The following is a 144,179-nucleotide window of genomic DNA, read 5'->3' as shown; positions in this document are numbered from 1 at the left end:
CAGGTGGTACAGTAGACCATGGTCTGGTTTGGTCATGTTACAGGGCTTGTAGCATATCACAGTGCTAAATCAGGAAGGCCCTGTTCTGATTTGGTCATGGCACCAGGCTGGTCTCATCCTACATCTCCAAAACAGGTCATATAGGAGCTCCTGGTCTGGATTGGTCATGGTACGAGGTTTGTCACAACTTACAGCTCTAAATCATGTGGCATGAAAAGACCCTGATCTAGTTTGGTCATGCGACTAGTTTTGTCTTGTCTTACAGCTCTAAAACATGTGGTACAGGAAGCCTTCATCTGCTATGGTCTTGAGAGGAGGCTTGTCACTTCTTATAGCTCTAAAATAGGTGGCACAGGAGGCCCTGGTCTGGTTCAGTCATGGGAACAGGCAAGTCTCAGTTTATACTTCTAAAATGGTGTGACAGGACACCTTGTCCTGGTTTAGTCATGGAACCAGATTTGTTTCATTGTGCAGCTCTAAAACAGGTGGTACAGCAGGCCCTGGCCTGGTTTGGTCATGGGACCAGGCTAGTCCAAACTTACAGCTCTAAAACAGGTTTGTCCAGAAGCCGCTGCTTTTTTTTTTTTTTTTTTTTTTTTGGCATTTGACCAGGCTTGTTCCATCTTACAGCTCTAAACAGGTTGCACAGGAGGCCCTGGCTTTGTTCAGTCATGGAATCAGTGTTTTCTCAACTTACAGCTGTAAATCAGATGACACAGAAGGCCCTAGTTTGGTTTGGTTATGGCACCAGGTTTTTCCCATTGTGCAGCTCTAAAACAGATGGCACAAAAGGTCCAGGCCTGGTTAAATCATGGGATTAGGCTTGTTCTATATGACAGCTCTAAAATGGTACAGGAGGCACTGGCCTGGTTCAGTCATGAGACCAGGCATGTCCTATATTACAGCTCTAAAATAAATGGCATAGGTGGTCTTAAACTGGTTTGGTCATGGGACAAGTTTTGTCCCATATGATAGCTCTAAAACAGGTGGCACAAGAGGCCCTGACCTGGTTCTGTCATGAGACCAGGCTTGTCCCATCTTCAAGGTATAAAACAGGTGTCACAGAAGGCACTGGTCTGGTTTGATCATGGGACCAAGCTTGTCCCATCTTACCACTCTAAAATAGGTAGCACAGATGCGCCTGCTCATGTTTGTCATGGGAACAAACATATTCCATCTTGAATGTGTTCCTAGTCCCTTCTTGATCTATGGTCACTCAGCTATCTTGATGTAGGGGGTAGAGACATGGAATCAACACACAGACTCCGGGTGAGAGAACTGGCTGGAGACCTGCCTCAGGTCGTCGTCCGTAGCTCAGTTTATTTTTGGAATGGACACAACAGTTATAGAGTTTGAGTGGGGTGTGCCTGTCAATTATACATAAGCAAGGCAATATCCATAAGCCAATCATCTTCGGCCTAATGTAACCACATTGTGAGGAAACTCCAAATATGGCTGCCCTAGCAGAAAGCAATCTGGAAGGGTCTTTAGCCCTTACTGAATCAGGGGTTTTATACTCTGAAGCCCCTGACTCTCAGTTTTTTGGCTGAGCAATTTGACAATGCTAACCACAAGTGCTGAGGATGTGGTTTCACCACATCCTGCAGGCGCTTCTGTCAGGCCTGAAGGAAGGTGGATATTTCAGGCACTTCTGAGTTGCTAGTAGCTGCTAGCTGAGACTGAAACTTATTCCAACCTTTCCTCCCTTTTTATTAAATTTGTTGTCAAAGGAAAACCATGATGAGAGAAGAAAAGAAAAGGGAAAGGCATAGAAAAAAGAAAGAAGAAGCAAGAAAGAAAAAAGAAAACATACAGACATGGCCCTTTCCTGTAGCTGTAGTTGTTTCTTGCTGTGCTGAGCAGACAGCCACAGTTGACTAGATCTCTGTCTGTCATTTGGGTCCCAATATGAGCTGGGCATGGAGAGCAAAGCAGACATGAGGGCAGGAGACCTCTCTCAGAAGGGGTGAAGATTTAGGCCTTTGTAGAGGTGAGGGGGTTGAGGTTCTTTGCCTCACCTCTGTTGGTGCCCAAGCTTTCTCCTGATGGCCCCTCTGCAACTGTGCCTGTCTTAGGTTGTTTCTCCCTTGAGGAATCTTACCTGTCATTGACTAACTAGTCATCCTCTGGGGCCAAACAGGGTGATGTGGAGTGTGCAAGGCATTACTCCTGAGAGGACTCTGCAAAAAAGGCCCTGGTTTGCTTAGGTCATGAGCACTAAAACATGAGGTCTTGGTCTGATTCAGTCATGGGACCAGTCTTGTCCCTTATTACAGCTCTTTAATCTTTAAGATCTAAGAGAACTATAACTCTGAGGTAAGCTGCAATTCAAATGGTTTTCTGATAAGATTCATAAGCATCCATCACATACAACAGATGCATTTGTCTTATGTACAGTTCAAAGAGATAATGCATCCGGGAGGTAAAGCATCTCTCAAGTCTTTCACGGAAGCGTTACTCCCTGAAATTCTCCCCAGAGTGAAGAACCATTAAGAGTGCATTTTTGTGGCTGCCAGTGGATGCATGGAGTTTTCATTTGTGTATATTCTATGTGGTGCTAGTGTGACCACTATTCTAGTCTGTGACTCTTTCCCTACTCATGACTCTCTCATTTCCCTTTGCAGAGCATTATACTGAATGTAGGATCTAAGCTAATTGGCCAGGTGGACCACCAACCAGAGAAGCTGTCCTCTCAAAGCATTTGCGTGTCCTTGAGATCTTTCCACTGAGATACAGTTGTCTATACTGGGGTCCATCCTCTGTTGTAGCCATAAACTGTGAACTATAATAAGAATGTTAAATATCCTGCTATAGTTTTCAGAAGCTTTGGGGATGGTGTTTAGCTTTTCCTCTCTACTGTATTTGAAGGTTCATTGAATACCAAGCAGAAAACTGCCTTGTGTATAGACTTCAACTTAATTTTGTCAGTTGTGTTCTACTAAATAACACATTTCTGGTTTTGTTTTTGTTTTTGTTTTTTTTATTTTTTCTTTTCTTTTTTTACTTTATTTGTCACTGGTAGTTTTTTAACAGCTGCTGACAAGAATAATCAGTTTTCGTTTTACATGCATATTTAGCAAATTCCCTCAGGGATAAAGAAACTGAAGCTCTCAATATCCAAGTAGAAGAAAACTACATGTCCATAATGGGGCTAAGGTAAGATGACCACAGCATCCCTCTAAGTAGCCACCCACATAGGGAGAAATTATAATATACACCAGAGAGTCCCTAAAAAGCCAATATAAGAGCATTGATACAGTATTGACAGTGGAATACCACATAGTAATAAAGGGATAAATACCAGATCACCCAATAATATGGAAGAATTTCAACAGCATTATGTTCAGTAGAAAGTGCGGGTGAAAAGTTACATACTATCTGATTTCACAAGTAAGTAGTTTCAAGGCAATGGAAAAGTATGCATGGCTTCCATCAAGTACCTTGAAATGTGTGATGGTTTCAAGGCTCTAGTGAGGTGGCATGCGTGGTAGGGAGATTGACTACAAGAGGATTGCAGAAATTAGTATTGATGAGCTAGTTTTCTTCCATTTGGAAAAAAAATACATAAATAAGCAAAGGCAGAACCTGTATAAACCCTATGGATTGGGCTAGAAGGGAAGGTATCATTTAGATTTACTATCAGAGATCTATTTAGTATATATAGATGTGATAGTTAGTTGTCCATTGCTGAAAGAAAAGACTTGATAAAAACAATATCAAGGGGGAAGGACTTAAACTGGGTCAGTCTCTAAGGTTTCAGTCAAAAGTGATTTGGCTCTCTTGCTCTGTGCCTGTGGTGAGGCAAAACAGCTTGGTGGGAAGGCAAGGTGGATCTGAGCTGCCCACCTCATGGGGAGGGGAAAGAAGAGAGAGAGAGAGAGAGAGAGAGAGAGAGAGAGAGAGAGAGAGAGAGAAAGGGCTAGGGACAAGATGCTCTCTCCCAGGGCACTTACCCGGGACAGATTTTCTCCAATTAGTCACACCTACAGATTTCCCAAACACCTAGCAATTCCTTTAGTTATGACCCCATCAAATTGTTAAGTCACTGATGTGGTCACAGAACCTTACACCCATTCCTAAAGCCCCACCTCTACCTATGGCTGCACATGGCACCAGTCTGCAACACCTGAGCTTTGGGAAGCATCCCAGATCCAATGGTGACCATTGGTAAATGGGAAGAATGAGAAAGTGTATGCATGTGGATGTGGGGACAAGCACCAAGTGTCCCTAGACCTCTGTACATGGGTAGGGGAAGGAGACAAGCATGAATCCTCCCTGATCACATGCACATGGGAAGGGGATGAGCACACATTATACCTAGATTACAGATTCTTATTCTCCAATGAAAGAAGCCAGTGTTCTTTGGGGAAATAGCCATTTAAGGCACATATAACTGTGCTGAGATTGAGGAAACATTTATAGAACAAATGGGAGAAGATAAAAGGTTATAGGAGCCAGCTTGAAGGGAGTTTGTTGGCAAGTGAGGAAAACTGGAGTATCGGAAACAAAGACAGTAATCACTTATAAGCAACTGAAGGAAATGGGGATCCATGATTCCATACTGTTTTAAATTTGTGAACACGTAAGTTGGCTTTTGCCTTTGGGTTAAATGCCAAATACATAAAATGGCAACATTAAAAAACAAACAAACAAAACAAAAACACTAGTTCAAAGCCATCATTGTGTTATAGTTAAAGCTTCTTCCTGGGGCTTCATAAACTGACTTGCAGACCACTCACTTATAATCAAATCAAGCTTTTATTGAAGCACACTAGTGGAGACTGACCAGAACATAAAGCAGTCCCCCTGATCATCCCGGAACAATTGAAAGGGCACTCCTTAAAAGCCTGAAAAATGCAAAAGGGATGTTCAGAGGTCTAGCCAATGCTCCCCCCAACCCAACACCCAGGTCCAAGGGGCAACCCCGGGAGGTGGGAGTGTCCTCTCCCCTGGGTGCAGGGGAGACACCCAGGTTAGAGGATCCTCCCCTCTGGAGGGGGGAGTGCAAGTCTGCCCAGGGTGCCCTGGGGAGCACACCAGGACCTCTCCCTTGGAGGGGGGAGTGCCCCTCTCCCTGGGTGCACTGGGAAGCTCCACCCACACCCAGGTTATAGGGGCCTCTCCCCTGGAGGGGGGGAGTGCCCCTGTGTCCTGGGTGCGCTGGGGAGATCCCCAACACCTAGGTTAAGGGGCCTCGCCCCTGTAGGGGGAGTGCCCTCTCCCCTGGGTGGGGAGGGAGGGAGCTCTCCCAACACACACCCAGGTTAGAGGGGCCACACCCCTGGAGAAGGCAGTGACCTCTCCCTGGGTGTGGAGTGGTGGAGCTCCTGCCCCCACACCCAGGTTAGAGAGGCCTTCCCCCCTGGATGGGGGAGTACCCTCTCCCCTGTGTGGTAGGCAGGTGGAGCTCCCCTACGGGTGGGCCTCCGCCATACCTCTCCTGCTCCCGTTAGAGGGTAGGGCCTCCAAGGCCACCCCTGGGGACTCCATGGCCTCTGGCAGGCAGGCCCAGTCCCTGGATCCCGGGCTATGGCTTGAGAGTGCCAGACCTCAGAGGAGCTTGCGTTCATGCTGGCCCCATGTGGCCTGGGCTTCCAGCCTGTGGGCAGTGATCACAGTGGGTAGGTGGGCAGGGACTGACCCAGTTTCCAGGGGACTGGCACTGTGGACACAAAAATGGTATAACTGAGATATAATAAATAAATGATAAATAAAGGCAACTTTTACAAACTGCTGGTTCAGGTCTCGTTTCTGCTTAGGCTCATCCTCAGAGATGTATGTGTTGGCCTACAGCCTGGCCTTCCTCCAGCTGGTAGCATCCCTTTGTGCATATGCCTGCATCCCAATGACTCTAGAGGCTGAGGCAGGAGGATCATGAGTTGGAGGCCAGACTCAACAATTTTGTGAGGCCCTCAGCAACTCACGAGTCCCTGTGTCTAAATATAAAAGGGCTGGGGTGGGCCTCCGTGGTCCAGCAGCCCTGGGGTTCAGTCCCTGATACACGGAAAAACCAAGACCCCAAGTCAGGAATCTCCTGCCCCAGGATGGGCTGGGCCTTTTCTCTCTACCCTTGGGACTTGGGGCTGTGCCTGGGGCCACCTCCAACCTGCCTCAGAGCAGACCAGATGGAGCCCAGGGTCAGACAGAAAGTGGATGTGTGTGGGGGGATGGACTTGGGCTCAGGCCCTGCGTTCAAACCCCCCTAGTGTCTGCCACCGATTTCGGTGGCTAAGTGGCTCTTGCCCCTTGGGGCAGACTCTGCTCACCACTTCCTCCATGAGGTCCCTTTTCAACCATGGAGGCCCTGAGGAAGCAGCTCGTCCCCATTTTACAGGAGAAGAAAGTAAGGCCCAGAGCAGTAGGAGGCCAGGAGGCAGCTGGGAGACCAAGATCCAGGCTCTGCCTACCCCAGGCCCCTGCCTGCAGGAACCTGCTGGAAGCCTGGAATGAGAGGTCCTGGTGGCATCAACAGCCACCACTGGCTCCCATCCCCTTCATTTCCTTCGTATCTCTCCCTCCACCACTGACCCCCACCTGCACCCTGGCCTGGCCTGGTCCTCAGGAGCATAATTCCCATGAGCCTCCAGTCCCAGCCTCCGGGTGGGTGGCCCAGGGAAGCGCAAATCTTCCTGATGAGGGCCGGTGCCTGACCATGTAGCACCATCCAAGGGCCATAATCCAAGGGCCATCAAACACTGACCCGAGCTTCAGCACCCACCACACCCACTGATGTGTCTCCTTGGAGGCTCACAGGGGTGTCCTAACTACGTCCAAACCCACCTCACTCCTTGCCCCAAAACTTCTGGGGCCACATCACCCATCTGTCCATTCTAGAAGCATTAAAGCCTGGATGAGAAGCAAATAGTCCAAAATCAGGAAAGATCTAGTAGTTTCCATGAGTCCAGTACATGTGCATGCCTGTAGGGCATGACTTGATGCATGCTTCCTGTCTTGGGGCTGCACACAGTGACTGGGATGGTGCCTGGCAATCAGCCAGGAGGCAGTGCTCTGGGTAGTGATGGAAAAAACAGACCACCTCCAGGAAGGTCCAGGACTCTTTCGCTCTCATGGACAGCTCGTGCCTTCTCTTACAGACCATGGGATGGGTGGACATGTGAACTCACTCCACCCCTCTGACCTTTATCCTGATTGGCTCCTGTGCAATATATTAGCTGTGCGTACTTACTCATTAAATGAGTTCCTGCTTTGACTGGTCTCCCTGGCACATCTGATTGTCCTCCAGTGATGGAGGGCTGGGTATGGGCAGCCAGTTGACCTTTGCCTCTCTTGGCTCGTCCTAGTCAGGGCATGCTTTCCTCATTTCTCATGCAGGTCAGGAAAAAACGGGGGGCTAAAAAAATGACACATGCACCTCTCTGCTCAATTCTAAAAAGAATTGTGCCTACAAAGACTTGGACAAGAGCGTTCTTAACCCCAGCCCCATGGCGAAAGCCTTTAATCCCAGTGACTTGGGAGGCTGAGGAAGGAGAATTGCAAGTTCAAGGCCAGCCTCAGCAACTTAGAAAAACCCTGTCTCAAAAAATAGGGCTGGGATGTGGTTCTGTGATCTGCCACCCCTGGCTCAATCTCCAGTCACTACCAATTAAAAAGAATATGCTGAACACCGGGTGATGACATGTATCCTGACGTCTTCAGGGACTAAAATATTGCATTTGCAATTCCAAAATGCAGGAAATTGGAAGTGGCATGGACAGTGCAGAGGTTGATGGGATGACAGGGAGCGCCTTATGGCGGGTCTCGGACTCAATAGCGAGTTTTCAGCCTTGCACTTGCTAAGTCTCAAAGCCAATGTCAGACACACACCTTGATCTGGTTTGGGGGTCTCCAGAGAGGAGGCCTGGGGAGCTTGTGGTCAGGGACCAGAGTCCGAGGGTGGGCACCGCGGGGCAACTTCGAACTGAGAACCCCTCTCTGCCTTCCTGGGTTGTGGTCCTAGGGACTGAACCCAGGAGTGCCTACCCGCTGACCGTCCCAGCCTTTTAGAGACAGGGCCTCGCTGAATTGCTAAGGATCTCCTCCACCTGGCGAGCCTCCTGCCTCAGCCTCCTGAGGCACTGGGATGACAGACACACCCCACCGCACCAGGCTCCTTCAGGATTTCCAAGCAGTCCCCCTCCCCTATGCCGGCGAACACCTACTGCAGGCTTAGCTTTCCCAGATGTCTCTCCCTTGGGCGCCTCCCCAAGATCTGCTCCTCTCCTGATGGGGAGCAGGCGACAAAAAAGCTGGGTGAGCGGGGCCATGCCCCAGGGACAAGGAGTGGGCTGCGCAGGAGAAGTGGCCAGACCCAGGCGCTGGGAATGGGTAGTGCAGAAACGGGATCGTGGCTATGTTCCAGGGGGTAGGTGGACGGGGCTTAGGCAGTGCAGGGGCAGGGGGAGCGTGGCTACGTCCCTGGGGGGGCATGGGCGGGGATGTAGGCGGAGCCAGGACTGCACTGTGCAAGTGTGTCCTGAGGGGATGCTGCAGCCTCCTGGTTACTGGCCATGCTTCGCTTTGAGGCGACAGCGGAGCCCCCAGGAACTGCAAGGAGGTAACAGCGCATCTCCATTTCGGGTCTTGTGAGGACCAGAAGACCTCGCCAAGGTGTCGGAGTCGGGTGGGGTGCGCGGGAGCCCCGGGACCCTGGCAGCTTGTTGCCATCGCCACCGCATCCTGAGTTCTTAGATTGAAGAGTGCAGGCGGCTGGAGGCCTGAGCTGCCCCTAGGCTGCCGAGCGCAGGTGCCTTGGGTGTGGGATTGGCCCCTGGTTTTGGAACTGAACTGAACCCAGGGGCGCTGGCCTCAAATGCACATCCCAGCCCATTTTGACTTTTAAGACAGGGTCTTGCTAAGTTCAGAGGCTGGCCTCAAATTTGCCATCCTCCAGCCTCAGCCTTCAGCGGGGGATGACAGGCACTCAGCTCAGTTCTGGGGTTCTCCAATGACTGGGACAGTTGGAAAGGGGTCCGCAAGGGACAATGATGGTGGCCCTAGAGGCTGTCTGTTGCAGGCAGGGGTGATGTCTGGAAACCTGCCTGGTTGTCACTGCACTCCTGCCCCCATCCCTGCTGAGGTCCCTCTGGTCCTTATGTGAGCCTGGTGCAGGAGTCGCCGTGATGGAGATGGTGATAGGAGGGGACAGAGCGGACAATTGGTGGGGGCCCACTGGCCCATCTTATGGCATCGCCTATTGATCACGGCCTACCATGGTGATGAGGGCGACAGAGGCCCTCTGTACCCGGCTGCCCAGTCACATCCTCTAAGTGGGAGGTGGCAGTTTTGTGAATCGCCCTTGGGAGGGAACAAGGCACCATGCTGACCAATGGGTGAGCGGGGACAGGGGTGGCTGTTGCCCTCCTTCCCTGGCTCTGTTTTCCTGAGGCCTAGGACCGAGGGAGGTCGCTGCTCCCTCCCTTCAGTGCAACCCTGGGACAGCAGCCAAGGGTCTTTCTCCCAGTGGGAACACTGGGTGGAGCCAGTGACTTCGTCTGGTATGATCCTCTCAGCTCTGAGGCCCTCCACAGGCCTTGGGTTCTTATCCCCCAAATGGAGATTTTTCTTCTAAGCCCAGCGTCTGTGTTCTCACCTATGACAAGGGACAATGTGCGATGTCATTCAGTGTCCTCATTAAAGACGGAGCCGGCTCTGCTGATCTCTGGGAGCCAGTGTGAGGGAGCAGACACTCAGGTCACCAAAGTGACCCTATCTCCTCACGCCTTTGCTACCCACAGGAATGTTGAGTCTCAGAGGCCCGTGGAGACCCTGACCATCAGGTACAGGGCAGCTGCAGCCTTCAGTCCCCCTGCTGTCTCCTCCCAGGGGCAACATGTACTCCCTTCATCCCATCCTGACTTGTGATGTCATTGGTGGGGACGGACCCAGGGAGCAGGGACAGTTGGCAGCACCTACCTGATAACACGGTTGCCTAGGTTGAAGGCAAAGATCATGATGGGGGCAATGGAAGATTCTCGAGCTCGGAACCAGCTCGGACACGCCCAGGTTGATGTACTTGTTCACCACCTTGTTGATCTCGCCTCGGACAGGGTCCCAACCAGTGGGGGAAATGTCACCTGCTCTCTCCTCCACACCTCAATTCCCTCCAGACCCAACCCTGCAGCCTGGTTCTCCTACTGGCTCTCTGACCCCAGGCTGGTTCTGGACCCATTCCAGGTTTGGTGTCATCATTTGAAAACAAGAATCACGCCAGGTGTGGTGGCACATGCTTATAACCTCAGCAGCCTGGGAGGTTGAGGCAGGAGGATCTCAAATTGGAGGCCAGCCTCAGCAACTTAGTAAGGCCTTGAGCAACTCAGTTGAGACCCTGTCTCTGAATACAATACAGAATAGGGCTGGGGATGGTGCTCAGGCATCAACATTCCCTGAGTTGAATCCCTGCACCCTCATCTAAAAAAAAGAAAACAGGCATGATTGCCCCCAAATGCCCCAAAAAACCTTCCAAGGAGCTGTGTGGGGTGAAGTACCCAGGAGCTGCCCCTTCTAGCCCGAAGCCTGATGCCAAGACACCCCACTTGGGAGCCCCAGGGAGATGTGCTTTCATATGCAAATTCTCCTCTGCTGCACTTAGTCAAGAAGCCCTTTTGGGGGCCCTGTGTGACAATGCTCAGGTTCATTAACTTTCCATCAAGTGCAGTTGGAATCCTCTCCCCAGGAAACGTGAGCAAGGAGGGTCAGAGCAGGCCCAGCCTCAGCCCCAGAACCATCATCCCCTGTAGAACAGCAGACTCACCTCAGGTCCCGGTCCTCACCTTCCAAACCAGTGCTCCTGTCATCAGGATGGAGCTGTTCCCAAAGAACCGAGATTTGAGGCCTGTCCTCATCCAGCGCCATGACGCAGGGCTGTCAAAACCGAGTTCAGAGACAGATCTGCTCTTGGCCACTCATGGAGGAGCTTAGGCTGCCTGCGAGGCCTCAAGGCAAACAGTGGATTTATGTTGAACTTATGTTTTCAGGAAGTTAAGTGGTAATGGGCCAGAAAAGGACATAAAATTGGGGAGGAGCCGGGCATGGTGGCACCCATCTGTCATCCCAGCAGCCGAGGAGGCTGAGGCAGGAGGATCACAAGTTGGAGGTCAGTCTTAGTAACCTAGTAAGGGCCTAAGCAACTCAGCCAGGCCCTATCTCTAAATAAAAAATAAAAGTGTTGGGACGGGACTCAGTGGTCGAAGGCCCCCAAGTTCAGTCACCGGCATAAAAAAAATAAGTCTACAAAGGAGCAAGGGAGACCCACTGCCTGGTGTCAACGTGGGCACCTTTCTGGGACCTCAAAGGAAGCAGATGCTGACCTCAGCAGGGCCAGAGCTCACAGTATGGCCATGGCTTCTAAAGGGAGTGAAGACTCAGGGCCATGCAGTGGGGTTGCTCAGAGCTGGGAGCAGTTCAGAGGCAGGGCCTCAACTTGGCTCTGGGCTCAGGCTTTACCACGTGTTCTCCCTGTGATCTCTGTCTTCTTTGGCTTCATCAACTGTCTCATCATGGACAGGAAGTCTTGTCCCCCCTTAGGAGAGAGGACTTTCTAAGGCAGCTACCAAAGCCCATCCTCCTGCCTCCTGTGGGACCCGGATGTCACTCAACTTGGAAACCTGAGGTGGACAGGCCCAGCACAGCTCCCCTGGGAAGGATGAGGGGTTCCTGAACTCAGAGGGATCCCCTCGAGGTTTTCCCTGACCTGCAAAGATCAAGCAGAGTAGTGGGTGGTGGCACCTGTCTTTAAAAATCCTGGCAATTTGGGAGGCTGAGACAGGAGGACCATAAGTTGGAGACCAGCCTCAGAAACTTTGTGAGGTCCTGAGCAACTCAGGACTTTGGATGGGGCTCCATGGGTAAGCACCCCTGGGGTTTAAGCTTCAGTACAAAAAAAAAAAAAAAAAAAAAAACCCTCCGGCCAGGTAAAAAGAAACTCCAATCCCTAGAGTCTCTGGCCTCTCCTGGGCAAAGCTCCAAGGGACAAAAAGCCAAACCAGATTCCCAGCAGAAAGCCCATTCCTGGTGGGGAAGAGGAGGCCCCCTTCAGGATGATGAGCAAACCTGACTCTATCCAGCGGGCCCCAGAGAGTGCCATCTGGGAGCTGGAGGACTGGGAGCTTGGGTTCTGCAGAGGCTGAAGCCTCCGTGAGGCTGTCTGAAGCCCTGTAAAAGCTCCCACCAGGAATCCCCAGCCCGGGGTGGAGAGCAGCCCCCAGCAGGCTGGCAGGCAGTCAGGGGCAGACAATGCTCAAAGATCAGCTGTGGCGGCATCTGGTCACTGGGCCAAAGGGCCAAAGCTCATGTCGTGCTCATTGCTGAGCTTCCCAGAGGGCCTCCAGGAGGACATCACAGCCCCGACCACTAGTTCCCAGGGCCTTGGGCATGCACTGGACAAGCAGGGCCTGTCCCTGGTGCCTGGCGTGGGCCACAACATGTCCCATCCTAGATAACCTCCTTTTTCTTGTGCACATTGCCTTTGGGCAGGGCATATCCTCCTCGGCATCCAGGGCAAACTCCGTGGCCTAGGAGTCGCACCTGCCCTGCCTCTGCCAGCAGACCATGGGACACCCAGACCACAGAGAGCTCAGTGACAGAAAGTTCCCCACTGCCCACCGAGGGCCCCCTACGGCACCCTCCGCCTTGCGCCCCTCAGCCTGGTGCCATGCTGGGCTCCCAGACCCACCCAGGCAAAACCTGAGACTTTCTGGAAGATTCTCTCCCATTTCTTTTCACTCCTGATACAGGAGCATCTAGGGGACTCACTGGAGCCGGGAGCCCGGGCTCTTCTAGCTGGTGATTTAAGGGTGACATGAGGTCTGAGGCTCACCCATGAGCCAGGGAGGTGCAGCCACCGTGGAAAGCAGCAGCAGATAGAGGAGGCGCCACCAGGTGCAGTCCCCAGGCTCAGGATTCAGGGAGGGACACCAGGGAGATAAAGGAAGATGGAAGACGCTGCCTGGTGCAGTGGGAAGGGACGAAGGCTGTCTGGTCCCTGTCCCCGACAGGGTTTGCGTCTTGCACACTCTGCCTGCTTATGTCATGAGGAGAGGAAGACAGAAAAGCCAAGGTGACTTAGGTAAAGGGACAGCTGCTGACCTTCCCCCACCCACCACTAATGAGCAAAGTGACACCCTAGTTACCCAGTTGTCACCCTGGCAGACCCTCATGTGTAACACTGTCCCCAGGGAGCATACCTTCACAGCCCCAATGTTGGCCTCCATGTAGATGACATCACTGGCCTCCACCCGCTCCTTCTGCAGACTTTAAAAAATGCTGGAGTTCAGCTAAAACCAAACCAAACCAGAAAAAAGGGGACTCAGACAACACTGATGCATGTTCCAGTTTCTCCTGACCCCGATGGAAGGCACCTTTCCAGAAGAGACCTGAGAGGCCAGGCACAGAAGTGCACACCTGTAATTCCAGGGACTCGGAGGCTGAGGCAGGAGGATCGCCAAGTTGGAGGCCTGTCTCAGAAACTTAGCAATGGGAGACTCTCTCTCAAAACAATACAAATCAAAATAAAAAGGACAGGCTTCTGGCTCCCTGCTTAAGCACTACGGGTTCAGTTCACAGGACTAAACATGAGAGAGAGACAGAGAGATAGACAGACACTTGAAGTAGCCAGTGACCCTAGGAGTGGGTGGGTATGAGGGTATTTGGCAGGGCACAAGAGCCTGGACTGGGGGCTTAGCACACCATGAGGTGAACCTGAGGGTGACCATGTCTACCTGCAGGGGACAAGAGAAAGTCACCATTACTCTTCCTTGCCTTGCCTTCAGGGGTTGCAAAGTGGAAGGAACATTCTCACAGGGACCCAGGTGCCCTTAGAGGGGATATATGTCCTTGGCCATGCTCCATGGCACCTTCCAGGATCACCACTACAGCTCCAGTCCTTGGGTTACGGACACCAGAGCTTCCTGCTTAGCCACCTGAGGCTGCATTTGATGTGGCCCATGATCCCGGCTCTCTAGGCCTCGGTCTCCTCCTCTATGTGACAGCACCCAGAAGTACCCACAGAGAAGTCCAGCTCAGAAGGGGAAACATAAGTTGGAATTCCCCCAAACTGTCTGGGTCAGGAGGGTGAGGAAGGAGGATCACCAAGGTGGAGGCCAGTCTAGACCACATAGCTAGGTCCTGGGGCTGGGGCACAGCTCAGTGGCAGAGTGCTAGTTCACTATGACCAGGGCCCTGGGTAGGAGCCCCAGGACAACAAAAAAGCAAATCCTAGCACCCTCTGGCCCCCGGGGCTGTGCACACACATCTCAGGGTGATGGTGTTCTACGGAGCCTTGCTCTTCCCCAGGGGTGTGCACTGTACAAGGACAGCAGCCTCTGCAGGACCAGGATTGCAGACAGGTCCTGAGGCTGAGCTTCCAGAGCAGCTGCTACAGAGGACCACCCTGTGGAAACACACCTGAGCTCTTTCCCAGACAGAGTCCAGAGTCAAAGGGGGGAGCGGGAGACACGACACAGACTAACACCCACTATAGGGCTCTCTCGGAAGAAGGTGGCCCCCAAAAGGCCAATTCAGAAACAAAGTCAGTATGTGGTGGCCAAAGGCCAAGGGGAGAGACATCAGGTGGCCATTCATGGGAATGAGGTCCCTTGGAAGGTCGTTACAATATTCTAAAGTTAAAATGGGGAGTGTATACAATGTCATGCATCAAAATCCTGTGCACTACACAAACTTAAAATGGGTGAATCATGTTCACAACTGCACCAACAGAGCTGCCAGCAGCTCACCAGGACCTGGCCTCTTTGGCCTCTTGGGGCACTGTGCGAACAGGAGCAAGGTTGGGGAGTCCCTAGGCAAAAAACTTCATAAGCCTCCTTCAAACTCAGACACTTCACAACTCCACACAACACACCTGAGGTCCTCCTGTCCCAGTATGTCATCCATGTGGAAAAACAGCCCAGAAGGACATGGGTTTTGGGGGGCCTGGGGGTACCAGGGATTGGGCTCAGGGGCCCTCAACCACCAAGCCCCATCCCCAGCCCTGTTTGGCATTTTATTTAGAGTCAGGGTCTCCCTGAGTTGCTTAGGGCCTCGCTTTGGCTGAGGTTGGCTTTGAACTCGCAATCCTCCTGCCTCAGCCTCCCAAGCTGCTGGGATCAGAGGTGGGTACCACCTTTGTTTTGGAAGACAATTTTTCTCTTCTCTGTTAGGCTCATTTCTTTGAGAAGCTGGTCAAAGCAGAGTGATGAATGGCTCAAATTTCCACTGTGTTTCTGTGTCCTCTCTCCTACAGGGAAGAGGACAATTTTTCTCTTTTCATCTCAGGCACTTTTATTCGGTTGATTTTCCAGAAGAACTTTCTCAAGGTGTTATTCTTGAGAAGGGGCCACATTCTCAGAACCTCATTAATCCAGGATGGACAGGATGTGATGAGGGATTAAAGAGATAAAGACAGGTTGTGGAGCCAAGCTCCTGAGATGAAGGCCCCATTAGGAAACAGAAAAATAGCCCTTGGAAGAAGTGACATTTTCATGATCTCCATAAAGCTGTGACCAAGAAACTACCTCAGAGGATCAAAGAATCACCAAGTAATAAAAGAGGGAAAGATGGGAGATTCTATGGTGGATGGATAGTGGTCTAGAGATGAGAAACTGAGCCCCAGAGAGCTCAGAGGACACGCAGGTGTTACCCAGCACCAGAGGACTCGCAGTCACCCTGGCCCTCAGCCAGCACTGGACACAGGATGACTGTGGAGCCTCTTTCTGAGCCTGAAGACTTGATCTGGAAAACAGGGGAAATGAGATTCTTGGCACCTGCACACACGGGCACACAGCTGTGATGAGCCACAGGTAAAATACCTCTGTAAGCCCACAGCAAGAGACCTGGCCATGCAGCAGGGGACACGTACAGAGCTAGTGTGAGTCAATCATAACACAGTGGATTAGTAAAAACATTATGAAAAAGAAAGAAAAAAGAAAACAAAATTATGTCGACTTTGACTTTTTGGGGAGGTGAGGGGGCAGTTTGGGGATTTGAACCCAGGGGTGACTTATACCTGAGCCACATCCCCAGCCCCATTTTGTATTTTATTTAGAGACAGGCTCTCACTGAGCTGCTCAGGGCCTTGACTAAGTTGATGAGGTTGGGCTCCACCATGTGATCCTCCTGCCTCAGCCTCCTGAGTGGCTGGGATGACAGGCATGCTCTACTGTGCCTGGCTGGCCAATGGCTGTCATTTGGGGGATAAGATGGCATTAGCAATTTCTTGACTTAACCACACAACTCACAGAAGCAATGAAAAAAGAAAGACCTACCTCATGAAGGGACGTATGTCCTAGCCCTTACGAGGTGTCCCGTTATACTACACGGTGTTATCCTGAGTGTCCCATATAGCATCAACAGTGCAGAGGCCAAGTAAACGGGGACACAGAGGTCACACCACCTGCCTGTGTGACAGTGCTGAGAACAGGGCTCAGGACAGACTTCCCTTGAGCTGCTTGGTGCCCTTGGCTGTCTTGAGCCCTATGATCACGTGGCTGATGGTCTTGCCATAGCCGCCCATGGGGTTCTCGGTCTCACATGATGTCAGCTCCATCACCTTCCCCTCGTAGACCTCCTTGGCCTCCTTTATCCACAGCCCTGGAAGGATGGCTGATGGGTACATGGTGAGAAGCAGGACCATCCTTCTGTTCACATACATCTCCTCCTCACCAACACCCTTCTTACCTCAAACTTCCACAGCACAAGAACTGACAAGTCACCTTACAGTACAACCTAGTGACACCATCATGGGTGGAGAGCAACTCTTCTGGGAGCGGTGACACAGGCCTGTCATTCCAGCTCAGGAGGCCGAGGCAGGAGGAGAGTAAGCTGGAGGCCAGCCTCAGCAACTCAGTGAGGCCCTGATCAACTCAGGGAAACCCTGTCTCCAAATAAATTCAAAACAGGGCTGGGAGGTGGCTCCGTGGTTAGGATCCCCGGGTTCAATCCCTGGTGCCCTTCCTCAAAAAAAAAAAAAAAAAAAAAAAAAAAAAGGGTCGCTGCTCTCCTGACAAATGGGGAGGCCACAGAAGACTTCTGCTGGCAGGTGGCCATCGGGATCCCTGTGAGCTGATATGGAAATATCCCAAAGGCAGAGACACACAGCCACATGATCAGACACTCAGGCCACTTCCCTCAGTTCAAGGGGGGCATTATCTTATCACCCCATCCCTTGCCTTCTCTTCTCCAGAAACCCAACCAGGACAAGGACACTCAAGACTGGAAGCTAGGGCCAGATCTCCTCTGCCTGTGATCCACCTGAGAGCCTATAAGTGGGGCTTGTGGAAAACATCCAATAGGGAAGTCACATTCTGTGTTTGATTAACCAAATTCACAGCTCCTGAACCCCAAAACAAACTTCTCAAACAAAGCCCGAAGCAGCTGTGCACACCTCGAGTCCAAGTAGCTGCAGAGGCTGAGGCTAGCAGATCATGGGTTAGAGGCCAACCTCCACAACACTGAGGCCCTGAGCAACTCAGGGAGACTCTGTCTCTAAATCAATGCAAAATAAGGCTAGGGATGGTGCTCAGGGGTCGAGGGCCCCTGGGTTCAATCCCTGGTACAAAAAAAAAAAAAAGAAAAAGAAAAAGAAAAGAAATTTTCCAGACAACATGAAGGTAACAGGAAACTCTATCAAGCTTGGAAAATTCTGGGCTTTTAAGCCTACTTTGATTTTTTTTTAATAGAACCATTTCTATTTTACAAAGAGGAAATTCCTCCAAAAGGAATGCCTGCCCATACTCACTGTGAGGGGACAGTGATATGAAATTCCTCCAGGAGAGGAAAAAAGGCATCCCCATTTCTCAGCTACTCATATTTGTCTAGCAGTTTCTTGGTGGTGACAAGTAGACAGGGGAAGGCCCAGTGGACCATGGGCCCAGCTTTTGGCCAAGAGAGAGGCTGTGGGCGCTGTCTCTGGCCAAGACAGCACAAAGGACACGGGTTTCATCTGCTGTCTCAGGTTTCTAAGTCCCTGACATGGACTTTATCACATCAAGGAAGTGGCACAGACGGGGACAGATGACCCTCTCTCCCTCTCTCTGCAGCTTTGCAGGAATTTAAAGATGTGGAAAACGCAGGCTTCTGTCTGAGGGGAGACCACAGCTTCCCCTTTTATTCTGTGACAGGATCTAGAAATTTCTTCTCACCTGCTGCCACCAAAAGCCCTGCTGTGTCCCCCACCACCCTACTCCAGGGGCCACTCCCATGAAATGTGCCTGGTGACCTCTCCTTTTTCAAATTTTAAAGCAAAATTCAGTTTCCACTGAGCCATTGAAATACAAGCAACTGTGAGAAGACCAGTTTTATCAGGTTTTTGTTTCACAAAAATGGGGGTTTTAAATTTTTTTTAAGTTGTAGATGGACATAATTTCTTTATTTTTTTTATTATTTTTATATGGTGCTGAGGATGGAACCCAGGGCCTCACACATGTTAGGTGGGTGCTCTACAACTGAGCCCCTGACCCATCCCAGAAAAATGGTGTTTTTTAAATTTAAGTTCTTAAAATATTAATATTCAGGTATTTGAAAGGTAGTAATATCTTACTGGTCACATATTTTTCTTGGTTCCTTTTTGTTCCAGAAATGGAATTCAGGAGCCCTCAACCCTTGAGCACCATCCCCAGCCCCTTTTATATTTTATTTAGAGACAAGATCTCACTTAGTTGCTCAGGGTCTGGCTAAGTTTCTGAGGCTGACCTCCAACTTGCTATCCTGCTGCCTCAGCCTTCTGAGCTGTTGGAATATGGTTCATATGTTTAACTTATGAGTTGAATAAAATCACTGGCACATGTTTAAATAAGGAAAAGTAATCCAGGCACCGTAGCACACATCTGTAGTCATAGTTACTCAGCATACTGAGGCAAGAGGATGGTTTGAACCCAGGAGTTCCAGGATTGCCTGGGAAACATACTGAGATCCTGAAAAATAGGACATGAAAAGGGAAAAGAAAAGAAGATGTGAAGAAAAAAACAATAGATAGAAAAATTTTAAACGTAAAACCCAGTTGTATACATGTATAATCCCAGCAACTCAGGAGGCTGAGGCAGGAGGATTGAGAGTTGGAGGCCAGCCTCAGAAACTTGGCGAGACGCTGTCTCTAAATTAAATATAAAAAGGGCTGGGGACAGGGCTCAGGGGTGAAGTGCCCCTGGGTTCAATCCCTGGTACCAAAAAATAAAAATAAAAAGCCTAAGTTCAATGTGACACAAAGCTTAGCTTCTAGACACAAGTTCAGAATTAGAACTCTTCAGTTCAGCATTATTGTCACACAGGGGCTAGGGGTGGCTCAGCCGCCATGGTCTCAAAAGGGAGAGAGAGAGAGAGAGAGAGAGAGAGAGAGAGAGAGAGAGAGAGAGAGAGCTAGAGAGAGAGAGAGAGAGAGAGAGAGAGAGAGAGAGAAAGAGAGAGAGAGAGAGAGAGAGAGAGAGAGAGCGAGCGCCCCATAGTTGAGTGCTTACAGGGACCTGCTGGGGAAGATCAAAGGCAGAGCCAGTCCCACAAAGAGGCACCGCAGGAAGATAGATTGCCAGCCATGGGGGTACCAGGTGGCTGTTGGGGGTAAAACAGGATCCCATGATGTCTCCACACTTCCAAATGCTGCACCCTCCTACTGCATTTTCTTTCCTTCAGCATTAAATCAAAAGTTCCCCAAGTAGACTTCTTAGTCTTTTTATTTATTTATTATTTATTTGGGTACCAGGGATGGAATCCAGGGGCCTTCGACCATTGAGCCCTGTCCCCAGCCCTTTTTATATTTTATTTAGAGGCAGAGTCTTGCTGAGTTGCTCAGGGCCTCAATAAGTTGCTGAGGCTGGCCTCCAAATTGTGTTCCTTTTACCTCATCCTCCTAAGCTGCTTGGATGGCTAGCTACTCTTGCCTGTCTTGTCAACAGCACCAAAAGAACATGAGCATTTTTAAGATGAAAGGATTCAAAGCACCGGAGAAGAAACAGCCATCTTTCACACTGACGTGATACTCACCAATAGCCCTGCAGAAGTTCTCCATCAGCACCTCGGTCTTCTTGTTCTCCATGGAGTAAACTTTGCTCCCCACCAAGGAGCAGAAAGGCACCTTACTCCCCAGCTCCTGAGCAATCACCAGAGAAAGGGCTGTCTACAGAGGCAAGAAAGGAAAGGTTTTCATTTTACAGTCTTGAAAACATATTTAAAACCCATCTATAAAAATATTAATTCAAGAGGCTGAACATGGTATTGCACACTTGTGATCCCTGAGACTCAGGAGGCTGAGGCAGAAGGATGGCAAGGTGGAGGCCAGCCTCAGCCACTTATCAAGACCCTGGGCAACTCAGTGATACCCTGTCTCTAAATAAAATATAAAAGTTTGGGGAATGGGGCTCAGGTGTTAAGTGCCCCTTGGTTCAATCTCTGGGACCAAAATAAATACATAAATAAATAACACTAACAAATCAGGAAGGATTTATTACATGACCTTTATTTTATGTTAAAAGGCCAGAAAATAGTGGATAATACATTAGACCAAATCTGTAAGCGGTGGCTTGGTCTGCACAAGCTCCCCCTGACGGTACCCTGTGGTCAACTATAAATTGATGCTCAGTAACATAACTTTGGTTGGCAGATGCTAAAGAGAACCTGGTGAAACAGACATCTCATCAAATACCAAGTTTTGGAAAGCAAATGCTCTCAAGTGGGTCCAGGACTGGGAAATGCCATGGCCTCTGAGTGCCATTTCATCCTCCCTCATCTCTGAAATAAGAATGAGGTCAGACCCCATGTGTGTAGATCAAGCAGAGCCTCATCTGGCAAACTAAAATACTGTTTAGATTACAAGGAGCCAACAAGCTGCCCACAGGATGGTTTGATTGGGACTCCGTAGTCTTAGATGTGCCTTTAAACTTGGCTTTTGGAGGGGGGGGGGATTAAACACAGGGGCCCTCAAACCCTGAGCCCCATCCCCAGCCCTATTGTGTATTTTATTTAGAGACAGGGTCTCCCTGAGTTTCTGAGGGCCTCGCTTCAGCTGAGGCTGGCCTCAAACTCGCTATCCTCCTGCCTCAGCAACCCAAGCCAGCCACTGGGAACACTGGCATGTTCCACTGTGCATGGCTCTTACCATTTTTTGAACCCTAGGAACTTTCCTGTAAATATCCAGCTATTTGTTTTTTGTTTTGTTTTGTTTTGTTTTGTTTTGTTTTGTTTTGAGAAACCAGGTCTGGACACAGTTGCCCTCTTTTAATGAAAGGGCACCACATCCTTGGGCTTGAGCAAGTCACTTTGCTTACCTCGCTGCCCGAATGCTTAGGCACCTGAGTTGGCAAGCCCAAAGCATGTGTTCTAATAGCAAAGGGAAAATGTCTAGAACAGAAAACAGAGGGATGTGATTCCAACACCATGAGGCCCAGGGGAGGCCACAGGCGACAGTGCTCATCTGTATTATTTTGATGTTTCTGGGAATGGAACCCAGAGCCTGGTATGTGCCAGGCAGCTGTTCCACCACTGAGCCTCAGGCCCAGCTTTTTTTTTTTTATTTAGAGACAGGGTCTCACTGAGCTGCTGAGGCTGGCTTCCACCTTGAGATCATCCTGCCTCAGCCTCTCATGTTGCTGGGTTTACAGGTGTGAGCCACTGTGCCTGACTCTTCCCTGTTTTTTCACAGCCCCCAACTCCCCATTCTCAGTTTCCAGTGTCAAAGACAGTGACCACTAGCCACTGAACAGAATCCCTGCCTCCTTCCACCTAATACTGAAGGGGTGACCATTACCCTTCCATTCAAATAGAAACAATACTTGGTTAAGAATGGCTCCTTTTCTGTCCAGCTTTCTCCAATTAAAAGCTCATGGAAGGGGCTGGGCTGGGGATGGGGCTCAGTGGTGGAGCACTCGCCTAGCATGTGCAGGGCCCTGGGTTTCTTCCTCCATGCCACATAATAATAAATAAATAAAACAAAGGTATTCTGTCAAATTACAACTAAAAAACTATATTATAAAAAAGAAACTCATGGAAGAAAGGCAAATATACAAACCCTTTCCTATGGAGCTCTTTATATCTCACTGATCTTTTCATAGCCTGTCATCTTGAAAGTCTAACTTGTATTTTTTTTAATATTTTAATATAATCAGGCCTCCCAGCTGATCAATCACTACCCACCAGAACTTTATGTTGTTTACTTTTGAACAGGGTTGCATTATTCATATTTATTTTTAATTTTTTTCTTTGAAACAAGTTTAATTTTGTTCCAGCCCTAAATTAGGGAAAGAACTTAAATCTTAAAAAATTCTCAAAAATCAAGCCATTATAAAGTTAAGCACCCCTCCCCTTAACAATAAATATTGAACTGATATAGGTGACTGAACTGATATAACTGATTTAGGTGCAGATGGACACAACACAATGCCTTTATCTTTAAGTGGTGCTGAGGATCAAACCCGGGTCCTGCCCATGCTCTGCAAGCCCTGTAACACTGAGCCACAATCCCAGCCTGCTAACTTGTGTTTTATGGATTAAGAAACTGAGAGCTGGGTGTGGGGGTGCACACCTGTCATCCCAGCAGCTTGAGAGGCTGAGGTGGGAGTATGGCTAGTTGGAGGCCAGCCTCAGCAACTTAGAAAGGCCCTGAGCAACTCAGCAAAACCCTGTCTCTAAATAAAATACAAAAAGGGCTGGGGATGAGGCTCAGGTGTTTAGTGCCCCTGGGTTTGATCCTTAGTAGCCCTCACCCAAAAAAAGGGTTTCTCAGTCTTGCCTCTGTTTTGGGGCACAGCCTTGCAGTGAAGGTTGCTTGGCAGCATCACTGACCTCTAACACTAGATGTCAGGAGTCCCACCATCACATTTTGAAAACTAAAAGAGACAACTCTCCAGATACTGCCAAATATCTCCTTGGGGGCAAAACTGACCCAGGTTGAAAATCACTTCAGAGCTAATCTCACCTATCTGGACTTCCAGAAAGACCACACAGAGAATGGGAACAGCCCACAGCTAAGGAGTTCACAGCTGGTGACTGTCCACACCAATGACACCAAACAGTGAGACTCAGAAAGCCCTGTGGACATCAAGAAAGGAAAATCAGGGGAGGGCGTCCTATCCAAAAATACCTCCAAAGCATCCAGAAAGAAAGGTCCCAACCCTGAAAATCAGACTTCTTAAGAGCAACACTGGAAGACAAAAAGTACTAAATAACACTAAGTAAAACAGCACTGAAGGAAACAGCTATCATGCTGGTACTGTGGCACAGGCCTGTCATCCCAGGAGCTCGGGTGGCTGAGGCAAGAGAATCGTGAGTTGGAGGCCAGCCTCAGCAAAAGCGAAGCCCTAAGCAACTAAGTGAGACTCTGTCTCTAAATAAAATGCAAAAAGGACTGAAGATGGGACTCAGGGGTTGACAGCTTCTGGGTTCAATTCTTGGGGTTCAATTCTTGGTAACACCCCCCCCCAAAAAAAAATGGAAGATGACTTGGACAAGCTAATGTTCTTGTAAGTGCACACTGTATGGCATTCCAGCCTCAAAAAACTTCCCCCAGACATAGGACTTCTTCATCCACCATCAGTCACCACACAACACACCCTGGCAACTCCATATGTACAACTTCAAACTTAGAATTCAAGTTTTTTTCACAACTGATTGTGTTTCTGGTTCTGAAAGGTCAAGTGGCCTTCCCCAGGCCTCCCAGCTGATCAATCAATACCCACCAAGATGTAGCCCAGAACTTTATGTTGTTTATTTTTTAACAGGGTGACATTAAGTCACTTAGAGCTTGGTGAAACTGCTGAGGCTGGCCTCCAACATGTGATCCTCCTGTCTCAGCCTCCAGAGTCACTGAGATGACAGGCAGGGGCCACCACACCTGGTGAGAGCCCTCTTCTTTACATACAAGAGCGCAGGCTCCTACTCTCCTATGCCAAGAGGCCCTTCAAGAGAATAAGCCATGTCCAGACCAGGAGCTCTGGGAAGCCTGAGGATCTGGTTGATCCCCTTACAGATCCCAACAAGCTCCACCATATGTCCTCTTTTGTCCCCTGGAAAGCCTGACTCTGAAGGGGAATTATCAAACCCTCTGCCCAATTCCAGCATTTAAAATCAGTCAGCAGTTTGAAGCTCAGCACTCAACTGAGCCATTTTATGCCATCAGGAGACTTCCTGTTTCTCTGCCTGAAAAACACTAGAAGCCCTTAAAGATCAAAAGCGTGTTTCTGTTATTGTCAATTATGCACGTAGCCAAAATAGTGGTGGGCAAAGTTTGCATTAAAAAAAATACTGGCTGACTCATTTTTCCCCCTCCAATAATGTGCCACAGAAGATCTTTTTAATATTTTTTAATTGTTCATGGACATAATATCTTTGTTTTAATTTTTTTAAATATTTATTTTTTAGTTGTAGTTGGACACAATACCTTTATTTCACTTATTTATTTTTATGTGGTGCTGGGATTGAACTCAGGGTCCCGCATGTGCGAGATGAGTGCTCTACCAATGAACCACAGCCCATCACAAATTTTTATGAGGCCCTGGACCAATAGAAATGGATTTTCAGCTGGGCATGGTGGTGCAAACCTATAATCCTACCTCTCAGGAGGCTAAGGCAGGAGGATCACGAGTTGGAGGCCAGCCTCAGCAACTTAGCAAGGCCCTCAGCAACTTTAGCAAGACCTTGGCTCTAAATAAAATACAAAAACGGGATGTGGCTCAGTGGCTGAGTGCCTCCAAGTTCAATCACTGGTTAAAAAAAAAAAAGAAAAAAAAGAAAAAAGAGATGGATTTTCCAAGAAAAGGAGACTTGAAAGAGTTCAAAGACGATCCCAGTGACCAGACCTCTCAGAGGACTTTCCTTCCCCTCTGGCCAGGATGATTTTCATTCTAGAAGTAAAAGTTTGAGATCATATTCCTTTCTTAAACACACATGTGACTTATGTCGCTAAAAAGATGTGAATTCCATTTGGCTTCAAAGTGAGGATCGTCCTCTTGCACAGCAGAAATCAAGGAGAACACAAGGACTTTTCAAGTTCCCAGGGTTCCCGCCCACAGCATGGCTCTTCCTGTCATCTTATTGTTTTTATTATCCCTTCTATGACATCATATGCCTGCAGCACAGAGGTTACAAATGGTCACTATTACTGTGTTTCAGTGGGGAAAAAATGCAGTCCCTGGTCCAAACGATTCACAGACTAATCCAACCAACCCTGGGCGCCAGCACCCTCCATGCACTGTTCTGGATGGTGAGAGAGAAGGTGAGAGAGAAAAGTCTGCTGGGCACAGTGGCCCACACCTGTGATCCCAGGGACTCCAGAGGCTGAGGCAGGAGGATGTCAGTTCAAAACCAGGCTCAGCCAAAGTGAGTCCCTGAGCAACTCAGAGAGACCCTATCTCTAAATAAAATACAAAATAGTACTGGGGAGAGGCTCAAGAGTCAAAGGTTCCCCAAGTTCAATCCTGGCACCCCCCACTCCCAAAAAAGAGACATAGACAAGAAACTAGAGGCTTTTCTTTGGCTCTTTCTGTTAATAGGAGACTCCGAGGCCACAGTCACAAGCTCATATAAATTGCAGGTTTCTGTAGCTGTTCAACCTCCAGGGAGACCACAGGCTATGACTCTAGGGTTCAGCAGCTTAGAGGCGGTGGATTGCAAACCCCCAGTTGTCATTACTAAACTCAGTGGCCATGGTACTGGTACCAAAACAGGTGGGTGGACGAAGGGAACAGAATAGAGGACACAGAGACCAATCCACAAAATTACAACTACCTTATATTTGACAAAGGTGCTAAAGCATGCAATAGGGAAAGTATGGCATCTTCAACAAATGGTGCTGGGAAAACTGGAAATACATATGCAACAAAGTGAAACTGAATCCCTTTCTCTCGACATGTACAAAAGTTAACTCAAAATGGATCAAGGAGCTTGATATCAAACCAGAGACTCTGCATCCAAAAGAAGAAAATGTTGGCACTAATCTACATCATGCGTGGTCGGGCTCCAAATTTTTTAATTGGACACCTATAGCAGAAGAGTTAAAAACAAGAATCAACAAATGGGATAAACTCACACTAAAAGTTTTTTTCTCAGCAAGAGAAACAATAAGAGCGGTAAATAGGGAGCCTACATCCTGGGAACAAATTTTTACTCCTCACACTTCAGATAGAGCTCTAATATCCAGAGTATACAAGCAACTCAAAATATTAAACAATAATAAAACAAATAACCCAATCAACAAATGGGCCAAGGACCTGAACAGACACTTCTCAGAGGAGGATATACAATTAATCAACAAATACATGAAAAAGCACTCACCATCTCTAGCAATCACAGAAATGCAAATTAAAATCACCATAAGATACCATCTCACTCCAATAAGAATGGCAGCCTTTAGGAAGTCAAACAACAACAAGTGTTGGCGAGGATGTGGGGAAAAGGGTACACTTGTATATTGCTGGTGGGACTGTAAATTGGTGTGGCCAATTTGGAAAGCAGTATGGAGATTCCTTGGAATGCTGGGACTGGAACCACCATTTGACCCAGCTTCTTGGACTATTCCCCAAAGGCCTAAAAAGAGCGTACTATAGTGATACAGCTACATTGATGTTCATAGTAGCACAATATCTAGATTGTGGAACCAACCTAGATGCCCTTCAATAGATGAATGGATTTTAAAAAATGTGGCATTTACACACAATGGAGTATTACTCAGCGCTAAAAAATAACAAAATCATGGCATTTGCAGGGGAATGGATGGCATCAGAGCAGATTATGCTAAGTGAAGCTAGCCAATTCCTAAAAAACAAATGCCAAATGTCTTCTTTGATATAAGGAGGGCAACTCAAAACAGAGCAGGGAGGAAGAGAATGAGAAGAAGATTACCATTAAACAGGGATGAGAGGTGGGAGGGAATGGGAGAGAGAAGAGAAATTACATGGAAATAGAAAGAGACCCTCATTGTTATACAAAACTACATATAAGAGGAAGTGAGCAGAAAGGGGAAAAAAGAGAGAGATGAGAATTACAGTGGATGGAGTAGAGAGAGAAGATGAGAGGAGAGGGAAGGGGATGGGGGGATAGTAGGGGATAGGAAAGGCAGCAGAATACAACAGAAACTAGTATGGCAGTATGTATAAACATGGATGTGTAACCGATGTGATTCTGCAATCTATATACGTGGTAAAAATGGAGTTCATAACCCACTTGAATCAAATGTATAAAATATGATATGTCAAGAGCTTTGTAATGTTTTGAACAACTAATAAAAAAAAGAGGTTAGTATTGGGGTTACAGAAGGCATTCATGGAACACTTCCTACTACCTCTAGTGTTCATGACACCTCCCATGCAGCCTGGGTGGGACTGGAAGAGGGCCTAACTGTGTCATAGAAAGGGAGATAGAACCTGATCCTATCTTTTGGTGGTAAGAAAAAGAACAGGAGAGAAGGTGGGTCAATTGGCAGCATCCGAAGCCAAGACCCGAGAAGGTGGGTCAATTGGCAGCATCCGAAGCCAAGACCCCAACTTTTCTGTCCAAGGCCTGGTGGATTTGCAATGACTTTGATCTGCCAGTGGAAGCTGGCTGGCCAGCCCTAACTGTCTAGAATTCTTTCTGGCTCATCCTTCCAAGAAAGAAGAAATTCTGCACTCAAAGTGGGGGCTGGGACAGGAAGCATGTCCTTGGAGGTCCTCAACACTCTGGAAGTCTTGACACAGGGTCTCTGGAAAAATAAGAGGTCATGTCCTCGCAGAAGAACCATTAGAAACTTCTGTGTGATGGTGACACAAACCATTTCTTCTTCCATAACCATCCTTGCTACAGCCCTGGCTCACGTCAGACAACCTGCCATGCATGCACTTTATTTTAGAATATATCTTGCTTTATCTATAGCTATATCTATATATCAATCTCTCTACACATCTATCTATCTATATACCTATCTACCTGTCTATCTATATATCTATATATCCATATAGCTATATATCTATATATTATCTATCTATCTATATCTATTTATCTGTATATCTATATAACACCTATCTATCCCTGTGAATTCCTGAATTCCCAGTCAGAAGAAAGCACTCAATTCTGTCTGTGAGTGTGCTGATGGTGATGTGATTTCTCACACAGAATCCTCTGAGCTCTGCAGCAGAAACAAGCCCCCTCCTGATGTAATTTAAAAGTATAGCCTCCCAATTTTCTCATATCTTTTCTGGATACACCTTATCCAAGGACAAGATAAGCCAATGTTTGGTTAAATAGTTCAGAGGTTAATTCTCAACAGATATGAGAACTTTTTCTTACATTCCTCCACTCTTAGAGGGAATCTGGTCAGCTCTTTTTGCTGGATTCACAAGGCTACCTTTGGCCCACACGTGCCCCACTCTTCAGGCCTTCCCACCTACATTCCATCACTGAAAGATAACAGAATGAAGGACAGAAACACTGACAGAAATGCAGGAAAGCTAAAAGAAAACCTTAGCTATAAAAAGAGAAAGACATCGCCCTTCCATGGATACCTCCATGGGGAATGTTCCGTCAAGTGTGGCCTTGGCTCCTCCCCCTCACAGGACCCCTATTAGTCCTCTTTATATTTCTCCTAATAGAACTCTGTATGTTAAATTGCCTACAGAAGTTCCTGCAAGATCAGATACACAAATTCACCAACCAGCCAGTCAATCAACTACTTCTTTAAGACTACCAGCCCCTGATGCCCAAAACAGAGACCTATGACTCATTACCAGTTCTTCTAGTGAAAAACCAGCCTCTACCTCAAGCAAAGCCTGTCCAAGGAAGGGACATGACCTTTGTCCTTGGAAAGACCCACAGAGCACTCCTAGGCACATTCACACCCTGCTAAGTGGTTTATCTACAAATAACAGGAGGGTGTCCCTGACTCAGTCAGGCTGGGTGGAGACCCGTAGTAACCCCCCAGCAGCCACCAATCAGCATGAGACAGGGAAATACCTGGGATGCCAGATAACCTTCCCAGTAGTTAAAGGTATTGGGAAACCATGTAATTCAGCATGAATACCCCTCTTGGCTTAAACCAATCAGTTCAAATGAATATTTGTAACCAATCACTTCAACCCAACTTGTTCCCACCAGTGAATGTGCTAATCATGTTTTAGAGTTGTTATTTGATTTTCCTGCAGTGTATGATGATTTGCTAAGAGATGCTATGATGTATGTGGGGGTCCCTGCCTTCTCCAAAGAATGTACAAAACTGTTGCAAAACCTGGGCTCAGGCCCTCTCAGCCTCACCAGTTGCTGTGTGCATGCGGAGGACTGAGCTAACTCCCAATAAACACCTTTTTGCTGCTTACATCTATCTTGGGTCTCTGATGGTCTTTTGGGGGTCCCGAATTTGAGCATAACACTAGCTCCAGAGACTCTGCCCCCACCTAACACCCTTAATAACCTCTTTTCCAGATTTTACAACCTCTCTTTCACTTCCTAGAAATGAGATCTGCTCTCTGGCAGGTTCACTCTGCTTGGTCTGTCTGTTCTACAGCATCCCCACAAGGAAGCATCAAACCTAAATTCCCCATACATCAGATGAGGAGCCACCAGCCAGATGAAGACTGGCAGATCAACTTCACTCACATGCCTAGGCACAAAAAGCTTCACTACCTTCTTACTTTGGTTGATACTTTTTCAGGTTGGATAGAAGATTTCCCTACATCCAGGGAAACTGCTGACACCGTCACCTCCATCCTCATCAAGCAGAGCATTCCCAGATTCAGACTTCTCACCTCCACCTAGTCAGACAAAAGTCCAGCCCCCACTTCTCAGGAAACAAGCAGACCAGTGCCTTCCTGCAACATTCATTGCCTCAGTCCCAGCACAACCACAAACTGAATTGGACCCTCTTCCACTGGGTGACTCAGTCTTACTTCAGGATCTGCATTCTCAGTCATTGCAACCTCGCTGGATGGGACCCCATACAGTCATACTTACTACCCCAATGGTGACCAAGCTTTTAGACATTCTCCCTGGTACCATGTCTCCCACCTTAAAAAGGCACCTGTTCCAAATATCCAGTCCTGGACTTCCACCATGCCCACCAAACTCAAAATTTCTCACCAATCCTGTTCTTCTTTTACTAATCATTAAATTTCTTTCAAGTTTCTATCCCAACCACAGATGGTGTTTTAACATCTAAGTGACATGGCACCAAAAATACATCACCCACTCTCAGTTTATGGGTCATGGCGATTGCCCTTCCACTGGCTGAAATTGGGCTGTCACCCTTAACATTACTGGATTCAACCAAGCTACCTCTGATACTTCCTAGAGTCACTATGACAGGACCAATGGCTGATACAAAGGATCTCCTCTGCCTAGGACTGATTTGATGCCATTGATGACGTGGTTTAAAGGAACTTTTATGGACTCTACCCTGCCAAAATAGCTGTTTATAGCCACTGGATGTTATTTCTGGCTGCCTAGTGTTCCCAGACCTGTCCCTGAACATTCCTCCACTTTCCCTCTTAGGTCCCACGCTGCCCACCATTAAGCAGGATGTAGCCAGAGTATTTTATGATTTTCCTATGTCATTTAGAAAAACAAATGGGAAAAATGTTAGGTTCAGGACAGGCTGAACCAAGTTGTTTGCAGGGCAGGTTGAATGGATGTTAGCTTCAGATAACACATGCACTCAACCCCCCCGTCTGATTCTTTATAACCTGTTTATATCAAGTCTGAACACTGGACCCCCACCTATCTGGTGCAACAGAAACCCACATCTGACCCATGCCCCATCTTCCTGAAGGCAGAAGAGGACACCCTTAGCAACTACTATGTAATTCAATCATTGTCCGCTAACAAGGCAGCTTGCAGAGCCAGAGACCCCATTACAATTAGCTTTAAAAACTCCCTACTGCTGGGGGCCCCCAGTCTCTTGTTCTCTCTGTCTTCATCTCTTGCTTCACTCTCCCTTGCTCTCTCTTTTTCTCTCCTTCTCTTTTGCACTACTGCAATAAAGATCTCTTGGTCACTCCGAGTGTTGTGGTCACTTTCTTTTCACTTCCACCCCTGAACTATCATTTGGCCCTGTGTGAGAAAGCAGAGGTGGGTTTAGAGTGACCTTTGTACTACAGGGGTGGGGTCACTCACAGAAGGAAAGTGAAATACTGGAGCCCAAGCCTTGCCTCTGGCAAAAGAAAGTTTGATTATCCTTGAAGCACGGGATTCCAGTCTGGAACAGTTGGTTGTCAACCACAGAACCAAGGCTCCTCTCCTTGGTATTGAACGTTTATCAAGCCCACTTGGCTACTGAGCAATGAGATTTGTACACAACAGAACCTGCCTACAAACAAAAGTGAAAGTGGGTGTGATACTTTCACTTACATGTAGAAGAAAAATAAAGGAAGGACAATATATGATATGCATTGCAGTCTCACTTATAACCAGAAACTTCAGCTGTGGTGAAAGACAGAATGTGTTGAGTGCTTGCACCTGCTGCTAGTGAAGAAGTTTGAGTTGGTTAAAAAAAGAAAGAAAAAGTACTAGGATCCCGTTCAAACAAAAAAAATCCAAGAGGGAGTTGAAGATAGAAACTAGTGTTGGGACACTTAGTGTTGGGACAACCTTATTTAAACTAATAAAAATGAGAGGCTAGATTGAACTAGGGATGACATGCCAAGGTCAATTACAGACTGCCTCAGTCTACCCACAGGCTGTACTATGACCCTTCCATGAATCCCTTCAGTTGCCAGTAATAACAAGTAAAATATTAACAAGATTGAAATTTTTTAATTCATTGGGGGGGGGATATATGTGTCATCTCATACTGTTAGCATATATACTAGTCTATGTATACTCACTATAATTTTAAATTTCTGTTGAGTTAATGTGTAGTGTGAAAAAATGAGCACTAGTTTTCAGACAGTTTCCTTATTCTCCTGAAGCACCCCTTACTCATTTGTCTTACATAATTAGAGGCAAGGGGTGGAGTTTCCTATAAAAACTTTTAAAAGTTGTGTCTTAAAGTAATGGTCATTTAAAGTGGGCTTGATTAAACCATTTTAAAATCAAAATTCTTGTGACCAGGATGAATCTTGATGATACAGATCCATCCCACCCAAGCATTGTTTGAAGCCTAGATCCTGACCCCCAAACACTAAATGCCCCCAAACACTAAATTGGTGTTCCTCAATATCTTTGATAACTAAAAATTTTCCTTAAGGACTGTTCTGCCTCTTTGAGAATACTATTAAGAACATATCCATTATCTACAATATTTTAATAAGAAAGGGATGAAAAACAACATTTTTCTGGGAGTTTTTTTTCTGATGTATCTGACAAATAAAAAAGGCCATGATCTTGGTTAGTGACACCTTTGTCAATTATTCTGGAATCTTGGAAGGCAAGGTTGTGTTTGTCTGTGTTTAATGGGAATTCACATTACAAATGTTGACATCTAAACACTAATATCATTTTAGCAGTTTGATGTGAGAACAGAGTTGGGAAGTGACAGTGGTGTGTACGATAGCAGTTCTGAGTTGAGTAGAATATCCATTCATGTCATCTGTTTGGGGGGGTGGGTTACTTACTAGGAGTTGAACCCAAAGGCACTCTACCACTGGGTTCCAGCCCTTTCTCCCCTTCTTGAAATGGCAGTCTCAAACTTGGGATCCTCCTGCTTCAGCCTCCCAAATTGTTGGGATTAACAAGCAAGCAGTACCATGCCCAGATGTAATCACTTTTAAAATAACCCTTTCTACTTACTGGTGTTCATATTAGCAAATATGGAAAATGTAGATAGATGTACATACACCAGACCTCATGGTACGACTCATTACAATTTATCTTTTCATTTGAAACACTACTAGTTATGATAGATAAAAATTAAAATAACATTTAACTCAAGCTAGCTACAGTGTAACAAAAATTTCTTCAACTTGTTTAACTCTAAAAAGAATGTTCATTTTGACTTTTTAAAAATCTTGTAAGGTGTTTGTTGCTTATTACTATTGAAAGGTGCTGTGGAAACAAACATGTAAAGACTTCTTGGAAGAGAATATATTTTCAATTGTGTAGAGATGTATTGAATCTCTTTGACCTGAGAAGTCAGCCAAATTGAAAATAATTACTTTTTTATTTTGAGCAAGTAAAATGTCCCAGAGTAAAAGAGGTCAGTACGGATAAAAATACTGTTAAAAACCATTACTTTTTTTCCCTCTATTCACATATTCCTAAGTAAACTAAATAAATAACGAGTTATAAAGTTATTGAAAATATTCCAGTTTCTAAGCATGGAGGAAATGTTGTCAAATGGAAAAAACATGCATTCCATTTTGGAGTTTTACATTTGAGAAACATACGAGTTAATTGGAAGAAAAACAAATAATTTACCATACAATTCTGTGGTTTATAATTAAGGCATTTCATTGATTTTTAAGATGCACATCTGAGATGGATGGAATCTTAAAATTGGCATGTTGTAACCACATGGCAATTTTTCTTCTGAATTGCATATAGAATAAGAATGTTTGGGTTGTTTCTAGGTTTATCACAGACCATACTATGGTGAAACAGCTTGTATACGTATCATTTTATACATGTGCAAGTACATCTGTGGGATACATTCCTAGAAGTGGGATCACTGTGCCAGTGGGCAATGCATTTATAATTTAGTTAAATGCTTCCTTTCTTAGGTGTTGCACCATTTCAAACTTCCACAAGTACAGTTGCTCCTCATTATTCATTGAGGATTGGTTTGAGGACCTCTTTGTGGATGCTGAAATACAATGATGCTTAAGTCTCTTATATAAAAAGCATAGTATTTGCATATAACCTATGCACTTTCTCCACATACTTTTAAATCATTTTTAGATTATTTAGAAGACCTAATACAATATAAATGCCATGTAAATAGTCATTGCACTGTATTGTTTAGATACTAGTGACAACAAAAAGTCAGTATGTGTTCAGTATGACAATTTTTTAAAAAATATTTGCCCATGGATTCTTTTAGTACTTTTATGGTATCACATTTACATTTAAATGTTCAAATTAGGATTTATTCTGGTGTTCAGAATGATGCATAGGTTCAACTTTATCTTTTTCTGTGTGTCTGTTATTTTCACCTGTTGCTTTTAGAGTCCTTCTTTGAATCTGTTATGGTATTGTTAACTTTGGGAGGTATTGGGGTGTCTCTGGGGTTTGTATTCTATTAGTCTTTTTCTTCATATACCAGTATCACATTATTGGTTTTATAAAAGTTTTAATATCTTTTAAAACTAGTTTCCCCTTGTTGCTTTTCATATTCCTGGGAATTCTTGCTTGCTTGTTTTCCCATTAATACTTTTGAACTGTTCGATCCTCAGCACCACATAAAATAAAATTTAAAAAAAATATGTTGTCTCCACTGAAAACTAAAAAAATAAAAAATAAAATTTTTAAAATTCTTTTTCTCTCTCTCTAAAAAATGGGGTTCCCATTTGATCATTTGCTAGAACAGTGTTTAAAACTAAGAGAAACATTTAACTAAATGAACTGGTTTACTATAAATGTTACAACTTAGAGGCAGCTCCATGGAAAAGATGCAAAGGAGTATGGAGGGAGCTCCCATGTTCTCTCAGGGTGTCTCCTGCTCAATGCCTGAATCTCTTCAGAAGCTTTGTGAATTCCCATCCTTTTGGGGTCTTATGTAGTCTTCATTACATAGCTATAATTGATTTTATCATTGGTCCTTATTGAGTAATTCAACCCCCAGTCCCTGTTTCCTCTCCAGAGTTGAGAGGTGATGCTGATAATTCCAATTATCTATTCACAGGGTTGGTTTCCCTGCAACTAACCTCTATTCTGCAGCTATCCAGGGGCTCTTCCCAAATCGCCTTATTTAAACTGTGTGGTTAAAAGGTGCTTCCTCTCTGGCACTGTTTGAGGAACTGGGGACCAAAATCCAGCTATTATAAGAAAAGATGCCCTTTTGTCTTTCATTACTTGGGGAAGTACATGGGTTTTAGGAGCTAGGACAAAGACAAAAATATATATTATGTATATCATGAATTACACCCAGAATCCTGGTATTATGAGTTAACATTTTCTACTTATTAAAAAGGGAAATATAGTCAGTGCTTTATATACTTTGGTTCTGCATCCAGAATTCAACCATGGAGAAAAATGCTTTGACATGGAACGGGAAAACTTGTATTTTATTATATTTTGCTTGTTACTGTACTCTAAAAAATACAGTCTAACAACTATTTATATACTATTTACATTGTATTCTGGTTTCCTAAACAATTATTTTTTAGTTTTAGTTGGACACAATATTTTATTTTATTTTTATGTGGTGCTGAGGATCGAACCCAGTGTATCATGCATGCTAGGAAAGTGCTCTACCTCTGAACCACAACCCCAGCCCTGTATTAGGTTTTATAACTAAACTATAGATAATTCAGAGTAGACAGGAGAAAACATGTGGGTTATATGCACTTACTATTACAATATTATTGCCCTAAGCATGCATGGGTTTGGGTATCTATGGGGGTCCTGGAACCAGTCCTCTGTGGATACCAAAGGACAAATCTACTTCTTTTAGATTCATCTTAAAAACAGTAATTATATTCACTTAATTGTGGATGCGGTGTTATTTTTCAAGTACATATTAGATTGTATAGATATTAAAATGACAAGTATAACAAAACTTGGAAAATATTGGTTGAACTGAATTCTAGCCTTTTGCTAGATGACTGAAGACTGACCTGGGACCACATAAATCTTAAGTTGGAAGGTTCCTGAATCCTCCTCCCCAAATTTTTTGCTCACTCAGAGGCTTGCCCTTGGGTCTGTCTTCAAAAGAGAGTGCCCTGGACCCTGGACATTTTTTAAAATATATTTTCCTTTGGTTGTAGATAGACACAATGACTTTAATTTTTTTTTAATTTTATGTTATTGTAAGTATTAAACCCAGGGCCTCACACATGCTAGACAAGTGCTCTACCACTGAGCTACAACCCCAGTCACTCTGGACATTTCTTAATGTACAGATTTCTCAGTGTGTGTGTGTGTGGGGGGGGAGAAGATGGTGGGTTGTTACTGGCCTTTCAGGCAGGTCAATTCTTTGGGACTGTCCTAAGCATTTTAGGACATTTCCCAAATGTGACTTTATCTCTTATATGCTATCAGTGGGCCTCTGCCATCATAACCAAAGCTCCCCAACCCCATGTTCAAAGCCCCCCACTGAAAGCCACTTCTAGGGAGCCTCCTAGTTAACAGGATCTAGATCCTGGCAATACCTCCATAATTCATATTCTTTAAATATTCATTTTACTGATAACCAATGCACATTGCACAGCCCAACATGCCCTGGGGACCTGGGGTCTTCTGATTGCACTAAGAAGGAGGAAAAGCACTGGCCAAGGATCCAGGCTCCTATTCTGGCTGAGTTGCTCAATGAGCCCCTGTCTCCTTTTCCCTTTCTCTGAAGTGAGGGTTAACTAGCACCAGCCTGAAAAGACCATTGGGAGGATGGAATGAACTAATCCATGCAGAACATCTAATGAGCACCTGGCACACAGAAGGCAGATAGGGGTCAATTCAAAATCATTCCTCCACTCCCTTCCCCTTTCCTTCCCTCCCCTCCATTCCCCTTCCCTTTCCTTCCTTCCTTTTTTCCTTCCTGAATGCTGCATAACCCAGGTGTGCTCTACCACTTAGCTACACCCCAGCCCATATCATTTTAGTGACAGGATCTTGGAAAGTTGTGCTGCTTGGCCTTGAACTTGTGATTCTTCTTTCTTAGCCTCCCCATATGCTGGGGTTGTAGGCATATGTGTTCAGCTCTTTGATTCCATTTTTTAGATCATTAAAGGGAGGAATGGATAGGTAGCTTCTGCAGGCTTGACTCCCTCAGGAAGATAACAACAGCACCAGGGCTTGGCCTGGTTCTCTCTGATTCTTTTATAGCAGGTTAGAGGATAGATGCAAGCCCTGAGTTGGAGTCAGAAGTAGGAGGGTTGCAGGGGCTCCTTGACCCTACTCTTGTGCAGGGACATGGCTAACTGCAATGAACCTCAGCTTCCTCATCTGCAAATAAGGGCTTTGAACCAAATGCCTTCTGAGGCTTCTGCTAGCCTCCCAGTCTTGTGTCTTTTGTGAAACCCCAAAACTGTATTGAGGGGAAGTCAGCTCAGGTCCTGCAAAGACAGCAGAGCCACCCTCTGAGGACACTGGGCTCTTTCCTCACAGTGCCCAGTGAGGTGACCTGATGACTTATTACTGGAGCTTTCATTCTTCCTCCTGCCATTCCAGACATCTGCCTAACTATCAGAGCCTCTGAGGACACAGAGGATGTTATTTTAGGTCAATAAAACCATTGGGCCAAGGACACTGGGGCCTAGTTTCCAGCTAATGTGTCTGGTGAGGCTGCAGGTGTCCCAGTTAGCTTCTCTGCATCTTTCCCAAAGGGTACTGCCCAATGGAATTGCTGAACCCAGGAGATTATACACTGGGGCAGCTGCCTTGACTCAGATGTGAGAATCAGAACAGTGATTTCTGGGGACACCAAGTGGTGTGAAGGAGGAGGAGTTGCTAGATGCTAAAAATATCTGCAATCCTATAACATCATTCTCTGTGTGTTCCTGCACACAGCAATGGTGAAGATGATGACCATGATCCATACTAATTATCTCTTCCATTTGTTGAGCACCCACAAGGTATCTGCCATGATACTAGGGCATTCCCATCATTGTGTATGTATGTGTGTTTGTGTTTGGATATGTGTCTCTTTGTGTATATATACACACATACAACACATATGTATATGTGTATATATATATGTGTGTGTGTGTGTGTGTGTGTGTGTAAGTGTATACTTAAATATGTGTTATTACTTCACATAAATCATGTAAAAGAAGAGACACATATCTTGAATTATATATTAGTTTGGATTTTTTTTTTTTTTTTTAATTTTGGGGGCGGCTGCTGTGTATAGAACCCAAGGCCTTCTGTATGTGAGGCAAGCACTCTATGAAGCTGAGATATATCCCTAGCCCTAGTTTGGATTATTTAATTTTGTTTAATAAATGTAAATAATAAAATCCAGAACTAGCTGAGAGTGTCAGTTACCAGTAATTCACTGGATAAAAAATATAAGAAGCATGTGTATGAGAAAAATCTAGCCATGACTTAAAGTATTATTTTATGCAAAAATTGAAAGGAAAGTGAAGAGTTACTGAAAATAATAATCATACAAAACACCCCCTGAAGCAAATTGGAGAGTTGGTGCAGCTGGGAATGGGGAGAAACAAGCCAGGTATTCACATCCCAGTATATCCATTTTCAACAACTAAAAGCCCAGAAAGAAGGGAGCAATTCTAAATACGGATGTGAATTTGACTTTTCTCCTAGAAAACTGGTCTTTAACAGAGACACAGTAAATACTGAAACTCTAGGAAACAAGGTATCTCAGAGTAAGAGTAACAAAGAACAAAATTTTAGTCCTCATCTCTTGAAATCTGGGCTTCCATCTATCCAAGTAACAATAGATTTCAACATTTTAAAAACTTCCCTCCTTAGTTAAAGGGTTTAAACTCCACAACTACCACTGATTATCCAAACATCCAGAAGTCCCAATGATTAAAAAACCTAATTATAACCTATAAAATTAAAATCCTCTCTGTAATGAATGATCATTATTGTTGAATGCTGACACAAAGAAAGGACCACCAACTTTAATTTTAAATCAAATTAAAGCAAGGTTGTGTGTGTGTACACCAAGAGACCTGATTAACATTTGTCTCTCTTAGCACAGGGTAGATATCAACACCCCAGATCTTCAGGAAAGAGGTTTTTAGCCTACAAAGTTCCAAGGCTGCAAGGGGGTGGGTGCCTTGGGACTTACATATAACAGGATTTTGACAAGCATAATACACAGGCAGATAGTAGATTAATAATCTCCATATCTTGTGAGAGCTAACTATGTGAACATAGGGGACCTGTATGTTTTCTTACTAATTATCCCATGTAATTCTATTGTTCCTATAATATGAATTGCTAGTGTTTCTGATAATTATTTTATCTCTAATCAGCCAATTCTGAGCTGCAATATTGTACAATATTTTAGAAAAATATTCAAAGATCAAATGTTACAATAAAACATTATCTTTTTTAAACATGTTTCCATCTATATGTGACCCATTCAGTCAAGATTGTTTTCAAGAAACAATTGATACCATTGGTTCCCGGTGATGAATCCCTCTTCCCCCCAGTTGATGTTTTAACGTTAGAGATGTTGTGTCTGATTCACTCTACTGTATTTTCCATTTCTATTTCCAAATCCTTCTACTCACTCCCCAGTCCAATCAGGTAAACCTTCACTCCTCCCCTCACCTTGCTTATTTGGATGCTGCTTTAACATATCAGAGAGAACATTAGATCTTTGTTTTTTTTTGTTTGTTTGTTTGTTTGTTTTTTGAGATTGGCTTATTTAACTTAGCACCATATTCTCCAGTTTCATCCATATACTGGCAAATGCCATAATTTTTCTCTTCTTTTAGACTTAGAAATATTCCATTGTGTATATGTACCACAATTTCTTCATCCATCTATCTGTTGAAGGGCACAATTGTGTAATTGGTCTAATTAGGTAGCCCATTCCCACCTCCTCTTGTGTCAAAACTGTCCTTTCCATGGACAGCCTTAACTCAGCTGTTTCTGGATTTTTACCTATTCTAGAAATATTTTTGTTTTTGTTTTTACAACTCTCCATGTCCTCTATAACTTGTCAATGAAAATTATCTTTCAGTATTTCCTTAAAAATTTTATAAAAAATAATTTATTAATAATAATTTGAATTTAATTTTAGAATGGAATTACATTAATATAATTTACCAAATGGGATTAGTTTTAATACTCTTAATATCCAACTTGTTAACTAGAATGATTCATTTAATCAACATTAAATCTCTGAAACAGTTTAAACTAACTAGCTGGTATTATTTCCTCTTAGCCAATGAGTATACTAGAGGCAGATTTAGGAGGTGTTACTGGAACCATACTTTACCAAACCTTGTACAGAGAGTCAGCATCAGAAGAAACCTGGCTTTTAACTTCCAGCTTGAATGGGTTCCAGGACCCCCATAAACATCAAAACCACAGGGATGCTTAAGCTATTCATAGAAAATGGCATAGTAGTTCCATGAAATCTTTGCATACCCTCCTGCATACATTAAAACATGTGTAGATTACTTAAAATACCCAGTACGACATATACAACAAGTAACAGGTTAAGCAGTAATGACAAGGAGAAATGTACATTTTTTAGTACTGATGGAATTTTTTATAATATGTTGCAGCTAAGATATGGAAGGCCAGCTGCCACATAGGCCCCTGAGAGAGTAAACAAATATTTAAACTTGGCAAAACCGGGAGGAGTGACCACAGCCTCAGGAAAATGGTGGTGACTTCTCCCACATGAAGCTTCACCAGCAATAGAGCTGTTGCTTTGTCATGTGGTCTCACAAAGAACCAGCAAGATTTAGCTGTGGATGAGGCATGTGATGAATTCAGGTGTACACATCCTGTCCTTTTCTAGTGTGATGCTGTTTTGCATGCCCATGGGCCTTATACCACTTTACCAGAAGCTCCACAGCTCTTACTTCCTTTAAGTAAATGGTCCTGGGTTTTTGTTTACAATTTCATAAGAGCTTAATGTTGTTTCACTACTTTTGTGCACACTTGCTCCTTCTCTGGCTCTCCCTGTCTCAGGGCTAATTTAAAATTAACCACCATTTGTAATTTATTTTGCTATTAAGAGGACTGAAATTCTAGCTAGAAGAGTGACCTGTAACTAACAGAAAGTTCCAGTCAATAACAGCAGTGATTCCAAAAAAGACAAACACCATCTGCAAGCTGAGAAGATGACTTTGTATCCAATTAGGCTATTGTGTAGTTGCATCTATTTACTGTCTGAAAGTGCTGCCGATCTTGCGCCCCTACTATGGTATCTCAGACAGTGAATCCTTCATTTAAAAAAAAAAAACTCCTTTGTTTGACTTTTTTTTAACACTGTTTATGTGATCTAAACAAAATTTATTAATTTAAACATTATTGTGGTTCAGTGGCATATCTTTGATGTTTCTAATCTATTTACCTACTTGAGAACTCTAAGGACATTTAAAATTAAGCCTGTTTATTGGAGAATTTTTTAAGCATAATGTAGTTTTTAAGGTTTTGCTTTTTTTAAAAAAAATGAGTAAAACTTAATTTGAATAAAGAACACAAACATCTAACCTCATCCAAATTTTATGAAAATAAAAATCCAAATCCCATGAAGAAAAGATATCACCATTAGTTTTTGCAAATTCTGAATGAAGAACTAAGTTTGAACTGGTGAACTAAAGAAAATAATGTGGATACTAGTATTTAGATTTCAAGTCGCTGTTACTGACTTCGGCAAGTTTTAAGCCAAATATCATGCTTGTAGCACTGCACAATTTACTATTTCCCATATTTTTATGCTCGAGATTGTACTCAGTTGCTACATCTCATCTTCTAATTTTAACTTTTAAAAATTATTCTGTGCATTTTAGTTGATATTGCTTTATACAGATCATTGGTAGTTTCCAGTTTCTTATTTTTTAAGACTTATTTAAAGCACGGTTAAAATGTATTTTTTTAGACATATGAACCTACAATGCCATTGAAGAAACTTATAAAAGGAAAGAATTGGAGATTCCATAGGCACCTCTGAAACAGTATTCATTCTTAAATCAGATTTAGTATTAATAGCATATAATAAGATCATTTACTTACTGCTCTAATTTTTAGATGCTGAACATAAATGATTTGTGAAAAACCTAGATTAACAATTTACATAAAATAATCTTTTTTTCCTGTTTCTGGAGTTTGTTGTTTTATTTTTGTTAGTTTTATCTTGAATCAGTTTGAAATTAGTTATTCTCTAGTCAAATTGTATTTGCAACAATTTATATTTCTCTAAGTTTGCTTTTCACTGTTTCAATGAAATTACAAAAAAATATTTTTTTAAAATTCTGTTACATTAAAGAACAGTGATATTGCTAGATATATAATTTTATTTAAATAATTACAACCAATACACCCATGTAAAGTAGATTTCTGTGTTCCAAATTCATAAATTGACTGTCCTATTTAAAAATATTTTTTACTGAGCAATGTCATAAGACTTAATTATCTTTTTCAAATAATAAATAATGTACATTTTTAAATATTGTGCTAATATAAAATCAAGAAAAATACGCTTCCAGAAAAAGTAATGGCAAGATATTTTAGAAATATTATAAGATTTAAAAAACAGTGGATGGCAATTGTTGGCATGATTGCAGCCATCTTTATTTCCCCAACTCCCACTTTAAATACAGTTTTTATTCTCAAGAATAATTGATTTTTGCCAGAAAACAAAAATGTCTTTTTATGTTCTGGCTTTTTGTATGCAAATTTAGCATACTAATAAAAGCTGAATGTTCTCTGAAGCTTTTATAGTTTAACATTTATAATTTCTCTTTTAATCTTGTCTAAATCATACATAATTGAAAGTCAATAATAAAAGAGTGTTTTGTTGTTTGATAAGTTTCAGTTATTAACAAATCTTTCTGATACTACAGAAAAGGAATTTTCAAATGATTCAGGAAATTGACAATTTTTAGGTGATTTTTTTGGCACTATCATATATCCTCCTCAGTTAAAAAATAATAATTTCAAGTTAAATAAGTTTTACAAACTTACTGTTTATATATAAACTTATTAATTCAGTAGTAATATGATTTATCTTCATAAAATATTTCAGGTATACCTACAATTGACTTATATTGTAATAGCATATTCAGAAAATTTTCTTTCAGTATGTATCTTTTGGGGCTGGGGCTGTAGCTCAGTGATACAGCACTTTCCTAGCATGGGTGAGGTGCTTGGTTGGATCCTTAGCACCATATATAAATAAAATATAGATATAAAAATGTATATCTTGTATTACTATAACCCCAAACTGGGATAAGAAATCTAATACCTATTATTAGACTTTTTATGTTTCTTTTATGGTAACACTTTCAACTTACCTTGTTAATTATTATGCATCTTACAAACAACATTAAATTCACTTTTGAACAAGAAATGACCTAATATTTAATCCAATAATGGAGAGTAATGTCCTTTAACAGATGAATGGATAAAGATAATTGTAAGCGGGGCTGGGGATGTGGCTCAAGCGTTAGAGTGCTTGCCTGGCATGAGTGAGGCCTGGGTTCGATCCTGAGCATCACATACAAAGATGTTGTGTCCATCAAGAACTAAAAAATAAATATTAAAAATTCTCTCTCTCTCTTTCTCTTTAAAAAATATATGCACACACACAAATGGAATATTAGTTATAACAAAAAATAACCTTATGTCAACATATAGTCTACTGTCATGTATACTTAAAAAACATTAAAAAGTATATGTCCTTTCAATATAGAAGTCTGAACAAATTTAATTTATGAATGAGAGTGAATTTGAATAAAATAATTTATAGTCAGTTTTAATTTAATTTTTTAATAAATGTTAATGATAAATGTGTAGCTGAGGGTCTATCTCAGCAGTAGCCCATCATGCTAGTCACACAAAAATCTGGGTTTGATCCTAAACATCAGAATAAAAATTATAAATGAATAAAAACATGTTTCAGGGCAGTGAAAAATGCCTCATTGGTGGAATACAAACTTTCTTGAGAGCAATTTAAAAATCCTGAAATCTTTTTAAAGTTTCCAATTTAACCAAATAACCCTATATTGAATTTTTTAAAGTAAAGAGAAATATAAATTATTATTATTATTATTATTATTATTATTATTATTATTATTATTATTATTTTTTGCTCTCACCTCCATCATTGGTACCAGGGATTGAACTCACAGAAGCTAAATCACTTAGCTACATCCCAAGGCCTTTTTTAATTTTTTTTAAATTTGGAGATAGGGCTCAGTGGTTGAGTTCAATCACTCAACTAAAATCTTATACATGTTAAGTAAAAACAGGTTACAAAATATGCATCAGGATCCTGTTTTTATGACAAAAAAATATACTTATGTACATATGGACATTGAAAAGGTCTGTAGACATATTTACTTGGGTGTTAAATAGTCATTATTTTAGGATTTATGTGACTCCAGATGTGATTCTTAGGGGTAGAGGTCAATAATTTACACATATAAACATGAATCTACAGAGATACTCATTAAGACTTCAATAGCATTCTATATAAACAATATTAATTACCTCTAAAATTTTTCAATTAAGCCTTTGTCTACAGGGATATGTTTAATTTAACTTATTATACCTGTTTTCTCTGAAGAATTTTAACATGATTCAGCTTTTCAATGACAAATTTTGAGCTTGTGTTGTGATTTTAAATCGGCAAAAGCACAGGTTTTTCTATCATCACGACATGAAACAGTTACTAAAGATGCATGTGTCCTCAATAGATATGATGAGAATTTAATAACAATTTCCATTTATAGTTAAATTAAATAGACTTTTATCAAAAAGTGGGAAAAAGATCCAAGCAAGCATATCACAAAAACAATAATCCAAATAGTTGATAATCATATGAAAAAGCACTAAGCCACTTGAATAATTAAAATCAATTAAAACTACAATTATGTACTGCACGCCAAATGGATTGGCAGCAAAGGTCTAACAATACCGGAAAGTTGGCAAAGTTGTATATAACACAACTCTCATATACTGCTAGTGCATGCACAAATTGACAAAACTACTTTTTTTAAAAAAAATATTTAGTTTTTAGTTGTAGCTGGACACAATATCTTTATTTTATTTATTTTTATGTGGTGCTGAGGATCAAACCCAGGGCCTCCAATGTGCTAAGTGAGCACTCTACCTGTGAGCCCCTAACAAAACTACTCTTTAAAATAGTTTGGTGTTCTCTAATAAATTTAAAGATATGAATTCTATGACCCTGCAATTTCACTCCTAGAAAGACATAAGTACAATTGCATCAGAAACACTTTGCAACAATGTCCACAACAGCAATGATTCTAATAGCTAAAAAGTAGAAACAATCCAAATCTAATCAACCACAGAATGAAATATAAGTTGTTGAATATCCAAACAAGAGAATTCTATATGGTAACAAAAATGAACTATAGATAAATGCAGTAAGTTGCGATAATTCAGGAAGGTGACAGAAGCAAGACATAAAATATAAAGTTCAAAAATAGAAACACTTTAAACATATATGATTTTGGAATATATAAATTAGTAATAAAACTAAAGAAGTAGGGGGCCTCTACTTCTTAACACAAACAATGTTTCCTCCACAGACATTCATATAATAATGTCATACTGGGGCTGGAGTTGTGGCTCAGCAGTAGAATGCTCGTCTAGCATGTGCGAGGCCCTGGGTTCAATCCTCAGCACCACATAAAAATAAATAAATTTAAAAAAAGGTGTTAAGTCCAACTACAACTAAAAAATAAATATTAAAAAATAAAAAAAATAATGTCATACTGAAGAGTTGAATTGCTCACTTTTCTGTATGTTGTTATAGTTAAATTTTTAAAAAGAGGGATTAAAAAAGAAATGGCTGCTTTAATTATGGATTTCCTTTTCCTTTAGGTAGTTATCCTCTAGTATGTAAAACACCTTTCTTAATGTACAGCTTTAAGAGAGTTCAACATCTCTAGCAATTAGAGAAATGCAAATCAAAATTACTCTAAGATTTCATCTCACTCCTGTCAGAATGGCAATCAATCATCAAGAATAGAGGCAACAACAAATGTTGTCAAGGATGTGGTGGAACAGGCATACTCATACATTGCTGGAGGGACTGCAAATTGGTGCAACCACTATGGAAAGCAGTATGGAGATTCCTCAGAAAACTGGGAATGGAACCACCCTTTAACCCAGCAATCCCATTCCTTGGTTTATATACCCAAAGGACTTAAAATCAGCACAGTATAGTGATGCAGCTGTATCAATGTTTACAGCAGCTCAATTCACAATAGCTTATCTATGGAACCAACCTAGGTATCAATCAACAGATGAATGGATAAAGAAAATGTGGTATATATATACTCAATGGAATATTACTCAGAGCTCTAAAGGAGAGTAAAATTATGGCATTTGCCAGAAAATGGTTGGAGTAGAAGAATATCATGGTAAGCAAAATAAGCCAATCCCATAAAACTAAAGGCCAAATGTTTTCTCTAATTTGTGAATGCTAATTCACATAAGGTGGGAGATAGTAGGGAAAAATATGGTTACCTTAGATAAGGTAGAGGGAAGTGATGGGAGAAGAGGGGAAGGAATGTGCGGATAGGAAAGATAGTAGAATAAAACAGATATTATTACTGTATGTATATATGTGACTACATGACCAATATGATTCTTCAACATGTATACTCAGAAAAATGAGAAATTATATCCCATCTATGCATGATATATCAAAGTGCATAAATGCATTCTACTGTCATGTATAACCAATTAAAACAAACAAACAAACAAAAAGAGAGCATGAAATTAATTTAACTTGGTCAAGGTAAGGCTACTGTATTTAAAATTAGATACAGTTGTTCAAAATCAATTTGACAATCCTCTCTAGCCACTGCAGTAATTACTATAATTAATGTTATGAAAATGAGAAATCAATACCACTAAAAGGAAATGTTTTAACTGAGTAATAATAATGTAAAGTAAAATATTTTCACCCATTTGTGTAATTATATGAGTCTGTTTTGTAACATACCTAGGTTTGGTTTATCATTTTCTTGTTCTCTTTTCAAGGTCATTTTCTTGTCATTAATTTGAGCATGTAGTACTTCAATTTCAGATAATAAGCTTCTTCTGTCTATTTTTAACTATTGATTTGATTCTGTTGTAGGTCTTTTCAGGTATTCTGTTTCTTCCAGCATGAATTTTGATAAGTAATTTTTTTTTAAATTTCACCTCAATTTTTTTATTTGTATAAATAAAATAATTTATAACATTTTGTTATTTTATTTGTTACATGTTTAATTATGATCTCATATTCATTTATAACATTAAAAATCATAATGAATTCTCCAGAAAAGATTTTCTTATTAGCATTTTCAAGGAACCAATTTTTAATGATTTATCCTCTATATTGTACTGTACATTTCATTAATGTTTTTTACTTTATTATAGTTAATCCTCATTATTAATGGATCCTGTGTTTTAAGATTTGTCTACTTGATAAAAAGTTTTTGTAACCCTCAAATCAATACTTGTATTGCTTTGTCAGACATAGATAGAGTAGCAAAAAATTTAAATTTCCTCATGCACATGTTCCTGGCTAAGTAAAACAAGGGCATACGCTACCTTTGTATTTTAGCTCTCATATTGTACACAAATGTCCTGTTTAGTAACTTGTTTTTCCATATTGTGCTTTTTATTTGTGATTTCATAGTTTTAAATGGCCCACAAGTGAAGGGCTTGGTGTTCCTAATTGCAAGAAATCTGTGACGTGCTTTAAGGAGAAAAGTGTGTTAGATAAGCTTCTGTATGATTGCTCTTGGCCGTGTTAAACATTAATGAATAATATACAACACAAAAGGTATCTTTTTTCTTTTTTTAATGGCACTGAGTACTGAGCCCAGGGCCAAGAGTATGCTTGGCAAGCATTCTACCACTGAGGTACATTTCTTCTCCCCTCCCCATATAAGATTTCTTTAAACACAACCACACAGAAAATAAGATCACGTATTGACTGGTTGATGAAAATTTTGTGATTGAGGCTTGCAGTAACCTATTTCTGTATTTCCCACAGGAGCAATGACTCCTTGTAGGTTTATAAAATAAAACTACTGAAAATAATGAGAAGTGACTGTATCTTATTCCTTCTCTTTTCTTTAGGTTTTACAGCTCTTTCTAAATTTCCAAGTTTGAGGACTATCTCATTAATTTTAAGTTTTTCTTACTTTCTAATATAAGACAAAAGGTAATGTTCTTCTCCTAAATACTCTTAGTGGCCCCTGTTAAAAATGCTTATCTTCATGCTTAAATTAAGACTCTAAAACAAATCAGCAACTGATTTTTTTATTACTATTAAAAATAGTATTCTTTAAAATAAAATTTTGTTTTGATACTTGTTCTTGTATTCACTGTTCCAAACACTTTAATAATCCAACTGCATCTTTAGTGCCTAGAGCTGTCAGTTCAATCTGAAAAGCAGCTAGCAAAACATTGTGCTCCTTTAAGAAAACATGTTGGAGAGCAAGAAGAAATTCCCCTCACCAGTCCAGGAGGCTCTCATGAGATTGAGAATTATCATTAACCTAGCAGAGTACAAATAACAAAAGTTAGGTTTCAAATAAACATGTTTTTAAAACATTCTACTAACCAAAATAGGTATTTAAAAGAATGTATGTATTTTTGAGTCTGAAAATACATACAATAATTTATGTGAAAATTCATATAAAAAAGAATTTAATTTACATATTTCATTATTGTCATTAAAAATAACAATGCTACAAAGAATATAATATTCTTTGGGTACCTCAGATTCCCTTAGCACTTGTATTTTGGTAATTAAATCCTTAAGAGATGAGATGATATTAAGATAAGATCTTCTCTCTTCTAGCCAAAATTCTGAAACCTGTTGAATAGAATGGTCTTCTCTTTCATCACATGGTGACTCAGTGAGAGAAAGCACCTGCAAGCCCTCATTATGAACAGCTCTCAGTAATCCCTAGAAACCAAAATCCAAAAGCCAAAGTTATGACAACTTCTCCAAATACTGAAAAAATGAGAGCTACAAGGAGAAATATTAAGCAATATAGCATTATGAAGCAAAATAGATTTAGAAAAGCAACCGCAGAAAAGAACTCCAGGCACCTTTACTAAATGCCTTCTTCCTGTGGAGAGCTAAGTCAATTGCAACAGATGGTCTATGATTTCCATAGCTTTCACCTCTAAGTTCCATCAGTTTAGCTAATGTACTCTTCCTAGATTTAACGATTAGCCATTGATTTGACCAAAAGAAATACCGTGGGAAAAACTTCCATTCCTTGAGACTGCTTTTATAATTTTGGCAAACAAAATCAGCAATAATAAAAATTATTTTTTTAAATCTTCATAACATAATTATTTAATATATTGTATTTTATTATTTGTGGAATATGGAAATAAAATAAAACACAATATATTATTATTTGTGGAATATGGAAATAAAATGAAATAGATTCTCATGGATTTTTTTTTTCTTTTAAGTCATTTATTTTAGCCTGTTTTCATTTGAAGCATGAGGTGAGTGCTACCTTTTGCTTCTATTTGATGGGGTGGACTGTACTAGACATTGTTTGAGCAACCAGGGATGCTACTTCCAACATCCTTTTTCCTCAATATCTAGTTAACAGAGAATTGACCAAAAGATCTGGTCACTAATTCTGGAAGAAAGAAGGGAGTGGAGGGCAGCATATTTTCTCCCTCTCTCTCCCCCCTTCCTTCGATCTTTCTTGCTATACAGTTTTTTCAGAGATCCAGTATATAACACTAAATAAACTACTATGTTCAACATAGAAATTATACTGGCTAAGTTTACTAAAATATATTATGTTTCAGTAATATTTATCTTTTAGTACCTTTATTTTCTTTGGAAATGATTCTGTTATATTTTCACCTTCTTCTCCTCGTCCTTCTGATGCTGTGTCAAATCCCTGATTTTGTGTAAGATAAACTCCCTGACTCCAGTCTGATCCAGAATCTAAAATGAAAAAAACAATCATTTGTTGTTAAACAAACAAACATAAAAAATAAAAAACATACCCTCTCCAAACAAAAATAACACGTTTTAATCATATACTATAAACATTCCAGAATTTTATATAACTTACCACTGGAATATATTTCTCTAGTGTTGTAAGCATTAGAATACATTAGTTCAGGAATCAAGGATCCCTAATTAGAAAAAAGAAACAACATACATAAATATTTTTGTTTTAATAAAAACAGTACCCAATAAACTATTTTGCTTTTATAATGCTGTAAAAAGAAAAAATAAGGAAAGAAAAAGAAAAAAAAAACTCAATCTAAGCATACTTGAAATGAAACTATGATTTATAACAAGTCTATAATTTTTTCCTTATGGATATTACCATAGTAAGAAGAGATAGTTATTATTTAAGGAACCATAACAAGTTGCAAACTTACATAAGAACTCTATTATCTAATACAATGGGGAGACTTAAATTCTAATAGTATAAAGAAGAGATATTTCTCAAATTTCATTTAAAATTTTTGCTTAAAAACTGATTTTTGACAACAGTGGAAACTCCCCCCACATGACAACAAAATAAATTCCTCTTTAGGTCTCAGACACTGTATGACTGCCTTCAATGTACCACACTCCTCTGTCAGTAACTCAACAGCAACATAATGTTCCCTCTTTAAAGTTTCAGTTTCTGAAATATGTCTGGATTCCATATCCAAAATTTCAGAGGCATGAAGTTCTTGTATGTGTTCAATTCTTTCAGTAAATTGCCTAATTATTTCAGAGACTTTTTCTGAGGAACAGCTAGTCTGTACATCAATTTGAATTCCTGCATTTTTAACAAGAATTTGTGGAGTCTGGTTGCTCATGTTGACCTTGAGTATTTGGTCCATTTGGGATACAGTGTTTTTACCTACCTCAATAGGAAGTGGCTCTAAGCAGATGTTTCTATTTGTTGGTACTTAAGACTTATCCTTTTTTATTAAGAAGTGGGATAATTTCTTTTTTTCCTCGACAAGTTGATTCTTAACTTGGCTTAAATCTCTCTGAAGAGATGCCATATTTGTCTCTTTTACCTAAAACACAGATGAATTAAGTTGAAAATCTTGCACATCAAATGAAGAACTTACAGTGGAGAGGGAAAGAGTATAATTTCATTTATATGTTCACTTGCCTCAGAATTATAGGAAAAACACTTTGGAAACTGTAATACATATCATACTTTCGCATGTATGTATGGTCACAGGTTACTACAAAATTGAAATAATTTTATTAGCCTTTACTTTTGTTTCCCAGGGGATTTAAGTTCTCTTTAACAGCAGTTTTTCACTTCCTTTGCTAAAAGACTAAAGATTAAAAGCATTCTTCTAATATAAAGATTCCTAGCAAAATAAGCAAGGAGATGGTGAATAGATTTATAACAATAAATTTTTCAAAAAGCCTTGTAAATTTAGTTTTTTTTTTCTTTTTATCTATTCCATGATATTTTATTAAAAAGTTCTACAATATTTTATTGAGCCTGTCCTTTCTTTTTTTTTTATATATATATATTTTTTTATTGTTGGTTGTTCAAAACATTACATAGTTCTTGATATATCATATTTCACACTTTGATTCAAGTGGGTTATGAACTCCCATTTTTACTCCGTTTACAAATTGCAGAATCACATCAGTTACACTTCCATTGATTTATATATTGCCATACTAGGGTCTGTTGTATTCTGCTGCCTTTCCTATCCGTTACTACCCCCCTCCCCTCCCCTCCCCTCCCCTCTTCTCTCTCTACCCACTCTACTGCAGTTCATATCTCCCCCTTGTATTATTTTTCCCTTTCCCCTCGTTACCTCTTGTATGTAATTTTGTATAACCCTGAGGGTCTCCTTCCATTTCCATGCAATTTCCCTTCTCCCTCCCTTTCCCTCCCACCTCTCGTCCCTGTTTAATGTTAATCTTCTTCTCATGCTCTTCGTCCCTACTCTGTTCTTAGTTACTCTCCTTATATCAAAGAAGACATTTGGCTTTTGTTTTTTAGGGATTGGCTGGCTTCACTCAGCATAATCTGCTCTAATGCCATCCATTTCCCTCCAAATTCTATGATTTTGTCATTTCTTAATGCAGAGTAATATTCCATTGTGTATAAATGCCACATTTTTTTTATCCATTCGTCTATTGAAGGGCATCTAGGTTGGTTCCACAGTCTTTCTATTGTGAACTGTGCTGCTATGAACATCGATGTAGCAGTGTCCCTGTAGCATGCTCTATTTAGGTCTTTAGGGAATAGACCGAGAAGGGGAATAGTTGGGTCAAATGGTGGTTCCATTCCCAACTTTCCAAGAAATCTCCATACTGCTTTCCAGATTGGCTGCACCAATTTGCAGTCCCACCAACAATGAACAAGTGTACCCTTTTCCCCACATCCTCGCCAGCACTTGTTGTTGTTTGACTTCCTAATGGCTGCCAATCTTACTGGAGTGAGATGGTATCTTAGGGTGGTTTTGATTTGCATTTCTCTGACTGCTAGGGATGGTGAGCATTTTTTCATGTACTTGTTGATTGATTGTATGTCCTCCTCTGAGAAGTGTCTGTTCATGTCTTTGGCCCATTTGTTGATTGGGTTATTTGTTATCTTGTTGTCTAATATTTTGAGTTCTTTGTATACTCTGGATATTAGGGCTCTATCTGAAGTGTGAGGAGTAAAGATTTGTTCCCAGGATGTAGGCTCCCTATTTACCTCTCTTGTTGTTTCTTTTGCTGAGAAAAAACTTTTTAGTTTGAGTAAGTCCCATTTGTTGATTCTAGTTATTAACTGTTGTGCTATGGGTGTCCTATTGAGGAATTTGGAGCCCGACCCCACAGTATGTAGATCGTAGCCGACTTTTTCTTCTATCAGACGCCGTGTCTCTGATTTGATATCAAGCTCCTTGATCCATTTTGAGTTAACTTTAGTGCATGGCGAGAGAAAGGGATTCAGTTTCATTTTGTTGCATATGGATTTCCAGTTTTCCCAGCACCATTTGTTGAAGATGCTATCCTTCCTCCATTGCATGCTTTTAGCCCCTTTATCAAATATAAGATAGTTGTAGTTTTGTGGGTTGGTTTCTGTGACCTCTATTCTGTACCATTGGTCCACCCGCCTGTTTTGGTACCAGTACCATGCTGTTTTTGTTACTATTGCTCTGTAGTATAGTTTGAAGTCTGGTATCGCTATACCACCTGATTCACCCTTCCTGCTTAGCATTGTTTTTGCTATTCTGGGTCTTTTATTTTTCCATATGAATTTCATGATTACTTTCTCTATTTCTATAAGAAATGCCATTGGGATTTTGATTGGTATTGCATTAAACCTATAGAGAACTTTTGGTAATATTGTCATTTTGATGATGTTAGTTCTGCCTATCCATGAACAGGGTATATTTTTCCATCTTCTAAGATCCTCTTCTATTTCTCTCTTTAGGGTTCTGTAGTTTTCATTGTATAAGTCTTTCACCTCTTTTGTTAGGTTGATTCCTAAGTATTTTATTTTTTGGGGGGATATTGTGAATGGAGTGGTTGTCCTCATTTCCATTTCAGAGGATTTGTCGCTGATATACAGGAATGCCTTTGATTTATGTGTGTTGATTTTATATCCTGCCACTTTACTGAATTCATTTATTAGCTCTAATAGTTTCTTTGTAGACCCTTTTGGGTCTGCTAGGTATAGAATCATGTCATCTGCAAATAGTGATAATTTAAGTTCTTCTTTTCCTATTTTTATGCCTTTAATTTCTTTCGTCTGTCTAATTGCTCTGGCCAGTGATTCGATAACTATGTTGAACAGAAGTGGTGAGAGAGGGCATCCCTGTCTTGTTCCAGATTTTAGAGGGAATGCCTTCAATTTTTCTCCATTCAGAATGATGCTAGCCTGAGGTTTAGCATAGATTGCTTTTACAATGTTGAGGTAAGTTCCTGTTATCCCTAGTTTTTCTAGCGTTTTGAACATAAAGGGATGCTGTACTTTGTCGAATGCTTTTTCTGCATCTATCGAGATGATCATATGGTTCTTATTTTTAAGTCTATTGATGTGGTGAATAACATTAATTGATTTCCGTATATTGAACCAGCCTTGCATCCCAGGGATGAATCCTACTTGATCATGGTGCACAATTTTTTTGATATATTTTTGAATCCGATTTGCCAAAATTTTATTGAGGATTTTTGCATCTAGGTTCATTAGAGATATTGGTCTGTAGTTTTCTTTCTTTGAAGTGTCTTTGTCTGGTTTAGGAATCAGGGTGATGTTGGCCTCGTAGAAAGAATTTGGAAGTTCTCCCTCTTTTTCTATTTCCTGAAATAGCTTGAAAAGTATTGGTGTTAGTTCCTCTTTAAAGGTTTTGTAAAACTCTGCTGTATACCCATCCGGTCCTGGGCTTTTCTTAGTTGGTAGTCTTTTGATGGTTTCTTCTATTTCCTCAATTGATATTGGTCTGTTTAGGTTGTCTATATCCTCCTGCCTTAATCTGGGCAGATCATATGACTTAAGAAATTTATCGATGCCTTCACTATCTTCTATTTTATTGGAGTATAAGGATTCAAAATAGTTTCTGATTATCTTCTGTATTTCTGAAGTGTCTGTTGTGATATTGCCTTTTTCATCCCGTATGCTAGTAATTTGATTTCTCTCTCTTCTTCTCTTCGTTAGCATGGCTAAGGGTCTGTCGATTTTATTTATTTTTTCAAAGAACCAACTTTTAGTTTTGTCAATCTTTTCAATTGTTTCTTTTGTTTCGATTTCATTAATTTCAGGTCTGATTTTAATAATTTCTTGCCTTCTACTTCTTTTGCTGTTGTTTTGCTCTTCTTTTTCTAGGATTTTGAGATGGAGTATGAGATCATTTATTTGTTGGTTTTTTCTTTTTTTAAGGAATGAACTCCAAGCAATAAATTTTCCTCTTAGAACTGCTTTTAATGTGTCCCATAGATTCCGATATGTTGTGTCTGTGCTTTCATTTATCTCTAAGAATTTTTTAATTTCCTCCTTGATGTCTTCTATAACCCATTGATCATTTAGTAACCAATTGTTCATTCTCCAAGTGATGCATGTTTTTTCCTTCCTTCTTTTATCGTTGATTTTCAGTTTCATTCCATTATGATCAGATAAGATGCATGGTATTATCTCCACTCCTTTATATTGTCTAAGAGTTGCCCTGTGACATAATATATGATCTATTTTTGAGAAGGATCCATGTGCTGCTGAGAAAAAAGTGTAACTGCTTGATGTTGGGTGGTATATTCTATATATATCAATTAAGTCTAGGTTATTAATTGTGTTATTGAGTTCTATAGTTTCCTTATTCAACTTTTGTTTGGAAGATCCGTCTAGTGGTGAGAGAGGTGTGTTGAAGTCTCCCATGATTATTGTATGTTGGTCTATTAGACTCTTAAACTTAAGAAGAGTTTGTTTGATGAACATAGCTGCACCATTGTTTGGGGCATATATATTTATGATAGTTATGTCTTGTTGGTGTATGGTTCCCTTGAGCAGTATGTAGTGTCCCTCTTTATCCCTTTTGATTAACTTTGGCTTGAAATCTATTTTATTTGATATGAGTATGGACACTCCTGCTTGTTTCCTAAGTCCATATGAGTGATATGATTTTTCCCAACCTTTCACCTTCAGTCTATGTATGTCTTTTCCTATCAAATGCGTCTCCTGTAGGCAGCATATTGTTGGGTCTTGTTTTGTGATCCATTCTACTAGTCTGTGTCTCTTGATTGGTGAGTTTAAGCCATTAACATTTAGGGTTATTATTGAGATATGGGTTGTTCTTCCAGCCATAATTGTTTATTTATGTTACTAAACATGGTTTGTTTTCCTTTTTTGATTATTTTCCCCCCCTTTACTGTCCTACCTCCCACTGTTGGTATTCATTGTTATTTTCCATTTCCTCTTCCTGTAATGTTTTGCCGAGGATGTTTTGAAGACATGGTTTTCTAGCTGCAAATTCTTTTAACTTTTGTTTATCGTGGAAGGTTTTAATTTCATCTTCCATCCTGAAGCTTAATTTCGCTGGATACATGATTCTTGGTTGGAACCCATTTTCTTTCAGTTTTTGAAATATGTGATTCCAGGATCTTCTAGCTTTCAGAGTCTGTGTTGAAAGATCAGCTGTTATCCTGATTGGTTTACCCCTAAATGTAATCTGCTTCCTTTCTCTTGTAGCTTTTAAAATTCTCTCCTTATTCTGTATGTTGGGCATCTTCATTATAATGTGTCTAGGTGTGGATCTCTTATGATTTTGCACATTCGGCGTCCTGTATGCTTCTAGGATTTGGGATTCTGTCTCATTCTTCAAGTCTGGGAAGTTTTCTCGTATTATTTCATTGAATATGTGGTTCATTCCTTTGGTTTGGACCTCTATACCTTCCTGTATCCCAATGACTCTTAAGTTTGGTCTCTTTATATTATCCCATATTTCTTGGATGTTCTGCTCATGGTTTCTTAACAGTTTTGCTGAGCTATCTATGTTCTTTTCAAGTTGAAATACTTTGTCTTCATTGTCTGATGTTCTATCTTCTAAGTGTTCTACTCTGCTGGTAGTATTCTCAATTGAGTTTTTTAGTTGGTTTATTGCTTCCTGCATTTCTAGGATTTCTGTTTGTTTGTTTTTTATTACCTCTATCTCCCTGTATAGTTGATCTTTTGCTTCTTGGATTTGTTTATGTAATACATTGTCGAAGTGGTCGAAATGATCTTTCATTGTCTGATTTTGCTGTCTAATGTCTTCCTTGAGACTCCAGATCATTTGCAGCATGTATATCCTGAATTCTTTATCTGACATTCCATCTGCTGCAGCTATAACCTCTTCTAAAGTTGAGTTGACCTGCATTGCTTGTGGTCCTTTCTTTCCTTGTCTTTTCATATTGCTCGTGTTTCTTTCTGCTTAGTGAAACTATTGTGTTTTTGAAATTTTTCCCCCTATATATTTATATTGCTCTTGTATAGTTGAAAAGTCTCCCTTGCAGGGGCGGGCGGCAGCTCTGCTCCTCCTCCAATTGGGGTGATCTGTCTACCACGCTGGTGGGCCACTGGGACTGTTCTGCTGGTCGGTCGCAGGTCTGCCTACCTTGGAGGCGCGGGCAGCGGCTCTGCTCTGCCCTTCCTCCTATTGGTGTGACGTGTCTACCACGTCACCACGTCCGTGAACCCCTGGGCCTGTTCCACCAGTTAGTCGCGGATCTGACTACCTTGCAGGCGTGGGCGGCGGCTCTGCTCTGCCCCTTCTCCAATTGGGTTGTCGTGACTACCACCCCGGCAGGTCGCTGTGCCTGTTCTGGGCGCGGGCTGCGGCTCTGCTCTGCCCCAACTCCAAATGGAGTGATGTGACTGCCACGCTGGCGGGCCGCTGGGCCTGATCCAGGCTCGGGGAGCGGCTCTGCTCTGCCCCTCCCCCACGTGGTGTGACGTGTCTACCACGCCGGCAGGCCGCTGGGGCTGTTCTGCCAGACTGTCACAGGCCTGCCTACCTTGCGGACGCGGGTGGAGGATCTGCTTTCCCCCTACTCCAATTGGGGATTCTTGACAACCACGCCGGCGGGTCGCTGGGCCTATTCCGGGCTCTGGCAGCGGCTCTGTTCGGCCCCTGCTCGAGCCGGAGCGATGCGACACCACGCCGGCGGGTCTCTGGACCTGCTCGGGGCGCAGGCGGCGGCTCTGTTTGGCCCCCGCTCTAGCCGGAGCGACGCGACACCACGCCGGCGGGTCGCTGGACCTGTTCCGGGCACAGGTCGCGGCTCTGATCGGCCCCCGCTCCAGCCGGAGCGACGTGACACCACGCCGGCGGGTCGCTGGGCCTGCTCCGGGCCCCGGCTGCGGCTCTGTTCGGCCCCTGCTCTAGCAGGAGCGACGCGACACCATGCCGGCGGGTCGCTGTGCCTTTTTCGGGCTCTGGCGGCGGCTCTGTTCGGCCCCTGCTCTAGCCGGAGCTACGCGACACCACGCCGGCGGGTCGCTGTGCCTGTTCCGGGCTCTGGCGGTGGCTCTGTTCGGCCCCTGCTCTAGCCGGAGCGACGCGACACCACGCCGGCGGGTCGCTGTGCCTGTTCCGGGCTCTGGCGGCGGCTCTGTTCGGCCCCTGCTCTAGCCGGGGCGACGCGACACCACGCCGGCAGGTCGCTAGGCCTGTTCCGGGCTCTGGCGGCGGCTCTGCTCCGCCCCTCTGGCCTTCACAGTATTCAGCAGGACCCGGACCGAGAGACAGTTTCCGTGGGTTCTTTATCCCTGGGCCAGAGCAGTTCCGGGAGCCAGAATTCGGCCTCTCAGGACTTGGTGCATGCTCCGACAGGAGCAGGCTCCAAGAAGCAGTTTCCGCGGGTTCTATAGCCCTGGGCCAGAGCAGCTCCGGTAGCCGGAGCTCCGCCGCTCCGGGCTCGGTGCGTGTTCTGATAGGAGCAGGCTCCAAGAAGCAGTTTCCGCGTGTTATTTAGCACTAAGTCTGAGCAATTTGTCTGCGAGATGCAGACAATTGTCAGCCTGAAATTACCTGTTCTATAGCTGAAAGAGCTGCAATCAGTCAAAAACAAGGATGGTGACGTCAGCTCTCCAAGATGGTGGCCGCTGGCTTCCTCCGTGGTCTGACCGGTGTGGAGAACCGAACTGGACCGTTTCCTTCCCCGTCTCCAACCCAGAATTCAGCTCCGAGCTCAGCAAATGCCTAGCTGGCAGGAGCCCGCAGAATCAGCATCGCTGTATCTCTGCGCCACCAGCCCGTCGTTTCCCAGTGCGCTCCGCAGACTCCAGCCGCAGGGCGATCTGCCGAACAATAAGCGCTCCGTACGGACAAATCGCTCGCTTTTGAGCCCCTGAAGCTGATCCTCGTGCGATGAAAATCCTTCCACTAGGTTTTGGAGCACCCCAATTTTGCTGGAAATTCCTAACCAGATAGCTTTTAGCCGTTCTAACTCATCATTTTCCCTCACAGTGACGCAGTACTGGGAGTTACTGCACTCCCTTCGCGGCCATCTTCCCTTTCCGTAAATTTAGTTTTAAGTTATGGCTCTGGACTTGTTTCAATAGGACATTTTGAAAGGGAATTAAGATGGGTAGAAATGAATGAATTAGGAAGTTATGTTACTTGTCTTACCAAAAGCTCTTTTTGAAGTTTTTCTGTCCTTTCTTTGAAAGTGGCAAGTTCTTCTTTGGTAGCCATTAACTCGATTCGAAGAGCCTCAAGTTCTTCAAAAAATCCACTTTCTCCACTGGCATTTATTAACTCAGTAGTTGTCTAGATACAGTAGAAAACATAAGAAATACATCATCAAAAAAAAAAAAGAGCTAAATTCAAAGCATTTACACATTCTAATGAAGCTTTTCCAAGACTGACTGTCTAGGGGTTTTAGTGATAAATGCTCTTTCAACAAACAGTGAAACATTTTAAGAACCATCATTTTGTATTCTTAAGGAAATAAGAAAGATTTTCTGGGAGTGAAAGACAAATCATGCCATTAATATATATAACATTTATAAATTATTGATAAAAATATTCTTTGTGCACTCAAAAGTTTCATATTTATATTACTTTCCTCAAAAGAAATGAGCTCAAAGATAATTATAATAAGTATTACCTAAAAAGTTATATTAATATTTTAATAATTATTACCTACAGTAATATGCAATTCCAAAAAGCTAGGAAGAAAAAGTATAGTGAATGAAATTATTATCCTTTGCCAATATAAATTAAGTAGACATAAAATCCCAATGTATCAATCTTCTGGGGCAGATAAGACTGAACTTCTGGTACTTGAAATTGTAAGTTTATTAAGTGAGGGAACTTGTCATGTCTGTCATACACTAAGAAATAACTACAATTTCTGATCTTTATGTAAGTAGACTTAGGTCAGTTACAAATTTTTCCTAAGAAGAATAAAATATATTATGAGGCATAAAATTTGCCAAGCTAATAACTTGTTACTGATATGTTAATTCAATATGAATATATTTTGATATTTTTATAATTGTATCTCACCTACATAACTTTCACAGATTTTATGCCAAAATTGTTTTTGCAAAAGTGTGGTATGACCATTTTATAAAGCTCTCCCCCAACCAAAAAAAAAATTGTGCTGGTATTAATTTAAAATCATCTATTAATAAACTGTCTTCGGCGCAAGATTAGAATGTATAGAATACTTATGAATATACATTACTGTGGTGGTGATGATTATAGGGTGCACTATGGTACTTAAAAGAGATGATGACATAACATACTTAGTAGAGGTACGTTAAGGGGGAAAATATCCACAGAAATTCTACAGGGCATTTGCTAAATTTAATGTTTCCATATTTATTTGAACTGTTCTAATTAATGACAACCCTGATTGAATAAAGATGTTTGAAGATCACAAAATATAATTAGGGCCCATTATTCTAGTGATAATAAAATGACCCTATAGTGTTAAATTTAATCTGGTCTCTATACCTTGAGTTTCTGTGTAAGAAACTGCAATATAACTTGGTAGGGAAACAAATGAACAGAGTATAATCAACTACTAAGTCTCAGCCAATGATAATAGGCAACTATGTTTCAGCCAATCATAGGCAATCAACCAATCAAATCACATCCAAACAAGGTCTAGCCATGACCAATCAAGCAATTTCTGAATTTTATTTGTGAGTTCTGCCTCTAAATCCACCCACTGTTGCACAGTGAAACTGTTTGAATTTCTTCTGTTTCTGAGTGTTGCACAATGCATGTAGAACTTTTTGCTCAAACAAACTCTTTAGTTTGTCTAAAGTTCTTTAAGAACAGTATGATTTTTTAAATAAAATCCCATTATGTATAAATTGGTAGGTGTCAGCAGAACTGTTTGACTTAGTAAATTACCAATCAGCTTAATAAGCAAAGGAAAAAAAAAGGAGTTTCTTAGGGTATTTATGTGAAAAAATTCAATTATAAAACTAACCTTGAGAACAAAATCTCCATGAGGGCTTCTTTTCCTTTCTTTTCCTTCCAGTTTTTTCTTACTGTCCTCCAATAACTTCTGCAGTTCTATCAGCTTCTTTTCTTTTTCCAAAGCATTTTTCTCTGCGGTTTCTACTTGTTCTTTTTCTGAAATCAAAGTAGTATGCATTTCAATCACTTGTCTTTCTAAGTCTGATATTCTCAAGGTTAATGCAGACATATCTGACTCCATCTTGTTTTCCGTTATTTGATTTAAATTCTGCATATTTTCCTTTTCAAGTTCTGATGAAACTATTCCTTTATCTTGATAGAATTTCACATATTCCTGAACTGCCTCAAGTTGGACTTGACTTACAAGAGCAGCAGCTACTTTCTCCTCAAGTACTTTCTGTAGGTTTACGATCTTCTTCTGAAGCATTTCTGTTTCAGATTGGCCTTGTTCTTTTATGTCTTCTATTTGTTTATAACACTGGATAAGTTCTATGTCCTTTGTGCTAACAGAGCTCTCAAGCTGTAGCAGTTTTGTTTCCAAATTTCTGGAAACTTTGGTGCTTTCTTCAAAAGATCTGAGATACATCTTGTTCTCAGGGGGTTTAAGAACATCTTCAATATGGACTACTTCCAGTTCGGGTTGGTCTTTGCTGAGATCATCTATAGTCATGCTAACACTTTCATCTGGTATACTTTGGATTTTTTCCTTATGGTCATGTTCTCTCTTCAAGTTGACTAATTCTTGTGTTAGCTGATTCATTTTAAAATTGGTTTCTTTAAGTACATTTTTTGTGAAGGCCATTTCTTCATTAGTGATTTCTACTTGCTGTTCCAAAGACAGCTTTTCAGCTATAACCTTTTCCAACTGATGTTTCAAGCTGTCCTCTTGTTCTGAGGGGGAATTGGTATCCAATAACATATTCTGTTCAATATATGACAATTCCTCCTGAAGTTTTTTAATCACTTCATTGAGCTTGTCTGTTTCTTCTTCTCTATTTTTCTTCAAACGTTCTTGATCACTCTTTAGACATTCTATTTGTGCTTCAAGATCCCTTATCAGTTCATTTTTTTCTTCAAAATCCTATTAGTTAATTTGAAAAAGGGAAACACAGAAAAGTATGTATTCGTATTTTAAAATTTTGTTTTATTTTAGGGTAAAAACTTAAAGATGATCAGGCACAAAAGCTGTATAGCTTGTCAGACACATTATGTTACTTTCAATATAGACCAACACCTCCCTTATCACATCAAACAAAGACCTTATTTAGAACATCATTCTGGAAGTTCTATTACACATAAGTGGCTTATGCTTTTAGTATTTGATTCTCTAATAGGAAAATGTCAACATTAGTACATTTTATTGGAAAGGATAAAATACTGAATTAAGTCTATAACAGATGGCATCCAAAGCTAATTACTCTATTTAACTATTAGATTTCAGATAATAACCAATTTTAAATGAGTATACCTTGTTATCTGTTGTAAGTCTAAGTTGTTGATGAAAGTCTCTAATTTGCTCAATTAATCGATCAATTTTTACCTCTTTTTCCTGTATTATTTGAGCAAATTTCCCAAATAGCATATGCTGGTCATGAGTAGAGATAGCCTCAGGATCCATTATGGCAAATCTCAATTTCTCCATTTCATCCTAGTGACAAAAATAACTATCATAGTTGGATGTATTCATGACTGGCATTTTTCACAACATTGTTTCAATTAAGTCTTATAAAAAATACAGTTCCTACAATGTACAAGTAAAAAAATTAGACATAATGTAGATCAATAATTCTTGAAATATTTTAATAAAAGATCTCAAAAATTTAATTATAAACAGAAAATAAGTTCCATGCAAATCTATTTGCTTGCTAGTGTTCTTCGAGTGAGTATTATTTAGATCTGGACTTAGTAAATGTTTATTATAACTACATAGGAGCAAAACTTATTATCTCTTTATAGAAAAAAAAATTTTTCTAAAATAGTTACCTTGAATAAATTTTTTTCTTGTTCAAGTTCCTGTAGACGGGTAGTGGATTCCTTTTTCTTTATTTCCAATTGCATATGTAGTTGCTGAACTTCTTTATTTTGATTTTCAAGCTCATCTCTAAATTGCTCTAGTTGTTCTTCTAAGTTTGTTATCTTTAATATCAAAATTATGAAAAGTAAAGAAAAAAACTTTATATAGATGTTTGTCAAGATAGAATTAAGAATGTTGGGGCTGGGGCTGTAGCTCAGTGGTAAAGCACATGTTGTGCACATGTGAGGCACTGGGTTTGATCCTCAGTACCACATAAAAATAAATACACATATTGTATCCAACTACAACTAAAAAAGAAATTTAAAAAAAAAGAATGTTGTATTTGCTTTACAAAACACATATGCTTAATTCATAAGAATAAAGGAAAGTGGTTTTCTAAGCCAGCCATACCTGTATGGTTCCTAGACATGCTCACACTGCACATTCTTTTTTTTTGTTTTTGTTTTTTGGTTTGTTTATTTTGTTTTTGTTTTGGCACTGGGGACTGAACCCAAGGGAGCTTTACCATGGAACCACATCCCCAGCCCTTTTTTTCATTTTATAGTTTTTAGATACAGTCATGCTTAGTAAGTTGATTAGGGTCTTGCTAAGTTGCTGAGGCTGACCTCAAACTTGCAATCTTCCTGCCTCAGACTTCTGAGTTGTGGGATTATAGGTGTGTGCCACCATGCCTGTCACCTGTACATTCTTAAACCATCTTGCCCAAGCAGAAGACACCTTAAAGAAGGACACTAGGAAACATTTTCTACCATAAGCAGAAAGAGTCACAGAAAGGAGTAGTCCACATGCAAACTCTTATGTTAAATTCCGTTAGAATTAAGTCAGTTGCTATTGAAAAGCTTAGAAAAATTGTAGAATTAATTCAGTTATTCTAGTATCAAATAAAACTAACTTAATATAGTCCCACAAATATCTAATTATAATCCATTTAATTCCCTGGCTGCTTTGTGGTTTGATTAAGCAGATGGAAGCAGAGATACACAATAAGGTCAAGAGATCCTTAGGTCTGAATTGCAGAGTAAGTTAAACAAAATAATTTTAGTAGAAAATCAGGGAGCTCTTACTTATAGGAAAACAGAAATTTAATTTTTGAAGATGGATTATTAGTAATAAAAGTAAAATAATCCTCTTTGATGGTTATACAAAAAAAATGAACCTGATGATGAACATTAAGAGCTAATTATTGCTCTATTTAAAAAAATGGACATACTGTGGGGTCGGGGCCCAAATTCCTCTATAGGACACCAATAGCACAAGAGTTAATAACTAGAATCAACAAATGGGACTTACTCAAACTAAAAATTTTTTTCTCAGCAAAAGAAACAAGAAGAGAGTTAAATAGGAAGCCTACGTCCTGGGAACAAATCTTTACTCTTCACACTTCACACAGAGCCCTAATATCCAGAATATACAAAGAACTAAAAAAATTAGACAATAAGATAACAAATAACCCAATCAACAAATGGGCCAAGGACCTGAACAGACATTTCTCAGATGAGGACACACAATCAATCAACAAGTACATGAAAAAATGCTCACCATCTCTAGCAGTCAGAGAAATGCTAATCAAAACCACCCTAAGATACCATCTCACTCCAGTAAGATTGGCAGCCATTAGGAAGTCAAACAAGTGCTGGTGAGGATGTGGGGAAAAGGGTTCACTTGCACATTGCTCGTGGGACTGCAAATTGGTGCGGCCAATTTGGAAAGCAGTATGGAGATTTCTTGGAAATTTCGGAATGGAACCACCATTTGACCCAGCTATTCCCCTACTCGGTCTATTCCCTAAAGACCTAAAAAGAGCACACTATAGGGACACTGCTACATCCATGTTCATAGCAGCACAATTCACAATAGCAAGACTGTGGAACCAACCTAAATGCCCTTCAATAGATGAATGGATAAAAAAATGTGGCATTTATACACAATGGAGTATTACTCTGCATTAAAAAATGACAAAATCATAGAATTTGCAGGGAAATGGATGGCATTAGAGCAGATTATGCTAAGTGAAGCTAGCCAATCCCTTAAAAACAAATGCCAAACAAATACCCTCTGCTTCCATAAGCGGAAGAAAAGACTATGTTGGCCATGGTACTGAAGCTGATTTGTTACACAGTTCATAAAGAAATGTTACAAAGAAAAAATTTAAACTGTAACAGGGGAGGAAAATTCTCAAATTTAACTTTCTCTGTGTTTTTCCAATGCTATGAAAATATTTCTATAGACATTCTGGATCTTTTACATAAGGTATTATCCTCATGCTTTATGCTTAATCTTAGCCAAATATTTACTACATAATTACAAAACAGAAGACATAAAATTGAGAGTAAGAAAAAGTATCAGTGTACATAACTGTTTAAAAATGAAGATTAAAAATAACATACCTCTATTGATTGATCAATATTCTCTTTTAGACAACTTCCAGGATGTACTACTGATTTCTGAACATCAGATTCTTTAATTACCACTGAATCAACAGAGAAGCTAAATATAAATAAAAAAGTATAAAAAAAATTAGTGTTGTGTGTTTTATCCAAAGTTTCTACCATGCATAACGTGTACTGAGGCAGTGGGGAGACAAAAATGATAGTTCCCCCAGGGTTACAAGTATTGTAACTTAAAACATTTTTGACTAAGTTTTCCATTTAAAAGTAACAATGAATATTATGTCAGTATAAATGTATGATAAAAATTTATTATGTAAAAAACATTTTTAATAAGTCTTTTAAAAATAACATCTTAGATATGCTTATATAGCAACAGTGTACATAATATAACAGGCTATATACACTGATACTACACACTACTTATATACCTAAGATATATGATACATATTATTCATATTACATGGATATCTAAATTACACAGATTATATTGAATTAAATATATTAAAAGAGCCAGGTACAGTGGTGCGTGCTTGCAACTCCAGAAATTTGGGAGGTTGAGGCAGGAGGATCAAAAATTCAGGATGAGCCTTAGCAATTTAGTGAGACTTTCTTTCAAAAAAAAGGGGGGGGGTGGAAATGCAGGAAGATGGCTCAATAAAGTATTTGCTTCCCTGACAGATCTGTGGAGTGAACCAAGAAAAGCAAAAAGGTCACTTTTTTCAACAAGATGGGTGAATGGTCCAGAACTAGGAAGGACTTAACTGGAATTTAATACTGGATACTCAAAACAGATCATGGACTCAGGAGATTTTGATTAATAAAATAAGGGGGAAAGATCCCCAGCTCCAGAGCTGTAAAATAGCTGGAAGTACAAATCAGAATAATCCCTATGTGAATGTAGTAAAGCAATAAAGGAACCCCCATTTCTAGGAAAACAGAGGTGCTTTGTGGTATGGAGAGCTTAAGAGCTCAGAGATACTGCTCAAAAAACAACAAACAAACAAACAAAAAAACCCAGTAAGCTGTGCTGCACAGCATCTGTGTACAGAAGGGAAGCCACCAGCTTTCTTGGCGGCATGCATGGAGGACAGCAGAAAGAACCCTTGTGAAGCAATGGCTGGGGGGCCTGTAGCTAGGTGAGTCAATTATTGGCAGATCAAAGTCTGGCCCCAAAAATGTGCAAGGCAAACCCATGCTGTGTGATAGAGAGTGTTCCAAAGTGACCAGGAGAAAATCAAGCATGGAGGGACATTTACACAGGAGAATACTGATCAAGGAAACCCACCTGGCTTTCCCCTCTCCATCCAATCAGCTGCTTGCAGTACTGGCTGGAAGAGAAGTGCCTGACTGTGAATTTGAAAGGACAGGCAAAGGAAGAGATCAAGTTTGGAGACCAAATGACGACCAGGGTTCATGGGGTCTGCAGGCAAAGTAGTGGGCTAAGAACAGATTCCTACATCACATGTGTAGAACCTAAAGGAGATTCCCGGGGTATGGTCTTCCAATGTGAACAGACAATTGCTGAGCCTTGGAGGTGTGATGACTTAAAATCTTCAGACCAATAGGCACGCAGTGAAGAGATTGGAACGTACCTAAGCCTACACTGTGGCTCTAGTAGTTCTGCTTCCAGGACTAACACTCTCACCCTAGCAACCCTAACTACCCTGAGGGTAGAGCTAGCATCAAATTCCAGTCAACATACCTAACTGCTCAGAAGAGAAGCTGAGAAACTTGAACTGCAATGGAAAAAAGTGTTCAATTTTTCATCCCGATTCCTTTTTTTTCTTTTCTCACTTGTCTACCATTTTTGAAACCAAGTATTTTTCATGGATCATTTTATTGAGGACTGGGATATCTGAATAGTACTTTACAGTTTTGTTGTTTATTTTTTTCTTTTAAAAAATTATATATATATTTTTCCCCTCTCATTTATCTGTTTCCTTGGATTCTCTTTCTCACTTTTCTCTTGCTAACACCCAAGCTCTATTAAGTCCTCCCTTCATTCTTCCTATAATTTTTTTAACTTCTATCTTTTCTGATCCTTTCTCATAAACATCACACCCTACATGACTTTTGTTCTCTCTTTGTCCACCAATGGAAACTGTAAACTTTTTTGCAAACTTACTGTTTATATTGTAGACAATAATTGAACACATCATTTCAGTTTAATGGAGCAAAACTGTGAATGCCTTAAGAGGAGCTATTTGGTTTAAGGCTGTATATTGTTTGTATTGGGCGCAGTTATTATTTGTCTCTTCCTTAAAGGTGAGGTACTAGAAATCTTCAGGGACACTATGAATCTACAGGGTAGAAACTGTACTGCCTGAAATCCACACTGCTAGAAGGACAGACATAAGAACAACATGAAAAAACAATGGAACAAAGTGGACCAAACAAACAAAGATGATCTAATAATTAAACCCATAGACAACACAGTAAAAGAAATGTAGAAAAGGAATTTAGAAAGTACATATTAGACTGACCTGGTACATAAAGAATGATATGGGGAATAAAATCAGAGATAAATTTGAGGAGGTAAAAGATCATTGCAGAGGCAGAAATTCTCAGAAAATAACAACAACAACAAAAACCCCAGAAATCCTCAAAATGAAACAATCAATAAACCAATTAAAATTTCAATGGAAAGTATTATCAATAGACTAGACCATTTGGAAGATAGAACCTTGGGCAATGAAGACAAAATATATAATTTTGAAAATAAAGTTGACTACACAGGGAAGATGGTAAGAAACCATGAACAGAACTTCCAACAATAATGAAATAACAGGAAAAGACCAAATTAAGATTTATTGGGATAGGTGAAGGCATAGAGATACAAACCAAAGGAATGCCCAGTTTTTCAATGAAATAATATGAAAAACTTTCCAAAATCTGAAGAATGAAATGGAAAATTAAATACAAGAGGACCTCAAATGTACAAGATCACAACAGACCCACATCAAGACACATCATAAAGAAAAAAGGTCAAATATAAAAAATAAGGATTGAATTTTAAAGGCCATGAGAGAAAAAATATCAGATTATATATAGAAGGAAACTAATTAGGATCTCAGGTGATTTTTCAACCCAGACCCTCAAAGGCAGGAGGTCCTGGAATAATATATACCTAGTTCTGAAGAAGATGGATGCCAACCAAGAATTTTATATCTAACAAAATAAAACTTCAGATTTAAAGATGAAATAAAAACCTTCCATAATAAACAAAAGTTAAAAGAATTCATAACTAGAAAATCTGTGCTATAAAACATTATCAACAAAATATTCCATGAAGATGGAAAAAAGTCAAAATCAACAAAGGGAGGAGCCATACAAAAGGAATAATCAATCAAAGGAGAAATTAATTCAAAGTAAAAAGTATAAATAAACTAAAATGACTGGGAACACAAATCATATCTCAATAATAATGTTAATGGTCTAAACTAATAAACCCAAAAGACATAGATTGGCAGATTGGATTAAAAAATCAAAACCCCAAAATCTGTTGTCTCCAAGAGACTCACCTCATAAGCAAAGACATCCACAGAGTGAAAATGAAAGGACGGGAAAAAACATATCACTCACATGGATTGAGTAAACAAACGGGTTTCTATCCCCATGTCAGATAAAGTGTACTTCAAGCCAAAAGTTAATCAGAAGGGACAAAGAAGACATTTCATACTGCTTAAGGGAATTATACATCAACAAGACATAATACGTTAAATATTTATGCCCCAAACAATGGAGCATCTACATATATCAAACAAACCCTGCCTCAATTTCAAGAATTAATAGACCATAATACAATAATACTGAGTGTCTTTAACAAACCTTTCTCACTACTGGATAGATCGTCAAACAAAAACTAAACAAAAAAACTATGGAACTTAATAATATAATCAATAATTTATACTTAACAGACATATAAAGAGTATTATATCCATAAACGAATACATGTTCTTCTCAGCAGCACACAGACTCTTCTCTAAAATATGCCACAAAGCAACAATTATGAAATAAAAAAAAGAGATTATACCCTGCATTCTATCAGATCATAATAGAATGAAATTAGAAATCATTGATACAATCAAAAAGAAAAACTCCAACACCTAGAGACTAAATAATATGCTATTGACTAACCAATGGATATAAGAAGAAGTCAGGGATGAAATTTTTAAAATACTTACCAGAGATAAATGAGAACTGATACAACTTGTCAAAATCTCTGGGACACTATTAAGCTAAATTCATTAGAAGAATGGAAAGTCAATGAGTATATGACCTAACATAAGATTTCAAAGCCCTAGAAAAAGAAAAACAAATCAACACCAAAAGCAATAGAAGACAGGAAATAATTAAAATCAGAGCTGAAATAAATGAAATTGAAATAACCGGAACAATTAAAAAATTAACAAAACAAAAAGTTGTGTCTTTGAAAAAATAAATAAAATTTATATACTCAATCATGCTAATGAAGACAGAAAACTCAAATCACTAAAATTCATAATCACAAAAAATATTACAACAAATACTGTTGAAATACAGTAGAGAATCAGAAGCTATTTTGAAAATTTATACTCCAATAAAAATGAACAATTTAAAGACATCAACAAATTTCTAGAGACAAATGAGGTACCCAAATGGAATTAGGAGGACATATACAATTTAAACAGATCAATTTCAAGCAATAAAATAGAAGAAGTCATCAAAAGCCAACCATTTAAGTAACGCCCAGGACGAAACAGATTCTTACCCAGTTCTACAAGACCTTTGATGAATTAACACCAATAAGCCCAAACTATTTCATGAAACAGAAAAGGAAGGAACTCTTCCAAACTCATTCTATGAAGCTAGTATCACCTGATATCAAAATCAGACAAAGACACATCAAGGAAAGATAACTTCAGACCAATATCCCTAATGAACATAGATGCAAAAATTCTGTATACAATTCTGGCAACTCACATATAAAAACATTAAAAATATAGTTGTTATGGTTTGGTTGTGAGGTATCCCCCAAAAGTTCACATAAGACAATGCAAGAAGATTCAGAAGAGAAATGACTAACCTAATCAGTGAATTAATCCCCTGATAGGAATTAAATGAAGTGGCAGGGTATGAGTGGAGGAGATGGGAATTGGGGGGATGGCTATGGAGTATACATTTTTTTATCTGGAGAGTGGAGTCTCTATATGGGGTATATATTTTGTATCTGGAGAGTGAAGTCTCTGTCTCTGTTTCCTGATCACTATGTGAACTCCTTTCCTCTGTCACACTCTTCTTCCAGATGTTCTGCCTTACCTCAAAGCCCAAGGGATGGAGCTGGCCTTCTATGGACTAAGATGTCTAGACACCATGAGCCCTCAAATAACACCATGAGCCCTTTTCCTCTCTTAAACTTGTTCTGGTCAGATCTTTTAGTAACAGAAATAAAAAAGCTGACTAAAACAATAGTGCATCATATTCAAGTGGGATTCAAGGTTGGTTCAACATACAGAAATAAATAAATGTAATTCATCACATCAATAGACTTCAAGAAGAATCATATGATCATTTCAATTGGAGCACAAAAAGCATTTGACAAAATAAAGCACCCTTTCATGTTTAAAACACTAGAAAAACTAGGGATAGTAGAAACAAATCTCAACACTGTAAAAGCTATACATGCTAAACCCAAGACCAAAATCATTCTAAATGGAGAAAAACTGAAGGCATTTCATCTACGAACTGTAGTAAGACAAGAATACCTTTTTTTTTTATACCACTTTTATTTGATATAATCCTGGAAACTAGCCAGGGCAAGTAGACAGAAGAAAGAAATTAAAGGGATACAAATAGAAAAAGAACTCAAATTATTACTATTTGCTGACAATATAATTCTATATTTAGAAGACCTAAAAATTCCACCAGAAAACTTCTAGAATTAATGAATGAAATTCAGCAAAGTAGCAGGATATAAAATTAACAACCATACATCAAATGCATTCCTATATATCAGTGATAAAGCCACTGAAAAAGAAATTAGGAAAACTACCCCATTCACAATAGTGTCAAAAAATAAAATAGAATATTTGGAATCAATCTAACAAAAGAGGTGAAAGACCTCTACAGTGAAAACTACAGAACACTAAAGAAAAAAATTGAAGACCTTAGAAGATGGAAATATCTCCCATGTTCTTGGATAGGCAGAATTAACATTCTCAAAATGTCCATACTACCAAAAGAATTATATATATTTAATGCAATTCCTATTAAAATTCCAATGACATTCTTTGTAGAACTAGAAAAAGCAATCATGAAATTCATTTGGAAAAAAGAGACCCAGAATAGCCAAAGCAATCCTTAGGAAGAAAAGTGAAGCAAGAGGCATCATAATACCAGAACTTAAATTATACTACAGAGCCATAACAGCAACAACAAAAAACAATGGGATGACACTGGCACCAAAACAGACACATAGACCAATGATACAGAATAGAACACATAGAGACAAACCCATATAAATTCAGTTATCTCATACTAGACAAACGTGACAAAAATACTCACTGGAGAAAAGATAGCCTATTCAACAAATGGTGCTGGGAAAACTGAAAATCCACATGAAGCAAAATGAAATTAAACCTCTATCTCTAATCTTGCACAAAACTCAATTCAAAGTGGATCAAGGATTTAGGCACTAGAACAGAGACCATGCATTTAACAGAAGAAAAAGTAGGTCCGAACTCTACCATCTCAGCTTAGGAACTGACCTCCTTAACAAGATTTCTAGAGCACAAGAACTATAAGCAAGAATCAATAAAAAGATTCAAACTAAAATGGTTCTTCACATCAAACAATCAATAACATGAAGAGAGTGCCTACAGAATGGGAGAAAACCTTTACCACACTTACACCTCAGAGCATTAATCCCCAGGATATATAAAAAACTCAAGAAACTTAACACCAGGTGCTGGGGTTGTGGCTCAGTGGCAGAGTGCTTGCCTGGCATGTGTGAGGGACCTAGGGTTTGATTCTCAGCACCACATATAAATAAATTTTAAAAATAAAGATTCATCGACAACTAAAAAAAATTAAAAACAATAAAAACACCAGAAAAACAAATCAATCAATAAATGGGCTAAGGAACTGAACAGACACTTCACAGAAGACATACAATCGATCAACAAATATGTGAAAATACATTCAACATCTCTAGCAATTAGAGAAATGCAAATCAAAACTACAATGAGATTCTATCTCACTCCAGTTAGAATGGCAACTATCAAGAATATGAGCAACAGGCCTAGGGACATAGCTCAGTTGGTAGACTGCTTGCCTCACATGCCCAAGGCCCTAGTTTAATACTCAGCACCACAAAAAAAAGAAAAAGAAAAAATATGCAACAATAAATGTTGGCAAGCATTTGGGGGTAAAGGTACACTCATACATTGCTGGTGGGACTGCAAATTGATGCAACTACTATAGAAAGCAGCATGGAGATTCCTAAGAAAACGTGGAATGGAACCACCATTTGACCCAGTTATCCCACTCCTACGTTTATACTCAAAGGGCTTTAAATCAGCATAATACAGTGATGCAGCCACATCATGTTTATAGCAGCTAAATTCACAATAGCTAAACTACAGAACCAACCCAGGTGTCCTTCAACAGATGAATGGATAAAGAAAGTGTGATATATATCTTCCCAATGGAGTATTACTCAGCCTTAAAGAAGAATGAAACTATGGCATTTGGTGGCAAATGGATGGACCTGGAGAATATCATGCTAAGCTAAATAAGCCAATGCCAAAGAACCAAAGACTGAATATTTTGTCTGATATGCAGATACTAATTCACAATGGGGTGGGGGGGTAGGGAAGAATAAACATATTTTGGATTAGACAAAGGGTAATGAGGGGAGGGGAGGGTTATGAGGGAAGAAAGGATAGTAGAATGAATCAGATATTATTACCACAGGTACATATATGATTACATCACATATTCTACATCATGCACAACCAAAGAATGAGAAGTTATACTTCATTTATATATGATATGTCAAAATGCATCCTACTGTCTTAGATAACTAGTTAGAAGAAAAAAACATTGTTAGAACTAAAAAAAAATAGTTATTGAAACTACATATATAGAAATAATAGTTCATTAAATTTGATTTGTCTAACATTACCCAACTGGTATGTGGTAGATCTGAACATGAGTTATTTTAAATAAAAACAGTAGTTCTGAAAAAAAAGAAGAGGGGTGAGGATGTAGCTTGGTGGTAAAGAGCCCCTGAATTCAATCCTGATACAAAAATATATATATATATATATATATATATATATATATATATATATATATATATATATATATGTGTGTGTGTGTGTGTGTGTGTGTGTGTGTGTGTGTGTGCATGTATGTGTGTATGTATGTATGTATATAAAGATATATCTAAGATATATTACTGAGTTAAAAAAGCTTGTAAATTCTCACTTCCATTAGAAAACTGTTTTAACATATGTCTATATAAATAGGAAAATGTCTGAAAGAATACATATCAAAAGTAACAATGATTGCTTATATTGGAAATGAAGTGTGGCAACAGTAAAGAGAAGGTTCTTAACTTACAGTTAGTTTAATTTTAACTTACAATCAGTTTAATTTTAATTTTATCTACCCACATATCTTTTGGTATGTACGTCTAAATTCTGTATTGTTATATAAGCATTCACTACTTTGTAACAATGTTTTCTTAAAATGTCTAATCTTATAACAATAAGGTGCTGGGAGCCATCAGCCAAGTAGGTATGACAATTTCCTTGCCAGCGTACCCCCATGTTTCTTTAGTGGAAGGACTCATGGAAATAGGACATTTTGCAGGACATTGGATGTAAGGTGACCTTGCTCAAGGACCAGGGCGGATCCGTGTTTAGGGTGTTCCCCCTTTAGAATAGGGCGGTTTAGCATAATAGGAGATTAGGGTGTTCCCCCTTTAGAATAGGGCATATCCTGCTGCTGAGTTCCTCTTGAGTTCTTAGGGTCAGACAGTATATTTTGGGAGACAGAAGCCCAGGAGTAGTGGATTTGGGCAGAGTGTGGATTTGGGCAGAGAACGTGGATTTCCCCAGAACGTGTTTGTAGACAGCCGGTGTGAGTTCGGGAATAAAGAATTGCTGTTTGAATCTACAAGCTGTGTGGAGGCTCGTGATTTGTGCCCAGCCAGAGACTGCGGCATCTGGTGGCCCGTACGGGGAACGCCTGAAGCTTGGGGGTAAGTGAAATTACTCGCCCCTGAAGGAGAGCGAAAGAATGGGTGAGCATTTCAAAAAACAATGTGTTCTTATTCTGATTTATTTTGTTTTTATTTCAAGTTGCCTATTCCTAGAACTTTCTCAGGCAAACTGGGGAAAATGGTTGACTCAAGGTTTTAAGTTGTTTGCCTCCAAGGAAGAGAAATTGTTAGAGAAAGGAGGCACCCCAGTAAGACCAAGAACAATTAGGGCATATGTTGATACAATACAAAAATGTAGCCCATGGCTTTTTAAAGATGAGTTATTAAATATATTATTGGGACCATCATGGTATCCTGTAGAAGGATTTTTCTTCAACAAGAAAGAGATGGCTAGTTCTGTTTACTACAATTGTCTAAGATCTTGGTTTTTACAGACATCTGATTAATTTACAAAGCTAAAGTGTTAAAATATCAACCACTAAATATAAAATCAAGTACTATTTACTTATTAAGTTCCATAAGGTAATATATTTAATCATTATGTGTGTTTTCATAAATTGGTGAATGGAAAAATGTTTAATATTGCTTTGGTCTATGTCTTTGCTGAAACAAGGTTACTAAGTGTTAAGATTCTATCAGGTGTAATTTACATACAAAGAGTATAAGAAGTTTCAGTTGGGTTTCAATTACAGTATTATAGTATCATAAAAAACATGAAAGTCTTTCATCTTCTTAAAGTGGAGTAATTTGTCTAAATCAGAAATTTTATAAGTTTTTTTTTCAGAATGTGAATTTATAAAAAGAGTTAATGGCTCGAAAAGAAATATTAAAAGATTGAAGATGTGAAAATATATTTTAATATGGAAGGTTAAAAGAAAAAGAAATGTTTCTAGATGAGATAATCTCTGTGTGGTAAAGTAAAAAGTTGTAAATGTCATTTAAAAAGGTTTTGAGGAAACTAGACTTACTTTAAAAGCTTGAGAAAGGAAGAAAGAAAAAAAGATATTTGTACATGGCAGATTGAGACAAAGCTTCTTAATGGAGTAAAAAAGGCCTTTGGATGAAGGGCAGCCATGTAAACTAACATTAAAGCGATTTAAACAGAATCTAAGCCTCGTTTAAAAGAGTGAAGCTATAAATGGTGAAAAAGTACATTTAAAAGTACAGTATAGATGATAATTAAAAGGCTTTAAAAGGTTAATTTGAAGGTGGTTAAGATGCCTTCATGACGGAGGAAAAAAAAAAACCCAGGATAATGGGAAGATAACAGGATAAAAGATATTTAGATAAAGAAGATTAAAAATTTGAAGTGAAAAACTTTAAAGACAAAAGTATAAAAAGTTAAATAAAAAGATAGAAAAGATGTAGGAAGACAAGAATTTTAAACCCACAAAGTTAAAAAATAAGATTGAAAATGTCAAGTAAAGGTATTTCAAATAGAAAATACAAAAAGCTAAGACAACTATTAGATACAGACATGTACTTATTAAAGCAAAAAGAGGGAATTGGAAAAGGGTATATATCCCCCAAAGATAAACTTAAAATAACCCTTTTTACTCTAAACTTTTTAAATTTGGATTCATCAGGACTTAGTGCTGCGGAAAGGCTTATGTATCCAAAAAATGTACATAAGCCTAAGGTACTTAGGAAAGATATTCTAACAGGACAATGGAAAGGTCCTGACTCAGTGATTGTCTGGAGTCGGGGTTTTGTTTGTGTGTTTCCACAGGGAGAACAGCAACCGATTTGGATTCCAGAAAGACTAACCAAAACGATTTCTACAGATCGAAAAGAAGATGATTTGACTCAAATCCATAACAGCTGATATCCAGAACTCCAGCTTGGCCATTCTTACATCTGCAACAGTGATTAACCAGGATGTTTTTTTCAATATCTATTTTATTATTGCATTTTTCCACATCATAAGGTTCTATTTTTATTTTTTGAGCTCATACAAACCTAGGTTAATGTTTTTCTGATCAGTTTTATTTTTTTGACTATGGAGTTTTTAAACAGTGCAATGGAGATTTCACCTAGGTAAAGCTACAAGGCCTTTATTATTATCTTATGTGTTGTACATTTGTTTGCACATTTGTGTTTTGTGTTGTATGTCTGTGTGTGCGTATGTCCATATTTCATATATGAGGAGCGCTCATGAGAAAATGGATCCGAATTATTTTTTTTATTCACGTGATTTAAATGGCTTAATTTAAATTAGGTAAACAGCTGTTAAGGATTGTTTTTAAAGGTGGTTAACAGATCTGCTTGTTTACTAATTTAAATCAGGTAAACAGCTGGTAAGGATTGTTTTTTAAGGAGGTTAACAGATCTGTTTGTTTACTTTCACCTTTCCTTTTCATTATATTTAATAATTCTTTTCAGGATAATGTCTTTTTAGCATCATTGCCAGAATTCCTATCTTCACCCCAATGAATATAACTCAACAAGTATGCTCAATCAAGGAGTCAACTTACTTTGGGAGGCAATGGACTTTGGGAGGAGACGGACATATTGATAGATTCCTCCACTTTGAACCACTTGCAGAACTTGCCTGGACTATGTAACTACGTTTAGTGCAGCAAATTGTGGTAATGCTGGCATATATTTGCTGATGGTGTCACCAGGGATGCAATTTTTATTTCCTTGCCAGCGCACCACATGTTAATTGTGGTAATGCTGACATATCTTTGCTGATGGTGTCACCAGTGATGCAATTTTTCCAAAGGAACTGTCAATTGGCTTGGTGTCGTGGCATTTCTGTATCCTCCTTCCTTCTGCTAGTGATGGTCTAAATTTGGGGGCCAATGGCTATATGCTGGACCAGTAGTCAGTGACGGGTATGATCCAATTGCAGTGGTATCAACCTAAGACAGGAGGCTGACGCCTAAAGGTCAGTTGCCTAAAGGTCAGTTTTCTGATGACGGGTAAGAACCATATGTTGAATTGGACAACCTACCAGGCACGGTCCTTAAGCCACATTAACCTCACTCCCCCACTGGCACCAAGGCCAAATTTGGGGGCCAAAAGAGGTGAGGCAAAGAACCCCACCCCCCCACTGGTGCATAGACCTATCCACAAGTATGGCTGTATGCTGGACCGGTAGTCAGTGACGGGTATGATCCAGTTGCAGTGGTATCAACCTAAGACAGGAGGCTGACGCCTAAAGGTCAGTTTTCCAATGACGGGTAAGAGCCATATGTTGAACTGGGCAACCTACCAGGCACGGTCCTTAAGCCACATTACTTGTTGTTTAATTAATCAGAAGGGGGGAGATGCTGGGAGCCATCAGCCAAGTAGGTATGACAATTTCCTTGCCAGCGTACCCCCATGTTTCTTTAGTGGAAGGACTGATGGAAATAGGACATTTTGCAGGACATTGCATGTAAGGTGACCTTGCTCAAGGACCAGGGCGGTTTAGCATAATAGCAGATTAGGGTGTTCCCCCTTTAGAATAGGGCAGTTTAGCATAATAGGAGATTAGGGTGTTCTCCCTTTAGAATAGGGTGTATCCTGCTGCTGAGTTCCTCTTGAGTTCTCAGGGTCAGACAGTATATTTTGGGAGACAAAAGCCCAGGAGTAGTGGATTTGGGCAGAGTGTGGATTTGGGCAGAGAACGTGGATTTCCCCAGAACGTGTTTGTAGACAGCCGGTGTGAGTTCGGGAATAAAGAATTGCTGTTTGAATCTACAAGCTGTGTGGAGGCTCATGATTTGTGCCCAGCCAGAGACTGCGGCAATAAGGTAAGATTAGTATTTAGAAATCATGTGGATTTAGAATACATCAGTGACTTAAATAGACAAAGATAAGTTAAATTCCTAGGCTGGGGTTGTGGCTCAGTGGTAAAGTACTTGCCTAGTGTGTATGAGGCACTGGGTTCAATTCTTAGCACTGCATGTAAATAAATAAATAAATAAAATAACAACTAATAAAAATGTTTTTTAAAAAGGCTTAAATTCCTTAATTGAAGACAAACAAAATGAAACAATACTTCCTCTAAATTTATATACATTTGGATACATAAATTACATACATACATTATTTATATACACATATACATGCACACACACAATGATTATAAGGTATGCGTACATATAAAACAAAGAATTTTAAGAAAAAATGAAGTAGAAAAGTAAGACACAGACTCTTTGGGGACAATTTTAATTTATGTAAGAACATGACATCTAAGTAAAGATCCAAAAGAGATGAGGGTGTGGGCATACAAATACCTGGAGAATAATCATTCTAGGTAGAAGGAAAAGCTAATGAATCCCTAAAGCAGAAGCGTACTGATATGTGATATATTTGAGATCACAGTGGGGATGTATGAGGGTTTTTTTTAATCTTTTAAAATTGTTTTTAGTTGTCAATGGACCTTTACTTTATTTATTTATATGTGGTGCTGAGAATCAAACCCAGGACCTCACACAAGCCAGGCAAGCACTTTACCGCTGAGCTCCAACCCCAACCCCATGGGATTATATGGTTTGAGAACAGTAAGTGATAAGAAAGTCAGTAGGAAATGAAAGTCAAAGATGTCATGGTCCTCAGGACTAGTGAGACTGTAAAGAGCAGAAGAGGATTAGAATAACATGATGTAACTGAAATTATAAAAGCAAAGGTTCTGGCACTTGTGTTGACTATATAGAGAACAGACTGTAAACAAAAGTTAAGTAATCCAGTTGAAACACACAAGAATGGCAGGGACCAGTAGAGCAGTAAGGAGTAGCACAATTTTGATGTACTTTGAAGGTTAAAAAAAAAACAAGATTTTTTCATAGAATGGCAGAGAGTTATGACAGAAAGGAGTCATGATGGATGAAGATGGCTACAGAAGGAACAAATTTTAGAAGATCCTGATCCAAGAAAACATACATAGTGGTAATTGAAGATCATTTCTTCTCTCCTCATAGATCAGGGTTCTATTTGGGACATGATGAATTTGAGCATTAGACAATCAAATGGAGTATATTCAAGTCATAGTGGAATGATCATACTTAGACTATTTAAGTATTCACCACATCAACATATCAAAGCCTAGGCATAGAATAAACAAGTAAATGTCTACTACCTGACTTATTTTAATTCAAAAAATAGATTAATAATAACATCTTTATAAAAGTATAAGTAAAATTCCTATAATAAAATGTCTTTGGTTTATACCAACATTTATTTCACACATTTCAAAGATACAAAATTATATCCTGCTCTTATTTCTTAAAAATGTTACATCCTATCTCTTTGTTAAAGTTATATTTTATTCTTAAAATAACAATTCCAGATGATATTATCATTGTTACTAAGCTACAAATACTGCTGAATGAAGTTTTAAGTAAATAGATACCTTGGGTCCACCGTGGCCTCACTAATGGCTTGAAGCTTCTCCTGTAGAGAATAAATTTCTGCCCTATGATTTTCTTCAGTTTCTTTCAATTGTTTGCGCAAAAAGCATATGAAGTTTTCTAATTCTTGAATTTGTTCTTCAAGCTGTTTAATTTTTTTGGTATCTTTCAGAGAAGATAACAGGAAGAGAAGACAATACACATTTCAATACAAACTTCTCAGTGAAATAACAATCATTTTATTCCAATGTATAAAAATATTTATTCTTTGAAAAATGTTTTGAGTGAAACTCAGGTTTTAATTTGACTCATTCTGACTGATGAAAACAAGAAAACAGTGTGATTCAAGATCATTTCTCCTATCCTTATGGTATAGTATCTCTAAATTCAACAATTTTATATCTTTAAAACAATTCAGAAACATGAAACAAAAGAAGGGTTGAAAAGGGACCAGAGGAGAGTAGTCAACACCTTTCACTTTCCTCTTTTATTTTTATTTCTTAAAAAATGCTGATAATTAATCACTAAACTAACTTTTTTGCCAATTAAATCAGCCATTAGTTAACATGCAATTTGGGAAATAGTGGACAGACTACCTCAAGAAGATATCAATTTAAAAAAATACAAACTTAAAATATTACTATATTCAAAGAACCCCTGAAGTGAAAAAGCATGGTATTATCAGATATGCTTGAAATTCTATTCTGTTCACCAAAGCAATTCCAATAATAAAACTCATTCCTAAAAGCAAAAGTGAAGGCCTAGAGATACCTTGAACACAAGAAGTCTAGTTAACTGGCCAAATAATCATGAAAGAAAAACATTAACTGTGACTAATTGTTTATGGTTCATTGTATGGTTCCTTAACATTGTTACTTCCCATTATTCCATCTTGGTCTTTTAACTCACTCTCTAGTTTCCCCTGATAACTCATTCTTGTCCTTGACCTCTTGTCCTAGACATTCATGCTGATTATAAATCTTTACCTCATAATTAAATTTTTCTCCCAGGTTTCAGACTTCTATTTTCAACTAACTCCTATATATTTTTTCAAAGTCAATAAGTATTCTATTCTTAACTCAATATATTTAAAACTGAATTATTATTTTTTTCACAAATTGGTTCCTTTCTAAGACTAGAACCATACTCTAGTTTCTTAAGCTAGAAACTTGGGTATCATTCTTAATTTCTGCTAACATTAACGACAAACCAGAACCTAACTCTAAGTGTTGAACTTTTCTATTATACTCAATTCAATCTGGCTGGTCTTCCCATCAATAATTTCATCCCTTCCAACTGATCCTAATGCTATCAACTTAAAATAAAAATCTTATTGTTACTCCCACTATTTAAAATCCTGCTGTAGGCCTTATCACCAATAGCATAAAACATAAACATGTTTCATCAGAGTACATAAAACCTTTCCTGATCAAGCTCCTTCCAATCTCTCCAGTTTTATCTAGCTAACACAACCTGAACTCCCAGTTCTCCCAAATGGATGCAATCTTAGATAGAGCTCAATGCTTAAGACTCCATAGCCTTCCCCAAATTTCCAACCCAGTTACTCCTACCCATACCCTCATGCTACTCATCTCCCCAGGAAAGACAAGACTCTTTTTTTCTCCCTCCATTCTTTACATTTCAGAAATTTTCAGTGTATTTTATATATGCTTTCCCAATGGATTATAATTTCCTATGGGAAAATGACTCAGTAATTTTAGTTTTCTCTAGCACTTAAATGAATATCCAATGATTATATGAACAAATAAGACTAGGGCTTAGATACACAAGTCACCTTCCCCTGTGAGTTCTAAGGACAGAATTATGAAATGGTGGACTCTAAGTGATGCTTCATGGTAATTATAAGTCAGAAACTATTTACCTGTTTCTTGTGTTTTTACATTTTGTAGTTCTAACTGGTATATTTTCTGAAGTTCCTTGATCTTTTCCTCTTGAGTAGAAATAAGCTCCTCTTTAAGATTGCAAAGAGCTTTATCTTTTTCATTTTCCATATATTCACAAACCTGATCCACGTGAGCTGAATAAACCAGTGAAAGGCATATGCACTGAGCTTCCATCTGTAGCCTTAAATCATTCTGAAAGTGAATATATATTAGAAAAATTTAAAATAATTTACTATAAAATAATTTGCTTTTTGCATATACTAAAACAAGAGGAGAAATAAATTATAGTTTAAAACTTCATAAGAGAACCAATGACATTTTTTTCTTCATTCTTCATTCAGTTATACTGAGCTACTTCTTTTTTCAAGGAGAGTAGTATCATTACCTCAATTTTAGAGCAAATTTTGATATTTGGTATAGCTTATGATTTGTCCATATTGGAGAGTCTTTATTCTGACTGTCTGGGACTGCTCCCTACAGAAACAAGTTGCCTCTGCAGGAAACAGCCTAGAGCCTCAACATTTTAGGATGTTTAAAGGCGAAAACCACATCCAGATTGACTTGGCAACCAGCAAGCAAGCAAGCAAGAAGTAGTACAGAAGCAGAATAAAGCCATTAGCGAAACAATGCAATGTCTTAATCAAATTTTCATCTCATTCATTTCTCCTGGGATTTTTTCATAATCATAATCAAAAGAGAAATGGATCAAAGTGACCCTAGTTGAATACAAATTAAAGAATGACTACTAACATCTAATCAATTATTCCCCAGAAATGTACACTGCCCAAGGAAAATGGGAACCAAAGAGAACAATTTTACATTGTGTAAGAATTGCTATTTTGTATTGTAAGTAGGCTATGCTAGGCAATTAGTAATGTGGTACAGTGATGGGGCTTTCCTATGGGAGAAGCTCTTCTTACGTAATATGGAGTCTCAGGGTAAAATGAAGTCTGTTTGGTCATTGCTTATATAGCCTGGCCTATAACATTCCCCACTGGTTTTATGGAACTAATCAAATCATTAATTAATCATCATTGGTTTACAGCTACTGTAGTGAGTATGGAGGACCATCAGTTTTACAGAATGTATTTTTTGTTTTATATATATTATTAAATAAACAGTTAAAGATGCAGGGTCCAATTAAAAACCCTAAGAGGACTAACAGCAATGGATCGGCTACAGCTGTGTAAGAGTAGTTAGCCAAGGAGACCAGGAGAACAAATTTTCATACCAATTTCTCTCATGTTGTCTTGGTTCTTCCTTATCTTTCATTTTTATTTTCAAATAATATTTTATTTTCATGGCACTGGGAATTGAACCCAGGGGTTCTCTCTACCTGTGAGCTACATTTCCAGCCCCCTTTTTTTTCAATATTTTCATTTTTATGTGGTGCTGAGGATTGAACCCAGTGCTTCACATATGTGAGACAAATGCTCTGCCACTGACCCACAATCCCAACCCCAGCCCTTTTTGAGGCAAGATCTCAACAAGTTGCCAATGTTGGTCTTGAACTTAGAACCCTCCTCTGCCTTAGCCTCCCAAATAGCTGGAATTACAGGCATGCACCACCATGCCTGGATTTAAAATACTATTTTAAATATGGAAAAATGCAAGCAATAAACTCAAAACCCAAATTAACAAGTACTATAACATTTTCTCTATTTTTTTTCATTCCCTGTACTCCCCATACACTTCTATGTTCCCATCACTCTTTTCTCACAGGCAACCATAATCATAGTTTGGTACAAATCCAGTCCAATTCTTACATTATCACTTCTCATTACAATACATTTTGCATTCTCAATGCACTGTATATTTTGTATTTTTATGGACTTACAAAAATGATATTAATTTTACAAGTTTATTTTCTCATTCAATATGTCTCTGGTATTATTCCATGTAGGTAACGGGGGGTTTAATGTCCAGTACCACAAACAAACAAAAAATTAACAGCCTGTAGGCAACAGGTTAATTCATTTTAACTGTGGTATTATGACTATACTAAAATTTGTCCATTTCCTTTCAGGAGGTAAATTGGTTTATTCCTAATTTTTGGATAAATGTGCTAATTTCTTTCTAATTAGTGGTTCTTAAATGTAACATGCATCAGAATCACTTGGAATGCTTATTAAAACAGGTTACTTTAGGAACCTAACCCCATCCCCACAGTTTCTGTTTCAGGAGAGGTCAAAGAGCTTTGAATTCTAACCCGTTACCAAGTAATGCTGTGCTTCTGGTCAGGAACCCCACTTTGAGAACTACTTAGTAATATAACTGCAAGGTCACAGATAGTGCATTTTTAACTGTGCTAGATTTGATCAAATTATTTTTATATAACAGTACTAATTTACAATGCTACCAGAAGGTTGAGTACTTATATACTCACAACCTCACCATTCTTTATATCAGACTAACTTCAGCAACCTAATGGGTATAAAATGTTATTTTATTTTTACACTGAATAGTAAGGTTGAAAGAATATTTTCATGTTTATTAGATACTTTGATTTCCTATTCAGGCACATGTCTTTCACATCTTTTGCCCATTATTATTTTGTTTTTGGACCTCTTGTTACATTAATTGTTCTTTCTATATTCTTGATAGCTTTTGTTTGTAACTTACATTCATGGCAAATATCTAGTCCCAGTCCTCAAATCTATTTTACATTATTGTTTTAAAAGATACAATAGAAATTTTAAATCTTTTCCCATGCTGTGTCTTTATTAAAAGTTTTCCCTATCTTAAGATTCTATTTTCTTCCTATGTGTACATTTTTAACCAACCTGATTTTTTTCCCTAAAGCGACAATGATCTAATTCCCTAACTTCTAACCTCTAGTATCAAAAGTCAATTGTGCTCAAAACAATTTTGGTTTTTTTTCTCCCAAACAATTTTGAATACTCTAAGCTTCTTCTGCTAATTTGGTTTATTTTTTTGATTTCCTCTGTCTCTGCTCAAATATCATCTCATCAAAGTAGTCTTCCTTGACCTACCCTATGCAAAAAAAGCCCTACACTTAGGGAGATCTTATTCTTCTTATCATACTGTAATTTTATTCATAGCACTTAAGACCACCAGAAACATTTGTCTGTATTTTCTAATGTTCATTTAAACCCTAAAAAGTAAACTTTATTCTTCCTTGATCATTTTTATTTACTGTTAAATTATGAATGACTTGAACAGTGCCTGGAATGTAGTAGAGATTCACTAAGTGATTCATTGATTTGTAGGGCCTTCTTGCTAAATTTTTACAAGATACAGATCTGTTCTGGGCTTTTCATTATATTCTACTGATCTACTTAACCATCCTGGCATTAAACCATATTGTTTATAATGATTTTGTAATAAGTTTTGATAACAAATACATACTTTTTAAGATTGTCTTGAGTATTCTTGGCTATTTACTCTTCTATATCAATTTTAGAATCAGTATTCCACATTCATTAAGAAACCTTATTGTAATTTTGACTAGAACTATTAATTAGGAGAGAACTGATATTTTTCTTTGTATCTTTCCATTATGGATATGATATGTATTAGCACACAGGTCTTTGTGTCCTTCAATATTTTATAATTTTCTTAACAAAAACTCAAAACATCTTATTATCTTGGTTTTAAAGTTTTGCCTGATCTGTTCATATTTTTTCTCATTTCCTATTCTTGTCATATTGCAAGAACTGGAGAAGCATTCACTAAGAACTACAAAACCATGTTGCAATAGTAATGTTGACAATGGGTATGTATCCTAGTCCTATACTTGATTCTAATGAAAATGCTTCTAAATTTCACCATCAGAAATATAATCTGTCAACATTTTGATGAAAATCAGAATCATGACTAGAAAATTTCCCTGCTATTCCTGATTTCCTAAAGCTTTTTTTTTAACTTATAAATGGGTTGTCAAATTTTATGTATTTTTTTCTGATATGCACTAAAATAATCATGAATTTTGTCTTGCTACATAAAAATGTAGAGATTACAGTCACAGATTTTTTTTTTTCAAATGTTTAACTATTTGTCCACTCTTGGTATAACTTGCTAATATTTTATTTGGAATTTCTGCAACTACACTTACAAGTTAGATTACTCTACAATTTTATTTTCTTTACAATTCCTATCAGGACTTCATATTAATATTGGCCTTCTAAGGTGAACTGGGTGGTTTTTCTTTCTTCAGTTTTTCTTCTTTCCTTTCTTCTTCCATTCTCTCTTTAATCCTACTTTAGTGGACAATTACACTTTTGTTCTTGGAGAGTTAATAAGAATTACTTGTAAAATGGTCTTAAGTCTAGCATTTTGGTTTGAGATGAGGCAAAAGGGAAAACTTCTGACCACTACTTCAACTCTTTAATGATTACTGACTTATTCATTTCTATTTAATGGTTATTTGAACTTATTCATTTCTATTTGCATTAGTTCTGGTAGTTTATATTCTTCCAGAACACCATTTAGAGTTTGCTTATATTTTCAAATCTATTGGCAGAGATTATTTGTAGCATTTCTTATGACTTTTAAAATTTCTTGTGGTACCTGTACATATATCTTTATTTCATTCTTGATTTTCTTTATGTGTTTTTCCCCCCTTGGTCATATTTTTGGAGATCTAATACCTGTAAATAATCTTTTCAAATAATAAACCTCCAAAGTTCTTGAAAAACTTTCCCACTTGTTTATTACAAGTTCTCTTATTTTTTTGCTCTTTATTTTCTTCCTTCTACTTCCTTTGAATGTAGATATTCTTGACACTTTTCTATGCTGTTGAATACTTAACTCATTTCAATATCTCATTTATTAAATTGATAATATTTAAACCTAAAAATTATTTTTTACACATCATGTTACATACATTCTACTTTTTTTAAAAAAATATTCATGTCTCTCCTTGTGCATTTACTCTTCCAGATGAACTATAAACCAATTAAGTCGAATTTCTGTAACTTTTTAAGTTGGATAAATCTAGAGATAACTGACATTCTATAATATAAAAAATTGCCCACTCAGAAATGAGACTTTTAATTTATTCAAATATTTTTCATTAAAGTATTCTAATTTTATTTATATTGGTCTTACATATTTTTGGCTAATTTTGACATTTATTTTACATTAGGTTTTTTGGATTTTTTGCTTAGATTATTTTTCTCAATTTCTTAATTACACCTGTGAATTATCTACTTCTATTTATGCCATGTATCTTTTTATCTTTGGAATGGTTAGGGCTTATAGAACAATGCTAAATAGCAAGCGACAAAAGCTATTCTGATTTTCATTCTAACATGAAGGCCTATCCTGATTCACAGCTGATTCTTGATAAAGCAGCTTTGTTTATTTCCCCTATTCACCCCTCATTCATCCATTCGTAAAACATTATTAACTGCTAATCATGTGCAAAACATTATTCTAGGTACTAGGGATATAGTAGCTGTCTATATAGCCTATATAGTAGTGTCTCTTCACTCACAGAACTGATATTATGGTTCCTCTTGAGGTTTCTAAGCTCCAGTAGATGTTTCTAAGCTCAGTATCTCTTCCAGTACCAATAATTACCTCCAATTGTAAACACACACACTTGAATTTATGGCTTCTCTCAGCATCAATAACTAGCCAGTATCTTTAATGTTCCTGCCACTCATTTCTTGCACCACAATGTTGAAAAGACTCTTTGATAATCTGGAATTATACTCCAAAACTATTCATTTCTTTCTTTTCAGTTAAAAAATTATTTTTTTTCTTTTTCTTTTTTCTTTTTTGGTACTGGGGATTGAACTCAGGGCACTCGACCACTGAACCACATCTCATCCTTATTTTGTATTTTATTTAGAGAGAGGGTCTCATTGAGTTGCTTACTGCCTCACTGTTGCTGAGGATGGCTTTGAACTCACTTGCCTCCTGCCTTAGCCTCCCTCAGCTGGGATTATAGGCGTTTGCCACTGCAGCTGGCCAGTTAAAAATTCTTAACAGCCACATTTATTTTGGTTTCAGTGAGATATATCTGCTCTAATTACTAAGTTTAATACTGAGAGTAGGAGTATTTTGTTGCCTCTGCAGTATTTCAGACAAGTAAACAGTATCACTATGTAAGTCACCACTCAATTTCTTGTGTGAGCTTCCCTCCACCTGCATACATACCTTACCCCCCCTCTGTATCAATGATGGGGTTTATTTTAGTAATGATAAATGGGAACAATTTACAGACTTGTTTTCTTCACTTTGTTTAGTTAATTTCAAGGAGAGGGTATCTAAACACCATTGCAAGTATCTTCAATACAGAAACAAAATTCCTATTAAGAAAATTTCACCAACTTGACAATTGTGCTTCAAATTCAGGTCTTCTTCGTATAATGCTTTTTAATAAAATTTAAATTATGTCTGACATTTTTTAGGAGTAATCACCACCATTTATAGTTTTAAAAACAATTTGCAATATTTAACATAGCAATAGTAGTTAAGCAATTTGAATTTCTTGGGTCTATTTAAGTTATTAAAAACGTAAAAATGACCACATTTGATAAGATCATCAACATGAACATGTCATTAGAAATAAAAACAGAAAATTTTCCAATGACTTCCTATTGTACTTAGGGATAAAAATCTAAACTTACAAAGTCTATAAGGGGCTCCCTATGATTGAGTTTCTTCCTTCTTCAAACTCTTCTCAAACTCAACTACATAGGCCTTCAATTCGGTTCCTCAAATTTACTCATGGTAGAACTGCTCTAATTTCCATAATGCAGCCTCTTCCCTCTCATTCGAATCTCAGTTCAAGTGTTAATTCCTCCAAGCTCCAGACCACCACCCACCTCCACCCATCATTCTCAATTTCTTTTGTGAGCTTCCCTGTTTTATTTTATCACAATACCGTGTTTTATTTCTTCATAGACTGTTAACAATATTTCTGTCTTATTTTCTCATTTATGACCTGTCTTTCCTCACTGAAATATATACTCCTTAACTTCTTCTCTCTTTCAACACTAAACTCTTATATCTGCAAAAGATATTTATTACCTAAGTTTTAGAAGCACATAAGTTTATTTAGCAGGCTATAATTGTGGCTCAGTGGTAGAGAGCTTGACTAGCATGTGTGAAGCACTGGGTTAAATTCTCAGCACCATATTATAAATAAATAAAATAAAGGTAAAATGTCCATCTACAGCTAAAAGATGTTTTTAATTATAAAAAGTTTATTTAGCATTATCATACTGAAGATACACATCACACTTTTCTGTTATTTCTAATATGAATAGCTGACATAAAAGGAAATAACTTATTATTCTATGTGTTTTATTTCTTTAGCTGTACAGAGAATTAATAATATTTTTTTCCTCCTCAGGTATAAGACTCAAAAAACTCTAGGGCTTAAGTGTTTTTCTTGCAAAAAGGAAAAAGAATTTATAACTATTGAACAACTGCATAAGGTTCTAAAACACTCAAGAGTTTGTTTACAATTGTGGAACCTTGAAAAAGACCAGTATGAAATAAAAATTCTAAAAGTCTTTGAAATTGCAACAAAATACTAAGTTATAAAATCAATAACTTTTGTAAAGTTGAGATTCGAAACAATATTATTTAAATTATTGTGTTTACAAAGAAAATATTGCATTATTTCCTGAGCAGAATATATAATAGATTAGCTAAAAGAAAAGCAGTTTAAAAAAAATAGGAAAATTAAATGATAAATGATTCTTTTATAAATTTGTTTTAAGAAGGCGAAAACTCTTTTTAGCATGAAATATACATTTTCACTGTGCTATACCATATGTAAATAAGTAAACATACCTGTTCTGATTTCAGTACCTAAAGTTCCTGATGGAGTTTATCGTTTTCACTTGATTGATCTGTCCCAGGTGAGGACTCATTTGTTACTGATGGTGAAAATAACTGTTCTTGCTTGCTTTCTCTTCTAATAGCCACATTTTCAAAAGAAATTTTCTCTTCCACTACTGTTTTTGATTCTTCTCCAAAATCTTCACCTACATTAGATAATGATCCTTGAGAATCCTTGTTTATAATAGTTACTATTCCATCTTGTAAAGAACTTAAATGAACATCACACATGTTTATATTTTCTGCTCTATGATGGTTAATTAGGAGTTCTAGCTCTTGAAACCTCAATAGAATTTTCTCTTTTTCTTGCTTTAAAGATTTGACTTCTTCACTGAGAAAATTAACCTCACCATGTTTCTGTTTTAATTGTTCAGAGAGATCAGACAGTTTCTCTGACAATTCTAGCTTTTCTCGCTTGGTTACCTCAAGTTTTTCCATAAGTTCTGTTGTATCTTTCTCAACAACTTCACACATTTCTAATGGTTCTGAGACAAAAGCTTTGTCAGTATCAAGCATGGCACTTTTCACTTTGATTGTAGCTGGATTTATTCTTTGTAAATGAAGCTCTCCATTAAGTGCTTTATGTTTACTGTTATACTCTAATTCTTGTTTGTTTTTACTGTCTTCTAAATCATCTTTTACCTTGAGAAGGCAAGTATACTCCTCCTGTAACTCTTGATAGTTAGCTTCAAAATTTTTTTCAGCAAATGAAAATGTACTTCTTTGCTTTTCAATTTCTTCATTTAGCTGAATACACTGTTGCTTGAGGGCCTCATTCTCTTTTGTAAGCATTTCCATTTCTTTTTGCCAGCTGCAATCTTTGGATATGGACTCGCTGGAGTCAATGAAAATCAATTTTTCTTCTTGTTCAGCAGGAACATAAATTTTCAACATGTCCTCAAAAGCTTTTTTCTCATTTTTAAGAATGTCATTTTCTGCTTCAAGTTGTAAAAATTTTTCTTTCAGGTCATCCTCTTTTTCCTTTATTTGTTTCTCCAATAATTCAATTTTAAGTTGTAATTCCAGAACTTCTTGTTCAAGCGTACCTTTTTCTTTTTTTTCTTGTCTTAATATTTCAATTTCCTTTTGGAGTTCATGCATCTGAAGGGTCATTTCTTCTGATTTTGAATCCATGATGGACTTCTGTAAATCTTTTAGTTTTGAAATTTCCAAAACCAATTGATTCTGCTTAGTTATCAAATTATCTTTTTCAAATTGCATTGTTTCCATCTTTTGACTCATTTCATTTTGTAAGCCATCTATCTTCTGTTTATAGTGAATGCCTAAGCTATCTTTAAGTTTTTCAATATTTATTCGATGTTCAACTTCTAAATCATCTTTTAGTTTTGAAAGTTCTTCTTCATGACTAAATAGGAGCTGTGTTCTCAGCCTCTCTAATTCAGCTTCTTGTGATTCAGTCATTCTGTCTAATGCAGGATTTTTTTCTTTTTCCAACATTTCAAGTTTTATCTTGTAATCTGTAACTTCTGCTTCATGTTTTAAATCTAGTTCTTTCCTAGATTCAGATGCCAGAACAATCTCAGCTTTTAAAGCTTCCACTGTACTAAGGGACTTATGTGCTTCATTCAGTTGACTTTCTTGTTCAGCTATTAGCATTCTAGCTCTCTGAATTTGATCCCTTAAAAAGTTCAATTCTTCAAAAAGGTCATCAAGTTGTCTCTGCAGAGTAGATTTTTCTCCTGAAATGATTCCTAGTTCTTCTTGGAGTTTTTCCTTTTGCACATTAGCATCTTGTAATTTCATATTCAGTTCATTTATTGCCACGTTCATTAACTTTATTTGATCTTCATTAATTGTAATATTTAAATGTGATTTTAAAACACTCTCAATTTCTTCCTTATGTTGTGCTTTAAGTTCCTCTATCTGTGACATGTGTTGCTTTATTAACTCTTGTTTCATCTGTACTATCTGTTGCCCATACATTTCATCCATCTCTGCTCGGAGTTGTTCTAATCTTTTCTGCATTTCTTGTTCCACCATTTTCTGTACCACATCAGATTCAAACTGGCTATCTGTGTAATGATGTCTTTTCTGAAGGTCTTCAACTGTACCCATTAATTGTTTTATTTCTTCAGAACATTGTCTTTCTTTTTGCATAGAATTAGCCAGCTCTAATTTCATACTTGCAATTTGTTCTTGTAATTCTCTCATTAATTTTTCAGTGGCTGTGACTTGATCCTTTAGCTCAAGATTCTTTTTTTCTTCTTCTATTATTCTTATATTTAATGCCTGGATGATTGCCTCCTTTTCTTGTAATTCTTTTTTATTTGACTTTTCTACTTCATCTTGTTCCTTTAGAAAGAAAAGAAAATGAAAATATAAGAATGACATTTTTAGCTTCTGGCAACTTCTTATGGGTGTCTACTTTTTATAAAATTCTATAAAAAGCAAGTGTTGGGCCTGCCCCCCACCCCCATTTTTCCCAGTACAAGGAGACCTAGGACTTATCTACCTGACAGTACATATGAGCAAACAATATAACAGTTTTACCCTTCTTGGGAAGAAATTTCTCTTACATTGTGCTGTGATTAAATATTTAAATTTAAAAATGCAATCTAATTTGCCTAGCATGTGTGAGGCCTTGGGTTTGATCTCTAGCACCACCAAAAAAGCAAAACAAAACAAAAACCAGTCTGACTAAAATATCTATATAAACTATCACATTTTCATTTTTCTTATTAACTGGTCAATATTCTAAATATAAGTATTTCTGATGGCTAGTTATGGTACTACACACTATCTAGACACTCTCAGAAGACACAAAAATATAAAAACCTGTCCTCCCCTGGATTCTCATAAGAAACAAAAAAAAATATATATACCGGTCCTCCCCTGGATTCTAGTGATTTGAATGTATTCCATGGACAAGTGCTATAAAATGAGAACAACAACAAGAACTAAAGTGGATTCCTTAAAGTCTTCCTTAACTTTATTCCTGGGGTTTTAAGTGAATCAGAAATTTAGGGATATGCAATGCTTAAGTGACTGAACATCAAGTGACACCTAAGACCACTACTGTATATTTACAGCATACCAACTTGGGCTTAGACCCACAGTTCAAACAGAAAGATAAAAGACCATCAGATAATTTTCCCCAGTTCCTATCTTTGGAACTGGAGATTAGGCTAAGACAAGACATATTAACGCATATTCATTAAACAGTTAAGAGCTATAGTCCCAAAGCCAAGGAAATAAGTGAAATCCATATAACTGATGAAAATATAGGTAAGGAAGTAAAGTTATCTTAAGGAGACACGAGTCCTTCCCAAACAGGACTTTTAGGCGCCTTGAATGAATGTACTAAGAAAATGTAGGCATTGATCAACTGAGTATAGTTCTTGGAAGAAGACCAACGCACCATCAACCTTTGAGAAGTCTGATCCCTCTCGAAAAACCATACTGAATGCAGAAAACAATGTTGGGAGTTACAGCAAGGAGCATTTAAGAAGTTTAGTCTACAGACATGAACATTACTCCTCTGAGATGGATGTAACAGGTTATCTCAACCTCATGCCACTGAACATCCGATTCCTCCAACACCCTTTCATCTAATACTTAATAAACAACTTTTTAAATTATTACCTGGCTTTTAAAATTCATCTGTCCATAGAAAGAATATAAAATCCAATGAGCTTAAAATCTGAAGTTTGTGATAATTATTTCTCATTGTAAATTCATAGTCTTATATTTAGACTTAAACATTAACCTCTTGAACTAATTCACCTCTGATATAGCTCAAGAAAAAAAATATGACTTCTTAGCCTAACAAATAAAGGCCAAATTTTGCACTACATAAAACAAGGTTATCTTGTGCAGCCTCTTGAGTGAGACTATGAGCTGTTGTCTGAGTGTCACATATTCCTTTTCCAATTACATCATATGTTATTACCAAGTGCTGAGCCTTCTTAATTTCTACACTAGAATGCAACATTAGTAAATTAGTGTAATCTATTAATCCTGGTATTTCTATCAGTACAATAAAGATAAATTTCCTCTATCTCCCAGAATGTGTTTGAGGTTAAAATAAAATAATTAAGGTATTTTATTTTTACTGAGCTTTATACAAATATATTCATATACCAGAAAGAAATTTATAAATCATTTGGAACCTATATAAAATGTAAAATCAGGACTAGGACTGGGTCTCAGAGGTAGAGTGTTTGCCTCACACACATGAGGCACTGGGTTCAATTCTCAGCACCACATAAAAATAAATGAATACATAAAGATATCTTGTCCATCTACAACTAAAAAAATTTTTAAAAAAGTAAAATCAGTTCATGATGATCAATTTTAGCTAAACTGTTAAATAATAACTAGTTTTGAAAAATGTTAACATTGATATAAAAATCTGTTATAATTTTATTTCCTGATTTTCTATAGGATGAAAGGAACACTCCTCATAAAAGAAAATAACTTAATTCAACACTGTCCAACACCTAATATGATAACCATAATTCTTCATTCAACTATTAAACACCACAAATTCACAGTTTTCTTTGTTTAGCTTTTTTCATATTACATGGTTTTAAATCACTTGTTCTATGTTACAAAACTGAGAGCCCTTCAGTCAAGGAAACCTCTATTTTTAGAACTACACCTGAAAGAGTGGGGAATAATATACTTCCTGTTTGTGACTACTATAACACAGGAGGTTTGGAGGATTAGGATAATGAGCCTTTGACTATCAATATAGTTACTTCAGCTGCTCAGACAGAACTACTTCTCAAAGGGATTAAATTTTTTGAAAACTGAGAAATTAAAATATAATAATAAGAACAATAAAAGTATTATTGCTAACATTCAAATAAACAGTTTATTTTCATTACTAAAATGAATTACATAAATTTTAGATTATCTGAAATTATACTGCCTAGTGACAATAAGAAATAATAAAATCCTAGATCTGGGCACTTTCAACTTAGGCCTCGATTGTCTTTCTACTCTTACCCTCCAGAAAGACACTTCCAAAGCCTATTGATTTCTAAGTAAATTACTTTTTACTCCCTATACATTTTCAACATTTCAGCCTGGTTCTTTATGCCCACTCCACACCCCGCAAAGAATATCCTGCCTATCTCTATTTGTCATGAATTCATAAACAATTCTCTTGATTACCAAATAGGTATTGAATAGCTGTTCCATATATTATGTTCCATATATTATACCAATTTATGGGTAAACAAAATATAAATAACACATTATTCCAATTTATAGATCTATCTCAAATATTACCTCCCTGCTGATGTCTACCCTGAATCTTTTCCTCATAAATCAGACCTCGTCAAAACATTCATAACACTTGTTACCTGCACTTACTTTTTATTTTGTGGTAACTTGTGTACATGCCGCAACTCTCCATGGGTTCAGTGAAGAAAGGGGACATCTTAAGGTCCGTCATATATCTTTTGCAAGGGTTACTACAGAATAGGTATTCTGTAAACACTTGCATAATCTTTAAATTACCTTAATTGAAAAGCATGCCCTTCTCATAATTTTAATTTGTACATTTCCTATTTTTCAAAGAGGAGTTTCTGGAGTCAGATAACTGAGCTTTGAAATCTGGCTCTATCAATACATCACTTCTGCACCTGGATTATTTCCTTCATCTTGCATTGTCTTGGTACCATCATTTGTAAATGATAAAGGTACCCTTATCTCCTGGGGTTGTAGTGATGATTCAATGCATTCATATGTGTAAGAGGCTTTGAATACTGCCTGTTATAGAGTAAGTACTTAATAAGTGCTAGTTAAGGCTTTTGTTATCCAAACAATATTCTTGTCTTGGTAATTTCTCAACTTCCTGTAGAATCTTCTAAGTTTAAAAAATATGCTGTATTATATGTATTCTCCATCTTCATTATTCCCAGATTCTGTATTTGCCTACTTGCTCAAATTTATTTGAAACCCACAAATCCATACCAATGGTGCTTTCATAGACATTTGTAGACACACACAGAGTGATGGAAAGAAATTTGAGTTACTGTAAAATGATGTTCAGCTACATTCAAACACGGTGATCACACTGCCTTGTTTCAGCTCTCTCAGAGCAAAAAAGAGGACAGAGATGGCAAGGATCAGAGTGCAGTGTAGTGCAAGGAGATCAGAATTTCAACTCTGGCACATGTTAATGGGGCAGCTTCAGGCAAATCACATCTAAACTTCAACTTCTCAAAAAACCAAACAAAAAAATGGAATCTACTAGCATGAATTGCTTTTAAGATTAAAGATTACAATTCATGTGATACATTTCCCTACCAGGAGCACTTATTAACTAAATAATTCCCCCAAACTGGAATATAACTCAAGTGAATAAAAAGAATCAACCACATTTTTTTCTAGTTTAAATTTACAAAATTTCTCTTTCAGAATTTTATAATCATGGCTAAAATAAGAAGAAATACATTTAGTTGGAGGAAAAAGGATAAAAATCCTAGTTATAAAAATAGATTCTCCTGAGACTTTAGTTTAACATAGGCAGATCACTTTTAAGGAGCAGAGTAATGAGTAGTATCATCTTTAAAACTATTACTACAAAATTATCAATGTTTTTGAAATATATTATTTTATATACTCAAAGAGTTTGTCTCAATTATGAAATTTTGGGTGCATATGCATAAAAAAAGATAAACACCTCCATTAAAAACTTTAAAGTTAATTACAAAGCTGCTACAAGTAGGTTGACTTCCTTAAGATACACATAGCATTTCATATACTTTAATTTTCTCCTGTAAGAAATTAATTTGCATTTTGAAGTCTTCTTTCTTTTTTTGATAATCTTCTAATAGATGGTCTTGTTCTTCAAGCTGTTGTTGATGAGTGAGAATCTGTTGTTTGGCTTGCAGTAAATCTGCAGCTGTGTTACTATGAGTGCTGTTTCATAGAGTTTCACTAGCCTGTAACTTGAAAATAGAAAAAAATCTCAAAATATTAAATTTTGAAGTGACACTTTATTGTACCCTCAGCCCACAGGGGTTCTCTGGAAACTATGCTCACTTCATAGGCTTACTATCTCAGTCAACATGTTTCCATGCTGTCAACATGCTGATAGGTCATGTGCACTTTGGGTAATGAGCCAAAGAATTTACCTTTCACATTATAAAGCTGAGAAAATAGGAGAAATAAGACAGGCAGACAGGCAGAGAAAAATGCGGACTGAAAGTTCTTCCTGGATTCTTGATGACTTTTCAAACTCTAGTTCCAATTTCTCTCAGAGTTCTGATTGTATTTCTGCCCTTAAGTTCTATAAACAAGCCTGTATTCTTACCTTAAATTCCTCCCTTTTGTTTAACGCAATTAGATTATAGTTCCAACTAAATATAAATGGAATATATCCAGTTATCAGTCTAGTTATAATTGAGAACCTAATTAACATAAAACCATACCAGGGTTGGAAAAAGTAGGGTGTAACTGCAGGTTAAATTTCTGCAAAAATACACCTTTTTTTCCCTTTCCCCTCCCTACCTCTTGTATGTAATTTTGTATAACCCTGAGGGTCTCCTTCCATTTCCATGCAATTTCCCTTCTCCCTCCCTTTCCCTCCCACCTCTCATCCCTGTTTAATGTTAATCTTCTTCTCATGCTCTTCGTCCCTACTCTGTTCTTAGTTACTCTCCTTATATCAAAGAAGACATTTGGCATTTGTTTTTTAGGGATTGGCTGGCTTCACTTAGCATAATCTGCTCTAATGCCATCCATTTCCCTCCAAATTCTATGATTTTGTCATTTTTTAATGCAGAGTAATACTCCATTGTGGATAAATGCCACATTTTTTTTTTTATCCATTCGTCTATTGTCATCCTCATTAATATCCCATTTTCATCTTGATTCATAACTGATTACTTAATAAAAGAGATCTCACTCTAACTGCAGATAATATTTACAGGCACTTGCTGACATTATTAATGGTTTTAAGTCATCATTTTTTAAAAAAATATGATTTATACCACAATTTTCTTTCAGGCTCATTAGAAAAACATCTGTCCTGAAATCACTAAAGTTATTTTACTCTATCTTATTAAGTTAAATAAACAAAGTAACATACATGTTACCCCTATTAGTTGAATTCTAGGTGTAAAATGGGATTCTTAATACTATGTGCAAGAACCCCATTTTTCTCGTGAATGAGATAATCTTAAGTTAACACCTGTAATTCTCATTAAATAAATAAACTATCATTAAAATTTCCTGGAGGGCTGGGGATGTGGCTCAAGTGGTAGTGCACTCGCCTAGCATGCATGAGGCACTGGGTTTGATTCTCAGCACCACATAAATGTAAAATAAAGATATTGTGTCCACCTAAAAAAAAATAAATATTAAAAAAAAATTTCCTGTTTTTGTTTTTGTGAGTAGCAAACAAAGGCCACAGAAGGTAAATGTACCTGATGCAATCCTTCAGTCACATAGGTGGCCCTCATTTCTTCCAGTTCTCTGTTCAGTTCTTCGGGCTCGTGTTCAGGTTTTCCAACTAATTCATTTTCTATCAACTCTAGGCGAGTCTCACTATAGTGTGCGCCTTGTTCAGAATAAGAATCAACGACACCAAATTCTTCTTCCTAAATTAATCAAATATTTTTAATAATTCAGTACTAGCAACATTCCTGAGAGAGGAATTTGAATATTGAATTCCATAGCAAAATCCACTTTAAAACATCACTCTTCACTTTGAAGTTCACTTCTATGGTAATCTGGTTTGCTATTAATGTGATATTACCCCTAAACAGCATATCTGCAAATTTTGTTCCAATTCCATGTTATAATAAAAATGAGGTAACTTTGTTTTGTTAAGCAGTAAAGAAGATCTAGTAACTTTTAGAAATCACATACAGAAAGAATTACATACAGGAGAAAGCTTGGTTAGTAAGTCAAATGGTTTTAAATAATAAAAAATATTAGTATCATGAGTAGTTTTATATACTGTACCATTAATAAATTGGTAGGCTTTCCTGTTTTCACCACATTACAGCAATCGTTTACCTGTATAAAAACAATTTCCTGATATATTATGATAGACCAAATTTTATTTACCTAACAATAATATTTCTACTAACTGTGTATCTTTTACATCTAGGGAAAATGCCTTAATAGCAAAACAAATATGGCAATTATATTTAACTGAAGTATCTAAGAGGCATATCAAATGCCAATCATTCCTCAAACATCTAAGTTCTTACAATGCAAAAGACACTTTCATTTAAGTTAACTGAAGTTCTAAGTGCAGTTCCTATTTAGTCTTCAGAAAGAAAACTAAAAGCTTCAAGTTACTAGATCTTCTTTTACAAAATGCTTCCTTAAAATTAGCTAAATATATTTTTTAAATTAAGCCTTATTTATTTTCAAATAAAACCATTTACTGGTATAAATTTTATTAAAGGCTAGTAAGCAAGCAAAGGGAAATAAAGAGGTAAAGAACACTCCCCTAAGAACTTTCCTCTGGCGATAGTACTACTGCTAGTCATGCCAATCCAGACAGATGTGGGGGCTTTCTTTAACATATCACCATTTGTCTGTAGAACAGATATTTTGTAGTAAGAGAAAGGAGGATGATAGAATATGTATATAGGGTTTAAGGAGTGGGAAATTAATTTCTTATCAATTAATCATTTAATTGCCTTTTTACCACTAAGAGTACAAACACCAACTTCGTTCCTGCCCACATTCCTGCCCATATCTTAAGCCTTCACAATTCTATGTTAATAGAACCCAGGAGAATGAAATTGTTAACATTGAAATATGTAGGACAGACTAGTCAGAATGTCTAGTCAGAATGTTAGGATTAAATCTGTATGAGCCATGACACATTAAAAAGTAAAAATCCTAGGACTGAAGATGTAGCCCAGTTGTAGAGCATCTGCCTAGCATGTGCAAGGCCCAATACCCACAACTGCCAAATAAAAAAAAAGGGGGGGAGAGGGTCCTAACTAAGAGACTTTTAAAAAATCAGTTTGATTGCTCTACTTTTATTCTAAGAATAATCTCTGAGAAATAAAACTAAATGGAAGGCAAAAAAACAACTTTTGTTAACACATTATTGTAATTGGTGAAAAACCACAAGAATGTAGGAATACTAATTCTAGATATAAAGTCACTTGTGATAATTTTCAAATTATAATACTTCTAAATTTCAATTAGTTTTTCATGACTCAGAAATGACACATTCTGATTGTAGTACACACTAAAATTTCTATTTTGAAGTAACAGTGTAATAAAATGAATATTTGTAAATATCATCAAAGATCATGTCAAATATCATGTTATCAGTATTACATAAATTATTTATCCAGTATAATAGTTCTATCTAATACCTCTATAGCAAATATTCAGTTAGTTCTCCTCTAATTCAGTTTAAACATATTTATAATGCCCCACAATGAGTTGGTTAAAATCTATCTCCAAGTACTTTCTGGCCATCATGTTGCCGATTGTAGAGTTGTCTTGAAGTGCCTGGACTGTTATGATCTGCTCTGAGTTCGCTGTTCAGCCCTGAGTGCTAGTCACAATGCAGCAGGTTGAAGACAGCCTACTGGAGGATTGTCAAAACCTTCATAACTAAGATTCTCAACTTCTTATCTAAGATTTTTTTCATAAGTTTGCAGAAGAGTTCTCAAACTTCACCTCACTCTCCTCCATTTCATTCTTCTCATCCTCATCTTTAGTTAGTTCAAGGCCTTCCCACCAAATTCCCCAAGCTACAGCATACAATACTCATCAATATACAACCTGAAAGCCCTGTTTCTCCACTCCACAAAAGCAGAGTTGCTATCTGATCTTTGCTCTCATCAGTGATGAGACCTGAGTCTCCTTCAGGCAACAGACATTTTTGACAGAAAAGTGATCTCACCTCCAGACTGGGAGGTATAATAGTCAAGCAGCTCAGAAAGGCATCAGTAGTTATTGGGAGTCCTCAGAGCTTCCAGGTTTTAGAGAGTTTAAGAGAATGCCTCTGACTTTTTTCCCTGTAGTTTTCTTTATTTTGTGCCAGCTCAGAAAAAAGCTCAAGGCAAATTTTAAAAATGTCTTTGTGAATGACTTTCAAGATTTTGCTCTGCTGGAGCATTTTCTTGGCAGATGTTCAGAGGCAGGTCCTCAGAGAACCACAGCATGGATAAAGTTGAGATAATTCTGTTTTGAAAGTACAAGGCTAGCCTGAGCAACTTAGCAAGTCAGTTTCAAATAAAAACAGCTGGGAATGTAGCTCAGTGGTAGAGAGCCCCTGGGTTCAATCCCCAGTAACAAACACACACCCACACTCAAAAAAAAAAAAAATAAAAACTGTAATATGTTAATTTAAGAATATAGTTTTTAGATCTGGGATTGTGGCTCACTGGTAGAGTGCTTGCCTAGAATGGGTAGGACCTGGGTTCGATTCTCAGCACCACATTAAAAAATAATAATAAAATAAAGTCATCGTGTTGTGTCCATCTACAAAAAAGATTCATATTCATTCTCTCTCTCTCTCTCTCTCTTAAAAAAGGACATAGTTTTTCTATTAGAAGCCTACAATAAATTCAGACTTATGAAATATACTAAGTTGCTTAAACATTCAGAGTAAAGAATAATTTTCCATGTACTGTAAATCTGGGAGCAAAGAAATGACAATCATATCTAAAAAGAATAAGATAACAAAATGATACTTATTGCAAACATATAAAGAAGGCAGGTATTTCTTAAGAGACCAATGCCTATTTTGTAGTTTATCACCTAAACTAAAAATCATCATTGTCAGGCATGGTGATGCACACCATTAATCCCATCTTCTCAGGAAGCTGAGACAGGAGGATCACAAGTTCAAAGACAGCCTGGGCAACTTAGTGAGAATCTATCTTAAAATAAAACTGAAAAAGGGCTGGGAATGTAGCTTGGTGACAAAGTGCTTTCCTAGCATGTACAAGGCCCTGAGTTCAATGCCCAGTAAAACACATGCACACACACACACACACACACACACACACACACACAACACTACAGCAACATTAATTCCAATAAACATTTATATATATAAATGTATGTGTGTGTATATACACACACACACACACACACACACACACACTAGTATTCAAACATTTGTAAAAAGCATTACGCATTACTATAAAAATCATACAAATTATAAAATTTTTACTGTGCTAAATGGCTATCTTAAAATGGTCATGGATCCTAGAAATGCAGACTCACTTTCCTAAAAACCAAATTAGGGCTGCTATATAATTAAGGATTAAGCAATTCAAACAGTTAAGACTTTAGCTAACCACTGGAAAAAGATACAGCAGTAAAATATAATTTTCAGTTTTTCAATCCATTTATATTATGTTACCTTAAATTATATTAAATATATACAGAAGCATATAAATTTATAAGAAATAAAGTACAAACAATCAATAATTTCAAAAAAGTATCAATTTTATCTATGGCATTTTTAATTGGGATATGTTAGTCTTACCTCCGAAGTGTAATCATATGCTGTGGTTGAAATCTCACTTTCTGGCTACAACAAAAGTAAAACATGATTACAATTATGACATTTTTCCCTGCTAAATATCATACTTTACAAAAAAAAAAAATTCTGCTTTACTAAGACATTGCTGTTAGTAATAATGATAGAAAATTCACAAAAATACTTTTAAAAAACTAGTAAAAATTATCCAAATATTTAAAAATTTTATTTCATTATGAATTATAATGACTTATAATAATGCATATAAAATTTATCACAAAGCATTGTTATAAATACAAAAGTACCAAGAACTTTTACATATATAGTGGATGTCATCTGTAAGCCAAAAGCATCAAAGACACCATTCCTCTAATTCATGTAACTCTTTTAAATAAAAGTAAATCCTTAACATGCCATCAGAAAAGTTCAAGTTCTTTAAAAGAATCATCAGTTCTTGATGCTAAAAAGTCAATGACTTTGTCAAGCTTCCCTCATGTGGATGTTAATGACTTTTCACTGCCACTACTTTCTAGTTAGAGGTAGAATGTTTTAAAATCTGGAGGAATACTTACATCAAAAGAAAAGATCTGCTCATGCTTAAGCATTTCTTCATTGTTTAGAGTTCTCATTATTGTGGATTCAGGCATCATGGCTGATCCAACACCCTGAGAACTATTTATGAACATCTCCTCACTCTTTGATTGATCAATATTCGAGCCATGAACATCATTTTTACTGCTGGAGGTTTTCTTCTTTTTTGGCTTCTTATGAGGGTTTTGTCCATCCAATCGAGCTCTTCTTTGTCGAAACTGGGCAAGCTACAAGAAAAAAGTATCATTAACATCAATGATAATTTTTCTTTGGGATCACTTTCTTTAAAAGATCAAACTATCACCAAATTAAAACGATAATAATAATATAGATGACTTCACAGTTTCAGAATAACTATTGGATTGAATATTTGGGTTGTAAAGGTTGTAAAACTAGGTACTTGTGAATGAACTTATTAAATATTGAGGGGTAAGAAATGAACATGTCAAGTCTAAAGAAGAGGAAATTAGTGGAGTTAGGGGAATAACTATTCTATAACTAGAATAGGGGAATAGAGGAACTCTCATTCACAGTATAATCTCTAGATTTAAGATAATATGAAAATACACACAAAAACAAGAAGCTCCAAACACACTTGTTCTGTTCTACTACTTTATACAAAAGATATTGTCTATAATTATCTTTTATACAAAAACAATAATTAGCCTATTAGCTATACAAATGCTCACTGCAACCATATTTATAGTGGGAAAAACTTGCAAGTAACTTAAAATTTTAAACAGCAGTGTTTTCTACCCTTTATCATTTGTCTGTCATCATCAGAATTTGTACCAAACCCTTGTCAACGATACGTTATCATTAACTTAACATATTTTAAACAGTGTATTTTCTTTAAATTTATTTTAAAAGGAGATGTAATCTCTGGCATAAATTGAAAGTTAATATCACTTGTTATTTTTTTTAAGAGATAAGTTGAAAATAAAAGAAATGATAAATCTATTATTGAAATTTTAGTAAGAGGTTGCTGAAGGCTATGAAAAAAAATGGACAAAATAAAAGACTGTTAAAGAGAGACAGGCATCAAAAAGATTTTCATTATCACAAGCAGAAAGAAAACTGAAAAAGGTAAAAACTTTCTTACTATACTATCCAAAGTTTTTTAAGACCTAAAATATTTTCTTACCACCTAAAATCAGAAGTACACATTATATACCAGGTAACACTAGAACTAATTATGGTGAACTTATATTAAAAATGCCAATGCAAGCAATTGCTATTAAAGACTTTGTGATATAATAGCAGGTATAAAGTAGTATTGTAGCATATCTATTTCTTTTCATGAAAGGAAAATTACACTTCATTTTTTAAAAGATAAGGCAAGTCTCAGGCTCATAGCTTTCAATGATTATATCCAGTATGAATTTAAACATCATTATATTCATAGGCATAGGTAAATTCTGGAAAACTACAAGCTTAACAACTTTTGTTTACATTTGGAGTTCAGATTACAGGTATTTTTCCTATTGCTCACTTACATTTTATTTATTTATTCTTAAAAATTTTTTTTTGATAGACACAGTACCTTTTTTTTATTTATTTTTATGTAGTACTGAGGATCAAACCCACAGCCTTGTATATGCTAGGCAAAAGATATATTGCTGAGCTATTACTGTATTTTTTTAAATACAGTAAGTTTTCTGATTTTTATATAAAGCAACTACTGACAAAGACTTAAAGTTAATTTGAGCTCCTGAATCACTCTTAAGAGGAGAAAAAAGAAGACCACATGTAAGTTCTTTTCTGCCTTAAATAGAGGAAATATATGCCTAGAATTACCATAACTATTAACCATACCACTTACAAAGACAGCAAATAAATTTCTTATTATCTAAAATACTAAAGCATTCTTGCTAATGTTACTATCAAAATATGTGGCAAATACATTATTTATAAATAACATTTTATACTTAAATTATCTGCTGTAGATGAAGAAAAGCATATAAACAAGTTCTATTCCCTTAATAAAGATATTTAATTCATAAGTCAGAAATAGCTCATGATTATACTTACAGAGTATAAAAATATATCACATTTAACATTTTTCCCAATTATTTAGTAACTACCCAGTGTGTTGAGGAGCAGGTGCACGACCAATTGCCTCTATTTTCACATTATTAAGCTGCTGGAATGTACTTGAACTACTTGGAGCATAGCAGATCATTCTTAAACTAACTAGAATATTGGCAAATACTTTATCTATAAATAGAATCAGAAATCCAGGAGCATTATTTAAAAACATCCCTTAGAGAGAATGCAATGCCAAAAAATAAATACTAATAATGACATTTATAATATTTATACTCAATTTCAGAAACTTCTTGAAATATCACCTTTCTGCATCAGAATATATTTAGTCAGCAAAATTTATCAAGGCAAAGATGAAGATTTTGCTTAAAATTCCAAGTGTTAGATAATATCAATAATTTATATCTAATATTTATTCAAATGTCAAATATATAACAAAGGAAAAAATATTATCTTTGCATTATAGAAAGAATGACTTAGATCTGGGGATGTGCCTCAATGGTAGAGTGCTTGCCTAGCAAGCACACAGGGCCCAGGTTCAACCATCAGCACAAAATGAAAGATAAATAAAGAATGGAAAGTTTGATTTAAACAACAACAACAACAACAAAATAACAACAACAACAAAAAAAAAACCCTCCAAAATACGAATATCTGTTACTAAATGCAAAAAGAAGCACACAGATATGGAATGGAATAAAAAGTAGAAATAGTTCCATTATAGTATTTAGAATGAATCACTTCTACAAACATAATTAAAGATACTGTTCTAGGCCTATACTACTCATTATATGAGTCATATTATTTTTTCAGAAAAATTAACCAGAAGGTAAACCCCATGAGGGCAAGGACTTTTTTTTCCTCCCTACTTGTATATATTGAAAGCCTAGAGCAATATTAAATAAATATATGTTGAATTTTTTATCTATTTTTTAAAAAGATGTTAGAGTCTGTAAACAAGTCTGGATGGGCGCCGGGCCATCCAGGGAGTGGTTTGTGAAACAACGCCAGTGAGCCATTAAGTGTGCAGATTCCTGATTGGTTGACTGCTGTATCTAGTTTATGTTAATTAGATAAGCTGTGTGGAATGTATAAATACCGCTCCTGTCCTACAATAAACGGCTCCCATTCCTGCTGTATCAACGTACACAAGTTGTTCGTCATCCCCCGGCTAGTTTGCTGTAGCCGGACTGTGGCAAAAAGAAAGAGAGAGAGAGAGAAAGAGAGAGAGAGAGAGAGAGAGAGAGAGAGAGAGAGAGAATGAATGAGAATTTTAACATTTATTTTTTAGTTATCAGCAGACACAACATCTTTGTTTGTATGTGGTGTTGAGGATTGAACCCGGGCCGCGTGCATGCCAGGCGAGTGCGCTACCACTTGAGCCACATCCCCAGCCCCTACATTGAATTTTTTAAAAGGATAATTTATCTTTTATTGAAAAGTCACCACACTAAGCAAGATCATATAAAAGGCATACCTAATTCTACTTTATTAAAATGTTCCATGGTTTCAAAATTAAAATGAACAATTTTCAAATTACTTGAATCACTCTTAAGAGGTGAAAGATAAAAGAATGAGACTAAGTGAATTTCTTTATTCCTTAAAAAGAGGAAATATATGATTGGAATTACCGTAACTATTAAATAGACCAACTACAAAAATGGCTAATAAATGAATAAGAACATAAAAATAATCCTTCTCACTATAACCTCCCTCCTCCACCAAGAAAACCAAAACAGAACAAAAAGTTTCTCATAAAAAATAATATCCATAATAGCTTTCTGGTAAGACTATTGTTTTATAAAAATGTGAAAGGGATAAGATTGTATCATGTATTCAATTATTTATAGCTATTTAGTTTTATTTTAAATTTGAAAAATGGCAAGCTAGCAGATAAGCAAAAAAATCTGAATCAATCAGATAACCATCTGATACTGAAATGATGCACTTTAAATTACTGAGAAAACATTTATTCTAAAACATGCTGAAAATTCAGACTACAGCCATCTGTGTTTGTCATTTGGAAGCCAATTATAAAAGTGTTAACATATGTAGTCACAGAAATCGTTGCAAGATGTACTGGAAAGATATTATGTTCACATATTTATCTTTCAAAAGTAGACCAGATCACAAGTAAATGTCTTATCTTGACCAGAACATGAATAAACAACTGAATATAAATATATTGAGTTCCTTAAATTCAATATTTATAATTTTATAAATGATCATTCTCAATAAAACAATACATTTTCAAAATGTTATATATAAAAACATGCCAAGTTTTTATAATGTTCCTTCAAAAATAAATGACTAATTGAAGTCTGTTTAGGTTTTTGTGTGTACATTGACTATTTTCTACATGCCAGGAACTGTGCTAGACATCAGTGAAACACATGGCCCCAAAAGTAGAACTTCACAGTATAATACCAAACTCTATTATTAAATGGAGTGAGAAATAAGGGTTACAGCAATTTCTTAAGCCTGGCAATTGTTCATATATACATATATGGACAGCGAGAAGAGAGAGAAGAGGTGTATTGTGTTATAGGAAACTGTATTGTCCTGATTTTCTTTAAAAAGGACTTCCGAAAGAGATGTGTTGTGGTTTTATGCCTGGAAAGCATAAAAATTGGATTTATGCCTGGTTGTAAGTATATAGTTCAGTTATTTAACAAATACTTATTGACTGCCTATCATGAGCTATGACAGGGCATGTAGTGATAAATAACACATATGAACTCTCATGAATTACAATCCAGTAAGAAAGATAATATTAAACAAAAAGAAATATGTACATTCAAGTTATAAAAAGTGCTTTGAAGAGAAAGTATATGCATTAAAGACAGCATACAATGGAAATTCAATTTGTGGGACTGTGGGGAGAGGTCAGAAAATGTCTTACTGAGACAAAAATGTAGAAGCTGATATATAAAAATCAATTTGTTAGGGGCTGGGGTTGTGGTTCAGCGGTAGAGCGCTCGCCTAGCACATGCGAGGCCCTCAGCACCCATAAAAGTAAATAAACAAAATAAATGTATTGTGTAGAAATAAAAAAGTATTTAAAAAAATCAATGTTACCTGATCAATATTATAATCAGTGGCAAAACAAAACAGAACAAGAGTATCTGACTCCAAATCCAACCTTTCATTATACTAATTTGCTTTCTATGTATTTTTAGGTCCTTTTTCATTGTATTTCACAATCCTAGAATATTAATTTTAAAGCATGAACAAATGAAATTGCCAAACTGACAAGTGTTTTTTGATGAGAGGAAAAACAAACGTGAAAATGCACATACCTCAAAGAGAATGTTACAAAAATATGTAATCTGGTAATCTCTGTAGTATTTAAAAATAACTATAAAAAGTGATTTTTTATGTTTTTCCTGTAGAAAATGGAAGAAATCCCAAATAATTCTAATTATGGTGACTATCTGTCCTTTGCAGGGCTGTCATTAAGCCTTTTTAATATTTCTTTATGGATGATAAACAAGAAGCTATATAAACTATCACAGAAAAACTTTGGTGGCCTAACCATGGAAACAAAAAGATTATAACGACTAACCTAAAAACCAGCTGAAGAAGGGCAAATGAGAGCAAAGATAAAAGCAACATTTTAGGATGCTCTGAATCATATTTTCCAAAATAACAAAAAGGTACAAACCAGGCCTAGTAGAATGCCTGTAGTCCCAGCTATTTGAGAGGATGAGGCAGAAGGACCTCTTGAATGTAAGAGTTTGTGGTCAGCCTCAGAATTAGCAAGACACACCCCCCATTCAAAAAAAAAAAAAAAAAAAAACGTGTAAGAAAAAAATAGTGCTAAATAAAACTAAGGAAATCAAGAATGGAAAAGACCATAAGACTTTAAATCATTGAGCAACCAAACCTATTTATAGCCTATAATCTCATTCAATTCGATCACCTTCATGTTTAAAAAGAAAACAGATTCTTTAGCTTAAGGAATCATCTTAATTTTGTGTACTTCATGGCCTGGGTATACAGACAACCCAAATATTTCTTGAATTTCAAAACAATATGGACTACATATAATATAGTGCTGAGCTGTCATATAGTACCAGCTATGTGACAGTGGACAAGCCACTTTACATCAGGAGAATTCAGTTTCTTCAACTGTATAATGAAGAGATGCATTAGAAGGATCATTTAAAATTTCCTCCAGGTCTTGAGGTTTTTTGAGAAAATTTTTCAATTATTTCCTTTCCTTTCTCCTTTCTTTACCTGCAATTCTAAGAAAACCAGCATTTTACTTATGAAAATTTGTAAACTGTTGCTTGAAAATACAAATCAACAAAAAAGTATATAGCTATTACTAAATAATCCCAACTGAAAAATGGTATAGGATACAGAGAAAGTGGAATGATTCAGTGTTCAGAACGAATCACATCTAAGTACATAAAATTACCAAAACATTATTTTATTCTCATGTTATTAAGTATCATTCAGAACAAATTACTAGAAAGTTCCATAAAGGAGGTGATTTTTAATAAAAATCAATCATTATACACTCGAGGTCTAGAACAGTGACTGCATATAAGCTCTGAATAATTGCTGAATTTTTAAAAACTGATTTTTTGTGAAAGAGGCACCTCTAGGCATTAATTATAGGCATTATTTCTCAGAACTTCAGAACTCCTACATAGTTTCTTTAACCAAAAACAAACAAACAAACAAAAAAAACCCTAAGATGATATATTCAGGTCCATGGCTACACATGGCTATAATTACTTAATGCAATGTAATGTTATGCAGCTGTCAAAAAATATTTTCAAAAAATTCTAATGTGGGAAAATGTTCTCAGTATAAAGCTGGGTAAAATAAGAGCACAAAACTGCATAAAATGAATCAAGTGGTGTTTTTAAATATATTTGTGCATATAAACAAACTATTAAAAATTAAAACAAATTATTAAAAATAATTACTTGTAGATTATGAGACTACAGGTAATTTTTTCCTTCTTTGAAAGATCTTTACTGCCTTCTACCCCTACATATCTTTAAGGAATATTCACTGATAATATTATCATGGCTCCATATGTTACTATAACTATTTTTTATGGTGCCTATGTTTTCCATTTACATCTGCTTATTTTATACATATAGATGCATGTAAGTATATATGCATACACAGAGAGATCTCTGTATCTAATATGCACATATAAACATATACAACAAAAAATTTAGGTCACGAAACAATCTTTTTAGTTTATTCCATGAACCAATACAATGATATTAGAACTAGAATACCAAGACAGAGTGAGGAACAAAGTGATAAATGCTAAAGCAGTGGCTACAGTTTCATATTGGAGTCTCATTTCATTTTACTATCACATTGGTTCCTATGTTTATGATGAAAACCAAGAGTGTTTTCTTTTTAGCCTGAAGTCAACTGAATCCAGTACTCCTGGCTCTAGAGCAATCCAAATCAATGTGAGAGTTTCATTTCAGATGCTTGATAAAAAATGTCTAGCAAGAATATCATTTACAATTGCTGCTTGGGATAGTGTACTCAGTCTTTGTATGCTTATGTCTCAGGCTGTCTTCTCCCACCACTGTCATTCCACCACCAATAATAACTATTTTCTTAAAGAATAATAAAACTATATACCTACTAGAAATCACATCCGAAAGAGTATTATTCAGATACCACCTACCTCTGTTTCATTTCACTGTCATGCAGGTTATTTTATTATTTATTAATTTTTAAGTCTAGGTTATAAGTGATTCCTTCTGGTAAGCATATAGTTTTGGCAGGAAATATCAACTCAAAAATACAAGAACTGGGCTGGGGTTGGCTCAGTGGTAGAGCACTTGCCTTGCACGTGTGAGGCACTGGGGTTAATCCTCAGCACCACAGGAAATAAATAAAGATATTATGTTCATCTACAACTAAAAAAAATAGAAAAAAAAAAAAAAGAACTGCTACCTCTGTTCAGTTCAGTGATCCATGTTAATGGTCAATGGGTATCCAGTGTTCATCAATAGTTCCCAGGGATGTCTGTTTGATGATTTATATAATGAAACCATGTAGATAATATTAACAAATACAAGTTTTGCTTTTTTCATTTTTTTATTTTTTAGTTGTAGATAAACACAATTCCCATTTTATTAAGTTATTTTTATATGGTGCTGAGGACTAAACCCAGTGCCTCATACCTGCTAGCCAATTTCTGTACTACTGAGCTACAACCCCAGCCTCACCAGGTTGCTTTTGATTTCACTCCCTCTTTCTACCTCATTTTCAAAGACACTCTCTAGTACTCAAGGACTAAGGGAACACAGGATTCATGATTTCTATCCAACTCTAAACCCTGGGCACTTGCAGACAAAACCTAACACAGTAGAAGTATTTATAACAGTAACAAAACTGGAAATGACCTAAATGCTCACTGATGAGAATGGACACTGAGATAAATTTCTATAATGGAATACTATCGCAGGAGTGAAAATGCTCTAATGATATTGAACAAAAGGAAAATCACTGAAGACTTCACATAATGACACCACTAAGTTCAAAAACAGAAAACTAAGTATTGTTTATGTACACATATGTGGTATAAAAAGCAAGGTGATGATAAATTCAGAACTATAGTTAGCTCAGGTGCTAGGGGTGTAATTAGATAAAGATTTTAATGCATTGGTACATGAATGTTTTTAATCTAAGTGATAGGTGTAGAGGTCTTTTTTTCATTTGTTTTAATATTATATATATATATATATTTACCATGCATTCTTCTGTAGGTGAAATACTGAAGTACTTTTAAAGTGAACTTCCTTCTGAGGGAACTGGCCAGTACTTACAACTTCTACCATCCATGACATCTGTTTTCACCCTCTTTTGATAAGAGGAGTGAATCAATTAGATTCTTCTCTTGAAAGTAGGGAACAAGGAAGTAGCAGAGCTGTCCAGAAAGATTATAGAGAAGAGATATCTTGTATGAAGGATTCTAAAATTAGTGCATAATTTGATCCTCATGTAATTACAGCCACACCACTAAAATGACCTCTAAATTACAGTACACATGATCATCCTACAAGATAAATTGCAGCCCAAGACACTTTTCTCTATATCCAATACAGCCAGTTTTCCTTCTGGCATTAAATAATCCTTACAGAAGCACACCAAGTAAAGTACCTGGCTTATAAGAAATCATAATATATAATCACTCAAGTATTGCAAAATCATGCAAAGTGGCTCTATCAATGGGTTTTAAAGTTTTCTGCTCTTTGAAAATCTTTTTAAAATAGTGAGACTTTCTGATTTTGGCATGGGGTGTGTTCTAAACAGTAAAAAGAATTTTTAAAAAGCTTACCAGGAGCTTCGAGTGTACAGCAAAATTTGGGAACCACCGGATAGTGGTTTATTTTATGAGATTTGCTTCCACTGTTTATATATTGGGGTTTTTTTTGCCTTTTAAAAAAATTTTTAAAAATGTATTTAATGGGAAACCATTCCACTATATAGCATAGGTTTGGAAATTCATCCTATAATTTTTGTTCATACACAAACTGATGTGTAAATAAAGGAAGTTAATATATAAAAATATGGAAATGAGATAAGAAATGGTGGCAAGAATGGCATCAATTTCCCATGGCTTTTCAGATTCTCTGAGGCCCTACTACACTTCTCCGTCCTTCCTCTGAAATCTCTGCATTTTTACAACAACCCTCTCTAACCTCATCTTAACTAATCTTAGTTTTTGTTTTGAAACAAAGAAGTCCTACCAGAATTAGACTGTTTATATTCAGCGATCTTAATCAAATCAATACTTCATTTAAAAGAAATGATAGTTTTATTGCTTCATTTGTACAACAGTAACACATACCTACCACTTGGTGGCAGCATACCTACCTAAAAATAATAAATTATTTGGAAAGAACCCTTTCAGAGGTTAAGATATAACACACTTAAAAAAAAAGTTTTCTGCTATATTTAGGTTAAAATTCATACTACTTTTAAGTGATACATACAGCCCCTCATTATCTGATCCCAGCATATTTCTCTACTCTAGTTTTCTGCTATATAGCTTTAATCTTCTAAATTCCAACATGACAATGATTTTAAGAATGGCTAATAATTCTTTAAGACTTTTTACAGCCTGACAAAATTCTAAAGTATTTTATACTAAAAGGCTAAATCTTCACATCAACCCCAGTACCAACATTTACAGATGAGTTACTGAGTTACAGAGAGGTTAAGTATAACTTTATAAAGACATATAGCCACTAAATGACAAAGTCACACTTGATCCCAGACAATCTGGGTTAGCCACTATAGGTTATACTTTTCTCCACAAAATTTTTGAAAAATTCCACTCAGATGTCTCATAAGGAACTTCTAATACAAAATATCCCAAACTGATTTCCCAATCTTGCCTGAAGTCAACAACTGAAACTGTTCTTCTTTTTCTCTTAGTGATAACACCAACCTTCTATCCATGTTCTCTCCTTTACCAACCAATCACATTCTGATTTTATACTCTCTATATTTCTTGATTATCCCCCACACTTTCACTCCTATTTCACCGTCTCAATTGTAGTTCAACAGCCTCTAAATAGTTTTACCCTCAAGTCTATCCTCCATACAGCTGCAAAATGGATCAATCTGAAACTCAATCTTTTTAAGCATCAGTTAAAAATAATTTTTTAAATGCAAGAATTTAAATGAATGAATGTATATGTAACCATATTACTCCCTGTCTTAAAACCCATCAACATATCCCACAACCTTCAGGATAAAAATCTCCTTAACATGAAATTCAAGACCCTCAGGATAGAGCCCAGACCTACCTTCTTTAGCTTCATCTCTTGCCCTATCTTGCTTATACCTTTATACTCCAATAATACCAAGGTCTTGTACAACTTCCCCCAAGGAAGTCAAACTGTTCCACACCACGGTGCTTTACTCTTCCTGTCTCATTTTCCTGAAGTTTCTACCCACACCTCTCTCATTTTTCACCAAGTTTTTCTCAAAACTTCAAGGCTTCATTCAGAGTTTATCCATGCAAGAAGCCTTCTCTAACTGCCAAATGGAATCAGATATTCCTCCCTTGTGTTTTTCATAGAGCCAGAATAATATTACACTCCTAAATTTATAAATATCTGTTTATGTTTCTGCCTACTACTAACTAAATGAAGCTTGTATTTAGCAGATTCCATGTCTTTCACATTCTACAGTCTAGCACAAGATATAACAAGCAATAAGTGCACAAATGTATTTATCAAATGAGTAAATAAATGATTATCTGCACTTCACTTACTGTATTGTGGTTGACTTTCTACTCTATTAGAATGTGAAAATATTAGGGGCAGGCCTGTGGGTTTTTTATCTCTGAATCTACACTGACTTGTATGGAGGTCAAATAAATATTAAATAGATTAATAAGACTGAAAATACCTGAGTAACATAATGAAAGGAACATTTTAAGATCAAGACAGTGACAATGTACAGAATCAACTTGAGAAAATTAACAGAGTCAAAAAAAAAAAAAAAAAAGCACATAAAAGGTGAGTTAGGCCTGATTTTTTTAGGGTGTGAGATAGGAATAGAATGAAGCAGATTTTGAATTTAAAAAAAATTAGGTTTGGGATTTGGCTATGAGTATAAAAAATAATCCCATAATGTTCAAAGGATTTTTCAACAAAGATGCATCCCGAAATAGATACAACTGTGCATAGAGAATATGTTGGTGCATGAGACAGAGAAAACTTAGAACATTAAAACAATTTAAGTTCATATACTAGGAAAAAAATAAGTATAGACTCTTCTTTCATAAAATTAAAATCTTGAGGTCTATATAAAATATAATTTCATTCTTTTAATTTACAAAAAATAAATATCATATACAAAAATAAATCTCAAATTAAACTTTTTCTGTCAAACTTTATTTTAAAAATTGGTATTGGTTGTTTGAAGCAAAAAAATGAAAGTCATTAGAAATACTCAGACATGTAGTTCACTAAAAAGGAATCTATGCAAGTCAAAAGTAAACATTAATTTGACAAATATAAAAGATTTCACACCAAAAATATTTATCTATTAGTAGAAAATAGAATTTCTGTGACTTTTAGCTAAAACCCATTATTTCATTTAAAAAATGTCCTCCTAGTGCACATTTGTTAATGCAGTTTTTACAACTTTTCTAATAACTTGATCTTTAGAGCATCTACTAATTTATTCAACTTTCAAGGAATCAACATATACACATGCACTCAATAAAATATCAATGATGCAGGAAGTTAACTGAGATTATTGACCACACCAATGGCAACAACCCCCACATCTCCCTCACACACTTTTCACACATTAAATTTGATTCTTGAACTAGTATTTTATTTATAATTGGTTCCTTTTTCTATCTTCCCTGGGAAAACAACTAGTAAAGAAAGACCGACTTGAATAAAACTGAGTCCTCTGAGGAATAAATAAAACCTAATTACTGAACCCCCACAATGAACAATCCTTAGAAAACAACAAGGAATTTTATAGTATATGCAATATCAAGAAATAGAAGGCCTAGCATGCATGAGCCTCTGGGCTCAATCCCAGGGCTGCTGAGGGGCTAGGGAGTGGCTAGAGAAAGAAACTGTAGATCTTGTTAGTTTTTCAGAAATCTGTAAGTCAGAAAATCTAATCAATCAATACAATTTATAAAGTCAAATTTTTAAATAGGACTTTGTATAATATATAGAGTAGTTCTGAATCATCAAAATAACTTGAGGCTCTAAAAAATGATCTCTAAAAGGGGAAACACATCAACACACACAAAAAAATCTTATAATTAGACAAAAAAATTTAGATTACATAAAAATCAGAGCAAACAGTAACCCAAAAGAGGAAAGCAACTGCAAACAAGCATTACATTGTTCGTGTAAGATAAAGGAATTTTACATAGAACAAAAGAATATAGATTTAAATAAATAACCTAGGCAAAACTACTCCTGGAACAATGCTAAATTTATGAACAGTCTTAACGTTTAGCACTTTTGAACAGTGTAAAACCCATGCACAAATTAACCAAGCTTTAGGAGTGTACCTAAATGGGCATTAAATATCCTAAGTTCTATTTTGGTGAAAACTACCACAAAAAGTAAAAGGGGAGTCAATATGACAATAAAAATCCTATCTACTAGGTAGAATACATACACATGTCTACTGTGTTCACACAGAAAAATGACAGGGCTTTTTGTTATGGAAGACTAAGTCATTTTTCCCCCCAAACTGATATGTATTGGTAATGATCAAGCCAAAAGGCCAACAGGTGCCCATTTGACCAGCTAGTCAAGGAATGGAATGACTCACTGCACCACAAAAAAACTCAAACTTCACCATCACGCTGTAATCAACTCACCAACAGCTTATTCAAAGGAAGTACCAGTTTAAATTTTGGTGAGCCAAACAAGCTTTAAAAACAAACAAACAAACAAAAAAAAAAAAACGAGATGGAAGATATCCCACTGGAAATGTGTATTTCTGTCTGCTCCTCTCTTGTACATGATCATACATGCTCTCTCGCTTGATGATATATATATATATTAATAATAATATGTAAAACAAATTCCTAACAACCAAATTACAAGAAAGGTAAAGGACTTGAATAGTCTGAAGATCTACAAATGGCCAAAAAGCATACAAAAAAGACACTCAGTGTCATTAGTCATCAAGAAAACAAGAATTAAAACCACAGTGGGAAATCCCTTTATGCCCACTAGAATGGCTATGATTTTAAAAAAAGAAAACAAATTTGTTGAGATACAGAGAAACTAGAATTATCATGCATTATCAGTGGGTATGTAAAATGAAATGGTACAGTAAAATGGTAAAGCCACTATGGTAAGCAATTTGGAGATTCTTCAAAATGTTAAATGGAATTACTATAAGACCCAGAATTCTTAATCCTAAATATATGCCCAAGAGAAATGAAAACAGGTATTCAAATGCTTGTATACAAATGTTCAAAGCAGCACTATTCACAATAGACAATACATAGAAACAATCTAAATGCTGATCAATGGATTAAAGTGTGAACACATTGCTGTATATACACATACTGGAATATTATTCAGTCATAAAAGGGAATGAGGCATGGACAAATGCTACACCATGGCTGAACCTCAAAACATTACACTAAGTGAAAACAGCCAAACATGTAAACACCACTGCACGTGGCCCTTTTTATTTATTATTTTGAGACAGGGTCTCACTACATGGCCTAGGGTCTCACTAAATTGCTGAGACTGGCCTAGCACTTGTGATCTTCCTTCCTCAGTCTCCTGAATCACTGGATTACTGGCATGCATCACCATGCCTGGCTCCCAATTAAACGGATGCTAACCAATTAAATAGAATGCCTAATTTTAATTTTATAAAAATCTTACTAAGAAATAAAAATAATGTCCCTTATCACTAAAGTTTCACAATTTACCAGAACTTTTTTCTATTTGTCATATTAGAAGAAATTAATTCACATTTCAATCATCAGCAGCCTAAATTAAATGTTTAATAGTCATAGTTTAGCTCTTTCTACAAACCTTTTTATTTAACAAAAATAAGAAATGTTTTTGTTTGAAAAATTTTTGTCCCACTCTTGTCATACTCCAATCCTTTGGATGAATTCTATCTTTTTTGTTTCCTCGTTGCTGTGGGTTATCATTCAGTAAGGATGTCTGTGGTGTTCTGTCAATAAAACTAAAAAGTGAAAAGAGAAAGTAAAATAAAAGACACATCCAAGGGACTAGATGAGAACAGGAGTGGGATAAAAATTGTTCTCAAACAAAATTATCTCCTCATTGGATTTTACTGATGCTCTGTTTTCCTGCCTTAGAAAAATTTCTTTAACATACATTTCAAGAAGCCTGTCATGTCTATTCTTTCCTCTCAACACCATGATTTCTTTTATTTCAGAAAAGCCCAAAAGTCATGAATTAGTTTTAAATCACAGGAACGCACCAGTCTCTGATGGAGGCATCAAATTGCTATATCCAGAAAGAGCTTAAAAAATTGTACGTTGTAAAACTGTTATCAAATGTAACTTTGAAAATTAAGTAAGACCTGTCACAAGTATAAAAAACTAGAAAGTTTAAAAGAAATCAGAGAGGGAGAATGGCTTTCTTCACTGTGGAGCAGAATATCTGAAAATGCAAGGAACAATTTTATACCATAACTAGCTTGCCTATCAGAGCAGCACAGTAATTGAAAAATCCTATCAATAACCTAATAAGAGAGCTTACACAGAACATTGTACACAACACTGGCATTACTCTACAAACTAAAAATGCTTGTTAAACAACAACAACAACAAAAAAAAACTCATATAATTCCAAGTTACTGAATGTAGTAAAAATTTTAATTATTCAATAAATAATGACAATTATATAAAATGCTATAGAAGTATAATACTTTGGTTTTGCTGAATTCTAATACATTTGAAGAACTTTTTAAAAATATAGCAAAAGTGATTTATAGGACTAATTTCATTCTAAATACACAACTGTCCTTTAATTTTGTTCACTAATAATTAACTACTTTATTTATATAATCATAAATAATTTTACTTGGAAAAAATGAAGTCATTTAAAATGGAGTTGAAATAGTTTGGTTAATTCACTGCAAGGATAGCCTATGTGGGGCCATCTCTGTCAGGAACTTGTAAATGAGGTCAAGCCCAGCTCTGAAAATATTTAATAATGTAGTTAACATCTCCAACTATTGGGCTTCTTGCAACATCAATACTGAGGAGATAGTTGAGGACCCAACAGCAAACCAAAGAACTACCTAGCATCAGAAAAACTGAATTGCTGCGAAATCCTTTCTACTAAGTTTCATTAGCCCTTCATTCTTACAAATCATTCCATTAACTCAGTTTCTGGGTTCTTTTGTTACAACAAATCTAAAGCAGCAAGTTAGGGAAAAAGGCAAATGAGAAAATACAAAGCTGGACAAGCAAGTTCATAGGAAAAATCAAAAAACTGACAGCAAGGAAAATGGATAAGAATGACAAAAACAAAAAGGCAATCCATAAATGTCCAATAATATAGAATTCTGACTACATAATACAAGTGGTACTGGAGTAAGAATTAGAGTTCCAGGACTACACTAATGTAGGAGACCTAGTTATTTTGCATTTCATATTCTTGTTCTGTATGAGAGTTATACAACATTAACCTGTTTATCATACTGCATGTAATATCTTTTTCTTAAAAATGATACCTGGGGCTGGGATGTAGCTCAGTGGCAAAGCATCTGCCTTGCATTTGCAAAGCCCTGGGTTTAACCCCCAGTTCCAAAAAAGACAAAAAAAAAAAAAAAAAACAAGAACCCCACCAAAAAAAAAAACAAGAAAAAAAGAAAAAAAAAATGATACCTGAACATTGTGCCTGATCATAAAAGAATAATGTTGTAGAGAATTTGTAAAATAAAGTATAAAAAAATTAAAATACCTATAACCCACTACCCAGAGATAACCACAAATGACATCTTGGTGCATGTTTTTTCAGATGTCTTCATATATAAATGCTTACACGTACCTTTTTTTTTTTTAACCTGACATTTTCTGTGGGCATTTTCCCAACTTGAAAAGTGTTTGTAGAATTATTTTAACGGCTACATAAAATAATTCATTCTCCTATTACTGCAGATTTGGGTTAATATAAAGTACTTTACAAAGTACACGTCTATACTGTAGGGGTTGGGGTTGTGGCTCAATGATGGAGCACTTGTCTACCAAAATGTGCGGCTCTGGTTTCAATCCTCAGCACCACATAAAAATAAATAAATAAAATAAAGGTACTGTGTCCATTTACAACTAAAATTTTTTTTTAAAATTATACTATACTGTATACATGAGAATTTTAAAATGATCATTTATTATAAGGTCTTGAAAAAGGAAATTTAGAGAAATCTAGAGAGAAAGAAACAGAAGACCAATTACCAAGAAAAAGATTAAAAAGTTGTATGTTGTAAAACTGTTATCAAATGTTAACACTTAAGTCTTATGAATAAATGAGATACTTGGAGAACCAAGTCTGAATAAATTTTGGGAAATGATCATTTTAGGTGGTTTCTGATACCAGCAATAAGAGACTTCTAATTAAGAAAATTCTGGGTTACTCTTATTAAATTCCAACCTAGCTGGTAACACTACACTCATTAAGAACTTATTCTGTCATTCTGCTCATTCATTCAAGAAGCAAATGTCAGGGACTGCCCTGTGCATGAGCTAAGCCCCTCCAAAAGCCTTGAGTAAAGGGGATATTGGACTGGCAACATACACCACACCATGTGTTATACCAAGCAAGTGGCCTTTACCCCCACTCATCAAGGAAGAGCCTCAGCTCTGGGCTTGAGCAGTACCCAACAGGATTGGGCAACCCCTGCTGAAACACTATCCCCTTCCTTATTGGGGTGGAACATTCTATCAAATGCCTTTTCCCTAATAAACAGAGGGGTTCCAAGTGCACTCGCTCTCTTGCCCTCTTGCCTTCCAGCGTGGAAGAGGACCCTTGAGGTGGCAGAGCAGGCCCACCCTCCACCTGAGAAACTGGTGTCCATGGGTTGCATGATTCTTCGCTGTTTCCTTACTTTAATGTTGCAGCCAGCTCTTTTGACCAGCTCATCTTGCCAGCATGCACAGCTGGAGAGAAGCAAACACTAATTGAATACCTGCTATTTGAAAAGCACTATGCTAGGTTGCATTTAATTGATATTGAGAGTTTTCCTTATAAAATATTCTAGAAAATGAGTCAGTAGCATTTAAAATATTTTAACAAAATGTTGTGTGGGGGTAAGATCCAAAATCCAACCTCTCACTGTACTTATTACCCAGGAGCATCTGTCTCTCTTACTTTGGAAAGCAGAGACTGTTGCCATTTCTCTATTTCCACCTCTTGATCTAAGTTTGCTGATTATGTGTCTGTTCAAAGTTAACTATGTTTAGTAGAACTGCTTTATAAAAATTTTGTTTGGTGTTGGGGACTAAACCTAGGAACTTGTGCTCTACCATTGAGCTATATCCTAGCCCAAGAATAACTATATTTATAATAGTTTTTCAATCCCATTCTAAAAGCACATGTTTATACAAATGAAATAATGTACATACTTTGTTTAGTTTTGTTTTTGCAGTAGTGGAGATAAAGGGCAGTAGTGCTCTACCTTTGAGCTATAATGTAAGCTCCCCCCTGTTAGAGTCTGTAAACAAGTCTGGATGGCGCCTAGCAAAATGCCAGAGGGAATGATTTGTAAAGTAACAAAAGCAAGCCATTAAGTGTGGAGATTCCTTATTGGTTGACTGCTGTATCTATCTTATGCTAATTAGATAAGCTGTGTAAAATGTATAAATATCGCTCAGATCCTACAATAAACAGCTCCTATTCCTGCTACATCAAGATACACAAGTTATTCATCACCCCCCGGATATTTTGCTGCAGCTGGACTGCAGCACCCCCCCCCCCTTTTTTTTTCCCTCAGACAGGATCTTGCCTCAGCCTCCTGAGTAGCTGGGATTACAGGTGTATACCTCTGAAACATCTAAACTATTTCTGATAATGTTGTTTTCACTCTATTTACCATGTCCCTCTCAACCTTAATCCTTTTAATGATTGTATAATATTCCATTGCACTTACATGGCTGAGGAATCATGACCTCAGTAAAGTATTTTATACCAGATAGCTAATGTTACAGCAAACATATGTTGCCTTAAAAGCCTCAAGGATCTCTTACTGGAAACTGGGTTCATTTCTAGGGGAAAATAAACTACAATAAAAATTAACTTAAAAAGATTTTTACCCCATAGGTAGACTTTTGAAAGATAAAGAAACATATACATAAAGAAATCAAAATTTTACTTTGCCAAATCTACTTAGAGCAAGCAATTTAATTATTATGAAATGTGACTGTTCAAAGTTAACTATGTTTAGTAGAACTGCTTTACATACATTTATGAAAGATACATTTGGTAGAAGGCAGTAAACATTCTTAGGTAACAAATAAGATATCTAACCAGAATTTCCATGCTTTTGAAAAGGTACACAAAATTACTTTCAATTTCTTAGATGCAGAGTGTTTGCTTAGTCCCTTGCTTAGTCCCTTGGGTTGCACAACTGTAAGCAATTTGGGGCTTCTGAAAATGCCAATGTTCCTTCATTTATATATCCTAGAGTAAAAAACAAAATCTACCTGTTTACATACAAGCATTTAAGTCTTAACATTAAAAGGGGGAGATTATAAAAAAGTCAATTATATTTTAGAAATACGAAGCTGGTTAACCTACACATTCCTTTAACACACTTCTGATGAACATCTACTACTGCATCTCTGCAGTAAGGCCTTTCTTTCATTGATTACTGAAATCATTGACCTGGTATCCTTTGTTTATGTGGAAGAATGAAGAAAGAAAGGAAGAGAGGAAAAATAGTTAATTGTGTTTCAAGTATGATTATTATCCATTATCTCTAAAAAGAATATCACCTATAAAAAGTAACTCATTGTAGGGAGGAAGGGGGCCTTTCAGGCAAGCCTAAAGAGCTTCTCAAATATGTAATTTAAAAAAAAAATGCTATTCAATTTATATTTTGTCTACGTTAAATTTTTCATGATGCCCCAAGAAGGATATCTATGCATAATACAATTTTGTAATGTTTGCATTACAATTTCCATACATATACACACGCACACACACATAAAATCAGAACTTCACTACACACACACACAAACACACACACACGTAAAACAAATTATTTAAAGCAGGAATTCTAAAGCTTTGTTCTGTGGAATCTTTCCGCCTTCAGAACTTCCAATCCACAGGATACAAAACCAACTGCCATGACAAAGACCTCCAAACAGGAACGTACAAAGACACGCTTTTAAAATCGTCCCTAAAGCCAAGTTCACAGCTGGCACTTGTGGCACACTCAGGCCACTGCTGAGGCAGCTGTCACAGGCCAATCTCACACATGTCATCGAGTGCCAGCGTGCCACCTAAGGAAAACAAGCTGATGATCAGCGCACAAATTCCCCACTGAATAAAAGGAAAGCTCTAAATCCCCACCCTGGAAAACACAATGCCTGCACCACCCATAAAACTCCCTTTAAAAGTGAAGGGCTGAAGGTTTAAAGGCTATTAATTACCACCTAATTATCAATACGGATTAAAGAAAAGAGAGAGAGAGGTGTTTTACTGGGGCAGTCGTGAGAAAAGCACCACAGGATTCAATCACCACCGAAGTCTAGTCAGCTAGGTAGCAGCACCGGGCTTTACACCTCCTAGGAAAAGGGACAGGAGGGAGGGGAGGAAACCCAGACCCTGCAGTACCTCCCTCCGAAGGCAGCGCACCGGGCTGCCGCAAACTCATTCCCCAGGCCTCCTCCCGCCCTTTCCTGGCCACCGCCTCCCACCTCTGGCCCAGCGGTCCCCAGCTCTCCTACCTTCGCTTTGCCAGCTTCTATCTTTCTCCTTCTTTCTTTGTCCTCCATGGCTTCTGCGGGGTAGGCAGGGAAAGAACACGGAGGGGGTCCGGGGTTAGAAAGGAAAAATCGGTTCAGACTGAGGTGGGACGGCTAGCTCCTCGACCCAGGCCACAGGGCCCTGGCGGGAGCTGCCTCCCCCTCGAACAAAACCAGTCAGTCGCTGCAATCACTGGCGAATCGTCCTCCTCCACAGGAGTACAGCGGTCGCCACCACCATCTTCGTCTCCATGTAAACACAGAGTGAGGCGGGAGTCAAGACACGTCACAGAGCGCAGGCGCCTGGAACTCCGCGTTGCCTGGCAGGTGCGCCCGCGGCCCCGCCCCCGCCCCGCCCCCGCCCCCGCCAGCCTCGCTGGCCGAACATTCTAACCCAGTCCTCAGCGCGAGCCCGGAGTTTCCCGCTGCTCCCGCAGGAAACGCACTGCCAGGCAGAGGTCCAAGCCCGTGCAGCCGGCAGGGGCAGGGCAGCGGCCAACAGGATCACGTGGGCGGCTGGGGGCCGGCAGCGCTCGCAATCCCAGGACATGCGCGCTGGGGCGGCTGGGCCTGCGCACTGGGGGTAGCGGGGCGCCGCGCCGGGGGTGGGGGGCGAGTGGCAGGGGGCAAGGGGGAGGAATGGCGGGGCCGCTGCGCAGGGCAGGCGGAGCCTCAGGACGTTTCCCCTGGGCAACCCGTGGGGTCGAGGAGGAAGCTCAGGGCGGGGACGCCGCTGGGCGCTCCAGGCCAGGGCTGCTCAGGTGCCCCAGAGGGAGCAAGCGTCTGGCTTTGCTCCTTCAAACATATTCTTCAGTCTCTGCCATATGAAGCCAATGAAAGATGCCTTCTGGTGACCAAATGATGCTTATGCAAAAAAGTGATTCTGAAAATTTTAATGAATCTTATGTTTTAAAATATTGTGTCTTTATTTCTTCTCAGGAAATGTTTTCAATTCAAAATTTCATGTGACTTGATCAAGTGTGAAAATTGATGGAAGGTCATATGAAAAAACTTCAAATGACTCTTTAAAGCAACCAATGAGAGATCAAAGTATTTTTTTACTGATTGTAAACCCAAGTGTCAATTTTAATGGATTTGACAGATGACTCCTGATGAATTATGATTTTTATATTTATTTTGAAAGAGCAATATAGATCTAAAACAGATGCAGCTAAGATACCATCCTGGTTGAAGAAAGTATCCGCCCTCTGGAATTAGATACAAAATGTACTAGATACTGCGGACATGCCCTAGTTCAGTTCCCAGCAACACACACACATATACACACACGCAAATAATAATAAGTAAAAATAATAAATTCTAGTCCAGATCCAGTTACAAGCCTCCTATTCACAAAACTTAGTAATCAGTTTGTGTTTCTGCCATGTTCAACGCCTATCATGGTCTAATTCCTGTTGCCTCTCAAACTCCTTTATTTCAAAATGTATTTTTCAGTGCATCCAAAGCTAGCTCTTTCCAGAACACCTCCATACCCTTGCCCATGCTGATCCATCAGTCCAGAATCTCCTTTCCTGCCATCCAGTCTTAATGAATTTCCATTCACCTATCAAAGGCAACTCATCCAGAAAGCTTATTCTTACTATTTCCATTTAGAATTATCACCGTTTTTCTACTTATGTGGCACTTTAATTTATGGGCTTATGTATATTTCAATGTATTGTTAAATATTTTGAAGTAATATAATGACAAATCATGTACTTTCCCATTTCTGAAAGGGCTTATATTATTTACAAAATAATTAAGTTGAAGGATAATTGATTAAAAAAAAACTACCTACCAGAAGAATACTGTCTATATACCTTTCTAAAGTACCTTACCCCTCTTATGTACCTGTCTAGAGTTCTGTCCAATCTCTGCAATCCCAGGCCCCTTAAATCTTCTTTTCCCATCCTCCAGGGGATATCATTACACTGAGTCCCACACTTACCATTCCATGTATTTCTCTATATTGTTAATACATATGGAAGTATCCCTAAGCAATACATAGGATTCTTTTGCATGTTTTTTAATCTACATACATGATCAGTATATATGTATTCTTTTAAAATTTACTGTTACAGTGTTTTATTTGTCAGAACTGTTGATACATACAGTTTCTGGGCATTGTTTTCACTGTTGCCTACTAATTCCATCACATGAACATTCCACAACATATTATTTGATTTCTATCTCATCAATTGAAATTTAGATTGCTTACAATTTTTGTTAGAAATAGTGCAGTGCAGAAGGAGACAGGATTTCCTCTGTTTATACTGCTGTTATGGGACTTGCCACACTATTCTCTTATTTTGTTATTACACATACATTCTGTGACTCAACACTGGGAGGGCAATGGCAAATGCTCAATGAATGTAAACTGATTTTCAAGACTTATCCTTTCTGTATTTGAGTGTATGTTTTGTAGACTTAGGCTGCTATTTTTTATAGTACAGATGAAGACTTGAATCTTTAGATTTTCACACTTCTCCTTCAGAAGCTCTAAAAATAAGTTGGAAGTAAACTCAAGACTTAGTATTAAAAGGTGCTCCTTAGCCAGGTAGGTGTACACACCAGGCAGATTACACACCTGTAATCCTAGTGACTCTGGAGGCTGAGGCAGTGTAATTTGGTAAGACCCTATCTCAAAATGAAAAAAGAAAAAGGGTTGGGGATGTATCTCTGTTGTAGAGCAGCCATAGGTTCAATCTCCAGTGTGAAAAGTGGGGGCAAGGTGGTCCTTAAAAATGAGTTTGTGGTATTCCTGAGTTCCTTAATGCCTCTGTCAATTTTGGAACACAATAGATGTTTCTTTATGAAATTATGACTACCCAGTGATCACACTTCTCTCTTCAAATGCTATCAATGGTTTTGCAAGATCAAAAAAAAAAGGAAATATTTTTATCTGTGATGAAATCATCCTGGCTTTCAAAACAAACAAGCAAATACTTTGTTGTTTGAAACATACAGATAAATACATTGCCCCACTCCTAGCATGGATTTATATTACCAGGAAGTATCATGAAATGGTTACATAGAAGGATTATTGATAAGCTATCAGAAAAATATATAGATATATATAAAACATATATTCTAAGAAAAATAAACATTTGTTATGAGTTGAACATAACAAACACATTATACTGTTTTCTGTCTTTGCAGATAAGACCCAGAGCTTGAAAACAATGGGTTTATGCAATGCAAATAAATGTATTAAGTCTTTCTTTTTTAAATGAAAAGAAAAATGTTTATATGTTATCAGCACAATTCTATCCTATGTTGTGTTTTTCCTGAAAGTTCAAATTTGAAGGAGGAATTTTATGTATACAAAATGAATATTTATGCACACAAAAACGTTTGTAATATTATATTTTGGGGAAAAACTTGAAGAAACAACATAAATGCCCTAAAATGAAGAATAAGTAACTTATAACATGAAAATATGTTAGAATTTAATGAATTTATTAAAGCTATGATTTTGTGAAACTATGTATTTGTTAACTAATAAATAGAATTGTAAATAACTCTGATTACAATTGTTCTGTTTTTTGTTTGCTTGGGAGTTTTTTTGGTACTGGGGATTGAACCCAGGGTGCTTTACCACTGAATTACATCCCCAGCCCTTTTTTAAAATTTTTATTTTGAGACTGAGTCTCACTATTTATATTTAAACCTCATGTTGCTGAGGCTGCTGTCGAACTTCTAATCCTACTTTTTCAGACTCAGGAGTCACTGGGATTTCAGGTTACAATTATTTTTACAGTTGTTAAATTGTATATTATTTGTCAGAACAAAGTGTAGAAGAAATAAAACTGAATGTGTAAATTTGGTTTGCTTTAGTGGTAATGTAAATGGAAATTTATCTATTTTTAAAGTATTTATTTTTAGTTGTATTTGGACACAATACCTTTCTTTATTTATTTTTATGTTGTGCTGAGGATTGAACACAGTGCCTCACACTTGCTAGACAAGCGCTCTACTGCTGAGCCACAATTCCAGCCCCAGAAATTTATTTTTAAATTGGTCCTTCTTATACTAAATTTAATGTGATAAGATAAAGCATCATGTTTCATTTTAAAGAATAAAGTGTGTATATTGTAGTAACCAAGTGTCCTCATGTGCTTATAACTGATGGTTTTCCCAGAATGCTGAACATTTCATAACTAAAATCAAAATCATCCTGGGTGAGTGGGAATGATGAGTCACCCTATAATGTATCTTTAATTGGTAGAAAAAATGATTTTAAAAATTTCTTTTTTCTTGAGACCATGGGGATTGAACTCAGAGTTACATTGGCACCCTTTTACTCTTATATTGAGACAGGCTCTTGCTAAATTGCCAAGGCTGGCCTCCAACTTGTGATGCTTCTGTCTCAGCCTCCCAAATAGCTAGAATAATAGATGTATGCCACCATGCCCAGCAAGAAATTATAATTTAATTTCAATTGTTAAGAAATAAACTAGATATTAGTTTGGTCACCAATCAGAAATTATTTATATTTTAACCTCCTTCATGTTACAGCTACTCTTAGAAAATTGCACGAAAGGTCTTAAAGAGACAGCCTTCTAATTACATATTCACCTGGTAGCCATTTCAACAAATGAAGTTAGTCTCAGCACACATTAATTGACATAATCACCAAAACATCAAAATCAGATTAGCCACTGTAGCTCAAAGAAAAATAGAAAAGAATCCATTGCTCCAGCAAATTGCAAAAGTGTTTTCTAAAAAGGGCTCAAAAAGGTTGTTCAACTTGTAGATAGTTTTAAATAAAGCTAATAAAACATGGTTATAATAATATTCATTCATGAGAAAATTCTGGTTTCTTAGTGTGTTTTGGCTATATTGACTTTAAAATTCAGTCTTTATAAAATCCTGCACTTTGTTGATCTTGTAATCCCCATTATACATGTTTTAGTGGCATAGCACTCCTGTTCTAAGAAAAAATAGTATCTACCAGTTGTGTTATAATAATTAACAATCATACAATTATCCTCAAAGCACAACAGCAGCAACAATGACACCGTTGTATTTGTAAAAAGCTTACTTCTCAAGTTCTTGTCTCTTTTCCCTAAAATACTGACATCATAGTAAAACACTGTTCTCCCTGCTTTGGGTTCAAGTCATCTGATAAATCAGAGGAACATGAGGATAGCAAAAAGAAGACATATGTTGGTGCAATTCTGCAAGGCAAAAATGCCTTTGCCAAGACTTCTTTATTGATTACATGCCATCTATCGTTTCACATCTCTCTTCCTTGTTTCCTATGCCAGGTTATTCTTACCATTTAAAACGTAATTTGCACAATCCACTTTCCATTCACTCTGTTCTGGTTACTGTGCTATTATTAGACTACCTCAGCTTTACAAGATCTTTTATCAAAGCTCATTAGTATTCTTTATCATCTTCATGATTATTGCTATTATTATTTACTTTTACTCTTCTCTGCAGAATGTTTTCTCTTTATTGCAACACTTGGTAAGTTCTCCCTATTGTTTAAAAACTGGTTCATCCATTGGGGTAGAATTTGCTTTTGTTGTAAATTAACTCTGATAAATCAGAGAAACACAAATAAAACAAATTATTCAAGATAAAAATAGACATATACTTGGATTATTTGTTACTGTTCCTTATCACTTAAAATATTCACTATCAGTAATGTCTCTTGAAAACTTTTCTTTGTGACACAGTATTGGTTACTAATTGTGTTTACTATTGATAATATTTGATTTTTGTGAAGTTACAACCAGAATTAGAGTGAAATTACAATAAAAAATATAATGGAGGAGGGGAACTGAAATAAAGAAGGGAAACTATAACTCACCATTTAAAAAAGAAAGACTTTAATACATTATTTGCATTGCATAAACACATTGTTTTCAAGATCTGGGTCTTATCTGCAAAGACAGAAAACAGTATAATGTGTTTGTTCTGTTCAACACATAACAAATATTTACTTTTCTTAGATTCTTCCCATTACGTACCCCAAGCCCTCCATTTAACACTGTTCAAAATACGAAGAGCATGTCAGTTTATCTTCTCACTTTGCTTTAGCACCTCCATTACACAAACACACTCCAAGGTCTGTCTGTGGTCCAGCCCATATTTGCAAGAGATCTAATGATTATCCCAATTACTTTTGCAGAAAGCAATCAAACTATAGCAATCTTACAATCACCATTGATAATGGATGTCAGAACCTTTGACAAATATAGTCTCAAAGTGTCACTCTTCACATCTCTTATTAATTATAAGGAGAAATAGTACTTTAACATTACAGACACTTGGTGAGTTCTGCCTTAATCAAATGACCCAATATATTGTACCAATTACAACAGCACATAAATTTGGATATGATGCATTGAGTACACATTAATACCTATATGATATTCCTTCAAAAAATTTTATGATGCTGGAGATGGTATCCCGGGCTTTGTGCATGTTAAGCATGTGTTCTGCCCCTGACCCATTCCTTCCAAAAATATTTATCCTGAATCTAATCATTAAGAGACAGCCAGGCAAATTCAACTTGAGGGACATACTGAAAACTGGCACGAATTCTGAAAAAAATGCTAATACTATAAAAGTGAACAAATAAAAAAAGACTAGAAAATTGTAACTTAATGGAGGGTAAAAAGATAGAAAAAATGAATGTAACAGATAACCTTGGTTATATCATGGAATGCAAACAAAAAAATAAAACTACAAGAACTGTATTGGAACCATTGTGAAAATTTTAATAGAGTTTATTTTCAGATAATAATATTGGATCAATGTTAAATTTCCGGAGTAGTTGTATTGTGGCTATGTAGAAGAATATCCTTTTTCTTAAGAAATATATGCTACAGTATTTAGGGAGGAAGTGTCAGGATGCCTGCAGTAAATTATCCAATCATTCAACAAAACATATACACCAAGGGAAGGAGTACAGAAACAGAATAAATGTGGCAAAACGTCAGCAACTGGTAGATACAAGCTCCCCATTATACTTTGCCTGCAACTTTTCTGAAGATTTGAAATGTTGCAAAACAAAAAAGGTTGGGAAAACCTATTAAACCAAAATCCAGCATTTCTTAGGGAAACAAGTCCTGGGTTTAATTACTTACAATAAGCCAACATGTTTTGCCTTGAGAAAACACAGAGGTCTCCAAGTTTGTGGAGCAAAGGGAGCAGGGTCAGCATCAGGTATACAACAGACATTGCTATGTAGACTCGAGATTTCAGGACAGGTTATATCTCTCCAGCCACAATGAATCTCAGATCAAAAATAGTAACCCCCCCCAAAAAAAAAGAATTGTGTTTACTGAACATGTACAGATTTCTTCTTGTCATTATTCCCTAAAAAAATCCAGTATAAAATTATTTACAAGACATTTACATTGTATTAGATATAAGTGGTCTGGAAAGAATTTAAAGCATATAGGAGGATGTGTGAAGGTTCCATGCAAACACTATGCTGTTTTACATAATGAACCTGAGCATCCTCAGATTCTGGTATCCATAGGAAGTCCTGGAACCAATTCCTTGCAGACATAGAAAGGATTGCATATATTTATGTAGTGAAATATGACATCAGAGATGGTATAGTACAAACAGAGGCTCAGAGAGATATGCCTCACCCCATGTCACACAACATAACAATAGAGCTGGATTTCAAAACCAGGAGTCCTATGTTCTATTAACATTTGAGGCTTCCTCATGTGCAATTATTTCTACAAAAGAACAACAATCTAAAATTTCCTGAGCTATTTCAGTTTAATAAAAAGTTTGGACTTTTTGCATGAACGAGTGCTACCAATTTTTTTCTCTTTTTCTACCAATTCTCTATGAAAATGAGAATACAAAGCAAAACCTGAAACATTTAAGACTTTTGGAAGTTAATAAAGTCAAGCCTATAATAGGAAATTACATAAATAGAGAGAAAAGCATGAGGTTATGTATATCCTTTTATAAAAACAACAAGACAGAAATTCAGATTAGTCTATATCCACTACAGAAAAATGAGACCTCATTTAAAATGCGAATGAATGTTTTCGACTATAATGTTCAAGATGTGGAACTGCTATTTAATGGAACTTCAAATGATCAGAAATTTAGTTAAATTCTGACCTAAAAGCCTTTTCCTCCTACCACTCTGCTTAGTATATGATTTTATTTATTTATTCTGCTGTTGATCTAATCAAGTGTCTTGCACATACTAGGCAAATCTCTACCACTGAGCTATACCTCCAGCCTCAAATATATGATTTGGTTATTTTAAGCACCACAAAGCATTCTTGAGATGCAAACTGTTAAATATTTTCATCCTACTTTCTAACTTAAAGACAAATAATATTCAAGAATGATTTCTGTTGTTGAATTATTGAATCCATAGTGAAACTCAAGTTTCTTATGCCACTAAAATCCCTGTTGTATGCAAGGAAATCCAGGACTGCAGGCAAAGAGGTCTGACAGTGGCATTATGTCTGTGAAGAGTGCTGCCCAATACCTCTTCTACCAGCCCTCCGTGAAAATGAGACTACAGCACAGCAGGAAAGACAATAACATCATTATAGCCCAAGTGACCTTAAAAGAAATTAAACTCTATTATTTGAATGGAGTAATGGATAGGCCTGAGCATTATCAGTCACTCTGGATGTGACAGAAGTACACTTTTTGTTAGATCATCAGGAAAAAAAAAACTTTTCAGCATTTCATTTGTCTTGAGCAAGCCAAAGAGAGATCTACAACAAAAATGCTACATTCAATAAAACTATTTTTTTAGAAATATTGCATATTAGAGAATAGAGTCTTAAAACCAAAATTAACTTGCTTTGTTAAACAGACTCATTCTTTCTATGCACCCAGGTCGATTTGGTTTTGCATGCAATATGTAAAGTCCCTTAGAAACCTTTTCTCACCCTTGGTAATAAATGTCCTTCCTTTTCTAGATCAGGTATTATAGCCATCTTCCATGGTAAAATGTGGACACATTTTTCACATGTGAACAGTGTATGTATTTTTCATTTCCTTCCTTATGTATTATCCTGGCATAACTTAATTGTTCCTAGCTGAAATGTTGAAACTTCATATTCAGGCAGATAGTGCCACATATGAAAATATCTTACACCTGATGCCAATCTACAAATTCTTACTCTTTTTTTAATATTTATTTATTTTAGTTTTTTTTTAGGTGGACAAAATATCTTTTTTAATTTTTATGTGGTGCTGAGAATCAAACACAGTTCCTCATGCATGCTAGGTGAGCACACTACCATTTTGAGCCACATCCCCAGGTCCCAAATTCTTACTGTTTGAAAAGAAAAATAATAATAATATTGGGCTGGGATTGTAGCATGGTGGTAGAGCACTTGCCTACCATGTGTGAGGCACTGGGTTCAAGTCTCAGCACTGCATATGAACAAAGGTCCATTGACAACTAAATATATATATATATATATATATATATATATATATATATATATATATATATATTTAGTTTTATATATATATATATATATATATATATATAATGAAAATAATAATAATAATAATATATGGTACCACAGTCCCAAGGAAAAGAAAAAAGACCATCATGGCTGTACTAAAAATTATTTCAGGTGGTGAGTGTGGCTCAGTGGCAGAGCGCTTGCCTCACACATTTGAGGCACTGGGTTCGATCCTCAGCACCACATAATAATAAATAAAATAAAGGTAATGTGCCCATCTACAACTAAAATAAATAATAAATAATAATTTCATTCACCCTCAGTTAGGCAAACTTAGAGGAAGATTAGGAGGTAAGTTGGCCACATTTATCATCATACATTCAATCAATACATTCACTGGACACTGTATTAAACCAACCCCTTCTACTAGGAAGATAGAACTCTTAAAATAGAAAATAAGTAGACAGTGATGAACAGCAATATTATCCCTGCCTTCAATTTAAGCTCCCAGGACTTTGGTAAACTTTTGAATCCTCTATTCTCTGGACATAAAATCACATTTACCAGCTCTCGAGGGAAGATAAATTGAATGACCTGTGAGAGCGCTCTCTCCTTCTCCCACCCCTCACCTCATTTCATATTATATGGAGAAGAATGACTCTTTACAGTATTGGTAGCAATAGCTTAGGATTGAGAATATGAACAACATGACCCGATGGGTAAGGGAATCAGTTTGCAACTGAGATCCAGCTTCCTGATTCCACGGCACTGAGTTGGATACCCATGAGTCATTCTGAGGATGCTTACCTCAAGGGTTAGTGTATTAGTGCCACAATCTGCTGTCTGTAAACTAGAGACTCAAGTCCAAATCTAAGAACCTTAGAGCCAAGAGCATATATGGTGTGAGTTTTAGTCTGAAGGCAGGAGAAGGCCATTTCCCATCTCAAGCAGGCAGGTCAAGAAAGATAATTCCTCCTTTTTCTGCCTTTCCATACAAGTCCTTAGTGGACTGAAGCAGGCCCACCTCACTGAGGAAGGCATTTTGCTTTACTGAACCCACAGCTTCAAATGCTAATCTCATCCATCAGCACCCTCACAAACATTCCTAGAAGTAATGTTTAGCCAAATGTCTGGGTATTTCAGAGCCCAGTGAAGTTGACACATACAATTAAACATCACAGGTAGAAAGCTAATGTTTACTGGCATTTACAAAACATGCCAGACACCATCTTAGGTGCCTCACATACATTGTCTATGCCACTTAACTGGAGTCTATAGGAAGGTATGGAACTGTCTGCTTTGATGAACATTACATTCCCATCTTCCAGCATAAGTGATAAGCACACCATGAATATTTACTGAATGAATAAAATGAATGGAAAGACCTCGCTGAATCCTCAAAAGAATCCTGTCAAGTAGACAAGGTAGATTTTACCCTCATGTGACAAATGAAGAAACAGAAGCTCAATGAATTTGAGAATATTGTCATCTCACTAGAACTTGAAAGAAGGATTCTCTATGTAACCAAGCAGCTTCCCAAATAATAAGGTTGAAATAGGATTACTACTGACTGATGAAAAACACTTTGAATACTAGACTAAACCGGTGGAAGTCAATATCCTGACTCCTGCTCAGTAGAACCCCTGCCATTCAAACAATCCTCCATTTCTCTCTGTAGAGGATGAAAGAAACATTTTCTTTATGAATGCTCCCAACACAGTGACATCAGATGTGAGGTCACAGACCATATATTTCAAGGTGAGTATGCTATGTGATCAGTGTGTCTTTACATCAGCATTTCTGAGAGATTGACGCAGCAGCTATTACTTGTCTCATTTTACAGACTAGGAAAATATAAGCAATGAACTAGAAAGTGATTCAAAATGATTAGCATTGCAGCCAGGAACAGGGGTGCAGGCCTATAATTCCAGCAGCTCAGGAGGCTGAGGTAGAAGGATTATGGATGGATTCAAAGTCAGCCTCAGCAAAATGAGGCACTAATTCGTGTTTTAAATAGCTACATATATTAATAGGTTATATTAATGGTTAACATGCTTGCATATCAATAACTGCATGCTAGTTACAGATTTAAATTTTTTAATAATACCCAAATATTTTCTCTACATAATGACAGAAATATTGCCTTTGAAGACATAATCTACTTATTCTTTCTCCTCTTACCTATTATATATCTGTAAATTTTTGATTATGTCAGGCTATCAATAAATTTTATAAAGCCATCCTGAAGAAAAACTTACAATAATAACTACCATAGATTATCTTTTGGAATAATACCATGACTACAAGGGGACTACAAGATCCAGTAAGTTCTTTTCATCCAAGGCTTTTATAACAAGATGAGGGAAGGGAAGTTTGATGACTTTGCTTGTATAAACAGTATAAACAGTACTATGACAATGAAGCACAGAAGTATATTTAGATAACTAGTTTTTTTTTTATCTTGTGAAAGAAAAAAAAATTAAAAATATTTAAAATGAACAGCATATATCCACAGATGTCCTCATATGGTCTGTAGTGCCTTGGTGTTCCTTCCCAGACCTCATATGGTCTGTAGTCCCATAGTGTTCCCCTTCATGGTGTACCACCCACCTCTCCTTGTTTGAACTCTACACCATTAATAAAGCACCAGTTAGCCTAAGATCCTCTCAGCTGTTTTCACTGATAATGATTGTCTCAAAAGTTCTATAGCTTGTTTCACCCTAAGAGGAATTAACATACTATGTTACCTAGTTAGTTGTCATGATTGTTCTGACAGTCTGACCTGAAGTCTTGTGTGGGAGAGGGGCCATAGCCTACAATATTTTTCCCCCATTCCTGTGATCAAATCCAGAGTCTTGATGCATGCCAACCAAGCGGTTTTATCAGTTAGAGTTAACAAGAGTTAAAAATAAGAATAATTTATTTTAAATTAAAAAATGCTTAGGGAGGACTGATGCTCTTCACAAAGGTTTTACTTACCTTTGCTTCACCGGTGAACTTTTTGTAATTTCCCTGTTATTGATCTTTCTCCTGTTTCCTAGAATACAGACATCGTTGGAGATTGCTCTGTCATGGTTGGTCAGGAGTGAGCCCTCCGATATACCTGTATGAGAATCAATTAGAGTGCTTATTAAAGTGCATACTTCAATACTCTTTTACCTGAACTATTTATTTTTTCCATTCATATCATGTTGTTCCTTTTGTTCTTTTGTCACACTGCTGGTCCATTCTTTTATCAACTTTGAAACCCTTCCTATTTTCTCTTTTTTTTTGGCATACAATTCTTAATTCACCTTTATACCACCATTTATCATATCTCTGTTTGTATATAAGGTATGTTAACACCAAATTCACATCTTCATACAAGTATTTTATATTATAATGACCCTCTCTTTCCTGTTTTCTAAAGCTATAGTTAGTTGCAGATAGAGCAATTTTAGGGTGCTGGTTAAGAATATAGGCTGTGGATATTTGCTGTTCATATTAAAATTTTTTAATTTTTTTTTTCTTTTACAAGATAAAAAATTAGTTATCTAAAAATACTTCAGTGCTTCATTGTCATAGTAATGTTTTATATATATATATATATATATATATATATATATATATATATGTGTGTGTGTGTGTGTGTGTGTGTGTGTATGTGTGTGTGTATGTATACATATCTCATAGTGCTGTTTTTATATATATCCATATAAAATTAATATGCATATTAATTTACAAATCCTCTATTAGATTACAAATTTCTTGAAGGGAGGGCCTGATCTATTAATTTTTAATGGATTTTACATAATAAAGGTTTCGGAAATAGTGTATCAAGTAATAGGATGGTGGCAAAATTCTGTGACCATTGTGTCCAAAGTAGCAGGTTTCAGCAATGGGCAAAGGAGGATAAGAAAAATAAAAACTCACACACAGACAAATGGTTTTGAAGATAACGTTGGGGTCAGGTGGAATGCTGCTCTCTGATGGAGAAGCAGGTCTAAAGAAATCTTCCAGCAGTCTTTATTTATATATGCCTCATCAGCATCTTTCTTTGTACTCATATCTTTAGATGGCTAGCAACATCATGCAACTATTCACAGTTGCATTCCACAATTGCAGTGTGCAATGTTAGGAGCTTTGTGTAGTTCTCATGAAAGTCCATTGTCTGAAGTTACTGTTAGCTTCACAGGTCCAGGTGCAGCAGACTGGTGAAACATTGTGGTTTTCTAGCAAGAGAGTTTCTCTGTTCCCAGTAGCTGTGTGTCTGAGATTAAGATTGAGGCTGGTAAGTCTCTAGGACAGAGTCTCCTCATGCAGTGTATAGCCATTGGGACTCTGGCACCTTTGCACAGAAACATTCCCAAGTAACAGGTATGCCACAGCCATGAGGTCATCAGAGACGCCAATCTCAGACAGAGCTTTCCCATTCTCTGTCACTGCTCTCCACAGCAACCTTCACTTTAAGATTGATTTTCTGAGGCTATTTACTTAATGTAAATTTTAACAGAAGGTAATTTAATATTCTCTATTATATTTCCGAAATTCTAATGAATCATTGATTAACCAGAACCATTTTACCAGTTGGAATGAGTTGTCAGAAATGGTAATAGTGCTTTTAGATCCAACATGTGACAGACAGGTGTTGTGTAAGGTATTTGTTCATCTTTGAATTTGATTGCTAGCAAATAATGTAAAAGTTTGTGTTTTTTTTCCAAGTTTAAGTCACCATGAGTTAGTAGTTTAGGGAAATAAAACACTCTAAAAAGAAAGAGCCCAAAGTACCATCAGTCAAGGAAAGAGAAAAGGTGGCAAAGGCCTTTGGAGATTTGGGGACAGAAAGCCATGAAAAAGAATCTAAAACCAAAGGGAAAGATGAAAAAGACAGACAAAAAGTCTCCAATGTTGCCCAAGTAGGGATGGCTTTTTCAGTTGACAATATGATCGAGTGGCCAAGTCCTGCATATGGGACTAGGAAAAAAATCCAGTAATGCAGAAGTGACTAAAGAGCAATATATACCTGGAAGAGAATTCAGTGTGTTTGGACTTATCCAAGAGGTCTATGCACATATTGCCAGCATCAATCAAACACTTGTCTCAATTAACAGAACTTTACATATACAGTAACAAACTGCAGTCCCTCCCAGCAGCAGTGGGCTGTCTAGTAAATCTCATGATACTGTCTCTAAGTAAAAATTAACTTACCAGTCTGCTTGACTCTCTTGATAACATGAAGAAGCTGCAGTTGCTTGATTTACAGCATTATAAACTGAGAGAAATTCCTTCAATTGTGTATAGGTTACATTCTCTCACCACTCTCTACCTTTTGCTTTAATCACATAACTAATGTAGAAAAGGACATAAGAAGCTGTCAAGACTCAGAAAACTTAGCATTTGAGGGAACAAAATCAGACCTGTTGAAATTGGTAAGAGGATTTGAATTATTGCTTTTGATTTTAGTATGTGTTATGATTAATAATTTTTGAGTGCTTTTCCATATCAGAAAATTCCTAATATGGGTTGGGGTTATGGCTCAGTGATAGAATGCTTGCCAAGTATACATGAGGCCCTGGGTTCAATACTCAGTGCCATATATAAATAAATTAATTAATTAAAGTTATGGTGTAAAAAAATCTTAAACAAAAATTATTTTTACTTTTTTATAAGTTCTCTTTTCTCCTGTGATTCACTTGTTGCTACATTACTTGAGATTATTTTATAGGCTTAAAGATAAGATAGAAAGTAGATGTAATTAGACATTTATCACAAACTGAATCTGCTCTGATTTTCATTGGAGAAAATGAATTTGAAAATGTTTGACTAATTTTAAGTTGTAATTTGTTTTTAAAGCATCTAACTATTTATACTAGATATATTATGGCTCTACTTGCCCATATTCTGACTTTCTTTTTTATCTGAAGACTTTAAATTCATATCACTTTCTACTTAGTGTGTCACTAAAGGTTGTCATATTAGAGCTTTGTGAAACAGCAATGCCATAGGAAAATATATATTTTTTATTTTGAAAGTTCTTACATTTTCATTCAAAAGTCTAATATTAATATAGTACAGTGTATATCCTCAAAAATACAGTGTATTATGTGTATCCACAAGACAGTAATTAAGAAAAATAAATGTAAGTAACTAGCAGAAAAATCATTAAAGGAAAAGGAGCAGGAGGAGGAGAGGATGAGGGTAAGAATTTAGTACGGAACTGGAGCAAATCATACCCCATGCATTTGTAATTATGTCAAAAGGAATTCTAATGTATCACTAATATCTTTAATTTATTTTTCATTTTGAGTGAATTTTAGATTTACAGCAAAACTGTAAAACCAGTAGAAGGTTCTCATATATACTGCACTGAACTTGCCCTAATATTAACAAATAATGGTAAAAATCAAGAAATTAATACTGTTACAATCATTTTAACTTAATGACTTGTTTTATTGCACTTGTTTTTTATCTAATGTCCAATTTATGTTTCAAAATTCCACATTACATTTAATAGTCATGTGTCTGTAGCCTCCTCCAATCTGTGAAAATTTGAAACAATGAAAGTCTTTTAGTTGAAGGACTAAAAGATTTTCCTTTTTTTAAAGATTTTTTAGTTGTAGATGGACACAATATTCTTATTTTGTTTGTTTATATTTTTTTATGTGGTGCCAGGGATCAAACCCAGTGCCTCATCCATACTAATCAAGCATTCTACAACTGAGCCACAACCACGGCTCCTTTCCTTTTCTTTTATGACCTTGCTATGTTAAAATGTCCTGCTCAGATATTTTGGAGTGTGTCACCCATTTTTGGTTCTATGTTTTTTTTTGTGTGACTATGTTGAGTATATTTGCTTCTGCTGAAAATAACATAATAGTGATAATGGTGCCCTTCTCAATGAATTATATCAGAGGATATATAATGTTGATAAATCATATACTGGTGGTTTCTTTCTTTTGGGTACTTTTTTGCCTATTGAGGAGCATCTTTCCATCTTCAGAGGTTTTCTTCAATATCTTTATTTAGGTTCTGTACTTTTTATTGTAGAGCTTTTTTACCTTTTTATTAGATTTTTTCCAGATATTTAATTTTTGAGGCTATTGTGAATGGAATTGTTTACATAATTTCTTTTTCAGTGGATTCATCGCTGATATATAGGAATGCATTTGATTTATGGGTGTTGATTTTGTATCCTGATACTTTGCTAAATTCATTTATTAGTTCTAGAAGTTTTCTGGTGGAATTTTTTGGGTCTTATAAATGTCATTAACAAATAGTGATAGTTTGAATTCTTCTTTTCCTTGTGAGTCCATTTAATTTATTTTGCTTACCTGATTTCTCTGGCTACAATTTCAATGATTATGTTGAATAGAAGTGGTGAAAGAGGGCATTCCTGACTAGTTCCAGTTTTTAGAGGAATGCTTCCAATTTTTCTCCATTTATAGTGATGCTGGCATTGGGCTTAGTGTAGACAGCTTTTACAAGGTTGAAGTATGATCCTAGTATTCCTAGTTTTTCTATTGTTTTGAACATGAAATGAGTCTAGAGCATCTATAGAGAAAATTGTATGATTCTTGTCTTTAAGTCTATTGATGTGATGTATTAGATTTATTGATTTCCATATGTTGAACCAAACTTTCATCCCTGGGATGAACACCACGTGGTCATGGTGAACTGTATTTTAGTGTGTTTTTTGTGTACAATTTGTCAGGAATTTATTGAGAATTTTTGTGTCTATGTTCATCAGGGGTATTGGTCTTTGTTTTTTTCCTTGATGTGTCTTTGTCTGCAATTTCCTTGATGTGTCTTTGTCTGCAAATTATTCTATGAAACTCATTCTATGAGTTCAAAAGGGTTCCCTCCTTTTCTATTTCATAGATTAATTTGAGGAATATTGGTATTAGTTCTTCTTGCAATGTCTGGTGGAACTCAGCTGAGAATCTCTCTGCTTCGGGGCTTTTCTTGGTTGATAGGCTTTTGATGGCATCTTCTATTTCCTTGCCTTAAATTGATCTATTTAAGGGCTGAGGTTGTGGCTCAGTGGTACAGTGCTCACCTGCAGGTGTGAGGCACTGGGTTTGATGCTTAGCATCACATAAGTAAATAAATAAAATAAAGGCATTGTGTCCATCTACAAAAACAATTTAAAATTGATATATTTTAATTGTATATGTCCACCTGATTCAGTTATGTTTGTAGAAATCATGGTTTGTAGAAATTTGTTGATGCTTGAAACAAATGTATGAAATATGATATGTCAAGAGCTTTGTAATGTTTTGAACAACTAATAATAAAAAAATTAAAAGACAAAAAAATTTTCTCTTTTATTTGAAACTAAAATATATATAAATATATAAAACATTGAATTATGTTACATTGAATGATTTCCAAATATTAAGCCATGTTGTGTATCTGGAATAAGTCTCACTTGATCAGAAGAGAGAGCTCTATAATTTCCATTTTGCTATTGCCTCTTTAATATCAAGGTAATGTACTCTCATGAGTTTGGAAATGCCCTGGGTGCGCTAGGGAACTCCCCCCAACACTCCTCCCCTGGAGGAGGGAGTGCCATCTATCCTGGGTGCCCAGAGGGGATCTCCCGGACACACACATTCAGGTTAGAGGGGCTTCCCCCATGGAGTGGGGGGAGCCCTGTCCCCTGGGTGCAGAGGGGTGTGAGCTAAGCCCCCAACACCCAGGTTAGAGGGGCCTTCCCCTTGGAGTCCGGACAGCCCTCTCCAGTGGGTGTGGAGGGGGAGCTCCCCCCCTACACACCCAGGTTAGTGGGGCATCCCCTCCGGAGGCAGGAATGTCCTCTACTTGGGTGTGGAGGTGGAGCTCCCACCACCAGGACACCCAGGTCAGAGGGGCCTCCCTCCTGGAAGGAGGAGTCCCCTCTCCCCTAGGTGTGGGGTGGGTGGCGGGAGCTACCCCCCACCTGGACACCCAGCTTGGAGGGGCCTCCCCCACAGGGGGGAGTGCCCTCTCCCCTGGGTGTGGGGAGAGCCCCCCACAAAACCTAGGTTAGAGGGGCCTCCCCCCCAGGAGGGAATGCCCTCTCTCCTGGGTGCTGAGGTGGAGCTCCCACCCCCATCACACCCAGGTCGGAGGGGCCTCCCCCGCGAGGGGGGAGTGCCCGCTCCCCTAGGTGCGGAGTGGGGGCGGGAGCTCCTCCCCACCCCGACACCCAGGTTGGTGAAGCCTCCCCCGGGGAGGGGGGAGTGCCCTCTGCCCTGGGTGAGGGGTGGAGGGGGAGCTCACCACCCCAATCCAACACCCACCTTCCAGGGGCCTTCCCCCAGGAGGGTTAAGGTTAGGATTAGAGTGGGGAGTGTTACTCTGCCCTGGGTGCGCAAAGAAGCTCCCCCCAAAACCCAGGTTAGAGGCGCCTCACCCCTGGAGGGGGGAGTGCCCCTGTGCCCTGGGTGCACTGGGGAACTCCCCTGACACCCAGGTTAGAGGGGCCTCTCCACTGGAGGTGGGTGTGCCCCTCACCCTGGGTATGCTGGAGAGCTCTTCCTGACACCCAGGTTAGAGAGGCCGCATCCCTGGAGGGGGCAGTGCTCTCTATGTTGGGTGCGCTGGGGAGCTCCCCTGGACACCCAGGTTAGAGGGGCCTAGTCTCTGGAGGGGGGAGTGCCCTCTATCCTGGGTGCAGAGGGGGGATCTCCCCCCAACACACCCAGGTTAGATGGGCCTTGCCCCTGGAGGGGGGAGTGCCCTCTCCCCTGGGTGTGGAGGGGGGAGCTCCCCCCCCAACACCCAGGTTAGAGGGGCCTTCCCCTGGAGTCAGGAGAGCCCTCTCCCCTGGGTGCGGAGGGGGACCTCCCCCCCACACACACACCCAGGTTAGTGGGGCATCCTCCCCAGACTGGGGAGGTGCAGAGGTGGAGCTCCCACCCCTGTGACACCCAGGTGGGAGGGGCCTCCTCCCCAGACTGGGGAGTGCTCTCTCCCCTAGGTGAGGGGTGGAGGGCAGGAGCTCCTCCCCCGACCCCAACACCGAGGTTGGACGGGGGAGTGCCCTCTCCCCCGGGTGCTGAGGGGTGGATCTCCCTCCCCCACACCCAGGTTAGAGGGGACTCACCTCTGGAGTGGGGAGTGCCCTCTCCCCTGGGTGCGGAGGGGGAGCTCACACACACACACCCAGGTTAGAGGGGCCTCTCCCCTGGAGTCCAGAGAGCCCTCTTGCCAGGGTGTGGGGGGGGAGCTCCCCCCACCAGCACCCATACCCAGGTTAGTGGGGCATGCCCCTAGGGGTAATGCCCTCTTCCCTGGGTGTGGAGGTGGAGCTCCCACCCCAACACACCCAGGTCGGAGAGGCCTCCCACCTAGAGGGGGGAGTGCCCTCTCTCCTAGGTTCAGGGTGAGGGACGGGAGCTCCACCCCACCCTGACACCCAGGTTGGTGGGGCCTCCCCTGCGGAGGGGTGAGTGCCCTCTGCCCTGGGTGCGCGGTGGAGGGGGGAGCTCACCTTCCCACTCTGACATCCAGTTTCCAGGGGCCTCCCCCAGGAGGGTTAGGGTTAGGGTTAGAGTGGGGAGTGCCCCTCTGCCCTGGTGCACTGGGGAGCTCCCCCTCCCCCACCACAGCCAGTTTAGAGGGGCCTCCCTCCTGGTCGTCGGAGTGCCCTCTCCCCTGGGTGCAGAGGGGGCAAGCTCCCCCACCACACCCAGGTTAGAAGGGTCTCCCCCCTGGAAGGGGGAGTACCCTCTCCCCTGGGTGCAATGCCAGGGAGCTCCTCCCCCCTATCACCCAGGTTAGAGGAACCTCCCCCGTGAAGGGGGGATTGCCCTCTCCCCTGGGTGCGTAGTGGGGGAGTTCTCCCCCCACACACACACACCCAGGTTAGAGGGGCCTCCCCCCTGGAGTCGAGAGTGCCCTCTCGCCTGGGTACAGGGATGAGCTCCCTCTACAAACCCAGTTAAGAGGGGCCTCCCCTGTGGAGGGGGTACTGCCCTCTCCCCTGTGTGCGGAGGGGAGAGCTTCACCCCATAACACCCAGGTTAGAGGGGCCTCCCGCCTGTAGGGGGCAGTGCCCTCTCCCCTGGGTGCGGGGAGGATGAGGAGGGAGCTCCCCCACCCCGAAATCCAGGTCCCAGGGGCCTCCCCCCTGGAAGGGGGAGTGCCCTCTCCCTTGGGTATGGGGTGGGGGGTGGAGCTTTACCGCACCCCAACACCCAGGTTTGAGGGGCCTCTCCCCGGGAGGTGGTAGTGCCTTCTCCCCTGGGTGCGGGGGTTAGCCCCCTGCTCCTCACACCCAGGTCCCAGGGGCCTCCCCCCGGAAAGGGGGGTGCCCTCTTCCCTGGGTGCGAGGGGTGGTGGAGTTCTTGCTGCCATCCTGACACCCAGGTCCCAAGGGCCTCCCCCAGAGGGGAGAGTGCCCTCTCCCCTGGGTGCCGGGGGGTGGGGGGAGCTCCCCCTTTCACCCAGACACCCAGGTCCGAGGGCGCTGCAGAGGAGTTAGGGCCTGGAAGGCAGTCAACCAAGATGGGCCGTCCTCTCAGGTACTGTGGTGTCCCTGGGCCTGAGGATGGCAGGCTGGGCGTGGCAGCAGCAAGCGTCAGGGGAGCCATAGTAGCCACAGCGCAAAAGAGGCTGCAGGGTGCGTGGAGCCTTCCTGGCCCATGTTCCTCAGATCCCACGGGAGGGACGGGAAGGTGCTGAGTTGCTGCTGGTTGGAGCCTGCGAGTCGCACCAGACTTTCCCTTGTTCCTCCTGCAGGCAAAGCTTCAGGCTGAGGCTCCTTGCTGGGAAGTGGCACCCTTCATGCTTGGTAGTGGGAGTCAGGGCGACTCATGCTGGGTAGGTGGGACTGGCCCAGAGCTGAGAGGGAGGCCCCTCCTCAGCCTTCTTCTGAAGTCCTGATCCAGACTCTGGGGCATATCTCGAGCTCCTCCACATGGTTCGCAGTGGCCCCTGAGGGGACCTCTACAGGTGAGGCTTTCTGCCCAGTGTGG

The 144,179-nt window shown here is 38.1% G+C and overlaps 1 protein-coding gene and 1 pseudogene across 1 annotated transcript; both read right to left on the bottom strand.

The window, feature by feature from the left end:
• Window positions 1–12,429: 12,429 nt before the first annotated feature.
• On the bottom strand, window positions 12,430–25,007 carry LOC143387256 (ruvB-like 1; annotated as a pseudogene).
• A 19,876-nt stretch (window positions 25,008–44,883) lies between these two features.
• Window positions 44,884–123,365, bottom strand: LOC143388957 (A-kinase anchor protein 9-like). Its single transcript, XM_077108329.1, is given in 20 exon segments — window positions 44,884–44,889; window positions 48,024–48,212; window positions 48,434–48,625; window positions 49,518–49,639; window positions 49,770–49,835; window positions 50,238–50,721; window positions 58,765–58,905; window positions 60,584–61,654; window positions 62,042–62,221; window positions 62,557–62,709; window positions 64,996–65,095; window positions 79,548–79,710; window positions 81,428–81,641; window positions 89,223–91,583; window positions 95,990–96,193; window positions 97,673–97,846; window positions 98,214–98,267; window positions 101,728–101,772; window positions 102,294–102,539; window positions 123,210–123,365. Coding segments are annotated over 20 exon segments (6,321 nt in total).
• Window positions 123,366–144,179: the final 20,814 nt, after the last annotated feature.

This window comes from Callospermophilus lateralis, unplaced genomic scaffold (assembly GCF_048772815.1).
Source record: "Callospermophilus lateralis isolate mCalLat2 unplaced genomic scaffold, mCalLat2.hap1 Scaffold_45, whole genome shotgun sequence".
Classification (NCBI taxonomy): domain Eukaryota; kingdom Metazoa; phylum Chordata; class Mammalia; order Rodentia; family Sciuridae; genus Callospermophilus; species Callospermophilus lateralis.
Note: the sequence above shows the minus strand (reverse complement) of the source record. Positions and strands in the feature narration are given on the sequence as shown.